Source organism: Phodopus roborovskii, unplaced genomic scaffold (genome assembly GCF_943737965.1).
Source record: "Phodopus roborovskii unplaced genomic scaffold, PHOROB, whole genome shotgun sequence".
Taxonomy (NCBI): domain Eukaryota; kingdom Metazoa; phylum Chordata; class Mammalia; order Rodentia; family Cricetidae; genus Phodopus; species Phodopus roborovskii.
Genome location: NW_026125545.1, coordinates 2,279,214 through 2,423,392, shown reverse-complemented (window position 1 = coordinate 2,423,392; position 144,179 = coordinate 2,279,214). Strand labels below are relative to the sequence as shown.

Here is a 144,179-nt window from a genome sequence, read left to right as displayed (position 1 = left end):
AAATATCAAATCAATTGTAAAGTTTGTTACATGCCTACATTTTAGCCCCTAGGTTTCACACAGATTGCTTGAGCTTTCAGATTAGTATTTATAGCTAGTCTGTATTGATATTATGTCATTGTCTGCAGAGAAGCCCAATATATGCAAGAAAGAACTGAAAAAGACAAAAACCCATTCAGGTGGCTTGAATGAAAATCATCCTCATAGACTAAGAGAGAGTAGCAGTATTGGGAGGTGTGGCTTTGTTGTAGTGGGTATGGCCTTGTTGGAGGAAGTGTGTCACTGTAGGAGGTGGCTTTGAAGTTTCACATGCTCAAGCTATGCCCAGTAGGACACACAATCTCCTTCTGCTGCCTTTATATCAAGATGCAGAGCTCTCAGCTCCTTCTCTCGCACCATTCTTGCTTGCATGCTTTTCACCATGACCATAATGTACTAAGGCTCTGAAACTGTGAGCCAGCCGCAGTTAAATGTTTTCCTTTATCAGAGTTACCATGGCCATGGTATCTGTAATGAGTCTTTTTCTGTCCCACCAGCCATCTCCCAATAATGACATAGAGACTTCTTATTAATTACGAAAGCTTAGCCTATAGGTTAGGCTTGTTCCTGACTAACTCTTCTAACTTAAGTTCAACCATTTATATCAATCTACTTTCTATCACATGGCGTTACCTCTCTTTCATCTTGCATCTCTTATTTCCTCTCCATGTCTTGTGGCATCTCCTGTGCGCCTAGATTCTCCTCCCCTTCCTTTCTCTCTCCAGAAATCCTGCCTATACCTCTTGCCTAGCTATTGACCATTCAGCTTTCTATTATACCAATCACAACACAACAGGTGTCTCTTCACAGCAATACTCTAACTAAAACAGAAGTTGGTAACAGGGGCTAGGGTGTTGACATAGGCCTGATCATGATTTTGTTTGGAGAAATATGGACTTTCGGGTTTTGGATTAGGAAAGCAGTGGGTTGCTTGAACCCATCAGCAGTGAGGCTGATGGACCTTACTAGTAGGAGCATGGAAGACAGTGATGCTAAGAGTGATTTGAACGGCGGAAGCCAGGCATAAGAGGTTTCAGAGAAGAAGAATGTTAGTATGTGGCCTAGAGATGAGTTTTGTGGTGTTTTGGTGAAAACTGTGACTGCCCTTTGCCTTTGTCCAAAAAGTCTGCCTGAAGCTAAAGTGAAGAGTTTTGAATTAATGTCATTAGCAGAAGAAATCTCAAAACAGCCTAGTATTGACTCTTGTGTGGTTATTAGTGTTCACTCTTATGAAAATCTATACTGAAAAGGAGCAATCTGAGCAAGTAAAAAATATAAAATGTACAAATTGAGGAGAAAAGGGGCACCAGGAAGTGGAATGGAGCTTAAATCCTGTGTTCAAGGAGATAAAGAGATTAAGAGATGGAATAAAGGGAGTGGTGACCTCAGGGCAGAACCCCACACAACTAAGTTTCCAACTTGTGAAAAGAAACTTAAAAACATCTAGGTTCAGGTAAACACCTTTAGTCCCAGTACTCAGGAGGCAGAGGCAAGCAGTTCTCTGAGTTCAAAGCCAGCCTGATCTCTATAGAGAACATTCTAGAATGCCTAAGCTGAAGCAGTAAAAGGAGCCATCAAAAACAGAAAGATGATGAAGAAGTAATTGAATGAGTGAGCCATGTTCCAGCCCCAGTAAGCAGCAGAACTGGGCAGCTACAGTCACATGGTTCTGGCTTTAGAATCAAGAAAAGAAGAAAGCGTTTATGGAATCTCCCTCCACAACTAAGGAAAGCCACTGAGACCAGGTGTGTGGCAGAAGTGTCCCTGCATGGAGACCCAGAGAGGCCATATATGAAGCTGAGAAGTTGAAGTCTGGATCGCCTTGGAGACCTAAAAATGTTAGAGCTGCCAGAGTCATGGGTACCTGCCAAGGAAAGCTACTAACGGGGAGTGGAGCCAGCCCAAGTGTGTTGAAGTCAACAATGGTGAAAGGAATTGGAGATCTGAAGAGCATTTTGACATCAGACATGGAGATGCAGAGTTTGGAGTTTACCCAGCTAGTTTTCAGTCTTGCTTTGGTTCAATTTCCTTACTATGTTGCCATTTTATGTTGGAATATGTGATCTATTTTCGTTTTTGTTCTTGTTTTTATTTTACAAGAGCTTACAGTTAAGATATTGTATGAATCTCACTTTAAAATATTGTTGAGGTTGTAATAGGCTATCCCCATAGTCTTTTGAAGATGGACTAAACGCATTTTGCATTATGCAATGGCTACAAGCCTAGGGAGGCCAGGGAATAGAATGTGATGTTTTGAATAGGTATGGCCCCCATAGACTCATGTGTTTGATTGCTTGGCCCATAAAGAGTGATACTCTTAGGAGGTGTGGCCGTGTTGGCAGCAAGCTTTGAGGTCTCACATGCTCAAGCTATGCCCAGTGTGGCACAAAGTCTCCTTCTGCTCCCTGTGGATCAAGATGTAGAACTCTCAGATTCTACTCCAGTACCATGTTTACCTGAATGCTGCCATGCTTCTCCTTATGACAATAATGGGCTAAACTTCTAAAAGTGTAAGCCAGCCCCAACTAAATGTTTTCCTTTATAAGAGTTGCCATGCCATAGTGTCTCTTTATAGCAACAGAAATTCTAACTAAGACACTCATCTTCATGTTCTAATTGGTAAGACTAAACTCACAGCCCCTGTGTGAATGCTTCAGCATTCTACTAGAGCTCCCTTAACAGTTTGCTAACTGCTGATTTTGAATGAAACTAAAAAAAGAAAAGCAAGTTACTACTTTGAAAAGAAGTTGCTGAGATTACAGAAAGTCGCCTTCTAAATATTGAGTTAAATGATAGTAGAAAACCCAGATTGATTACAATTGATTTTGTGTGTAGTGGTAGGTTCTACTGCATCACTGTTTGAAATATCTGCTATCTGTCTTACCATACACTTGTTGCTAGACTTTCATGGATATGCTCCCATTGGAAAATTAAATCCTTCCCAAATCACTGCCTGGTCATCTGATTCACTGGCTTGTGGAATGGAAAAGGGTGACAAGTGGCACTTCTGGAGAGTCATTGTGTAATAGTTTCCTCCATGATTTAAGCATTCCATACTGCGGGGAAGCTCCTTATCAGGAAGGCAAACACTCAAAATAGCTTCAGTAAGCCCCTGAAACTGACAAGATTCTCTGGACCATGGGAGATAAGATGATGTGTGGAGTCAATAGCAACCTGATGTAGCATCATGTCCAATAAAAGCTGTTTTCCTTCATCATCTCCCTAGCTCTCCTTAAGAGTTGGGATTCCAATGTGGCTCTATATAGTAGGTTTTTGGTTACTTTTATAACATTTAGTATATATCTTGCACTCATCAAATGGTAATTGAATGCCATTATCCATATTTTACAAGTAATGTATGCAATGAGAGACAATAACTTTCAAATGTCCCAATATTGGCACATATATATTTATCTCATTTTCAATGTTTGATAATATTCAACAATATTGACATACAACAATTTACTTCAGCATTTCCATTTTGATGGATATTTTCAAGTTATGTGTATATCTTAACTACAGACAAGAAACACACTCATAAAACCATCTTTATATACTATAAAGTCTAACTACATCTGTAGGATAAATTCTTGGAATTGAATTGCAAGGTCAAAGAGTTTAGCAATTCAAATTCCAGTAGGTACTACCAAAAAAGTCTCTGTAGATGTATCCTCCTGCCCCTGAAGTGTGAGGTTACCCTTTCCCTGGGGTTTCATCCATACACTGTCCTGAACTTTCCCCAGCTTGTGCCTCTAGATCCATGCCCATGAAACCAAGTTCTCTGGAGTAGCCCATGTGGCACTGTTTTGACCAGGTTGTTAGACAGAGGGGCTGTTTGGTTTTATCCCTGCTGAGTTAAAACCTTTCTCTGCTTCTACACACAGTGCTTTGGGGGAGGCAGCTAGAAGAGGGGTTTGTTCTGCTCTGAACTACCCAGGAATAATTCATCTATCTCAAAGGTAACTTGTATATTGATCCAGAGACATTGCAGTAATGTAGCTTTTTCATTGATTATTTGATAATGGGTTATTTCATTTTTATCTACTCCAACCTCTCTAACTCAGAATTAAAAAAAAAAAAAAAAGTAGGCAACTAAGCACATAATTCATCTCATGGGAAAGCATTTTGCTTGCCAATTCACATTAACTCACAGGGTGACCCTCTGACCCTTCAATTCGTTCATGACAACATAGTACAGGGATGGCTCCTCTAACCTACCTCATGTTTGTTTAATATTTTGGCAAGAAACTACAGGAGTGCCCAGTTTGAAGCAAATAACCTCTCATCTTGAAATAAGGTAAAATCAAGTGTGCGACATCTTCCAATGGAGGGAATGCACCCTGGCAGCAGCAAATGGAATTGTTGCCTGTGTCTCTTAGCCATCTTACAGCAGTAGTCATTGAATTAATAACGATCGACTGGGACTCAGAAAGACCTAACAGCCAGGGTGCCACTCTGGACCTGATGGCCTGATGTTAAAATATTTATTAATGATAATTGGGTGACAGATAGGCATGAGCTGAGCCAGAAAGAAATTCGATCTGCCTTCATGAGCAAAGCCTCATCTTCATCCTTAGCAGGGTCCTCCAGAGGCCATAGAGCCTCTGAAGAACATGACAATGAAGAAGTTAGTTCATAACTAACTGTCTTTCTGGTTAGAAAGACAAATCATTTTATATCGTGTGATTTTGTCTGCCTATATTACCAAATTATTGATGAAGAGAGTTGGGAATTCAATTCCCTGCTCCCTCATGTTCTGCCTCAACCTCCTACTTCCAAAAGTAGCCAAGCACTACCATGCATCAGGTGTTTGATCAGTCTACAGATTGTTAAGATTTGGAATTCAAGATCTGCCAGGCTCACAAGAAACATATAGACAAACGGAATAAAGGACTCAAAATAAACCAGCACAGCTATAGTCACTGAATTTTTTGATATCAGTATCAAAATCACACAACAAAGAAAAGCCTTCAATAAATAGTGTGGGAGATTACTGGAATCTACATGCATAAGAATGAAATTAGATCTATATCTCTCACTTTACACAAAAGTCAATACAATGGATCAAAGACTTTAACATTAAGACTTAGAACTTTGAAACTGTTAAAGGAAAATATAGGCAGCACACTTCAGTGTACAGGCACAGGGAAGGATTTTCTGAACAGTAATCTAGAAGCTCTGAAAATAATATCATGACTAGTAGGATTATATGAAATTAAATCAAATGAAATAATCAAGTGAAGAGGTAGCCTACAAAATGGGGGGGGGGACTGTTCGCTATACGTCAAATAGAAGATTAATATCGAGGGTATATAAAGAATTGCAAAAAATTAACATAAAAAATCCAAAGCTGCTTATCTATAAACAGAGTAATGAACTAAGTAGACAGTTCTCAAAAGAAGAAATGCAAATGGCCAATCAATGTTTTTAAAAGTGCTCATTGGGGAAATGCAAATGGAAAGTACACGAGATTCCATCTCATTCTTGTAAAAAATGTTCACCAAGAAAACAAATGGCAACGAATATTGGCAAGGATGTTGGGAAAGAGTAACCCACATATCTTCCTTCTTTGGTAGGAGTATAAGCTAATACAGTCATTGTGGGAACCAATAAGGAAGTTTCTCAAAAACACTAAAATCAGATCTGCCATATGACCCAGGAATATCACTGCTGGGCACATACTCAAAAGACTCTTAAGTCCCACCACAGTGATATCTGAACAGCCATATTCGTTGATGCTGTAGTCACAATAGCTAAGAGATGGGACTAGCCTGGGTATCAGTAGAATGGATAATGAAAATATGGTGCAGATACATGATGGAATTTTATTTAGCCATAAAGAAATCATGACATTTGCAGGAAAATAGGTTGAACAGGAAATTACACTAAGTTAAATGAGCCAGGCTCAGAAAAACAAATAATTTCCCTAATACGGAGAGCCTAGACCCTAGATCAAAACTAGTGTGTGTGTGTGTGTGTGTGTGTGTGTGTGTGTGTGTGTGTGTGTATGTGTGTGTGTGTGTTGATGAAATGAGAAAGGAAAACACGTCAGGCTAAAGGAGAGAGGGAAAGGAAATAATGGCATATGTGTGACATGAAACAGGAAAGGGTTGTATGTTGGAATAAAGACCAGCAAAGTGCTAGGGAGACAGAGAAGGTACTGAGGAGGGGGACAAATTAGAACAAAGTATAAATGGAAATACCACAATGAAACCTGTCTCTTTGTATGATACTTAAAACAGACTAATTAAAAGTTACTTTAAAGCTAGCAAAGAAATCTTCCAAGTTATGCTATGATAACCACTCCAACATCTTGCTGAGTGAAATCATAAAGGTTTCTGTCCAACTCTGTAGGTCCATCTCAGGCATGGGTGTCAGTCAAGAATGTAGTAGGTCCATCTCAGGCAAGGGTGTTAGTGAAGGATGCAGTCAGGACTGTAGAGGGAGGAGGAGTGTTCTACAAAATGTAGTCTTTTCAGAAACAAAGTGTTCTGGCCTGGAAGCCTACAATGCTGATGACTACTGCTGAGTCAGGCTGAAGGTAGGTCTGGCTTGCAATGCCCCTGCTCCTCATCAACCTTATGAATTTGCACTGGCCATGAATATTCTTGAAGGCTAATTCTCATCTTTAAAAGATGTGAATAATATCATTTACTCACTAAGTTGCCCTGAAGAATAAATGATATGATAAATATATAGATATATGGATCCAAGCCCATAGAAGGTATAGTGATATATTATTTATGATTTATTAAAGCTTGCCTGAGGATTCAGAAAGCAAAGCCAGCCACAGGCAAAAGAAGCCAGGCACATGCCTTTAATTCCAGGGGCCAGAAGCTAGAAAGTGAAGATGGTACACACCTTTAATCCTAGGACTCAGGATTAAGAGATAGGTGGATCTCTGTGAGTCCAAGGACACCCAGATCTATACAAGATTGAATCAGTCTAAAAAAAAATTTTTAATCTGATGGTACACACCTTTAATTACAACATTAGAAAAGTATATAAGACAGAATCAAGGTCTCAGAGAGACATTCATTCTCTAGCCACACTGAAGAGGTTTGATAAAAAGCTCATGCTCAGATCAACCCTTTCAGCCTGAACTAGAGGTGAGAGCTAGTGGCTAGCTGCTTTGCTTTTCTGAGATTCAGCTTGAAGTCTGAACCCCAATATCAGTCTCGGGGTCCTTTTATTATTCATGTTAGGGGCTCAGTAAGTAATAGGACTTGACTTTGTGCTTCTTCAATGGAAGCTAAGCCTAGAGGTGTACATCTTTAATCTGACATTCTGGAAATATAGGCAGATCTGTCTGAGTTTGAAGCCAGTCTGGTCTACAGAGTGAGTTCTAGCCAGAGCTACATAGTGAGAACCTGTTTCAAAACAATAAACAAATAAATAAATTTCCATGGAGCTTAGTGGGCTGATGAGGACTCAGCTTTCACTTATGTCTCCAAAATGTCACACAAAATTCTTGGAAATTTCCATCGACTGTGTGCACAAGCACCTCAAGGTGCTCACTGCCACAGGCTGTGCATTCTACCCAGTAGGTAGCCTGCAAGTGACTGGTGAACGACTGGTAAATGCTGGAGATGTACATCCAACTCTGGCATCCACTCTGGTCCTCTATAACATTCTGTATGAGGAAAGAAGGAAGAAGAATGTGTTGTGCCCAGCATCCACCTTTGCCAGGTTTCAGGCAAGAATCAGTACGTTACCAGCTAGTTCTGGTGACAGACACTTGTAATCCCAGCTCTCCAAAGGCTGAGGCAGGAAGTTGAGAACCGGAGGCCAGCCTGGACTGTATACTGAGAACCTTTCTCAAAGGGTGCAGGGAGGAGAGCATTGGTTACTTTTCTCATTGTGACAAAAAACTGATTAAAAGCAATGTAAAGGATAATGGGTTTATTTTGTAAGGATGGAAAAATTTAGCCTAACTCTCCTTAGACCCTGCTCCCTAGCAGTGAGTAGGCAAAAGGTCACATTCTTGACTGTTTATGACAGTACCTATGAGTGAGTGAACACAGAAAATGAGCCTTGTCACACCACCCAGAAGCCCTAGCGAGAGCAGACTTCCTGGGCTAAGTGCGGGCTTGGATAGTTCAAATTAATCGGTCTGCACTGGATGCTATGAGATGATTGGTTTATGATGCGTGGGCTTTGTTGTAACCCTATAAAAGCTGTCTAAACCCTGTACCCAGGGTTCCCAGTCCTCTACACCATGTGGAATATGGCTGTGGACCCCAGTGCACTGGAATATAAAAGACCTCATGCTTTTGCATCAAGACAACTTCTCGTGAGTGATTTGGGGGGGGGGCGCCTTTCCTCAGTTGGGGCGTTAGGGTCCATGCCCTCTGCAGGTCTTTGATTTCACAGTTTGGGGGTATAGTCCATCATAGCGGGAGAGTCATGGTGGCAGGAGGCAGCTGGTCACACTGTGTCAGCAGGAAGATGCTATTTTCCTCCCACTCCTTTTATTTAGTATGGGCTCCTAGTCCATGGCATGGTACCATCACAATCTGGGAAGGTCTTCCATCCCTTAAACCACTCTGAAAACACCCTCAATGATACACCCATAGGGGTGTCTTCACAGAAATTCCAAATACAACTGTTGCCAAAATTCTTTCCCAGAGGGAGATAAAAGCAAGGTCTTCCCCTCTTCCTACTGTCCCACTGGCAAACCAAGGCAAAATTCTGCCAAAGTTTATTCTGAGGAACAGATTACTTTATTGGGCTTTCTTACAGAGCACAATTGAGGGTTCCCTACAGAAATGTGGTGTGCCTCCCACAAAAGGCCACATCGGAAAGCCTTTATCCATAGCTGCACAGCCTCCATCCCCTACTTTCCCCTGGCCTATGTACTCCAAGCTCTCCACATGGCTACATGCAATTAAGACAGAGTTGTATACAATAGGTGATACTCAGGTGACAGTCTTGTGACCCTCCCCACTCCTCCATGACTGGATATAAACAGTCAACAAGTCCAGTTGGCATAATTCTTTTGCAAGAAAGTGCAACTGAAAGCCTCAAGATGGAGCTTGCTTGGCTCAGAGGATACTTACTCAAAAACCAGCCAAGCTGACAATGAAAAGCCACCATCACACAGGGATGTCTCTGAATTCCTATTGCTGTTCAGAGACACCATGACCATAACAACACTCATAAAGAAAGACATTTAATTGGAGTTCACTTACAGTTTCAGAGGTTTAGTCCATTGTCATCATGGTGGGACATGGTAGTGTGCAGGCAGACATGGTACTAGAGGAGGAACTGGAAGTTCTACATCTTCATCCTTAGGCAGCAGGAAGAGACTGTATACCACACTAAGAGTAGCTTGAGCATATGAGACCTCGAAGCCTGCCTCCATGGTGACACACTTTCTCTAACAAGGCCGCACCTACTACTGCAAGACCACACCTCCTAACAGAGCCACTCCCTATATGCCAAGCATTCAAACACATGAGTCTATGTGGGCCATTTCTATTCAAATACCACAAAGGGTATTGCCATTTTTTTTAATGTAGTAATTATTGTGCACAAATGTATGCCTATCTTGATAACTAGGGAAAGTTAAAGATTCAAAAATGATTATAATTACAATTACAAAAACCAAAATAAAGGTTGGCGAGCTGGATAGTTTTACATCAACTTGACAGAAGCTGGAGTTATCTGAAAGGGAGGAACCTCAATTGAAAAAATGCCCCCATAAGATCAGGTTGTAGGCAAGTCGTAGGGCATTTTCTTAGTCAGTGTTTGATGAGGGAGAGCCCAGCCCATTGTAGGTGGGCTAGTGGTCCTAGGGTTTATAATAAAGCAGGCTGAGCAAATTATGAGGAGCAAGCCAGTAAGCAGCACCCCTCCATGGTCTCTGCATTAGCTCCTGTCTCCAGGTTCTAGCCCTGATTGAATACCTGTCCTGACTTCCTTCAGTGATGAACAGTGATGTGGGAAGTGTAAGCTGAATAGGCAGGATTTCCAGGCCCAGAGGACTCTGGAAAGAAGAAAGGCAGAGCAAGCAGGAGGGGCAGTACGAAGATGAGGTAATAAGGTCATAAGGCAGAAAATAAATTAATAGAAATTGGTTAAGTTGTAAGAGCAAGTTAGAAACAAGCCTAAGCTACTGCCTGAGATTTCATAATTAATAATAAATCTCTTGTCATTACTGGGGAGCTTATGGTCCTGATAAAAAAAATCTACCTACAAGCCTCATGTTATAGGAGAAAGAACTATAGCATCGTGACCTCAAGGTCTCCTATGCATTCAGTGGCAATGTGACAAGACAACACAGTGCAGAGGTTCCTCTGTCTTATATTCTTGCTGAAGGCATTCCAAGTTTAACTAGAATATGATCTCCTTGATGAAGAATCCCATGGAAAGCTATACAGCTCTATTCCAGGACCCACAGATCAGGATGTTCTAGCTAATTTAGCTTCTGTTGAAACCATTTGTGTGGAAGCTCCTCCTCACCCCCACCCCCAAGCTAACTGCTTATCTTAGCTTCTGTTGAAACTGCTTGCTTCAAATTGCTTACTTCTGTGAAGCCCCCCTGCAGCTGATGAGCAAAATGCCAGGATGTGATTTCTGCATTAAAAAATCCCATGTTCTGGACATTTAATGCTATACCCAGGTTCCTCAACCCTTGGGTGAGGTCCCAACTGACTGGAAAAGTCTTGCAATTGGCTATACTCTGTGTTTGAGTAGTCAACTCTGGTGGGTTCTCTGTAACAGCAGAATCAGAGTTGAAGCCAGACTGTTTTATTTGGAAGCTTGTGCTCTTTGCTTCCTCAGTATGGCTTTCACATACAGTCAGCATTTTGGAATCTTAGTGAATGGAAAAGGCACATGAGTAAATGCAACTGGTCCACAGTTTAAGGTTGTACCAGGCACTGTATGCTCATTCAGACATAGTGTTTCACTCCCGTCCAGGATCTCAGCATCTCTCTTGGAATAAACAATTAACTCACAGATATGCACTTGAGCAAGTAAAGATACACCAGAAAAATGGGGCACATTCTAACCCATAGGCTGCAATTTGATGTTTATTTAATGGGTGAATGGCAAACTATCTCCAATCGAAAGTGGTAGTTAACAACATCCCTTTCATCATGGGGTTTATTATCTCATGTCAGCCTTTGGACACAAGATACTCCTGCCAGACTTCACATGTTGGACCTCATTACAGCACCAACATCGTCTGAACTAAGATTTGGATTAAAGTGCTAGGGAAATGTCCATATAGAGGCAAAGTGGGAGAGGGACCCCACAGGTGGAGCAGTGGACTCCATCCAACTCCAGAGTTGCTATCAGTGTTAAAGGACCAAGGAATGGAAGACACAACCTAGAACATCTTATTTTAACACATTCAAAAAGAGAAGATTTAAATTTTGTATTCATATATTTGTCAAGTAGCACACAGTAGCTTACACAAACCCTAAGACATTGTGGCTATATGCTGTCAAACAAAACAAATCTCTTTACAGGTGAAGAACACATTTAATGTAATTCCCTGTGTGTTTTAGATGTGTTGTCATTGACAGTTACTCAAGGATGAAGTAATAGAACTTGCTGGATTCCTCTTCCTGAATTCACAGAAATATTGCAATTAAATGGGATGGAATTTATTGGAGTATGCCCATAAGCTATTACTATCTCTGTGACTTTTATCCTCCTCCCCCCCATCACATAACAACATGAACTGCAAGTTATAGTTTTTCTGTGACCATAAAGAATGGTCACTACTGCCAACTGGTGGCTGCAAGGACAATGGCAGCTTTCCAGGATAGGTGAGTGGATAGTTTATAAAGAAAAGAGGTTTAGAGAATGGCAGTCCATCTGGCCTCTGGCAAAGGTCACACAATATTATGGCAGGTGGCATTAGAGTGGGAATAGCCGTAAAAATGAGAGATACCACTGTGAGCTGGGAAGTCAGAGATCTGAGGTCATATTGTTCCTTTATAATGGCTCTAGAACTCTCAAAACTGACTTGGTGCCTGCCCAAGGAGGTATCCTCATCACCCATTTGTCTTGCACGGCCTCCCTCTTTTTAAAGGCTCTATCACATCTCACATTGCCACACTAGAGTCAATGCTTCTTACATATTGGCATCTAAGACAAACTCTAAACCATAGCAGCTAGAATCCTGCACAGGCCTGTCAGTCAGCAACACCATGTGACACAGCTGCTACCCTGTCTCCTTAGCTATGCTTGTAGAGAAAGCCCCAGCTACCAGTGTGGTTGGTGAGTGGTCTGTGGACCTACTAGGACCTCAAATCGAAAATTCAGGATTTCAGGAATCCTGAATTCAGGAAGAACTCTTGGGGGAGGTAGCGGCATATCTAAATTCATAAACCCTACAACAATTATGTAAGTCACCAAAGCTACCACTCTGCTGTCAATCCCCTTCAAGGCACCCTCTGTATCAGAGAGTCAGGTGACACCATGGAGCTCCTATGTCTTTCAACTGTTACAGAGCTTTGGTTCAGAAGTGATGGGGAAAAACTTTTTCTGTTTGAGCCCGGAGCAGATTTGTAATTTCCAAGACGTCATCCTTATGCTTTCTGTGATATTCTAAGTGAGGACACAGAGGCTGTGGTGGAAATCAGTGCCTTTATCACTACCGTACACATTTCTACACACCCTTTATGGAGCATAACTTTCCCTTTCTTCTAGGGAGCAACTAGCTCTGAGTATCAAATGGTTTTGTAGATATGAGCATAGTGTTGGTGACACCCCCAAATGCTTTGGTGAAACCAGAGCTCTCCACCTAACCTGAAGCTGTCATGATCTGGACAATGTCTTCCACACTTCCAACTGCTGTAGAGCTTTTCACTTTTCTGCAGGTGTGGGGTGCTGGGCAGGGTCTGTGGAGTATTGCCAAGAGAAGGGCAGGAGAAAAGGTCAAAAGACAGAAGACCTGAATCACCCCCAGCACTCTAACTTCTCTGTTGAATATGCAGGGCTGTGGGCTGCCACCTAAGGAAAGGTCAGACTAAATTGTTTGAAAAATCACTGCTCTAGGAGGTGCCTGAGAGTTGGAAAGACTGGCTTGAATTGAGTGTTAACTCCGACAGAGAAGCAGCTCCCGGACAGAAATGTCTTGAGTGTCCTTGGTGAAGGACTTCCCCCTCTCAGCATTGACCCTTAGAACTCCATCAGCACCCCAGCTCTCCTGGATGCTCTGACAGCCCAATAGAACCCTTAATCATTAATCTACCTGAAAAGGAACAGAAATGCAGGGAAGACGTCAGGGAGAAAGCAGAACATACAAGTCAGAAAATCACCAAAATTGGACACCATAAAAAAATGCAGAGTTGTCCCTTGCTTCCTGGGACTTACCCAGTCTCCTCTGAAGGGATGCCCTGGCCCAGCCATTACAAATGCACACCAAGTGGAGCAAGGCTGAAGAAGGGCTGAGGAGATGCTGTGTCTGCATTTAGAAGGCCTTTGGGGACCATCAACTCATAGTCCTGCTGTCTACCAGGACAGAGAAACCAGACCCGGGCTGAGTAATCTGTAGTTAATTCTGGACGCAGCTCCCGACAATACAGCAGCCAGACACCCTGGCACCAAAGATATGACCAAGAAAATGTCGAGGACACGTCTCTGTTTACAAGCCTGTGGTCCCCAAAGAACCCTTTAATAAAAAGTCTTCGATTCCAGACGCATTGGTCTGCTTTAACCTTGGCCGTCCCTGGAAATAGACGTGTGCCTTTCTTATGTTCCTCCCTTAGGCAAGGAAGTAATACTCACCAAGGAGGAAGAGGATTCTCCTCCCAAAAGAATCCAGACTCCAAAATCTAAAAGATCCTTTTGATTTTAGAAACCCCTGCATGCAAACTATTCTATCTACAAGGCTCCCAAATCTATCCTGTCTCCTTTAGAAACCAGACAAAGGTAGGAAGTTAAACAACCCAGAGAGGCAAATTGGCATTAGAGAGTTGACAGTAGATGGAGAAAGAGACCCAGGGCTTGGGCAGTGGGACCTGGAGCTCAGCCTGCTTCTGAGAAGCTCTTCTACTAGAGACTGAGCTTTAAGTCTCAGCCATCCCAGGACATCACACCTCCTGCTGTTCTAACCTCTCAGACTGGGGCTCCTTAGGAGACACACAAAGGCCACAGCTTCAGGAAATGCTCCTAGTTCTCAGACAGCCTAGTTTCCACACAGCTCCTCTGAGCTGACTGCCTGAGCTTTTCAGGTGGATTGTGTACTGTGACTCACTTGTTCTAGCCATCAAAGACCTTTTCCATTTTGCCTCCAATCGTCATTTTCCATCTTTCTCTGATCATCAAAGACCTGTTCCCATCCAGCCTAAGGGACCCCAAAATTGCAGATGAGTCCTTCTTCTTCCCCAAATAAAGCAACTTCTTTAATACACTGCAAAGACTTGGAGAGGAGGCTCCGTAGCTTGGTTATATGGTTCTCTGTGTTTTCACCATAGTATCTGCAGAACAACTTGGGGACATTTTTAAACTCCAAAGGCATGTGCCGGGTTTTCAAGATTCATGAGCTCATAAACTCTTAGGCTGTGTCATTGTTGTTCATAGGCCAATTGAAAGAGATCTGAAATATATGCCTCTAGGAATCCCGTGGTTGCTTTTCCCAATGAGACAGTTCCATAGCCAGTGACTATGACTAGCTAAGGAAGGGACAGTGTCATTATGTTTCCCTCTTAGCATTCTCCTAACCCAGTAGGCTCAGAGTTCCAATTTTCATTTCTGTCTGTTGACAAAAATTCTCAGCTGTCTGGAACTCATCTGTGAAGGATCTCGCGGGAACTTGGCAGTCACATCAGAGCAAAGGAACTCAGAGTGATTAGAACGGAAAGTTATGGCCATAACTTTCTAATACCACCAATTCACAGCAGGGATTTGAGGTCCCAGGGGACTGAGTCACCGTTCAGCATATTAGGATGGAAAAACAGAAAGCTCAGCCAAAGGAATTTGTATCTTCTCTACACAATGCCAAGTGAAGGCTGAGGGCATGCCTCCAAGTGCACGGACAAAGAAGAAAAAGTAAGGCTACCAAACCAGCACTGGGTAAGCAAGGAACGAAAGATAGTAGTCAATATCATGGTTTTCTGCTACAGGATTCACCATCCCAATCAAACTTGCCATGGCCATAGTGGAAATAAGGCCCCGTGCAGAGATCGTCCCTCCCACATCAGAGCTACTGGGCTCTGCTTTTTAGACAGCCTGATTTTAAACCAGAAAGGTTAGGACAGAAGGCTTGAGTAGAGTTCAGACAAAACTTCATTCTGAATACTAAAGCCCATGCCAGTGACTCCCCACTCTGGATTCCTTAAAAACATAGGGAAGTGGAAAAAAGGGGGGGCTGGGAATCAGGCAAGGTAGGGAGTTACTGCCATTTGATACTGCCCACTATTTTCCAACAAGTCTCAAGGAGATGCAGCTATTTCTTGGTGAGTTCACCTGCTTTAGTCACACAGGTCATCGCTGGCCAGACTATAGGGAAGGAAAATGCATCATCAGACTGTCCATCCAAGAGAAGACTAGAGAGATGTATCTACCCATCTTTAGTTTTGTTGGGCAATTTCTGAGTTGCATGAAATGTCCCATTGCCCTAGAGAAGCAAAAATCCCACACTCTATGGCATGATGGTCAGTCATGTCCCAAAGTTACCAGAAACAGAGACCTGAGCGTTAGCCTCAGGCATCAGCTTTACATCCAAGCCTTGCCAGAATCAATCTTCATGACCAAGACAGGGCAGATGAGGGCAGGAGAATACGAGCACATGGAATGCATCAAATAAAGCAAAAGGAGACTTAGCAAAAGGAAACTATTTTCCCTCTACCCATCATTGTGATGGACAGAGTCTGAAGATTAGGGGAGCGAAGGTTCCTTAAGTGTTTACCTCCCTAAGTGACTGGTGTTTGCTTGCCTATTTCTGTGATAAACACCAACTTAGGGGACAAAGGGATTTACCTTACCTTCCAATTCCAGGCAACAGTCCATTACTAGAAGACATTGGAGCAGGAACTCAAGGCAGGAACCTGGAGCAGATATACACAATGGTCTTTGCCATTGCCATCATCGGTTAGTTCAGACTATTGGATATAGACTGAGGCTGAATCATGAGGTGAGGAGATGGAAAAGGACCCACTGTAAACCACCCTCTGTTCTTGTCTTCAATGGGAACCCTGAGAAAACAAGGCAAGAATAAAGGGTGAGTCCCATGAGCCTGAGAAACCAAGCAATCCAAGCACCTTGGCCTGAGTATGCCATTTTGACTTCGGAGTCCATTTTACCCACAGGGTGAAATAAAGTTCAGCTTATATCTTCACATGCCACACTAGAGGTGTGGACTTAACCACCACTGAAGCAAAGTCTAGTTATTTAAGTAAACAGTGTCCACCATATTTCACCACCACAAAAGGGCTCTTTTGCATGTATAGTTAGTAAATTTTCTACTAGACAATACTTTGAGTGAACAACCTTTCACTCATTGACTTTAGTATCTATTAAAAATTTTTTCCTAAACTATTTTAACAATAGTTGATGGTAGTTCCAGGGGCTGAAGAGATAGCTCATTGGCTAAATACACTGGCTGCCCTGGAAGAGAACCAAAATTCAGTTCCCAGTACTCACAAGGTGGTTCACAATTGCCTGGAAATATAGTTCCAAGGGATTTAGCACCCTCTGCTGGCTTCTATGAACACTGCATGCATGCGGTGCACAAAAATATCTACAAGTAAAATACCTGTACACATAAAATAATTCTTCACTTTTTTAAAAAGAAGGTGTTCCCTTCTCTCTTCCTCTTTTATTTTGGTTTAAGTATAACTGATAGTTTTGTTTGGCCAAAAGAACTTGTTTAAGTAAATCCTACACCCTTCAGTTTTGAGTAGCATTATAGTGATATTTAAAATGAAAGGAAGAGCTGAAAGAAATAAAAAGGAAGAAATAAAGACCGTGAAGGACTGACAATAGAAAGAGATATAAAAATAACAGGTCAGCAGAGACTCACCCTTGGACAGAACCATGAAGACAGGCCTGACCACGGTCTACATGCATGTAGAATGTCTGTAGGTGGGTTTAAAAATACTATTTGCTGGCAAATAATCCAGAAGGCTATGGGAAGGTAGGGTCTGCTATAGAAGAAGTGGAAAGCAAGCACAAATACTACATCCTCAGTTGTCATTCTAGCTTCTTTTCTGTTGCTGATAAAATCATCATCATCATCATTTCTCTAACCAAAAACAACTTAGGGAGGAAGGGTATATTTCAGTTATAGTCCATCACTGAAGGAAGCCAAGGCAGGAACTCAAACAGGAATCTGGTTACAGGCACCACAGAAACACTGCTTGCTGGTTCGCTCAGGTTCATGTCCAGCTATATTCTTTATACATCCCAGGACCATAGGCTCGGGAAAGGGTACCACCCATCGTGGGCTGGGCTCTCCTTCAGCAGTCCCTCAGAGACATGCCCACAGGCCAATATGGTTTAGGCAGTTTCTCAAGTGAGGCTGTCCTAGATAGGGTTACTATTGCCGTGATGAAACACCATGACCAAAGCAAGTTGGGAAGGAAAGGGTTTATTTGGCTTACACTTCTTAATCGCTGTGCATCATTGAAGGAGTCAAGACAGGAACCCAAGCAGGGCTGGAAACAGGAAGCAGGAGCAAATGCAGAGGCCATGGAGGAATGCTGCTTACTGGCTTGCTCAGCCTGCTTCCCAATAGAAGCCCATCGATGGCAGCACCACCAAAGGAATGGTCCCTCACCCATCAATCACTAATTCAAAAAATGCAGATGTATCTTATGGGGACATTTTCTCAGCTGAGGTTCCCTCCTTTCAAAGGACTCTAGCTTGTGTCAAGTTGACATAAAACTAGAAGCATTCCTCTAGGTGACTCTATGCTTTGTTAAACTGACAACTAAACCAAACTAGGACAATTGTTTGGGAAAAGCATAGGTTTTCAAGATAAAATTCTGGGGCCAGCATGCAAGTCCATGTCTGCTAGCCCTGAGGTAAGAAAGGCAAGTGGAAGCAGAAACGGAAGCCTGCAGTTCATGGAGGCCCCAGCACAGCTGAGTCACTTCATTAAAAAAAAAAAAAAAAAGCCAGTTTTCCCCTTAACAGGCAGTAAGCCTCTTAAGGATTAGCTATCAGGCTGGGTGTTGGTGGCACATGCCTTTAGTCCCAGCACTCGGGAGGTAGAGGCAGGTGGATCTCTGTGAGTTCAAGGCCAGCCTGGTCTACAGAACAAGTTCCAGGGTAGGCTCCAAAGCTACAGAGAAACCCTGTTGAGAATAACAACAACAAAAAAATTAGATATCAATATCCTCAAATTCTAACCCCAATGTGCTGTCTTAAGAAATGTAAGCTTTGGGCTGGGGTTGGGTGTGGTGGCACACACCTTTAATGCCAGCACTTAGGAGGCAGAGTCTAAGGCCAGTCTCAAATAGGTTGAGCCCTCATCAGTGGGATTAGTACTCCGTAAAAGGGTCCAGTTGTTCCCTCACTGAAGAGAAGTGGGTTTGGGATGCCCATCTTCATGGACAAGAGAAGCAAGGCCATCTACAACCCAAAAGAGGCCCTCATCAGAACCTAACCATGCCTACCCCAATCTCAGACTTCTCAGATCCAGAATGGTAGGGAACACATTCCTGCTGTTTATGTCTACAGAATCCTGTTGGTGGCACAGGATCGAGTTGTTGATAGTGCAGGATCGTGTTGGTAGCACAGGATCCAGCTGGTGGCAGTCCTAACAGGTCAGGAATGCTGTGCAGCTTTAGCTCAGGAAAATCACAGAGGAATTCACTGATGCTGCAGTGGGGGAGGTCACACATACCTGGGAGAGCAGAGCAGTCCCCACAGTGAGGGCACATTCACAGAACTTTGGGACTGGCCCCAGGAAACCCTTGAAGAAGAGAGAAAACAGAATGTGGCCAACCACAAGAAAAACTGAGGTAAGAGACAGCAAACCAGTGCTACAAAGCAAAGCCCTTGGCTTGCAGTGGAACGGGTTACCCTGAAGTTATCATTTCTCCTGAAGCAAAGGCATAGCAGGGGTCTGCCATGCCTCAAGGCTAACTAGCCACTAACTGGTTGGTATCACAGGCCTGGAACATGGCCTGGCAAGTCTTTCCACCAGGCAGAATGGAAATGAAGACAGATGTGAAATTATAGAATAATAGAGAAAAGAATAAATCTCCATAGGAAGAAAAGTAGGGATGAAATGACCTAGAAATATCCAGTATCCAGACAGGCAACCTCGGAGACACCCATGCTAGGCACCACGTAGAACTCTGCAGTCCTGTTGCAGGCTCAGATGGCAACAGAATGGAACGGAGAGAGAAAGGCACCCCAGAGAAAACAGAAATGGCCCCAGGTAGAGTCCCATAGGGGAGACAGGCAAGAAATCAGAGAATGAAGAGGCTGTTGAGCTAAAGTGCTGGTGACAGAAGATGGAAGATGCCTTTGTATGACCAAAACTCTAACCTTGACAAGTAGGATAGCCAGCTCTGAAAACAAACCTCTGCTTTTCTATGCTAAATTCCCAAGCATCATTTTCAAGAAAAATAGATTTTCCTTCCAAGACCAAGTTTGCTTATATACATTGTCTATTACCTCCCCCTAGTGACTGAACCCGTAAATGTGTGAGAGGAGTTGGGAAGTTAAAGGACACAATGATGATGATGGTGATGCTGATCATGATTATGCTGGTGATAGTGGTCTTAGTGGTCATGGTGGTGGTGGTGATGGTAGCTATGGTGCTGGTGGTTGTGGTGATGATGGCAGTGGTTATGATGGTGGTGGTGGCAGTGGTGGTTGGTAGTGGTAGTTGTGGTGGTAGTTGTGATGATGGCAGTGGTTATGATGGTGGTGGTGGCAGTGGTGGTAGTTATGGTGATGGTGGTCTTGGTGGTGGTTGTGATGGTGATGGCAGTGGTGATGATAGTGGTTGTAGTGGTGGTGGTGGTGGAAAGGATTCTTTTTGCTTCTATGGTGTTGCAGAGCCCTCAGTGTGCTTCTGCAGGTAACCTTGTGTGTCTGCACAGCTCTGTACAACAGGATACACTCTCTCACCAACACATCTCACTCAAGCACTGCTTTAGATTCAAGTGTCTTCAGCATTTTAATATCAAAAGTCAATATTACCAACTACAAATTTATGCTTGAGAACTGTGTGACCAAGTTCCAAAACAAACAAACAAAAAAATCACGAACATGGGACTGGAGAGATAGTTCAGACATTTAAGGGAACTTTCTACTTCACAGAGGACCCCAGTTTGGTTCCCAACAACCACATCCATGTAGCTACTCTAACTCTAAGGGATCTGTATCGTGGTTAAATAAGGATCAGGATAAACAAATAGGCCGAATAGATGTTTATTCAGGGAGAAATAACTTACAACCTAGACAGATGAACACCAGGAAATTCCACCCGATGCTCTCCTGTCCAAGTCACGCCAGCAAGAGAGCTTTTCCCCCGGCTCTTCCTCCGATCTTCTTCCACAGGTCACTTCCATCCATGGCTCCACCCCCCAATGGGTGCCACAGAAGGACTATCTCACTACAGATCTGTGTCTTTGTCTGTCCCCCAAGGACCATGCACATACCTGGCGTATATACATACTATGATAGTTTGAATGTAATTAGCCCCCATAAGCTCATAGGATGTGGCAGTATTAGGAGGTGTGGCCTCATTAGAGTGGGTGTGGCCTTGTTGGAGGAAGTATGTCACTGTGGGGGTGGGCTTTGAGGTCTCTTTTGATCAAGTTTCCCTCAGGGTGCCTGTCAGTTGATTTCCTGTTACCTCCCGATCAAGATATGGAACTCTCAGCTCCTTCTCCAGCACCATGTCTGCCTGCACACTGCCATGTCCCACCATGATGATAATGGACTAAACTTCTAAACTATAAGCCACCTAATTAAATGTTTTCCTTATAAAAGTTGCTGTGGTCATGGTGTCTCTTCACATCAATAGGATCCCTAAGACATATACACTTAAGCACATATGCATATACATTTTTAAACTTTAAATTGCCAACAAAAACCTCTTAATGTTTGCTTACATGTGTAAATATGGTGTAGTGTGTCTATTTGCTACTTTTAGCGTATGCAGGTGTGCACTGGTGCACACAGAGCCAGAGGTGGACATCAGATGTCTGTTTCTTTTTTTAATCACTCCCCACTTTTTCTGTATGGGTGTTTTGCCTGTATTCATACCTGTGAGTGCCTGGTACCCTTAAAGGCCAGAGAAGGACACTGAGTTACAGACAGTTGTGAGCCATCAATGTGGGTGCTGGGACTTGAACCTGGGTCCTCTGGAAGAACAGCCAATGCTCTGAACCAGAGCTAGCTCTCCAACTCCTCCATATTTAATTTTTGAGAAAAGTCCTCTCATTGAATTTGAACCTCATTAATCCACCAACCCTCCCATAATGTTTTAACTAAATTATTATTTTGTCTTTGGCTACATTAATAGCTGTCTTCAGCCACATTTAGCCTGTGAGGCCACAAGTTTGACATGCTAGTTACAGCATACCAATCAAAATGGGAGAAGGAAAGCCACCCTGGAGTTTGAAGCCCTTCTGGTACCCAAAGCATCTGTAATATTTCCAGCAGGGGCTTAAACTCTGAGTCTGTCTCCATCTGCATAATACAGGGTTGAGACTGCACATGTCAGAGATGAGCAAAATAGCAATGGACTGAGTCACTTAGTGCTATCACAAGCATTGTGAAAGGTGAGGTAAGACCTTCTTTCAGAGGCAACGGTGATGGATGCTGCTGCTGCTGCTGTCACCACCACCATGAATGACACTGATCACTTCCTCCAAGGTCTATCAATGGCTTCTAACCCTGCTGGGAAGCAATTCTTTGCAGTCTGACTAAAAAAGCTCACCGCTGGAACTACTAATGTCTCTTCCTTGTTCTAACTCTCTTGCTTTCCTTTTGTTCTTGCCTTCTTGGCCTAGCTTCTGATAGTGAATTTCTGAAAGCGGCACAAGCAGGAGAGCATTTCAGCTAGACCAATGGTTCTCAAACTATGGGTCACAACTCCTTTGAGGATCAAACAGCCCTTTCACAGGGGTCTCATATCAGATATCTTGCATATAAGAGATTCACATTATGATCCATATTAGTAGCAAAATTGCAGTTATGAAGTAGCAACAAAAAACAAACAAACAAAAAAAAAAAAAAAAAAAAAAAAACCCTGTATGGCTGGGACAACATGAGGAACTGTATTAGAGGGTGGCAGCGTCAGGAAGATTGAGAACCACTGGACTAGTCTCAGGGTTCCCAGGAGACCCTGGCTCCTGAGGCGGAGTCTTCGGAGCAGGTGCACAGTGTATTCCAATTCTGTCCATTCTTGGGCTTGGCTCACAGGGCAGGCTGGAGGCTCTGCAGGATCTGAGACTTGGAATGGACACAAGGGAGGGCACAAAGCATGTATAGAGCACTGTAAGACTCTCCAATCGGTCTTCCGATCACCAAGTAAGCTTTTGCAGCACAGGCTTCACAAAGCAGTGCACACATGTTCATACATGTACACAGAGCTGGGGAGGAGGGATTGGAGCAATGACAGGCTTATGAGACCTGCCCGGGAATGATGGGAAGGAATTCTCAGAGTCAGCCTCCGAAGACAGCTCCGGCACCTGGACCAAATGATGTGAGACAGGAGCACATGCAAGCTCTTCCTGAGCAAACACCTTTGACACAGGCAGGAGGCTGGGCAGCAGCCCTGAAATAGGCACTTGCCCAACTCTGCTTTCTAGACACATCATCAGCCCTGTCCCTTTGGGGTCTTCTAGGATAAGAAACAAGAAAGTAGAAAGGTCAATGAGTAACCAGAGTTGCTTGTTCATCCTCTGTCCCCTTTGCCCTTGCCCCCACCAGCTTGGCAAGATTTGAGTTCTCTTAGCAGCACACTAGAAAGGTCCTTCCCATAATTCAGTCTAGGATGGGAGAGACAGCAGCCACATGTGTAAGCCTGCTGCATGCAGCTTGACAGGAATGCCATTTATACCTAAAAGGCAAACAACAGACTGCATTCAAGTCTAAGAGCTGCTTGGTCTAGACAGCCAACTCTGAACTACAATTGTCAGTTGGGGGTCACCCTACCCAGGAACCTGAGGTTTTCTTTAACTTGCTGGTACCAAAACCTGGTGAGCACAGGTCCCAGTGCCCTACTGCCCAGTTGAATCTTAACTGGTCGATGTAGTAGCTGTGTGATGTTGGGGCAGCCATGAATCTCTTAGACCTACGGCTTTTCATTTGTACAAAGGGACACAAAGGGAGCCGTTTGACGTTGACAGTTAAGTGAGATGACTACCAGCACAAGTGTGGGAGAACAGCAGTCACTGAGCGCGCACTCACCTCCATGGCCACTGTTGGATCGATGAGCGCTGCATACTCTGTGGTGGGATGGATGGAGAAGAGCCTTTGCATCATTACACAGCTGCTAGCCTATGCAACACCTGCCTCCCCTTTCTCCCCTTCACCCGAGCTAGGGGAAGGAAAATCATTCCAACTGGCCACCAGTCACCAGTGTAACTGATGGTGCCTTGCAAAGGCTCTGATGGAAGCCTGACACCGATGCCCTTAAACTCCACATATACGAGTGTCCACTCTTCTGCCCACCAAAGCCTGGCCACCTTGACTTGTCCCTTACTTGAATCACAGGGTCCACGGTGCAAGGAATAAACAATATTTATGTCAAGTCTGCATATTGCTGTGAATATGGCCTCTGTCTGCATTTTGAAAACACAGTGCTTGCCTGCTTTACCACAGCTGGTGAAGCGTATACAGTTTTCAGCACGACACTTATCAGGGGTCTCCATATGAACAGGTGAGATGTGTGCACATATACACACCTATATGTAAAAATGTATATGTTGTAACATACATGCATTTTACATTACATATGAATATCCTATGTGCATGTGTGTGTCTATATGTACATGTATGTGTCTATCTATATGACTTGTGGCAGCCAACTGGAGTGTTTCAACTTCGAGAAGACAGGAAAACGACCAGTGTCCTCATTTGTCACCAGGCAGGAGGAATTAATTCCTTCCTGCCAGAGAAAGCTGTCTTCCTTGTTCCTTTCCAGCTTTCAACTACATGTGTGAAACCCACTCTCGGCAGAATATACCCCATGTTCTGCCTGACGTGCAGTAGGCTTTCCTCACTGAGCTCTGCCTGTGCGTCCCCCTGGCTTTCTCGCCTTCAGTTTGGGGCAGCCACGATGCTCTGTTCCTTCTGATTAGCAGGCTTCCAGATGAGTGAATGTGAGCCCAGAAGGTCCTTCTGTAATGCAGATGCACACACTGTCCAGATGACTGTCTGTGCAGCGACACTAGGCACTGCGCCACAGGAAGAGGAAATGGCTACATCTGGCAGCCATATGCACCAGAATCCTGACTCTGTTTCCCCTGGCTGGTAAAATCTCATCCTTAAAAATGAGCAGCATAATTGGTCCACCCCACAAAAGGAAAATCAAGACCAAAGCAAAACACTTGACCCTCTGAGGATCCCAGTAAAGAGGGGGCTGTCACTGTCCCCGGGAATCCTGAAAAGGGCCTCTGATGTCAGCATTTAAGAGCAGCCTCCCCTTTGCTGTGTCACCTGCCTGGCCCTGCAACATCCTTTGCTATCTTGTGGCTAATAGCCCTCCAACAAAACTCTTGTTACCTAGCTGTTGGACTTCATTAATTGTAGAAATCTGCTAGATACAATCCTCTCGAGACTTCTACTAGGGCCCAGAATCATATTAAAACTGAACACACCTGACTCTTCTTTTCCTACCCCAAGCCTCCTGGGAACACAATGGAAACTACAGTCGAAGCAGTATAAGCAGTGGGCACCAGCCAACTAAAGGCAGGCAGCCTCTGATCCTGTTTCTCTCCAGTTTGCTAAAAAGGCTCTGACTTACTTTAAATGAACTCTTTGTTTCAATGATGGAGAGGGATGTTAACATCCTGAAATCACTCTGCCCACTCCTACCAGCTGAACCCCCTGCTTCTGTGCATTTTCATGTTCTTCTCTCCATCACCTTCACACTTCCCTACTACCCTGCCCAAACATGTGTGTCTGTGTGTCCGTGTGTTTGTGTAGAACTGTTAACACACTGAACACTTGCTGCCTTCTAGACACAGGATGAGCATTCTGTACAGTGTACTGTAGACACAGGGCGGGCATTCTGTGCAGTGTACTGTAGACACAGGGCGGGCATTCTGTGCAGTGTACTGTAGACACAGGACAGGACGGGCATTCTGTGCAGTGTACTCTAGACACAGGACGGGCATTCTGTACAGTGTACTCTAGACACAGGACGGGCATTCTGTACAGTGTACTCTAGACACAGGGCGGGCATTCTGTACAGTGTACTCTAGACACAGGGCGGGCATTCTGTGCAGTGTACTCTAGACACAGGACGGGCATTCTGTACAGTGTACTCTAGACACAGGATGAGCATTCTGTACAGTGTACTGTAGACACAGGGCGGGCATTCTGTACAGTGTACTCTAGACACAGGGCGGGCATTCTGTGCAGTGTACTCTAGACACAGGGCGGGCATTCTGTACAGTGTACTCTAGACATAGGACGGGCATTCTGTGCAGTGTACTCTAGACACAGGATGAGCATTCTGTACAGTGTACTGTAGACACAGGATGAGCATTCTGTACAGTGTACTGTAGACACAGGGCGGGCATTCTGTGCAGTGTACTGTAGACACAGGACAGGACGGGCATTCTGTGCAGTGTACTGTAGACACAGGACGGGCATTCTGTACAGTGTACTCTAGACACAGGACGGGCATTCTGTGCAGTGTACTCTAGACACAGGACGGGCATTCTGTACAGTGTACTCTAGACACAGGACGGGCATTCTGTACAGTGTACTCTAGACACAGGGCGGGCATTCTGTACAGTGTACTCTAGACACAGGATGAGCATTCTGTACAGTGTACTGTAGACACAGGGCGGGCATTCTGTACAGTGTACTCTAGACACAGGACGGGCATTCTGTGCAGTGTACTGTAGACACAGGACGGGCATTCTGTACAGTGTACTGTAGACACAGGATGGGCATTCTGTACAGTGTACTCTAGACACAGGACGGGCATTCTGTGCAGTGTACTGTAGACACAGGATGGGCATTCTGTACAGTGTACTCTAGACACAGGACGGGCATTCTGTACAGTGTACTCTAGACACAGGACAGGACGGGCATTCTGAGCAGTGTACTGTAGACACAGGGCGGGCATTCTGTGCAGTGTACTGTAGACACAGGACGGGCATTCTGTACAGTGTACTCTAGACACAGGACGGGCATTCTGTACAGTGTACTCTAGACACAGGACGGGCATTCTGTGCAGTGTACTGTAGACACAGGACGGGCATTCTGTACAGTGTACTGTAGACACAGGGCGGGCATTCTGTGCAGTGTACTGTAGACACAGGACGGGCATTCTGTACAGTGTACTCTAGACACAGGACGGGCATTCTGTACAGTGTACTCTAGACACAGGACGGGCATTCTGTACAGTGTACTCTAGACACAGGGCGGGCATTCTGTACAGTGTACTCTAGACACAGGGCGGGCATTCTGTGCAGTGTACTGTAGACACAGGACGGGCATTCTGTGCAGTGTACTGTAGACACAGGGCGGGCATTCTGTGCAGTGTACTGTAGACACAGGGCGGGCATTCTGTGCAGTGTACTGTAGACACAGGACGGGTATTCTGTGCAGTGTACTGTAGACACAGAGCGGGCATTCTGTACAGTGTACTCTAGACACAGGACGGGCATTCTGTACAGTGTACTGTAGACACAGGGCGGGCATTCTGTACAGTGTACTCTAGACACAGGGCGGGCATTCTGTACAGTGTACTCTAGACACAGGACGGGCATTCTGTACAGTGTACTCTAGACACAGGACGGGCATTCTGTACAGTGTACTCTAGACACAGGGCGGGCATTCTGTGCAGTGTACTCTAGACACAGGGCGGGCATTCTGTACAGTGTACTCTAGACACAGGGCGGGCATTCTGTACAGTGTACTCTAGACACAGGATGAGCATTCTGTATAGTACATTGTTCTGATGTTCACTCTGCAGATGAGACAGAGGAACTCACATGGCTGAAGAGCTTGCTTACCCCAGCCATAAACTAATAGATGTCCAAACCCTCCTCCCTTTCAGGATTTGCTCGCTATCTCCATCCTGCCATGTCCTCCTTTGCTGGCCTCATCACACCCACTTCTCTCATCGGAGGCTGCTCCCCTGTGGCCTGGATTCTTAGTTGTCGCTGCCTCTCTGCTGGCTTCACTGTCACCAGGACCCCTTCTCCTCACCATCCTCTGCATCACCGCATTCCCTCATTGAACAAAGAACTAGTAAGCTACTAGGATGTTTTTATGGTCCAGGCACAGTAGTACACTTTGGAGGGGTCACCAAAAAGAGTAAGACTGTCCTTGGCACCTAGGTACTCACAGAATTAGGACATCTATATGACTGGCAAACAAAAAATGAGTAACATTCGGTGACACTGGATAAAAAGCTATATGAAGTATGAAATAGGCCGGAGGACTGGAAGTCTTTCTAGTGTGACATGGTGGGACTGACTGGAGTGTTAATCACTGTTTTGCTTTTTGGGTTTATTATTATTATTGTTATTATTATTATTATTTCAAAGTCCTCATACTGGAGCGTCCCACCGATGCTTCTGTTGTCACTTAGCTGTCTTTGAATTCCCCATTTGTTTACATCTAAAGGACTCTAATTTCATTGCCGACCTCACCTCCAACACCTCCCCCAGAACCCAAAATAATCTGCCAATCACCTTAATCTCATTCACAACTTTGTATCTCCTCCTTGACATTTGACAGGTTTTGGATTAGAACACACACTCTGGGGCCGTTATTCTGTCTGCTATACTGGAAACCAGGAAGCACTCTTCTAACCCCATGCTGGCAGAGTTAGGTGAGGAAGTTTACCAACAGGGTGCCTACCATCTCATGGACAATCTAGCTGGGGCTGGATGCTGGCACTCAGCACTGGTATACGCCAGTGTTTGCAACTCTCATGTGCTGTTTGCAGCTGTCCTCTAGGAACTCAAGAATGCTCCCAGGCCACACCCTCATACACTTTGTGCTGACACAACTTAGTCAGTGCTGCAGCTTCAGGGAGAGCTTTCGAACACAACTCTCCATTAGTGCAGGTGTCAATGAGCCAGCTCTGAAGTTGTAGATATGGGAGAGCTGTCCCCATTTCTCATTGCCCAGGCCTGGATCCAGGGTTATGACATGGTCCACCCCACCTAGGACCTGCTGGAACACATGAAGGAACTAGACCCACAGACTCAAAGTTGAAGAATCTCCACAACACAGGGCAACAATAGGACACTCAGGAAGAGTCCCAGTGAGGGCCCAGCATCAATGGTGCAGTAGAAACCAGAGGCCTCGAACCAGACCGATGACTCTTTGCAAATAAACATTTACAAGATATATGGGCAAAGGGGTTTACAGCGTGACTCACGGAGTCACACTGCAGCTCCCATGACAATTTCCCCCCTTTATTTCTTTCCTATTTTTCATTGGGGAAGGGGTATAGGGACAGAGAGCACATGCTAAGGGACAGCAAAATGAATGGGATCAAGATACATGATGTAAAAGGCACATAGAATAATGTTTTTTTAAAAGACTCAGTACTACCTTTCAGCAAACAATGGAAGGCATATGTAGAACTAGTGTGCAGTAAAAGTGGCACCAAGGGGCTTAGCATTTGGGGAGTAGGCAGGGAGAATGCGATGTGAGGCTGGTTGAGCTCACCGCTCTGAATTTCCAGAACCCTAGAGTAGTTACAACAGAGCTAGAAGCTTTGGCAGTATGCAGCTATCTAGCCACCATGTGTTGGATGTGTCATCTAGTGTGTCAAAATCCAAGCCATAACCAGTCAAACCTGAAAAGCCAAAGACCTTTGGTAGACTGGGCTCTGGGGATCACCACGACTTCCAGATACTTTCCCCAACACTTAAAGAGCCCAAGGCATCAAATTACACTTGTTCCCATTCCTCCTAGACTGTATACCAGACACCCATTTAGAACAGCCAACAAGCATGGGAAAGGCACTGGTTCTATTCTGGCACACACCACTATCAAATCCTCACGCTCACCTTGCAAGCTGGCTCAGCTTTCAGCTAAGTGTTTTAGCCAGGAGTCTTGTCCAACTCCAGAGGTGGAAGCAGGTAATAGGATCCTATCAGACAGCCTGGGAGCCTGTGCTATGAAACAGATCACTCAAATACTTAAAATGAAAGACTATGGCTGCCATGAAGATGGTAGAAACACAATCTGAGGTTTTTTTTTGTTTGTTGTTTTGTTTGTTTTTCCCTTGTTAATGAGATTAGGACCCTGTGCTGACCCAACTGTGCCTGGCTGCCAAAGTTCCTGGCTTCTTTAAGAAGTTCATGAGGGTATATTTTCCTCACAGGGTCGTGTGCCTGGCATCTGACAAAATAGTCAGGCCGAGAGGACCCACACTAAAACCTGGCACAAAGAAGTGGGTGTTGGGATTTGAAGTAGGACTGAGAGCAGAAATGGCACATTAGTGCATGGATTTGAGAGGCAGGCAAACACTGCATGCCTTAAGCCACAGACACACCCTCCCAAAAATGTACCCAACAAACTAGGACTCCACTGCAAAGAAGGTATGTGCATACTCCTCTCCAAGCAAAGCAATTGGATCACTCCAAGCTATATCTCCCTCCTTTGAACTCCTTTAGTAACTCCCTTTTGTGGTCAAACAAAGCCTGAAAGATTCTAAAACCGAGGGTAGTGAGCCAATGCAAATTGGTTTGCAGTGATTGCACAAGGGAAAATGAACTTTAAGAGGAAGCCTATTTACCATCTTATGCCTGTGCATAATGAGTATGAAAAGCAGATGCATCATAGGGGAAGATGTATACTGCGAACCAAGGCTTAGGTAACCCAAGCCTGCAAATAAAAACACAGTACCACCAACCTACCAACCTACTTCTGAATCCACAAAGAGCAGCTCTGAGAAGCAACCACAGCTCTTGCATAAATCACTTAAGAGCCCACAGCTCTCCTACAGAAAGCACATTCATACTAAATGCCTGCCTTGCTCCTTTGCTGCTTGCATGGACTTCAATTCTTTGACATCAGGTCCAGACAGACCATGAGTAACATTGCTAACTTCTCTCCTGGTTCAGAATCCTGGTCTCCTCTAATCTTTTACCCCTAGTCTGAACAGGCCCTACAAGAGTATTTGGAACGTAACTGACATGCACTATCCTGAAGGACAACTCTGGACACTTCATTAGAGCTGTGCCAGGTTGTATGTGCTTAGTTATGCACAAGTCTTCTTATACAAAAATGCTCAGGCTTTCTCAATAACAGCCCAGACTGGGAGAGAATTTCAGCCGTGAAAGCTAGTTCATTAGATTATACTGTACACAAGTCTCTGTCATGTTTTCCTGACCATTAACTGTGGCCAGTGCCACCTCTTGGGCATGTGATCCTAGAGGGTCTAGGCAAGGTAGCTGAGCATGATCCTGATCAAGTTAGTGAGTAATGCTCCTCCACGGCTCCTGCCTCTGCTCCCGTTTCATTCCCACCTTTGATCCCCTCCATGATGACCTGTGATTAGGTCTTGTACACCAAGTAAGCCGTTTACACTCAAGTTGGGTTTGGTCATGGTGTTTACCACAGCAACAGAGAGCAAATTAGAATACATCCAAACATTCATTCCTAGATTAGATGAGCCATTTATAATATTCAGTATACACAGTACAACACACTCAGAAATACAAAGAACTGTTTATTGCTCTGAATCAAAAGAAGCAGACAAAAGCTGTACTTGCTGCATGATTCCATTTCTGTAAACTTGAGAAAGTTCAAGTAACCTGAAGTGGCAGAAGGCATATATGAGCTGCCTGGGAAGAAGGAAGTGGAGACAAAGGAATGTGCTGCACTTAATGGTTTTGTTCATTTTCTTATTTGTAGTGGCGCAGAGGTATGCAGCAAAATGTATCCAACTGCACACATGTAAAACAACAAAACCGTAAGGTCTCTCAGTGCTCTTTCTGTACTGACAAAGGTAATCTAGATCAATTATGTGAAGTTACAGAACACAGGGAGCTCCTGTTTACTTTGTGTGGAATGTTAACTGCCTGACGGTGCCTAGTAGAACTGAGCATATGCACACTCCACAAACCCAAAGTTCCGTTCCTACGTGTATAGCCTTCAATCTACTGCTAAACTAATGACAGAATGATTAACACACATTTTGAAAGCATACAAAACATATTGCTAAGGGAATTTACATAGTTAGTTATCTGGTTACATGACAACATGGAATTACACATTCACACAAGATAGTAACTGCTAAATGAGAGTGAGCTGTTTGCCTCTTATATCATAAGGCTTGAAATGGCATTTTAATATATTCAAAGACAACAAAACCTTACATATAAACATTTGTAACAAAGTAGTCCAGAGAAAAACCCACAGCCTAAAATCAATTTATTGAAAACAAATTTTACACAAAATTTTCAAAGAACAAAATGAAAATTACAAAAATATAAAATAAGACAAATTTTTAAAGAATGGATAATTGCCAGATGTCATTTAAAACTATGGGAAAGAAACAGTATGCAGAAACCATGGCCCTCCAATTTTTGGTCTGGGAATTCTTCTAGATTTAAAAACCTTTGCTATTTCTATCAATATTCAATGTACAAAAATTAAAACCAAGAAAATTTTTACTTAAAAACTTTTTCACATAACATATCTGACCATGCTTTCTGCTATCCTAAACCCCTCCCAAATCCTCACCATCTCTCCAGCCGCCCAACCCCCACTGCTTGTCTTTTTTTAAAAAAGGAATCAAGCACGTCTCCCCCCCAAAGCCAACAAAACAGAAACCAAAATATATAAGCAAAAAATTAGTAAGACAAAAAACTGCCCAAACAAGGCAAATAGACAAATTCTATAAAAACTACCAATGAGCTAGTTTCATGCTGGTCAGATACTCCTGGGCATGGAACCTGCCCTGAAGTGTAGTTTATATCCCCTTGAGATTCCATTGGAGAAAAGTAATTTCCCTTTGCAGTGGATATCAAATGCAGACTGCTTCTTGGTGACAGGTAGGAGCCCGTGTCCACCTCCCCCTAGCAGTGCTGGAACCACATCTGGAATAAACCTGTGCAAGTTGCCAGTCTGAGTTCATATGCACATCAGTCCTGTTGTGTCTGGAAGACACTGTTTCCTTGGAATAGCACAAATGTCAACATGGTGGAAAAAGCAGATGGTAATTATGAAAGTGGTTTTGACCTTCAAGACCACTAGAAATCAAGGGTCATGGGGTACCAAGTGGTCGACATGTCCTACTTCTGAGAACCACTGAGGTAGACAGTCCCTTAGAAACTATCAGAAGACGAGAAAGGCACAAACAAAACCCTTCCTTCAAAGTTACTTTTTCCACACCATCTTAAACTTTTCTCTAGCTATAATTACACACACATTATTACAGAGATATGCACACATCAGTCACAGGCCCAGGATGGCATAGATTTAGGACTGGCTCTCCTGAGTAGACAAGACCAGGTTTCTACATCTACAATGAAGACGATGGAAGTATATCCCTTCCCTACCTCAATATAATCTAGTAAAGAATAAAATACCCAATCCAAGTAAATGCTTTTAAGCTAGCTAGCACATGACAAAATGTGCATGTGATACTCTTACACAAAAGAATTCTGCCAATGAATGTAAAATGGTCTACTTTTCAAGGGAAGAATAAAGAACAAAAATTGAGTGAAATGAGAAACACCTACCAACCAACCAGTCTGCCACTACCTGAACGTCATTACCAATCAGTTTCCTCTTGGCCCTGTACAGGTCCCTCATGACTTAGGAAAACTCTTAGGAGACCTCACAGCTTCAGTTTAACAACCCAATTGGTACCCCAGCTCTGGTATGGTGGTAATTAAGAGATTATGTCTATTCTTTCCTCCCCTTCTCCCCCCACTGTCTTGAGACAGTGGAAAGATGAGCACTGGGACCAAAAGGCAAAGCATCTAGCAAAGCTTTCCACCATTCCAACGACTGCAGCTCTAGGAATGTTTAATATAAGGCATAGAGCTACAGTTGCCCAAGTGAACCATCACTGAATGGGAACATGGTTACCTTTCCCTATGTTACTCCAGAGTGGAGAAGCTGGCTAGACTGATAGACATACCAGGAACAAGACTTCTAATATAATTTCATATAGGAGATCATTAAAAATTGCTCATGTCTCAAATTGTGATGAGCAGTACTCACTACTTCAGAGGCAAAAGATGCATTAATGTGTGGTTGTAACACTGAGGGAGGGGTGAAAATTAATAGGGGATTGAGCTGACATTTAAAAGAGGCCATTGGTGTTTCATAACTGGTCTTGCTTTGTAACCCAGGCTAGCTTCTAACTCTTGCTTCTACTTACCAACTGCAGTCTGACAAGTGTTGTGGTGACCTGAATTGGTATGGCCATTATAGACTTGTCGGTGAAAGCTTGGTCCCTGGGGAGAATAGTGAGATATCCAGCCCGCCCACACCTGTTGTACACTCATTGGGAACACTCACGGGGGTGTGGGATCAGGTGTGGGCATAATGGATGGGGGTCTAGGTCTGGGTCCCAACCTGGATGTACTCTCCTCTTCCAGGTCAGAGACGAGAGAAGATCAGAGGACATCCTTGGACGGGGAACCAACAGCAGTCGTCTGTTTCTTGTTTAAGTGAATTCTCCCCAAATAAACCTCAAACAGCCTGTATTGTGTCCAAGAATCTTATTATCTGCTTTAGGGGAGTGGCACTATTAGGAGGTGTGGCCTTGTTGGAGGAAGTGTATCACATTGGGGGCAATCTTTGAGGTCTCATATATGTTCAAGCTACTCCCAGTACACAGTTCACTTCCTGTTGCCTGCAGATCAAGATGTAGAACTCTCAGATCCTTCTCTAGCACCATGTCTGCCTATATGACAACATGGTTCTCGCCGTGAAGATAATGGACTAAACCTCTGAAACTGTGTAAGCCAACCCCAATTAGCTATTTTTGTGTTCAAGGTTCTCTTCACAGCAATAGAAACACTAGCTAAGACCTGCTTATCATTAGACCTGCTTCAAAATAAAATAGCTCTAAACAGTAGGAATACAAAGTGCAAAGCCTCCATGTGGTAGAAGCATGACTGTTTTGTTCAAGAAATAGCAATAAGGGCTGGAGAGATACCTTAGTGGTTAAGAGAACATCTGCTCTTCCAGGAGACCTGGGTTGGATTCCCAGTACCCATAGAGCAGCTCACAAGTCTTTAAACTTATTCTAGGAGATTCAATATCTTCTGGCCTCCATGGGCAATATACATGTGTGTTTCTCATACATGCATAAAACCAAATGACCTATGCACAAATAATAAAAAGAAATTAAAAACAACAACAACAAAAAAAAACACTAATAATACTAAAAGGTACTTTAATACTCTGTGGTACAAGATACTTGTCAATTGTTATTGCCATCTGAAGAAAACAGTGCCCTCCCACCCTACCCCCTACACACACACACACACACACATTTTCTCTCTCTCTCTCTCTCTCTCTCTCCCTGTCTCTCTCTTTCTCCAAAAGAAAAGAGAATGCCTATGACACAGTCTCTGAACAGTAAAATTTAACATTTTTTTACATTAAAACAATAGTAGTAATAGTAAAAATAAAGCAGAGCCCTTCTCCATGATGGATGGGACCCAAATGCCTGCACCACCCTTGTCATCACCCACACTGTGGTACCTGACACAGCCCTGTCCCACAGAGGACACAAAGACCTAGTCAGGAAGTTACAGGAGAGACTTGTCTTGTTTGGTGGCTGCCATTAGATACTGCATTTCAAATGATCTGAAGTGCTAATGACACCTGTTAAAACTCAGTGAGAATTAGAGTGAGTCGTGTTTGAATAATAAGTGTCCCTTTATTTGCTGATTACATTAGCAACAAAAGTGTTCCCTTGAGTTGATGTCAGAGGCAGTTACTTCCCAAATGTTAGGTAAAGCAGTGTACAACATCAGTATTAAAATGTTATATTTCACACTGTCTATACCACTTTGATCTTCTGAACAATTTGAGCGAAATAAGGTAAAAGATTACATTTATTTTAAGGTCTAATTATTCAAACCGTTTTATTATAAAACTAAACTCTGAAGGTGTCTACAGAGTTGGCTTTTTTAAAGTGTTTTCTCTGTAAGTCAGTAGTCTAACAAGGGTTAGAAAAGACAAAACTGTTCAGTGTCTGACAAAGTAGAAAGGGTGAAAACATAAATAAGGCTTTAATTTGGCAAAATATAATACAATGCCTTCTGTTAAGTTCTAACGAGTAATTTCCAATGACTTCACTCTGCAAAAGACAAGAAAACAAACCATTTAGAACAAAGTAAGGCAAGCCCCGGGTGCTGTATCCCACACATAGCTCTTAAGATCCACCCCAGCACTTCCCGTGGCACCCAGAGCAGTTCACACTGATGGTCAACAAAACGAGAGGAGGCTCAGGATTCAGAAGATTTCAGGGATGGATTTTACAAAGAGAACAGCCCTGCAAAGTCATTTTCATTAGTGTTTTAGTCCCAGCACTCAGGAGGCAGAGGCAAGTGGATCTCTGTGAGTTCGAGGCCAGCCTGGTCTACACAGTGAGTTCCAGGACAAATTAAAGGAAGGTATCTGGCCGTGTTCACAGGCAGGGGGAAAAAAAAAAAAAAAAGGTCAGGCTGAAGCCATAGGAAGAAGACATGAAATGCAAGAAGTTCTCTATGAAGATAAAGCAAGGATGAGTGCCATTTGGGAAACCAAAGTGCCAGAAACATAACTTCCAAAAATGGGAAAAGGAGTTTACACGGTCTGGAGTGACAGTAAAGACTGAGATGGGTTTACTGTGCTCGGTCTTTTGAGGGTAAGTTAGCATTTCTAAGTGCATGAGCTTAGGTGGGCTAAAGGGTTAGTACCTTGAGGACAAGGTGTGACAGTACATGCCTGCCACATCACAAGGGGCGCCTGTTAACTTTTCCACACATCTAATCGGTCCCTGAGGCCTTTGGCATAGGTTCTGAATGGTACTTTTGAGTTGCTCCTCTGTGCCAACAGGATATCACCATTATTTTAGAGCAAACAGCCTCAAAAGAGGACTATCTGAAATATTCTGTGTATATTCAAATGCTCTGCCCTAGGCAGTATGATTTAAGTCATTTGTAGAAAGCAAAACATAGGTAACAAAGCCTGCGCAGGAATATAAGGAGTTTGAAATGCTGTTGAAATTAAGCTTTCTTCAGTCATGTAGAAACAAAAGTTCATAGCATGAGCTTTGGCAAAATATAATACAATGCCTTCTTCTAAAGCAAAACTCTCACTTCAAGCATAGAAAAGTACATTTCTTAGATTATCGATAAAAGCAAACACAAACAAAATACCAACTTCTTATGATGGTGCTGCTATAATTCCAACAGAGGAGAGGACTGGCCTAACACTGCCTGAGCAAGTCACCACAAAACAAACAAGCAAACAAACAAATAAAAAGAAGGCCAAACCAGCTTCCAATCTTCAAAAAGTATGGAAATCTAATACTCCCATCGTTAGGTATATAATAAATGTTGTATACTCATTTCACGTTACAAAGTTATGATTGCTTCGTTTTCAATCCAGCATTGATAAAAGCAACCACAGTCATAAAGGCAAGGGAAATGTCAGATACTTGGTCTGAACTAGATCAGAATCAACTAATAGGAAACCGAAGGCAGCATAACACAGCAACCCAGGCAGGTAGCCCAGTCGCAGAGAAGCTGCTTGACAGAAGGCTGACATAACTAACCGTGCCAGGATTCTTTTCCTCTAAACCAAAAGACTTCAAAACCAGAAAGGTCAAAGATGCCACCTGGAAACTGTGAGGGGTAAAAAGGGAATTTCTTTCTACAGTGAAATGAAAGCTGATCATCTTATGGTGAGTACGTATTTTATATGTATTCTTCCCACTATGTTATTTATAAAGAAACAGCAATGCTTAGTGTCCATACCCCACAGTCAGGATCACTTCTCCTTCATAAGTTGTTGGTTGACTTCTTGAAGCAGCTGCTGTAACTGGGTCACAGTCTGATTCAGACTCACAGACATTGTCTCCTTCTCAGGAGCTCCCTGAAAAGAAGGTGAAAGGGATAATTACTTCAAAAACCTTCAAACACAAAGAACAAGAATGGGCAACCAAAAAGGAGAAACGATGTTTTAAAAAGCATAAGTTTACAAAATCTGATTTATTTAAAAAAATTAGCAACAGTAAAAACTGCACAGAAAATTTTGCTGATTAGTGGCACAAACTAGCTGGCATGAAAGAAACTATAATGCATAAAATGCTGGCCACAGAGGAAAATCTAGTCTGTGGATACTGTAAATAACATATTTTTTTTTCCTTCCAGAAGATAAAACAATTGTGTTTAGAAAAGAAAAGGAAAAGAAAAAAAAAAAAAAAAAAAAAAACTTGTCCATAAAGGAGAGCATGCCTCCAACAGTCCCAGCCACAGGCACCACACAACCACACACAGGGTTCTTACCATCTCTTCAAGGAATTTTACATAGTACTCAATTGTTCCTTCCTACAACCCAGGACAGGTGATGATACCATTTTCTTTTACTGAAGCAGAGCGACTAGGGAATTTCCCCTAGGCCGCACATGAAGTTAACAAGCAGCCCCTCTCCCAAACATGGAAACATAGTGTGGAGCCAAAGACTGGTCCTGCACATGCTTGTTCTTCAATAAGTTTACAGGGCAATTAGCCTAGAAATTTTGGGTTGAAGGAAATACACACCGTTTCTGGGGAAACACTACTATTCCCAATAACAGCATTGTCTCCAGCAGCTTTTAGTGAAATTTTTGAGTGGATAAAGTTCAGTGACTGTTGAGCCTGTAACAAAAGCAACAGGGGGCAGATACATCAAAGCACACAAATTAAATAACCTGAATATGTATTTTGTACAAAATTAAAGCTCCTCTCTGTGTACAATGGAAAACTTATTCACCAAAAATGTAAATAGCCACACTTCCTACCAGCTCACACTTCCAATAATCCAAACACAGGAACTGTATAAAGAAATTAAAACTAGGAATAACTACACTGATATTTAAGTTTTAGTCTAGTTTACAAGTCTGCCAAATTCAACCCACAATCTGCTTTGTACAGCTCACTTTCAAGAATAGGTTTTGTTTTTAATTAGAGATAGCCTGACAGCTCAGACTGGTCTCAAACGCATTAAGTAGACAAGGGTTACTGTCTGATCCTCTGGTCTCATCTACCTAAGTTAAGTTGGATTATAGGTATGTACCACCACACTTGGACTTTTGTGTTTCTAAATTTTTCTAGTTTTTGTTTTTAAATGAAACACATAAGAATATCACATGTACACCACTAATCCCAAACTGAGTTTGCTGACTCTTAGTTTGAGTTCTTCTTTGAACATAAAACACATTTAGAGAAAACTAGCAGAAAATGTCCTACAAATGGGCTCAAATATACACTGCAGTTAATAAAGTGTTTCAGTCCATAATTACTTATGTGCACTTCCAATCTCAATGGAGTATTCCTAATTCTATAGACGTAGGTGACTGCCACCTACCCTTGCCATTTTAACCATCACACATACCAGGGACTATCTATACCTTTAAGCACCTGTGTTTTAATATTCTCAAAATACTGTCTGAGAAACTGCTAAAACTGCATCATTTATATTTTGACGTATAGGCCAAAACAAATCAAATTATATTGAGTTTGTACTCTCTCTCTCTCTGGACATGGGGGCACACACCTTTAATCCTAGCTCAGGAAGCAGCTTAAGTCCAGCTGATCTACATAGAATTATAGATCAACTAAGGCTACATAGTGGGACCCTGTCTCAAAACAAGAAAAAGTTTGTACTAACACAAACTTCCTGAATTCCCATTTAACATTTAATCTGCATTTAAGTAATCTGAAACTTTTCAAGCATTTCTCAATCCTTTGTCTTCTGTATTAATAACAATAAGCTTTAACAAACTTATTTGTTGAAAAACAAAAATATCTTTTGTATTCTGAAAAATAATATGGTATATTTAAATGAGAAATCTTTAAAAGATCTGTTAGCATATTAATATTTAAATGTTTATTAGTACCCAGTAATTGATGCAGGTATCAAAATTAAAACTTGCAAATTCTTGATTCTGCAATTCTAAGAAAGTGACATATATAATTTTTCTGATATATAAAATTTCCCATAAATACTAGCAGAGTTCTATGCCATCTTTGTTTTAAAGCAAGTAAGAACTAAAAACAGCACATCAAAATGACAATCTGTTAACCAAATGCAGAGTTAAGAAATACAATCCTAAAACAATTATCAATGTGAATATGAGAATAAGAAAAACATGTGTGCTCCACATGGTAGCACACCCCTGCCACCCAGCAGTAAGGAGGTTAAGTTACTCTGTAGCCCAGGATACACAGTGAGGCCCTGTCTCAGAAGATCAGGGGTGGGAGAAGGAAGGAGAGGAAACAAATATTGGCACAAAGAACTGAGTGAAAAGGACAAACTTTTGAAACTACAGATATTATACATTCTTCATATTCATAAACAAACAGAAATGTACTTTGTAAATAAATGGCAATGTCAACTTTCATTTTAAAACTTTGGGGGGCTGGAGAGGTGTCTCAACAGCTACGAGCAGGGGCTGCTCTTCCACAAGACCTGAGTCCAATTTGCAGCACCCACATGCAGCTCACAACCATCTGCAACTCCAGTTCCGGGGGTCCAAAGCTCTCTTCAAGTCTCCAAAGACACCAAGAACTCACGTGGTACACAGGCAGACACGCCAACAAAACACCCATACACATCAAATAATTATCTTAAAGAGTTTTCAAAAGTAAAGATATAAAAAATAACTTCAAATGGGGATGCAAGTGAAAGTTTGCTCCCCCACACACCAGCAGTCTACACTTCTAAGGACCCCAAAAGATGAAAACAGTTTTATAGTGTGTCTGCCCAGGACTCGTGCACAGCATAAGTTGGGGACACAGTCTTCAAGCCATGCAATATCTTACCTTATGCAAATCATCAGCTACCTTCTTTCTCTCACTTTGTTCATTTTGAAGTTTTGTTCGTGTTTCATTTAATTGTGTCTTCAACTGTGGAAACATAGGAACAGAGTGATTAACTTAATTTGCATATAAGCATCACTATGAGAGAATGAGCACTTAACAGCCATTATGCACAGTGGATTAGCAAAGAACTGACCAAGGGGACAGAAGAGCTGGCAGCAGAGGTCCCATCTGCAGAGCACAACCTAAAAGAAGCTACAGAATCAACTAGAGTTTAGCGTAGAAACGGTCAACCCCAAACCAGAGCCACATACTAGGAAGGTGCCTTTTAAAAGAGTTACAGTTCATAATTATTAAAATTATTCCTAATTAGAAGGAAAATAGAAAATTTCAGTCAGCTTTAAAACACGCCTTTAATCTAGAGTTCTCTTAAGTAAGAAGTATGCTGTGGAATAATCTTATTATATACTGTGAAGATGTGTCACTCAGTTGGTTAAGAAATAGCTGAAAGGCCAATAGCTAGGCAGGATTTTCAGGTCACAGAAAATGCTGGAAAGAAGAAGGGTGAAGTCACCAGCCAGATTCAGAGAAAACAGGATGTGCAGGAGAGGTAAAAGCCACAAGTCATGTGGCAAGACATAGATTAATAGAAATTGGTTAATTTAAGTTTTAAGAGCTAGTTAGAAACAAGCCTAAGCTATAGGCCAAGCTTTCATAATTAGTAAGTCTCCATGACATTATTGGAGAGATGACGGTCCTGACAAAAAAAAAAAAAAAAAAGTCTGACTACAACCAGCATCCAACATGGGGGCAGGAAATCTCCACATAAGACCTAAAAAAAAAAAAAAGCTTTAGAAAAAAGTTCCAAACACACACACACACACACACACACAAAAAAAAAAAAAAAAAAAAAAAAAAAACAGAGACAAACTCGGCTTTCTAGTTCCGCAGTCTTTCATACAGGCCATGGTACACATCTCCTTGCCACTCCCTGTGGGCAGTGCACCATGAGCTAAGCTGCACACTTGTTTAAGATTTTGCTCAAACAAATAGAAAAGATTACAGATAAAAGCAGGTTCAGACAGGGAAAAAAAAAACCTCTAAGCAGGTTAACAGTGTGTATAAAATGTACATAGGCTTAATTAAGAAAAAGAAAATGAGCATAGAAAAAAGTTTATAAATAATAAGTCTTTAAAGCAAAACTTAAAATATAAAAGTGAAAAACCATGTAAAAATGCAAAACAGAGTCTGAATGAATCCCATAAGGTATTGTATTGACTTTAAATTTTTTGATTGGTGATGAGCAAATAATAGCTGCTGAGACACTGGATTATAAAAACTACTAAATTAAAACAACGTATATATATTTTTAAATGTCTTAATTTCAAAACGGAAGTCAAGAAATATGTTACATTAGGGAAGAGGTTATGCTTTTGTTTCCACAGAAAGCAAAAGGCTTTAGATTCATTCAAGGTTGATAGAGAGAGATTAGATTTGATCAGGGAAGACACACCCTGAAAATCCTAGCTGCAGACATAAAGAAATAAAGCTTAAAAAACAACGAGACAGGTGATGTATATTTTAACTGCTCAAACATAGAAAAACCATCTTTAACTGACTTGTGTGCACTGCACATTCCATATTTGTGTTAATGCAGATACATATGTTATCTTTAAAAGTTTGTGTATTTTCAGAGCAAGGGACCAGACACCAATGAAATCGGGTGGCCCGGGTGATCCAGCCTCTCAGGACGCCTCTGCTGCAGTTTCCTCAGAGCTCTGCATCCAGAACAGGGCTGGCTAAGATGTTCCTGCCTCACAGACTATTCTAGCCAGGCCATTATCCCAATTTTCAGGGTTCCCCAAAGGTGCTAGGAAGCAGTCTAGAGAACACAATGCCCACATTCCCAAGAGATGGGGTAGGTGGTTTTTGGTCATTTGGTGGGTCATGGATGTCTGTCATTGTTTAGGGGGTTGGTTGCAAATTGTTACTGGTCATAGTCAGATAAAAAACTGAACAAAGGAGATTAGATTCAGGGAGCTCTTCCTGAAGAGAAAAGAGGGGTGGGTAGAGTATATAATGATGGGATAAAAGGATTGTTGAGTCTACTTTTGAACAACAACTAACCTCAAATATTTTACATTGGTATGGATTTTTATATATTTATATAAATTTAAGGGCATTTTTGATAGACCATACTGTATATACATTTCTATTCTCATTTAAGGTATTGTATCTATACAGCTCATTTAAATATGTAATAAAAATTGCTAGCCTTGAAAGTTATTATTACAAACTAGGATAATAAAGAAATGCAGACTAATAGTTAGCCATCTATAATTTCTAGTCAAGTTAAGTATGTTTTCAAGGTCAAACGGATATATTTTAGATAGACAGATAAGATGGTTTTCAAACACTCCAAAGACTAATGGAATAAGGCATTTAAAATGTTTTGTTAAAATAGGGCTTTCCATGAAAATGAGATATGTCTGCTCCTGGTAGCACCAATTTACTACGGAGAAGATGATGGGCATTGAAGAAACTCCCTATGAAGCTGGTTTTCAATGTGGCAAAACTAAGCCACTGGGAAAGAAACTGTTCTTGCCTGACTGCTGACAGTACGCTGTTCAAACTTGACAAGCAGGACACAAAAGAAAGTGACTGCTGAACTTTGCCAGAACAAGGGTCAAAATTCTGACTTCACAGAAAAGTCTATCAGATAATCTAGGCTGAAGACAGAATCCCCAACACTGAATAAGAACCTCAGGGTGACTGTCCAGGCAGCCAGGTATACCATTTCTTAGTTTTGGAAGTGGCTTGCAGAGCACTTTCTGCTGGATCAGATGATATTATATCCTTCTTGGGTCTTTAATGAGTTGAAGATGAAATAGTTATAGTTGCAATTTTCCTTAGGTATGATAGAAGGTATGATAGAGCTTTGGACTCAAAGACAAAATAAGTAAGGAAATATTTTCTCCTAATATGCCAAATACAAATGGACTGAACATTGTAAACATAATTCTTACTTGATAATTGTTACTATTGCATATAGTTTCATTTAAATTAACACTTTTCCTTTCTATTTAGACAATACCAGGTAAGTGTTCTTATTGTATATAGTTTTACTGTGTTAGGGTTAAAAACTTTGCTTTTTACTTAGAAAAAAATGGGGAAATGTTGTGGAATAATCTTTTTGTACTCTGTGAAGATGTGTCACTCAGACTGGTTTAAGAAAAAGCTGATCGGCCAATAGTTAGGCAGGATTTGGGGGGCACAGAGGTTGCTGGGAAGAAGGGTGGAGACATCAGCCAGATGCAGAGGAAGCAGGATGTACAGGAGGAGAGGTAAAAGCCACAAGCCACATGGCAGGATTAATAGAAATAGTTAAATTTTAAGAGCTAGTTAGAAACAAGCCTAAGCTAGAGGCCTAACTTTCATAATTAATTATCTGTCATTATTGGAGAGTCAACGGTCCCAATGAAAAAGTCCAACTATACAAGTCAGTTAGGGTGCTGAGGGACTGACTGTGTTTAAGAGCACTTGTTGCTCTTGGAGGACCTTGGTTTGATCCTCAACACCCAAGTACTGTCTTTAACTCCCGCTCTACAATACAAGATGTGCACATAGTACAAGGGCACACATGCAGACAAAAAGCCCATACACATAAAATAACAAGTCTAAATGTTTTTAAAGAGAGCCAGAGATCTGCCTTCCTCTGCCTCCCAAGTGCTGGAATTAAAGGTATGCATCAGCATGCCTGGCATTAACTTTTTAGGCATTGTGGACGATTTGCTTTTTATCTAATTGGAGTAGTTGTGAGAAAAGAGGTATTACTTACACATGAACACTGGGTTTATTTGAAATCTGTTTTTAACACGTTAGCTATTGAGAATCCTATCTCAAGACTTAACTCTTTAAAAAACAATTTAATTTTTGTCTATGACTGTTTTGCCCGCTTGTATGTCTGCAAAACATGTATGCGTGGTGCCCACCAAGCCCAGAAGATGGAATCAGACCCCCTGGACTGGAGTTATGAATGACTGTGAGCTGCTGTGTAGATACTGGAAATGGGAAGAGCGGCCAGATCACTCTAGCCACTAAGCATCTCTGTAGTCGCTTGGCATTTCTTATTGGTGCAGTTTAGGCTAGAGTGATCTTACACTGCTGTTACCAAAGTTAATTAAACTGTTCATTGTCTTAAAGACATGAAAGAAAAAAATAAATTGCCCCTTGAAACGGTCTCCTGATAGAAGGAACCATACCACAGGCCTGACAGGTATACTATACAGCAAGTGCATGCATAAAATGTGTCTTATATTGCACTGGACATGGGTCTAATTAAAACAAAGCATCAGCAAATACAACAAGAATTTTTAAAATAGGGCTTTGTGTGTGTGTTCATGTACATATACATACATAGTATACATAGTACTCTGTATTTAGTCCTCGTACAACTCTAAAATCTAATTCTCTTAAAGCACTGTCTTTCTGGGCACCATGGTGCACACCTATACATCGCAATACTATGCAAGCTGAAGCAGGAAGATTCAAGGCTAGCCCGGATTATATAGCCAAAAACACTAATTAGGAACAAACACAACCAGACAGAGGGAACAAGGAGAGACAGGGAAGGGTAGGGAGGAAGGGAATGGTTAATATATATATATTATATATATATATATATATATATTCGCTATGATGAAACCCAGTATTATATGTTAACCAAAAAACAATTTTTAAACAGTAAAGTAAAAAATCAAATTTAATAAACATAACTGCTGTAACAGAGCAACCAGGAATGAAAATAAGTAAGTTCTCCTATGTGTGTAGTGCTAAATGAAAGGACTCTCAATAGCAGGATTAATTTGGAGTAAGGAGAAACTTATTATATTCTTCTTAAAGTATGCTCAGAAAGTTTTTTAAAAAATTAACATGTAATATTTTAAATCACAGGAAGATACAATGATTAGAAAACAGCACAAGACAGCTATACCTATCTAACAGCTCAGAAAGTCAACAGTCAGTATAATCCCTAAACAAAAACAGAAATGAGTGTCTTAGAACATTTAGCTAGCTTCGCAGTGGTGCAGTCTCCAATCCTTGGGAGGCTGAGATGCCTGGGCTATGAAAAAGAAAAAAAGAAAAACAAGAAAAAAAAAAAAAAAAAAAAAAAAAAAAGAAAGAAAGAAAGAAAGAAAACAAAAACCTCACAGCTACCTTAGGCAATTTAGCAAAATGCTCTATCAAAATTAAGAGGAAAAGGAAGCTGAAGATAAAATTCAGAATAATGCTTGCCTATTATGAATAATGTCCTAGGCTTAATTCCTAGAACCACAAAGAAGGAAAGATGGGAGATTCCTAGAACCATAAGGAAGGAAGGACTGGAGAGGAGAGAGAGAAAAAAGAAGGAAGGGAGTCAGTCAATGAGTCAGACCAGTCATTCAGGTTATTGTGTGTTAGATAGTACACTGACAATGAACACTGGCTCATATCTGTAATCCCAGCTAAAAGACTGAGACAGAACTACTGTGAAGTTTGAGATCAGCCTATGTAATAGACCCTGTCTCAAAAGAACAAGCAGAGAGGAAATTACTTTGAAAAGTTCTGAAATTTACTTTTAGAAAGACTAGTGCAGAATTTTGGTTAGGGCATTCCCTTGAAGGAAGAACATGTGTCTGTAAGCGTCAACCAGCTTCCTCTGGGTTACAAACCTTCCAGAAAATAATCCTTACAATTCCTCCAAGCTTTGGTTTCTTTATTCACCAAAAAGTAACACTGTTCAAGAAATTAGGCTGTAAAAGGCAGAAAACTTTGAAATAGAGTTGGAAGCCAAACATGCCATAATTAGGAGCCAAGAAAGAAGAACCATCTTTGGAGATATCAGAAGAAGACTAGCTCTACCCAACAGAAGTGCCAAGCTAAAGGTGTTAGCCAGGAAAAGTCTGGTCCAGTCGGCACACCAGCATATGTGTCTCCAGAGTCGACTGGAAGCTCAGTGGAGGGCAAGCTGCTTACCAAGTTAAGCTCCTCATTCTGTCTTACTGCTTCAGAATATGAGTCATCAAGTTTTTTCTGCAATTCAGTCAACAGATCTTTCAGCTGCAATGAAGTTTAAAGTTTAAGATTGATCTCCATGATGACCCATACTTGGTAGCTACCCGGAAGCTCTTCTACAAACAACTTAAAAGGAAACACTTTAACACTCCACCTCAACTTAATGTGAATTGGAAAGCAAGTCTGAAGAACTTCTGTCATAAGTACCTCTCTGACTTCTGTCACATAAGTTGACCGTTCAATCTCTGCCTTCTCTAGCTCCATTTCCAAGTGTTCTCGTTCTCTTCTCAGCTGTCAACACAACAAAAAGAAGTCAATACATTTACATTTTCCTTCCATGGTTTTTCCCATAATGGAAGTTAGAATCCTTAAGAATTTAAAAGTGTATTAACTCAAACTACTCAGGATAATAAAAACATAATTATATCACTAGACACAAAAGTAACCTTAAAGCAGATGTCTGGGCAACCATAATGCTAAAAATGGGTTCATGGGTTATTAGTGTAACTATTAAGTAACATACATTTTCCATTTCTCGGTTGTCTCTTCTTAGTCGCTCCAGCTCTTGCTCTGACGATGTAAAGGAGGCCTGCATCTGAAATGTGGACAATAAATGAGAAGCACTGAGACGCAGGCTCCCAGCCTGGAAAGAGGATCGCAAAGGTGCATCTCACTCACACAGGTGCCTGTCTTCTGAGCTGTGACCTGGCACCATCTACAAACATTTGGATCACATTCCGCTCTATCCTGGGCCAGGACGCATGCTAGAAATTCTAGCTGAGAGATTTTTTACTTTTGCTTTTTAAATTTTGACTTGTTGTATTTACAAGAGGGACAGATGCAAACCACTGTGCATCTGAGGTCAGAGGACAACCTACAGGAGTAATTTCTCTTCCTCTATATGGGTCCTGAGGATGGAATCAGGTTGTCCAGGTTTTGGCAGGTGCCTTTACCTGCAAGCCTTTCACCAAACCCACTTAGAGACTTCAAAATGCACCCATACTGAACTGTCAATTAAAGCTCCTAAAAATAAAGAGTGTCACATATAACTTCATTTCAATAATGCTGAGAATCCACAAGTCTGTATGATTCTCATTAAGTCAGTTAGAAACACTTAATTTTTGGTAACATCAGTAGCTAATGCTTGCGCACGTGTGCTCGTACACACATACACACACACACACACACACACACACACACCAAAAAAACCCATGTGGTTCTTCACAACACTCGTGAAAATGGCAGGAAAATAAGATTATCAAGAAAAAAATAACATAACAGAAGGATGACTTAGGTTGTCCTTGAGTACAACATGATATGGATAGAGCAATATTTGAAAACTAATTCTGAATCTGAGGTTCTTGACCTTGTTATCATATGTGGTACTATCACTTTTAAAGCACTGTCCCTGCTACCCTGCCTGTCAGTCACTCTGATGAGTGGTTTCCAAATGGATGAATATCAGAATCACCCCAGAGTTCCTTCACATAATCCACTACCCCTCAATTCATGTGAGACACAGGTGACGTGTCACTGGCTCCCAGATGGCACCCACATGCTCAGTACTGCTACTTGAAGCCCCTCCTTAAATACCTGCTTAATAGTCCTCCGTGACTCGTCAGCTTTAATCTTCCATTTACTTTCTTCCTGCTCCACACTGCGCTGCAGCTTCTGTAAGATCCCTTCCTGCAGACAAAGGCAGAATTAATCTGAAACATTCATATTCTGATGTCAAGATAAAATCACTTAAGCCAGAAAGGAATAAGCCAATGATTTAAAAATAAAATCAAAATGTAAATTCAAGTAATTTCCTACTGTTTCTGCAAGGACGGATTTGTATTTTTCACACTCTATCTGTAGCAGTGCATGCATTTCATCAGCTTCTTTCAACCTGTGCTCCAAAACCTGCAATGACAGACCCCCCCCCCAAAAAAAATTACAAGTAGGAGGCTTGTACTTTATATGACTTTAAATATCTGATGACATAATAAATGAACAGAAATGACTGATGATGGAATATTACATTCCAACCTTGCTAAGCAGCAATGCAGTCTGATGACCTTTTGATCACATGATATCTATTTGTGACATTTTTAAGTCCATCACACATTTACACCAAGGATGTTACTCTTTATACACATGGCCCATAAATAAACACTACACTGCATATGCCACACAAGAGGAAGGAGATTTTATTCATGCTGCCTAGAGCTCAGAACAGTCACAGGTTGCACATTCTCTGTGTCCAAGGGTAAGAAGGAAGTAGGATTCTGAGTGCTGCCAAAGTTATCTGGGGTGCTGCAGCAAGCCAGTGAGACCGGCCACATATCTCAGCTGATCTTTACTTTTGAAAACTTCAGCTAAAAAGAGTTGAAAGTAATTAAGCATTTGATTTTAAAAATGAAAGCACCATATTCTTTTCACTACCCAAATAATAATGTACCCTTTTGTCACAAGTTCTGATTGCTCCACCTCCCATCTGTTTAAAAAGAAGTGCATTTCTTGAACTAACCTTGACCATCTCTGCATCCGAAGTTCCAGCGATACATGCTTTTGCCTTCTTTTCAAAGCCACGTAGCCATTCACTGTAAGTCTGTAGGAGAGAAAAGTCCAAGTCATGAATTTCCAAAAAAGTCTGATTATTAAAAGAAATAAACATTTAAAAGCACCAAATTACATAATTTTAAATGGAACCTACATACATTGTCAACATACTTAGAATTTCAGAGGAGAATATAACTTTCATAGATTGAACATAATCCAGTTTTTAAAAGTAAACATTAAACATTAAAAAAAAAAAAAAACACTAAAAGCTGAATGATACCACCTGCATGCCTATAGCTACATAGCCTAAGAAGTGTGAACAGGAAAATACTGAGTTCAAGGACAGGGTCATGTGTGAGTTTCAGGCCAACCTAGGCTACTATATAGGGAGACTATCATAATGAAAGAAAGAAATAATAAAATGTTGAAACAGGGCCTCACTATGTAGCCTGGCTGACCTTGAACTCAAAGAGATCCTCCCACCTTTGTCCCCCAAGTGCTTGGATTACAGACAAATGCCACCATGGCCAACAATAAATAAGTAACTAAACAATTTAATGTATACATCCTTAACAATCAAAATGAATTCTTTTTATCCATACCATATTATTTGCAAATGAATTTTGGACTCAAAGGCAGTAGACCGCATGCTCTATTGCCACGAGAAGCACTCATGCACAACAAGCCACTGAGCACGGGTAAAACTCAAAACCTAAAATGAGCAGCTTTTCAAAAACGTTTCCAGGTAAAACAACTGTTAAAACGAAGAAGCATTCTGGGGTTGGAGAGACGGCGGGGAGGTTAAGAGCACTTTCAAAGTTCCTGAGTTCAATTCCCAGCAACCACATGGTGGCTCTCAACCATCTATAATGAGATCTGGTGCCCTCTTCTAGTGTGCAGGCATACATGCAGGCAGAACACTATATACAGAATAAATAAATCTTTAAAAAAAAAAAAAAAGTAGAATTAAAACTTCAAAGTCTAGCTGAAGGAGTTCAATTCAGAAGATTTCAAATTCTCTGAAGGTACTCCAAAGTTCCTGAAAATACTTCAAATTAAAAAACAAAATATGTATTATAAGCATGTTTAAATCATAACAGGGGATGATACACACATATTCATTTAACTCCAACACAAAACTGGTTTCTGTTTATAGGTCAAGAAAAGAAAACAATACATATTATCTGGAACCTTAAAATAAATTATAAATTTTTGAAACTTAACAAAATTTTAAACGGTGGTAATGTGTCTAACATTTTAAAAATCAAGTTTCTTGTTACATATTTTTTAGTTTAGTTGATAAAGAAGATAGATAAACTGTCTCCTAACTCTTGTAACACAAAGCTTTATACTTCTGTAGCTCAAACAGGGTACTCCACAAGTACCGCCTGAAGAAAGTGAATGGGTGCTGGGATTGGCCCACACTGCAGTGCTTTCAGTACCACACTAGTGTAAGGCCTCTCTCCATTTAAAAGAACAGCATCCTCACAATACAAACTCAAACCACACAAGTGCACACTAGCAAACTACTTTAGGTTCAAATACTGGGATCCAACGTAAATTAAAACCAGATGAAACTGTTCTTATCTGGATCTGCTTTACACAGTGGCAATAACGAGAAAAACAAAACCTCCTTTCATGTTTAATAGTTACATTAACTAAACCTAATAATGAGGCTTAAGCTAACTCTGTTTTCTTTTTCCTCTTGTATGCAGTCCTGGCTAGTCTGTTACACAGACCAGTATGCCCTACCTATTCCTCCTGGGATTAAAAGTGTGTGCCACCATGCTTGGCTAAACTAAGTAATTCTTTTAAAACCCTAGAATACTGCCAGGCAGTGGTGGCACAAGCCTTTAATCCCAGCACTGGAGAAGCAGAGGCAGGTGGATCTCTGTGATTCAAGGCTAGCCTGGTCTACAAAGCTACACAGAGAAACCCTGTCTCAAAAAAACTAAAAACAAAAACAAAAAACAAAACAAAACAAAAAAAACCCTAGAATACTAATCTCTTAACTAGCACATGAAAAGGTTAATATATATTTTAAAATACAGACAAGAAGCAATACTCGACTTTTAACAAGATTGTGAACAAAACACAAAGAATACTGTCATGTCTAATGGTGATTTACAAACTTTTACAGAGCCATGAAGACTTAGTTATTGAAGGTCAGGCATGGTTGCACACACTTGTAATGCCACATTTTGAAGGCAGAAAAAGTCAGGAATTCAAGACCAGCCTGAGCTACATGGCAAGACATATCACCAAATAAACAAGCAAGTAATAACAAAATAATCAATAATTCTGTTAACATTAAAAGAAAAATTTAGGGAGCTGGAGAGATGGCTCAGAAATTAAGAACACTGGCTGTTTTACCAGAAGACCTGGGTTCACTTCCCACATGCAGCTCACAGCTGTCTCTAACTCTAGTTCCAGGGTACCCAACACCCTCAAAGAGATATCCATGCAGGCAAAACACCAATGCACATAAATATTTTTTAATTAGAAAAAAAGGGAAAAGCTCTGATTGCTGGTAATTTTTCACAATCTTTGAAGAACAAAAACTGCTTCTTGGTTCATGAAATATTGTCAAATCAGTAAATCTACCAATAAAACAAAAAGTAGAAACAAAACCAGATTATGGCCACAAAAGAAAGGGATATGGAATGTATTAACAGTCCCTTCCCCTAGGTCATTCCTCTGTCTAATAACACAAAACATTTCTTCAGTTCAGGGGGTAATGACATCTGCTATTCAAGTCTTTGTACCCTCCACACAGCTAGAGGAAACAGCAATCTTCCTTCCCTCCATACTTAAACTAACAGTAGTATGCATGTACATATAACCTAAAGAAAGAAGGCAGCTAACCTTCTACTACTCATACAACATACCCAGACACTGCCCCTACACCTAAGAGAAGGGGCCATTCCATGCTTGAATTTTTAACTGTATCCAATAAATAAGGAACATCCTATAGCACCCAGCACAACAGTTACCAAAGTCATCACAGACAGCCTAAGGAAGCTCCACTGAACCAGGTAAGCAGAACTTACAGTACCTACCACTACCTACCTTGAAACACTGGCCCTGAATCAGATAATCCTCTAATGGGTACCAATTTACGAGTTATACAAAGGACAAAGGAACACACAGCACTAGGAATGCATTCAGCTAAATCCAAACTATCAGAAACTGCAACAAGACACTTCTACACTTAAAATGGGGGTGGGGGAGTGGAATGCAACACACTTGCAGGGAACCAGGAGACTGAAAACACCAATCATATGTAGATTTTATTTGGGTTCTAATTATAAAATACCTTATTACTTAGTTGGCATGAGCACTGTGTATGAAAATTAGGGGAATGACTAAATATGTGAAATTAAAGATGAATTTTTTAAAATAATAGTCATCTCTTAGGCTATGTGCTAAAATATTTGCAGATAAAATGCCCTGATGCTTGAGTTCCTTCTGCCTAATCTAACACAGAGGTTCTCAACCTGTGGGTCACAATCCCTAAGCCAAATGTTTATTGTAGCATGAATGATAAAACCCAGGGACAAAGACTGGGGCTAAAGCTGAAGATCAGAGAAGCCAGGCGGCCAGCCACTAGAGAGTTCTCACCTTTACCAATGCTCAGACCAAACGAGACATCATGTCCTCTGATTGCATCTCCAAACTGCACTGCTCCTCAGATTGCCTAGACGTCAGTGAGTTCCTGTCTCCTCCTGTCTATATTCCCCTTCTCTGCCCAGCCATTATCACTCTGGTCTCCACCTCCCTTGTGCTGGGATTAAAGGAAAGCATTTCCTTTTTAGACTGATTCAATCTCATGTAGCCCAGGGTGGACTTGAACTCAGAGATCCATCTGCCTGTCTCCCCACCGCTGCCTGTCCTCCATGGCTAACTAGTGGCTTAGCTGTGTGGCTAACTAGAGGTTTAGCTCTGCACTCCAATCTTCAGGAAAACTTTGTTATCACTACACTTTATCTCCAAAAATATTTACAATTCATAACAATAGCAAAATTATATAATTATTACAAAGTAGTAATAATTTTATGGTTGAGTATCACCACCACACATGAGAAATTGTATTAAAGGGTGTCATAGCATTAGGAAGGTTGAAAACCACTGATAATGGGATGGGAAGTATAAAGTCATTTATACATATTAACAAAAGCATGCAAGGTAGTTCCCAAAGTGGGTGATCATCATTCCATCACCTACTTTTGAGTATACATACACTTTTTTATTACAAATGTAAGAAGGCCTAGCTCACCATTTTAACAACTTTAGGGACATTCCCTGGTCTTCTCTACCCTCAAATACTAGCTACTGTCTGAGCTGGTCACTTTCCTATTCTACTAGAACCACACTCAACCTCATTTCCTGGGGTGAATAGATGAAAATCATGGTTTTAAAATGTAAAAGACCCTAGTTCGTATCATGGAATACATTAAAGAACTGTTGTTAAAATAAAGATGTAATCACTTAAATTATTATTGGCTTTATTATCCATTTAGAATAAGCTCTTTTCCAAACACATCTACAAGCCAATCAATTTCATAGAATACAACAAAAGTTCCAGGTACTGAAAGATGAGCTTTGAACTCAGAAGCATACCTGCCTTGTTAAGTCACAGAGACATTGGGGAGCTTAGCATGCTAACAAATCAAATTCAAAAACCAAATGCTGTTATCACAACTTTCTATATAATTTCAGGTTAAATGTTGAAAAGCAACAGATTCATCTTACCAAATTAGAAGGAACAGACACCATTGGAAATAATCTTTTGAGAAGTTCTTTGGCCTCTAACTCAACAGCTTCCACATGTTGTTGTCTTTCCTAAAGCAAAAGACATACCAGATCAAACTTACATGGTTATACAATTTTGAAAAAAAAAAAAAAAAAAAAAAGCTATGACATTTGAAGCTCAAATGGAGAAAAAAGTCAATTTATTTTAATATTGAAAAATATTTTTCTCACTTTAAGGCATGAAAACATATTTCCTTAAAGATAAAATCTACAGAATCTCTACAGCATCCTAAATAGCAAATAATCAAGACAAAGCAGTGACTGACAATATGGGTTTTCTTTGGCATTAGAAATAAAGTGATTTGCCTCTCCAGGAACACTTCAAACACACATCCCTTCCTATCAATAAAACCTCACAGACAACCTTACCAAGAAACATGCATCTGAGTGGAATAAATGAGGCTTAGTGTTCAGTAAAGTTTCTCTCTCTCTCTCTCTCTCTCTCTCTCTCTCTCTCTCTCTCTCTCACACACACACACACACACACACACACACACACACACACACACCAAAAAAAAGGCAGTGACACAAAACAAAAGGGACAAAGACATTGTGATGGGAAGTAGAAATGGGGGAGGGGAGGAAAGGGGGCTGACTATATCCCTGATGCCAATCATCAATAAGGATACTTCTGATACACAGTGGGCTGTAAATCCCAACTATTACTAATGTTTAATCTACATTTGTTGATTTCTAACTCCAACTCCAATTGTAAACTCAGGGCCATGGTTTGTCAAAATTAGGGAAACAATTTGATTACATACACATATCACCTCAAATCTAATGTTCAAATGATTTCTACAAGATTTAAAAACAAAAAAGATACTATAAAAATGTACACCCAAACCCAAAGTCATTCCACATGCTACTGGGGGTCCAACAAATGACGAGAGGGTGGTGAGCATCACCTCAACCATCACTCAGCTCTCTGAAATCCATCTCTGACTTAAGAAACACACACACTTCAATTTGAGAAAACGTTAATCATGTGAAAGTCTAAATTTATACAACAGAAGCTAGAAATTTCATATTCTATGCACACTAAAAGGTGCTAAATTATTAAAGATTAGTGGCAATATTTTAGAATAGCTATTTTACCAAGTATTTTCAAAAATTTAGTAAAGCACACAAACTTATACATATATACCTAGCTGCTCAAAGTAGGGTATATGCAATACCAATTGAAGGAAGCAGAGATAGTCAAGGTAACTGTTCTCGTTTGACTATACAGATAATGTGGGATAGATGTATCCTGAAACCACAGAGGGAAGGAAAACAGCTTGTAATCAACAGCCACTAAGCAAACTACTTTACAGAGAATGTGTTAAAGTTTTCATTTGATATGACTTTGGTGGTAAATAGCAATTTCCAGTCATAGCTTGAAAAAGATCTAATTCTAGAAACTGAATTATTTCCTTAGTCCTCCATTGGTTATAATATACAAAGCACCTTTATGTAAGTCTTTCATTTGCAGTTTCTAACAAGCATTTAATACTTTAAAGTAACTCCAGGCCAGGTGTGGTGGCTCACCCCCTTATCCAGTAGAGACAGAGGCTGAGATGGGGAGATCTCCAAAATTTTTAGGCTATCCTGGTCTAATTAGCTAGTTTCAGGCCAACCAAGGTTACTATGTACTGACACCCTGTCTCAAAAGAAAATAACTAAATAAAAGTCCAAAATCTGGCATGGTGGAGTATGTAATCCTTAGACTCAGGAAGCTGAAGCAGGGGGATTGCTAATGTCAGGGCAGCATGGACTAAATACTGAAACCAATCACAAAAAAAGGAAAAGAAAAATCTGGTTAATAAAAGCAAAACATCTATAGCCAGGGCTACACAAAGAAACCCTGCTTCAAAAAAAGTAAATAAACATCTAAGAACAGTATGCTAGCCTTTGACTTTATTTCTAGCATCTAAAACCAGTAAGGGTGCTTTGTGTAGTCACATCACAATCTATGGCACTTAGTAAATCAACATATCAACATCACTTTACACCCACGATGTTAAGGGAAGATGGGAGTCCATCTTTTCCCTGTAAATTCCAAGCTATCAAGACATCATGCACACACTGGAGCTCCCTTTGTGCATTAGAGGGTGCAGCAATGCCTTGTGCAGGAGAGGCATGAAGAACAACACATCAGCTCTAAATAGTGGAAAGCTCATACTGGAAGTCCGCCTTGTGACAGGTGACTGCACAACAGAAACCATTCACAGTTAAACAGTATCTGTGTGGCTAGAGCCTAGGTCTCTAGCTTAAATTCCTCTGGCAGTAATAGCTGCCAACTGTCTCAACTTAAAGCTTAATGAAAAAATTCATCAGGTTAAGAAGCACAGTAACTATACATCTACTGCACTAAAGGACATAAAACTATAAACATAAAATGAACAAATTGTAACATTGTAATCTACTAAGAAACTGTTTCAAATATCCTTAAGACTTTGTCATTAAAATGCACTAGATTACCTTGACACACAAACACCTTCGGAATGTGGAAATTAATCACACAGGGCATTCATTAACCTGGCTTCAAAATCCAATATTAATGTTTCATTCACACTCAGTTGTCCCACTTTCTATTACTCCTCCATTATGCCCATTCTCCCTAATGGACAGATGGGGCTCAAGAAGAACGTGCTTTGTTGTTTTGAAGATATATACTCATCAAGAGAATTCTCCATGCATACTAATATTCTATACTTCACAGGACACTTATGCCACAACTGTCCAGCCACTTCAAAATAGACAGTTTAAGCCTCTCTTTCTTCTCAGGAATCATCCCCAGTAGCAGACTCAGAACTGAAAATTTTCTGTACTATTTAAGATGTTGCTATTTTCCTACCTTGCCTGAATCCTCCTGGTATGTTTCAGAAACCCCACTTTCCTATGCATCACAGAAAGGTGCTAGGTTCTGAAATCTCCTTCATTAGTTCACAGAGACCTCTCATTTGGGGACACACTGAGGTTCTCCTAACTGCACCACTGGCACACACCATCTGACGAAGGAGGACCTGCACACAGACCACTGAGTCTGGGCTTCCCTGCTTACAGCTGTGCTAATCAAAACACCAACAAGCTTGCCTGGACAACCAGAGTGCCCAAAAGTGAAGTGTCAATGACTAGTCAGACGAGAAAGCAGAGACGATGGAGATGACAAATGTGGCTGACAGGGGACACTGTATGTAAGCTGCAGTGGGGGAGTGCTTAGGGCTGATGCCTGTGCGCTGCAGACTTTCTGTGCATGGGTGTCTCTGAATGGGAGTCATTACAACCTTGGAGGTCTTGTTCACTTTGTCCCGCAGCACTTTTTCAGTTGATGCCAATGCTTCCATTGCTGCCCAGTTTTTCTCCCGAAGGTCCTAATCATTTTTAGAAAGAATGGTTTCAGTTTATCCATTATTACAAGATTTCTCCTTTAACTTCATCAATAGATTGCACTGCATTTAAATGCTGGTTACTGCAAAATTATTTCAATGGGAAAATGTGTATATTAGTTAAAAATAATAATAATAATGTTTAGAAGTTTGAATGAGAAAATAAAGACGCCCACTTTTCATGTTTTAGCATGTACTCCTAATATGCCAATTTTTACAAACAACTGACTGTGTGAATGTGACAAAGAGAGCATCTGAAGGTAAACATGCCAACCAGAATTAGTTATGACTTCAATGTTAAGTGTTACAGCTAAGAACAGAGCAAATGGACAGTACTGCTCCTGTGATTTTAAATGATGCCCAACATCACCCTCACAGGAATTTATACTGCCACGTAACAGTTTTTTTTTCCCTCTAACTCTACTTTAAATATAATTAGTACATTTCCAGTCTTCCTAGGCATGGCAAAGTAACCCTCTGTGTTCTGTATTGTGGCATGGTTGGCCATGGACACCACAAACAGTCAGACAACTGTACTAACCAGGTGACTTAAGTAAATGAGGCAGAGAAAATGACAAAACACATTCCATTAAGGAGAAACAGAGGGCATTTAAAAGCAAGCATTTCCATAGCAAATAAAAATAAAAACAATATGCTATATTTCATGTTCATAATTAGGAATAAACATAAAAGTTAAAATCTAGTGATTACCATTTGTTTCAAGTTTAGACGTCAAATACTGTATTTAGCAATCCACAAATTCTCATTAATCCTTACAACAATTTATAAGTTTTATTCCCACTTTATAGATGGGAAACCACCACTGAAAGTTAAGAAATCTGGCCAAATGTGTGGAACAAATGAGTGACAGAACTAGAGTGGGCTGCCACTGCACCCTGCTGGCCTCCACCACCCTGGCTCTTCTCACAGGCTTGAAATTAAGATCTGCAGTACCGCTGCTGCTGCAATGGTGAATGAATTAAACTCCATTACTATGTCCTCCTTATCTCAGAACCCCAGCAATGAAAAACAGTTACAATGTTAAGAGAGATACTGGAACATTCATGCCAAATTTTGTGGCTAAGTAATGCTGTTAATAATTAATATTAAATAACACACAAAGAGCAGAACACATACCTAATTTTGACAAACTCAGGGTACAAGAAAATGCCAACTTGTTAGTTAGCAATTTAACACAAACTTTGAGAGATTTAACACATTGGAATATACACATTTATTATCAATATTCTATTATCATTTAATAACATTTTGATCTTGCTCATATTAGCAAGCATACTTTTGTGTAAAAAAAAAAAAAAAAAACCACTTCTCTAGCAAGAATACTTAAGGCTACTAGTTACTACCTTTTGGTAAGAGGGAACTTAAGAAATTCAGCTGCATCTACTATTTGTTTGCTTGGTAAAGGTACTAAGAACTAGTCATTCCCATTTTAGTATACATATATTCAGTTCTAAGATCACTCACTAGCAAACTTAATTACCAATGTTTTTTTACTGCCTCTCCCTCGAAAAAAGAGCAGTTTGAAACATATATTTTTAGTTTATCAGAAGAAAAAAAACTACAAACATAACAACAAAAACTTAGCCTTGTTAAGTAAAAGGAAATGCCCTTGTTATTAAAATAACAAGTCTGAAAGGCTTATTGCTCTAAACAAAGACCTTTACACAAAGTCAACCACATTTTTGTTTTGTTTTATTTTTTGGAAAAAGCTCCATACTGGTATTTTTTGGGGGGGGTATAAAAATTCATCTTTTTATAATTAAAATTGCTTTTAAATAAAATGAGTATCCTAGTAACATCCCCAAAGACAGGGAGAAATCAAAAGTGCTCTCACACACAGATCAAGTACTCTAAAGCAAAAATAGATGTAAAGGAAAAAAAAAAAAAAAATCCCTGCCCATGTTTCAACACTAACACTCTATAATGGAAAAGTCTGTTTTTCATGAATAGTGACTTACATTGTTTTTCTTCCTCTGATGTTCAACAGCATTCTTCAAAGAATCTAACTCATTATGAAGATCAGTTAATTCTTTTTCTTTTTCTGAAATTCTAAATCAGAATGTGGATATATTTTAGGTAAAGAGCATCTAAAATAAACAATAATATAACTTACATATTAAATAATAATAGCATTCAGATAGCTACATTGCAATATTTTAATACAAAAGAAAAACAGCAGCTAATACTATGAAAATGTATTTATAGATCAGCCACTGTTTAAAGAACTCATCCTATGAATTCTTAATTTCAAAAATGCTTTTTGGGGCTAGAGTAGCTCCCCAGTTGGTAATGCTTGCACCTAGGAAGCAAAAGGCCCTGGTTTCAATCCCCCGTATATGAGCCCTACATGTGTGACTGCACAGTGCCTGCAATATACCAACACGTGGGTAGCAGAGCCAGAAAGACCAGAAGTTCAAGGGTTACCCTCACTATACAATGAGCTGAAAGCCAGCCTGAGTTATAGAACCATCTAAATGGGATCTGGGGGTAAGTCTGACACAAAGGCAATCTTTAAAAGCATTTTATTTTAAGGCAATGAAATTAATTATGACTAATTGACTAATTAAACTAACATTATATTAAAGTAACCTGGTATTTTATTGCTATTTTTACCCAATCTTAGTAGTCATGGTTTTGATTTTTGTTTGTTTTTTTTTTCTCCTGGTCCTATCCAATGGCTTAGTTATTTCCCAGAAATGCAGAAAGCAAAAGGCATAATTTCAAAATTCATTGTGTTACACGTGAGCATGTCCAGCACAAACAGCTTTAAGATTAAAGGGCTGCCCAACAACCATCTGGACTTCGAGCTTAAAAGCTGTTTGTTATTCTTTGGACATGAAGTACTTCCTCAGTAAGAAGCCTGTGATGGGAGTTTGGCCCCACCCGGTGGTGCTATTTTGAAAGGGTCTGACAGGACTCATAGGGAAAAGTATATCATGAGCAGTAGTCATCGAAAAGTCTCTTATTCCCAGCCCAGACCCTCTGAGGTAGGGTTCCTAATACCCTGTTCTCCATATTAAAGCCTAGCATTAGTAGAGCTAAGACTATCAAGCATCTTGGCCACAGTAACAAGTCTGATTAACTTGTCAATACTACTGATTTAGGTTTGCAGGTGGTTTTTTTTTTTTTTTTTTTTTGGGGGGGGGGGGGGGGGGGTTACCTAATGGAGGGATACCTTGCCCAGCCTAGATACAGAGGGAGGGCCTTGGTCCTGCCTCAACATGATGTGATGACTTTGCTGACTTCCCATGAGAGGCCTCAGCCTCTCTGAGAAGTGGATTTGGGGGGGGGGCGGTGAAGGGGGGTGTGGGAGGGAGGGGAACAGGACTGGGATTGGTATGTAAAATTAAAAGATTGTTTTAAAAAAAAAAAAAAATCTAACTATGCTGACAAAGTTTGTCCAACCAACACTCAGTTCAAGTAATCCACCTGCCTCATCATGCCAAAGCTAGGATCACAGGTGTGCACCACTGTGTTAGTGTCCTGCTTCTACAGTTTAAAAACATGTACAAAATTAAAATGGGGGCTAGAGTGATAGCTCAGTGGTTAAGAGCACTTCCTGCTCTTGCTGAGGACACAGCTTCAGTTTCTAGCACCAACATCAGACCACACAAACTCCAGTTTCAGGGAATCCAGTGTCCTCTTTCGACCTGCATGTGCACTGTGTGCACATGGTGCACACACAGACAAGCAGGCAAGCACACATACATGTAAACAGAAATAAAATAAAACCCAAGTGTACACAAAACAGCAACAACATGAAGCTGAAATGGCTGTCCCTGAAGCCTAAAATACTGTCAGCTCACTGCAGACTATTTCCTCCATACAGTTGAATTCAGGACTCAATTAAAACTAATAACCTTAGCCTGCTAAATGGCCAATTCTGCAAATAAGCCAAGATGGGAGAACATTTAGACTATTACCATCTATTGATATACTTAATACAGTTGAAATTTAGCATTTTGAAACACACTGCAACCAGAAATGATTTTCAATTAGTAGCCTCTTAGAGAAATCAAAGGCCAACAAGAAAAAAAAAAAAAGTTTCTTTACAAAAACAAAATCTTTCAAAGAGAACTGTTACAACTCTAAGTTTCATAAAATTGCAGTAGCAGAACCAAGGTCTGCACCGTGGGTCCAGAGAGAAAGAGCAAGCGAGGAGCTAAGGGCTGCACTGGCCTGAGGAGACCTCCAGAGTGCAGCGCCGCTCCATCTGAGTTCTCTGAATGTCTATAGAAGACAAGAGTAAGAAAAGAAGTCCAAACATCTCGCCGAACAAAATACTGGAAGGGAGAGACATGCCCCAAAAGGTGCTTTAGGCGGCAGAAGAACAAATGCTCATTGGCCTGCAGCCCAGAACATTCAAAGACAACATTAAATTTGAACATTCATTTGAAATTACATGAAATTACATGTCCCAGGGTAAGTCAGCACTTAACTTTATAACACACCAAACTTTGAATAATGCATTACTTACACTGTTTGTAATTCTTCCTGAGAGGGAAAAGATGCCTATTAAAAGAGTTAAATATTAGTTCAAAATAAAGCTTTCTAGAACATAACAAAATTGAAGATAAATAACACAAAAGTGAAAAATATCATATACTGCATTATGCCAGCATTTCAATCAAGTGGTTTTAATAAAAACATATGCAAATTTGTAAGGTATACTGAGTGATAAGTCCAATTTTCATTATCACTCTATAAAGAGTTTACCTTGTATATAGCACTGAAGTACTTTTCATATTAGCTCCTAAAACTCTCTAAATAAAATCTTCATCAACAACAACAAAAACAATCATGCTGATTTTTTCACATACAATAAAAAAAGTGATTTTATATAATATGCAAAGGTATACCCCTTTTACATATAGGATATAGGATATAATGATTAGTCTTCTCAAACTTAACTACCAGAAGTTGTTTGTCAACAGGGACTCTTAATTATCTCTCAAAATGCATGCTGACCTACCCATACATGTTCATAAAATAATTGATAACACATATTTGGTAGAGCTTAGGACTTGGCTCAGTGGTAGTGCATTTGTCCAACATGCACAAGGTCCCACATACATATCTTCTTAAATACCTTATGCTTATTTTTACCAATCAGAAATATATACTAAAGAGCATATTAATGCTAGCCCATTACTTATAACATCTATCTTACATTTCTGTAGTTTCTTTCCAATTATTGATATTTTGTTTAAGGAGAGAAGACAGGTATGCACTTAGATTTAAACAGACCTCTGCCAAGACATTAGCTGACTTCCTAAGAAAAGCACTCTGTAAGATGGAGGCATTTGCAGGCACATAAGCATATGTGTGTATATAATAAGGGCTGGAAGACTGATCAGAGCACACACATGTATAACAGAGCTGAACAACGACTAAGTACACATGCATACATGTATATTATAATGGAACAGGACCACTTATCGGAGCAGATACAGACATACATATAAAATAGAGCTGTAACTGGTCAGGGCATATATACATGTGTATATTATAATATAGCTGGAACATTGATTAGAGCACACTTGCACACACATTTAAGTATATAACAGAGCTGGACCACTGATCAGAGCATGCATGCACGCTTGTATATATCATAATGGAGCTAGAACAATAATCAGAGCACACATGCACACACACACACACACACAGTAGAGCTAGACCACTAATCACAGCACACACACGTGTATATAATAGAGCTGGAACACTGATCAGAGCATAAATACACAGGTGTATATTATAATGGAGTAGAACATTGATCACAGCACATGTGTATACAATAGAACTGGAACGCTGATCAGAATACACATACACACATATGTATTCATAGAGCTGGAACACTGAGCAAAGCACACGCCCACACATGTGCATATACAGTAGAGTTAGGACATTGATCAGAGCACACACATACATGTATATGTATATAATCAAGCTGGAAAACTGATAGTAACATTACTTGACCGAACATATTCTCTAAGTTATACTTTATTTTAGTTAGACATAGCACAGTAAATTGTTTTCATAGGAAATTTGAAACATAAAAAATATCATTTTACTTTCCATGAACATGTAAAAATGATAAGAATAATTATAAATAGCTAGCAATACAGTAAAAGGTGAGACACGGAATAATGCTTACCTGTTGGTGGTTCTGCTGATTAAGCCGTTCAATTTGAGATTTAAATAATTTATTTTCATCTTGTATCTCCTATAAACAAAAATTAAACATGAATACCTAGGCAGAGATTATGAATTTTCTATGTAAGATTTTAAAATGTCTTACAGTCTAAGAAAATTTCAAAATAGTAACAATTTTTAAAAAATGGAAAAGGCCACATTAAAAGATGCTACAGTAATCGTATTTAGTTCTAGTCTTCTGTTTCATTAGAATGAACCGACCCACACCTTTAAGAATCTAGTGTAGGGTGACATGCATCTGGCAGGGCAAGGTTTCTCCAGCTTCACACTGCAGCATTTGTGTCACCTAGCTACTCTGTCATCTAGTACTATGAGCAGGCTCTGGACAGGTGCAGGACAACCTGAGACATCTGTTCCTATTGTTAAAATAATAACCTTGGTAAGCAGGGCCTCTGTAGTAGTGAGGGGCGATTGACTGCCACAGATAACTTCCTTTCCTATGATTAGAAAATTACATATGAACTAAAAAAAATATAAATAAAATTACACTTATTAAAAAGAAACACACAAGTTTCCTTTTAATCACATGAGAGTGCTTTTTTCCTTGTCATTTACGAAACTGCTTATATTTGAATGGATAAACACTCAATTTTTGGAAGAGGTGATGGGAGTCAAAGGAAGTCAAACCTCACATAATAACAAAACATTCATTTTCCATGTTATGTAAAAAGATACTAAAAAAAAATTTTTAAGTCATCCCAGAAGAACAACTGTGGAACAAAATTAAAAGAGTTATTAAGAACTCTCAACTTCCTTCAGTCTAAAGCAATTGAAAATGGTCCTTTACATGTATGACAACCCATGACATCATGTCTACACCCTCTGCCAGTGTTGGGCATGAAGGGAACTAACATGATAAGTGAGTGTAACAGAAGAACAGCTTGCTCTAACGAAGGAAACATGAGCCAGGCTACTTCGAGGCACTGCATGCCAGTTACAACCCTGCTCCCCTTCAGGCCTGCAGCTACTTTGAATAGTAACTCACAAAAGGTGAGAAATGACCTTCTCTTTAAACTAGGAATCTCTCTGAAAACAAAGCAAACTTGTTTAAACAATCACCACAAAATTCTACTTCTAGAAAAGTATTAGACAAATAGTATTCAAAATATGCGTGCAACAATAGCCACTGAAGTATAGTTTGTAACTGGAGAACAACCCAAATACCCTAGGTATCTTTATCAGCTGGGACTGCTTATACAGTATAATAAACAATCTCATTAAAGGTGAAGGCAGTTGAGCAGCTGACTCACACCTTTAATTCTAACACTCCAGCTCAGAGGCACCCAAGTTAGAAGCTAACATGGGTTTCATAGCAAGTTCAAGGCCAGGATGAACTGTCCTTTAAAAACCAAAAGCTAGTAATGTAGGTAAGTGTAGGTAAAGCATTTGTCTTGCATGTACAAGGCCTTGGATTTCCTGGATTTGATCAACACAAAACAAACTGTTAAAGAGTCAAGAAAGGCACTTCTATGGAAAGTCCTAACACTGGAACTTAACCAAGCACTTTCACAAGACAGAACCATCCAACAATCAGAACAACCAAAAACAGTAACTCATCCAAAAATTAATTTTAAGTACTCACTTACCTGTAACAATTTTGATTTGTTGGAAAGATCACTCTCTGTGACTTTTAATATGGCTTCTATTCTCCTAATTTCATTTTCCTTTTCTTTCAACCTAGAATTTTTACAAAGATCTTATTTGAATAATGTACATGGAGAAGAAAAAACAGACTCTGCTATCACCCCCTATGAAAAAAAGACAACACAAACAATGCCTACCAGCCATTTCTTTCTGTATTCTATCTACTTACCATTTGTTTTCCAAGATCACCCTACTTCCTAGTCAAGGACAATCTAAAACACCACATTTTATTCCAATACTTAAGTAAATATGGAGAAAATATGAAAATACACAAGAAGAAACGCTAAAATAAATGCTAAATGCAAAACAGCATTCCAGCTACTTACTATAAAAATACTACTTAAAAAAGGAATTATGCTTCTAGAAATCTTACTAATAATACATTAATTAACCCTAGAAGTTTAAAAAAAATAAAACCAAAAAAAAAAAAAAAAAAACTCAATCATTGTGTTAAAGATATGTGTATTACTATTTGATTTGGTATTTCCTTGTCCAATTTTTCTTCTACTTTTTTAAACTTTTAGTACATTTATAAAGTAGGGGAGGGGCAGTAGGTATACAAATGCTATGGTGTACACTGAAAGTCAGAAAACAACTTACAGGAGGGAGGGAGAGAGGGAGAGAGGGAGAGAGGGAGAGAGGGAGAGAGGGAGAGAGAGAGAGAGAGAGAGAGAGAGAGAGAGAGAGAGAGAGAGAGAGAGAGAGAGAGAGAGACAGACTTATGTGCCTGTGCATGAAGAAGTTAGTTTTCGCTCTCAACCAATGGATTCCTAGGAATCAAAATTCAGGTAATCAGGATTGGAAGCAAGCACCTTTACCCAGTAAGACTTATCTTACACACACAAGCCTTCAATCTAGCCCAAGCCAATTCCAGCTGTCCTTGCCATTCTAAGCAACAGAGCTCTCTCAACACCTAACACTACTAACTGATGTTTTTGTCTATTCTCTCAGGGCTATAACCTATTTTTACCCATTTCAGTATCCCCAGTGTCTATTGACATACAAGACTCATCAAGTATTTGCCAAGCAGAACACTATTTTTATCCTTCCTTAATTTAGAAAGTGGCAAGATATTTATAGGTACTTTAAAAAGTAGCACAATAGCATAAAGAGCAAGATGGAAAGAAAGCCAGATATATTGGCACATGAGTGCATTCAAGAGGCTAAGGTAGAAAGACTACTGTGTGTTCAAGACCAGCATGGGCTACAAAGGAAACCTTGCTTCCTGAGTGGGGAAAAAAAAAGGGGGGGGGGGTGGAGGAAGAAAGACAAGAGGAGAGGGATAAAAAGAAAGTGATCAAGAGAAAGAAAAAGAGCAATGGATGGAAAGACAGGGCAAGTCTTAGATGTATACCCCTAAGTGAAGTCAATCTAAAAAGGCCATGCACAGTGTATGGCTCCAAATAGGACATTCTAGAAGAGGTAAAACTACGGAGGAAGACAGTCAGTGCTTTCCAGATTGTCAAGGGTGATACTGGTTGGAGAGTGAATAGGGAAAACGGGGAAGGAAGAGAATGAAAACGCTGACAAGAGGGATTCTTTCAGGAGAGGGAAACTGTCCTGCATGAGACCATGATAATGCATTGTTCTTGAACATTTGCTAAGACCTAGTGGAAAACGTGGTGTTCGGTTGTTAATAATCACAGTGCTATTTGTTCATCAGTGGTAATGGACGTATTGGCATCAATGTTGACATGTTCGTAACAGGAGGAGAGAGTGGTGATACGGAAACTATACTTCTCAATCTCTTCTGTAGATCTAAAACTTGTGCCACCCAAAATAAAGTCTATTATTTACCAAAGACAAGGTCAAGAGCCAGGTACAATGTGTGCACCTTTAGTCCCAGCACTCAGGAGGCAGAGACAGGGAGATATTCTGAATCCCAGGACAGTCAAGGTTACACAGCGAGAGCCTGTCTTAAAGAAGAAAATGACAGGACTGAACAAGAAAAATGAAGGATAGAAATAAACCTAAAACAATACACTTTAGTAATTATATATGTACTGCAAGAGGCCATCAATATGTGTCTCTAAGCTCCCACTAGCAGATGAGAGGAAAATACCCTTGTAGCTACTCAGTGAACAAGTCTATAAATACATACACAATCATGATGCCCAGAAAAATCAAGTCCCTTGTGTTCACAAACACAACCTACAATCTTTATTATCTTAAAGACACTGTTCAAAGAGGGGCACGTCTACAAACAAATACCAATCAATGCTGATGAACATCCTGTCAAAGAAAAAGCTCTCAAAAGTAACTCTCCTCAGGCCAGCAAAACAGCCCATCACGCAGATAAAGACACTTGCCACCAAGCCTGACAATCTCAATTCGGATCACAGGAATAACATGATTGAAGGAAAAAACTGACTCCAAATTGTCCTGTAGCCTAACACACATAACCATGGCTCACACAACCACACATATACAAACAAAAAAATGCTTAAAGTAATTCTCTAAAAACTTGCGATCAAATTTTCATTCTTTAATATGTGATGTAGTCTTAAAAAAAAACCCAACTTTTGCCAGGTAGTGGTGGTGGTAAAGGCCTTTAATGCTAGCCACTCAGGAAGCAAAGGCAAGCAGATCTCTGTGGATTTGAGGCCAGCCTGATCTACAGTGTGAGTTCCAGGATAGCCAGGGCTACACAGAGAAACCCTGTCTCAAACAACCAAATAGAAAAAAGAAACCAACTTTTGCTGGGCACAGTAGCTCATACCTGTACTCTCAGCAGTTGGGAAAGGAGGTCATGGTAAGTTTCAGGCTAGCCTGATCTACCTAGTACATTTCAAGCCAGTCTAGGCAACAAAGTGAGACTGTCTCAAAAAATAATGACTTTTTCAGGATTAAAAATAAAGTAATATTCTCATATAAACACCTAAGAAAGCAAACTTCTACTGTGGTGCTATATTGTTTATGATCTAATAAAGCCACTGGGAATCAAAATGCAAAGCAAGCCACAGCCAAAGAGGAAAGCAGTCGTGATAACACACCTTTAATCCCAGCAGCAATACTAGCTAGCCATAGAGGCCAGGTGATGGTGGCACACACCTTTAATCTCAGGACCCAGGAGACAAAGGCAGATGGATCTACATGAAACTGATCCAGTCTAAAAGAGAAACAACTCACACAAAGGTGATCTCAGTACTTGGGATCACACGCCTTTAATTCCAGCACTAGGGTGTTGGAGTGATATAGCTGGACAGAGAAAGGAATCTAAGGCAGGAGGAGACAGGAACTCAGAGGATAACAGTCTGAGGCTTGGTGAAGAGCAGTGCAGTCTGAATTACACTCTGAGCATTCCTGGAGCCAGGATCCCCCATTTTGGTCTGAGGTAGAGGTAAGAGCTAGTGGTCAGCTGCTTTGCTTCTCTGGTCTTCAGTTTGAACCCCAATATCAATCTCAGATTTTTTTATTATTCATGTTATACTCCATGTTTCCTATAAGCAAGTACAGTTATAATATGCCCATGATCTGTTATGGCTAAGATTACCTCCTGATTAAATGAAAATCAATTTATTTCCTCTTTAGAATAATTATAAGATTTGTTTGTGGAAAAAAGTCTGTATTTGCAGAAAGAGTATTGGAGAAAATGAGCAAATCTTTAGGGTTCCTAAAACATTTTAAAGGTCTCTGCTTTACCATTCAGCAAGCAGAAATTTCTCTTATCTGTTTCTAGACAATAATTAAAACTTGATCATGAAATCAGTGACCTTTCAGAGACCCACAGCACATTCTGTCACACTTCATCAAAATACTAGCTAAAGGCATACTTACACATTTTCAAGTTCTTCACATTGTGGTGTGGAACACGCCTAAGAAACAGATTAACCTTTTTAATGTTAACATCAAAGCAAGTCAGGTGTTACATTACACATGCTGAACCACCCAGCTATAAAATAAAATACAATCATGTGTTAAATTTAACATTAGGTTGTTTATTTAAAAAAGAAAACACTTTTTTTTTCCCCTTTCCTTTTTTTTTTTTTTTTTTTTGTTTTTGTTTTTTTTTTTTTGGTTTTTTTTGTTTTTTTAAACAGGAGCTCCCTAGGTAGCCCAGGCTGGTCTTAAGCCAGCAGTGATCCTTTTACTTCTGCCTTCCAAGAGATGGGATCACAGGTCTAAGCCAACAAGCCTAGAGAAATGAGATTTCCTGATAAGACTTACATTTTAAAAATTTTCTAAGCCAAGTGGTGGTGGTGCACACCTTTAATCCCAGCACTTGGGAGGCAGAGGCAAGAGGACCTCTAAGTTTGAAGCCTGCCTGGTCTACAGAGTGAGTTCCAGGACATCCAGGGATACTCAGAGAAACCCTGTCTTGAAAAACCAAAAAGAAAGGTGGTAAAAAGAAGTATTTTTCTAAAGGATTATAGGTTAGTCTACCAAATAAGCATAAGCCTGGAGTACATTTGACAAAGGAAGGAAAAAGAAATGTTCATACTATTAGCGTGGGAAATGAGGTAGCTAAACTTGGCTTGACAGTCACAAAAGTCGATCTGAGAGCTGCAACTAATCCACGACACAACCCCTGACTTTCTAGATCGGCACACAGAACCGGTGGTGTTCATATTTTACCTCAGGCAGAGCAGGCTGTGCTGCCTCTTGAAAAGAAGCCTTTAAAGATGTGTTTTCCTCTTGGAGATCCTTAAAAAGAATAGATGTGAACTAACACTCAAATGCCAGAAAGGGGGTTGTTTTCACTTCTGTTTTAAACTTCTCACCTGTATCCATTTCCCTCTATCTGTCAGGTCTTTGTCTTTTTCTTCTAAAGCAGCCTTCATGGTCTTCAACTCTTCTTCCTTGCCTCTTAATCTGGCAAGTTATTAAGAGGAATAATTAAAAATGTTACATGATCTTAAAAAGCAACAGTACTGAAGACTATATAAAAATACTCCAGGTGCTTTTGTAATCCAAGTCCACTATTATAGAAATGAGCATTTCTACAACCCATTTTAATATAAAGGAATTCAAGAGTTGAGACATCAGGTTAAAAAGTGTAAGATAATTAAAGAAAGTCATTCTATCATTGGATACACAGAGTAAATATGTCGCTCTCCTCTTAACCTAACCTATGTCATCCCATCTAGGCAGCATCAGTAAATTCACACAGCATAGCAAACTTGCTTAGGTGTCAATTACACAGCCAGCTTCATATGACCATTAAAATATGCAAGAAGAAACGTCTCCATTTAAGGCATATTCTGATTATGAATCAAAAGAATTCTCACACTACCACCTCCTTCCCACCCCCCCAAAAAAAAAAAAAAATCAGTAGTGGTTAAAATATGAGAACCAAAAATACAAAAAAAGTCTTTTGAAAAAAATTTTCATTTTATTTAACTCACAGGAAAGAGATTATTTATAGGAAAATGAGACAAATGTTACTTACAAGTTCTGAAGTTCCTGAACTTGAGAAGAAACAGATAACTAAAACACAAAGGACAGAAAAAAGCAATTTAAAGTCTTTCTTCAATCTTATCAAACTTTATGTTACACATCTTTATATAATGTGTACACTTCAAAATATAAAAGCCCAAGCTAAATTTCCATGCCAAAATAAGATGTATTTTACATTTCATCTCCTCTTGTTCTAGCGACAGTAAAAGTAACAAAATAATTGGGTGGGGTCACACTAAGGAAGATGGTTATAAATAGCATAGCTTCACAAAGAGGTATTGCTACCGTTGAGAACACGAGTTTTCCTTCACCTTTCCACACACCACCATGTAGTATCAGAATTCTCCAGATCACTTCATGTTTATTTATAGGCATTTATGATTTTCTGTGTGCTGCATGTGCACACACAAATGTACAGAGGCCGGAGGTCACATTGGGAATCTAGACTCTCCTACTGTCTCTTAGCTGAACCTGAAGTGTGGATCTGGCTAACCTGAGTGGCTCCTGTCTCCACCCTGCCGTGCTCAGTCGGGTTACAGCTGTGTGCTGCCATGCTTGGTTTTTACACAAAAGCTGGAGATCTGAATTCCAGTCCTTGTGCTGGCATTGTCCCCACTGTACTCCCAGCCCTAGGCTTCCTTTCTAGTAAGTTACACAGCAATCTAATATTTGATTCCCTCTCCGACCTTGATTTAGATGTTAGTTCTGCAGAAGGAGCTTCTCCAATAAAACACAATCTCCAATCCTAGCCTGGGGCTCTGATGAACTATTGCAATAATATGATGGATGAATGAGTCATCTCTTCCACACACTCTCACCATTTTAATGAAGATTTATCACATTAAATTTCATAAAACCCACCTACTAAGTAAAAATGTCTACTTTAGAATCTTCAGGGAAACTCTTTTTTTTTTTTGGCCTACATTCAGTGGATGAATACAAATTCTATAACAATGCATTTTTGTCCATGCAGTTTGTTTTACCAGAATGTTCAGTATTTTGAATTTTTTAAACTGACTAAAATGAAATATTAATACAGAGAACTTGTTCTAGAAGAGGGCCTTAGTAAAAGGTATTTAAAAGGAATATAAGCAAATATACTTGTAGCAAACTATTAAAGAACTTTTCTCAACAGCAAATGGAACAAAATTTAAAAGTAGCTCACAAATAACATAGACACTAATAAATCTGTCATGCTGTGGCTCTGGGATTTTTACCTGGTGAGCCTTTTCAAGCTGGGCATTTCCTATTTCTTCTTTTAGAACCTCTATTTCCTGTTTCAAAGCCTTGACAATGATAAAACAGACAAGATTGGACAATGGAAAACACACTGAGGTTGACAAAGAAATGCAACATACAAACACATGAAATCAAATGGTATTAACTTGAGTTGATGAACAGAAAGGCAGACACTGTTCTCTCTCCTACTACCTGAACAGTTTTCTCCTTATTAGCAACTTTGAGAAGTTCAACTTCTAGAAGCTCTTCCACAGACTTGATCTGTCCATCTTTCTCATGGATCCTTAAACAAACAAATCAAATATTAACCTGACTAGAAATCACTGAGATCCACCAACTAAGCATAAAAACAGCACCACCATGAGAAGCCTCTCCAAGCCAACTCCTTCATTTAAAGTCAAACAGTAACTCAACTTCACAGACAAGAAACAGAGGAAGAACCTGAAACTCCTGTTCACTAAGAATTTAATTAGCAACTACTAAAATCTATGCATGTGAGAAGTTGCTGGTATACTTCAAAAATATACAGAAAATCTACTATTTGTACCATGAAGAATACCAACACCAGGGAGAATCGACTTCCATTCAGTGACACTGGATTATAGGAGTTTGAGCTTACTACACAATATGGCATCAAAGCTGACAGGTATCTCACAAGGAAAATGCATGCTTGAAACTCTCTCTCTCTGCAACATAAACTCATCTGTAATAGCATCTACTAAACACAGAAAATTAAAAATTGATGCCACATTAAAAAAAGAATCAATTATAAAAAGGATAAAAATCTTTAACTTTGGGAAGCACAGCTAATATCACTTAGTCCTCTGATGAGAAATTCTAGAATGAAGGTTCATGAGCCAGGTGTGGTGGTGTACACTATCTCAGTACTCAGGAAGGTGATAGAGGAGCGTCAGGAGTTAAGACACCAGTCCCAAGTATGTAAGGAAACCCTGGCCAGACTGGGTTAGAAAGGGAGAGAGGATGAGGAGGAGTGAGAATAGGGAGAAATGGGGAGGAATAATATACATTAATTCTAGGTTGGTGGGTGGATGGGTGGATGATGGATGGATGGATGGATGGATAGATAGATGGATGAGATAGAAGAGATAGAGTGAAGAGATAAATAGATGAATGGATAGATGTAATAATGTATGTCAATCTCCCAAATAAATAAAACTCCTTTTAATAGCACCAAGAAAATAAGTCAAAAGAAACAGACCAATTTATAACAATATTATCAAACCAATTTATAACAATATTATCAAACCAATTTATAACAATATTATCACTTACACTCTCCTAAGTTCTTCAACTAGAGACACGAAAGAAACCTAGAAATAGAATGCATAATTTAGTAATTTTTAAAATTATAAATGAGCCAGAAATAAGAGATATATAATCCCTAAATTTGTTATTATACAAACTGAAATGAAAACACAAACTTAAAATTATTTCTAGATTTTCTTAATGTCATAATGGTGAAAATGAGGAACATTTTGAAAATAAGCAGGTTTGAGGCTACTAAGTACAGCCCAGAAGAATAATCAATAGATAAGTGCTTAATTACTTAATTAGTGATTCTAGCCAGGGGAGAAACTATACCTAAGAAATTGCCTCATTTCAATGTAGCCTCTTTTTTTGCCATTATTAGAGACTCCATGTATATGTATGGTCAACCCCTTTATTGTTATATTTAAAAAAAAAAAAAAAGACAACGGCCACCATGGTGACTCACAGGGCAAAATGCTTGTCATGCAAGTCTGGTGATGTGGGAGAAGAGAGCAGTTCCTAAGTTGTCCTATGACCTCTACAAGCAATCCACAGTACATGTTTTCCATCAAATATCCTACACACAGCAGCAACAAAACAATAAACTTTTTTTGAGGCAGGATTTCTCTGTATTGCTTTGGAGCCTGTCCTAGAACTAGCTCTGTAGACCAGGCTGGCCTCGAACTCAGAGATCCTCCTGCCTCTGCCTCCCGAGTGCTGGGATTAAAGGCATAAGCCACCAACACCTGGCAAGAATAAATTTAAAAAAAAAAAAAAAAAAAAGTTGGGCTGGAGAGATGGATCGAAAGTTGAAAGCAATTGCTACTCTTTCAGAGGACCCAGGTTCAATATCCAGCACCCACATAGCAACTCACAACCATCTTCAAGCTCCAGACTCATGGAGTTTGATGCCCTCTTCTGAGCTCTGTGGGCACTGCCTGAATGTAGTGCATGGACATGAATATGAGCAAAACACTTACACACATAAAACAAGTAAATTTAACTAAATAAAGAAAAAGAAGAATGAAATCCTATTTGGAGTAGGTCACAGAATGCCTACCTAGCATGTAGACAGTTTTCAATACATTGCAGCTTCTATTACTACTCAAGTCACTAATGATTCATTGATTAAAAACTTAACTGAAAAAAATCCAGCCTTGGAAAAGAAACAAGTGTTACATTTCATGCACCAGCTGTGCCTACTGGAAGGAGAAATGTGTAGGATCAACAGTATGCACACATTATACACTATGCATTACCTGCTCACTCTGCTTGGCCTTTAACTCTTGAACTTCTTTTGTCAGGGTTGAGTTTTCTGTTCTTATGGCCTGTTTTCAAAACCATATAAGCACAACAATCTTTTTTATTCTTGAAACACTAGCTAATTCAAAATAAGCTAGCCCACTCGGCCTCTTCAACCCTTTTCCCTATAACTTTTATAGTTAGTCAACCATTTTGCAATTAATTATCACCATATACATTTCATCTGAAATGTTGATACCCTCAAAGACACAGCGTGCCATTTTTCAGTTAAGCCACAGCAGTTATAAATTTAATGTATCTTGTCATTTCCTTTCCCAGGAGTCCATGTTATGGAGCAGCTGGTCTTGACTTGCTCTCACCCAAAGCCACTCACAGACTTAAGACAACTGCTGGAGATCCCTGATTATAATCTGAACACAGGTGCAAGAGGAACACACATGCCTTAAACTGCAGTGACAACTGAGGTATGAACACTACAATCATCTATGCATTTTCAATTTCTAAAGAAATATCATGTAAATGAAATGAAACTGCTTATAAACTTGTGACATGTAACACACAGCTTTGGGAAACAATTACAGTGAAACCCTTCATACTGCGAATAAGCACAAGAAAAACAATCTAGAAAATGCTTTACGTTTAGCTCCTCCTCTTTAGTGGCCACCTGAATAAGTCCAGTTTCCAGTAATTCTTCAACCGTCTTTAACTTTTCATCTTTTTCTTGAATGCTGAAATTATACATTTAAAACATATGTAAGAACTATTTGGTCAAGGTAAGTATCATTCCTAAGTAGTTTAGATAAATCAACCCCCCTGTTCCTCACTCATTAAGAACTTCTGGAAAAGATTTCTGAGGATCTCAATCATGGTTTTAAGGTGAAGTCCTCAGCAATAAGTAAAATGTATATGACTGACAACAGCCTGAACAAGTCAATCAATATCACATGACACCCACAAACATAGCATTAACCTGGCTCATCCATGGTCTTTTCTACCCCAAAATACAAGTAGTACCTTAAGAAATTAGATCATTACAGCTAACAATTCTGTCACTACAAATTTACTAGGAATGAGTCATTAAAGGATGAAAAGTTAAACTCTTACCATTTTTCCATTTGTTCCATAATATCTTTATTAGGCTAAAAACAAAAACATCAAAAAATACTTAATTCTATCAAGTCTGCATAAGATAAAATTAGTTTAGAAAAATACTCTGTGGAAATAGTTTAAGATGTTAAATAGTTCCATAATTTAGTCCTTATTTGAGAACTGCTCACAATGATAATTTTTTTTATTTAAAAGAGCAGAAAAGAGGCATCTATATACAGGATATACAAAAGGAGGGCCATGTTGCTAACAAAATGAACTAGGATAATTTTATTCACTAAAAAGGACAGTGGGAAGCTTTCCTCAAACAGAAAACATTTAGGCCTTTAAGGCTAATGCCACAGAAACCTTTTCGCTTTTTCAGGTGTTTTCCCCTACACCTAGACTCTTAACACAAATGCAACTGCATACATCTTGTTTATAGTTCGGTGGATTCTGAACGTGTACACAGATAACATGAAAATGCTACCAGGCCCAAACAGAGACTATATTAATATTAAAAGTGCATGTGCATTGTAGAAGCAGTAACACAGACACATCTCCTTATAAAGCATGAAGAACATGACATTAAACTGACCCCATGCCCCTGACCCTTCAGTACTAGGACCCTCAACATGTGCTCACAAACACAAATTCCCGGGTTACTATTGTATGTCTAGAAACAAAGCTTTCTCCCTTCAAGTCCTCAGACACTCAGGTAAGTTAGTACTCTGGCCAAATAGGTCTAGGACATCACAATGCCCTAAATTCTCTGTCTGTGCTTCATAAGGACTGCTGTGTTAACTAACACAGGGAAAGTGTCCCAATGAGGAAAAAATGTCCCATCACAGAAAAGGAGAGGAAATTCCCAAAGTGCATTACAAAAATCTGATAGTATAGAAACAATTCTTATAGAAGTTGCTTTTTATAAACTTAAAATTCATGAAAACAGTTTCTAATCCACATTTGTTTAAATGAGTCCCACCTTACAAAAGAGACTACACTATGAAGACCAGCTTACCTGTGCCTTTAATTATTTAGTAGTCCTAGGCTTACTCAACCCTATTGCTTTTCTGACTCCAAACAGCAGACACCTCCCATCTACCACTGTGACTTCTCTCACATGTAGAGTAAATGTGTGTCCATCCTAGCAATGCTCTTCAGGGTGACATCCGGTTCACACACCTTATACGATGAGCAAAGCTTTTCCTGATAAGGCCCTCGGGAGTCTTTCTCTAACCCCCATCCTATTCTTTGCACTCAAGTGTCTCAGTATGTGCAACTCTGTTGCACACCACCGAGCTACTGGAAAGTCTTCTCTCGGCTGAACTGCCTTTCAATGTTCAGCAAATTCTTAGCTAAACTGTCCTGTGTTACTTTCCACGCTTCAAATAAAACCTTGACACAGTTCAATAATTTAACTCACCACACCTTTCTTCTATACACAGCACATCAGTCATATTCTCAAATCAAGAATCAAGCCCATTCACCCCTAGAGCCTCAGCACACAAGTAAATACCTACTGTACACTCAACTAAACATGCTCAATGAACTTAATTCACTAATGAAGTCATATCGTTAAGTGCCCTGGTACTTCACCTCAGATACGGACCAACATCTTCACTTTACAACACACTTTACCAACCTAACCCAATCCTATTACTTCCTCCAAGGTGATAAACCTCAATCTTCCACAATTCAGTATGATCATGAAGAGGTATCAGGCAAACAAGAAGTTCCCTGCTGGAGAAGAAGAAAGGCATACTGCTGCTCGGCTATCACGCCAGCAAGCACACCCGGGCACGGTGACAGGTGGAGCTTTCCTGTCTTCCCTAGGCTAATATCAGCAAACCTGCACACAGCCATCTACCCTTTCCTAAGTGTTTAAGCACATTCCCACACCCAAGGCCTCTGCCCTTTGTTCTTCCTATACCTAAAGAAACAACAACATGGCAACATTACCTGTTTCTCCTTCAATAAGGTCAACCTTTTCCTCTAGAATAAAACCACCAGGCAAGAGCTGGAAGTTTTACATCACAAACTTGTTCACTCTTAACTGTCATTTGGAATTCTAACTGCTATATGGGAAGGAGGAGGTTAAAGAAAGTTGGAAATGAAAAAAACCTTTGGTACACTACTTTTGATCAAGGTGACCACACAAGTCGCCAAAGAGTGAGGCTGGCAAGATGGCTCAGGCAGTAAAAGTGCCTGTAGCCAAGCCTGAGTTCAATCGCCTGGGGCTCACATAATGAAGGGAAAGAATTATTCCTGAACTATACTGCAAGCTGTTCTCTGAATGCCCCAGAGTGTATATACACAATAAATAAATGTTTAAAGTAAAGTACAAGTTTTGTTGACTTGTTAAGACAAAAGGTCTCAGGCACAAATCAAATTTTAAATATACAAGTTACTCATTATTTCCTAATTTATTTTTTATAAAACCAGAGAATATATATTTAAGAATTAACCAATAGTAGATCTTAATTAGTCCTACAAAATGAGGTTCCATCTCCTAAATTCTTTAAAATAAATACAAAATTGTGGCTACAAAAATGTGTTCAGAAAACATAAGAGAACTCTACCTCAAACTAACAGAGCACCAAGTATACAACCTATTACATAGAAAATTGAGTTGGTAACAAAAGGAAAAGAGAATTTTTTTTCAAAATCATCATTTCCACAAGTGTGATCTAAAATTCTATGTAAGACAATAGAAAGCTGTCTTTTCTAAGGATCACAGTATCTGGAATCACAGGAGGTTGGAAACACCAGTTCGGCAAAGAACAGATGTTCACAAGGTTGTGTCTATTTTTTTTTTTTTTTTCTATTGACAAATAATGTAAGTATATCCGACAAATGTAAGAAAAGGCATTCATTTTCATTCCTTACTTCTATTTTAAGACCCTGTGAGTAGGGTCTTAAGGGTTCAGGATTCCCAGCTATCAAGAGGGCTCAATGGGTGAAGGCGCAGGACCTTGCCACCAAGCCTAAGGACCTGATTCTATGCACAGAGCCGCATGGTGTGGAAGGAGAGAGAGCACTCACACTCAGACACACACACATGCATGTGCTCACTCTCACATGCACACTGCTACATAAATTAATAAACAAATGTTTTTAAAAATGGAATGAAATACAGATTCAGGTTTTCTCTTCAAATGCAGGAATTTCTCACACCTAAAAACAGTTAAAATACTAGAACTGTAAGGAAGATTCTTAAGGTTCTAGATATCTGCTTTCCCTAAAACTGACTTTATAAAACTTGAAGTTTACATACTGCAATCTCTGGCAATCAGTACACAGACACTGCAAGCTACTTCTCCAAGTAAGAATTAACAGACACATGAAAAAAAAACTACCATAATTTACCTAACCTAACCCACCAAGGTTGCCAGGGCTGAAGTAATACTTTTTAACAGTAAAAACTAAAAATGCTTCCAGCAAAACTATACAATGGAAATTCAAGTTTTACAGATGGCCATTTGGGCTTGGGTTCTAACAATTTATCAAATTTTTATCATTCATAATCTATAATATAACAAAGGAGATTTAAGTTTTTTGCTGCTACCTCTAAGCATACACAAAGTAACAAAAATTACACAGAGCATTTCATATCACAGAGAGGGAAAGGAAAATGTGATGTGGCAATCTGATATTAACAAATACTTCAAGCAGCAGCTACTTGCATCAATAGTATACTTGCTATACTACTGTATAGTATGTTGTGAACTGTAAAACAAATAATGCAAGCATCTCTAAAGAGAACACTATCATGCCCAATAAAGAACATTCCAAAAACTTACTATTAAGGAAACACTAATGTGTTTATTTGTTTAGGTTTTGTTTTTCGAGACAGGGTTTCTCTGTGTAATTTTGGCTATTCCAGAATTCACTATGTAGACCAGGCTGGCCTCAAACTCACAGAGATCCACCTGGCTCTGTCTCCCAAGTACTGGGATTAAAGGTGTGTACCACCACTGCCCAGTTACAAAATTTATATTCTAATGTAGCATAAAATAACACGAGTTCCTGACTACTCTGCTGTAAAAATGTTACATTTTATTTTTTATGGGGGTGTCCCATGGCTGATACGGGGGCCAGAGAACAGCTTATGGGAGGCGATCCTCTTCTTCTACCTTATAGTTCCCAGAAACCAAACTGAGGTTCTCAGGACTGGTAGGAAATACCTTTCAAAGCTGTCTGGCCAGCTCCTAGAATATTTTATAAAAGTATAAATTGAGGATTTATATGAGAAAATGTGAAGGCAATACCACGGAAGCAGCAGAGAAAAGACACTAGACACTGGCTCATGAAACAGCGCCATTCAAACAGAAAAACAGCAGTAAGATGGAATATGTATGTATATATGTACATATACACATGTGTGTTCCTTTTTACGAATGTGTGTGTGTGTGTGTGAATTATATATGTTGTAAAAAGGAATATGTACATTCCTTATCATGCACCATACCACTATATATGTGTGCATACACATACATTTTTTTAAATAAACAATTTAGATGTAACCTATATGCAAATCATGAGACTAAACAATATATTTATGCTTTGCTATTCAAGTCTAAGAAATTGTTTAGCATAACTTTGGTGTGAAAGACTGAATAGAAGGACTCAGAAATATTAAGCAATTACAAGGTACTTGTAAGTTTCAAACCCACTCTTCCTTTTGAGAAACTGTACTGCCTGTATGAAAAGACTAAGACTCCAAAAATGGGAATTATTTTTTCTTTTTTTGCAAAATACTTATGAAAAGATTAACATTTGCTTCATCTTAGAGACACAAAACTTTAATTTTGAAACAGCACAAAACGAGCAGGGTGTAACTGAAAGACACATCGAATATTAAGCACAATTTCTCACTAGACCTTCTTGTGTTCTGCCTATCCCACATTATACCATGAAAAGCCTCACCTGTTGAGAAACAACAATCTGTAGGTTCTGAACTTCCAACTGTAATGCTTTGTTCTGGTCACTCAGAATCTGGAAGAATGAAGACCAATTTACTTTTTAAGAGAGTGCAAGGCCGTAACCATTTGAATTGAGTTTTTGAACAGGCAACCACATACTGTTGCTTTAGGTGTTCATAGCAGCAATGCTGCAGTTACATACATGCTTAGATAGCAAAAATATGCACAAATATAAAATGTTCATTTAAAGATTGCCAAGGAATGCTTGGTGCAAAATAAATTTAGTTTAAGCATTTAGCTTAAGACAAAATACATTTAAGCAAAAAGTCTATTAAAAATCCATTATTTAGATAAGCCACCAAATAAACTAAAGAAATGATGTTTCCAAATGACTTTATTAAAAACTAGCATTTTTAGAGTCACTGTAACTTAACTCCTAACAAGTTGTTCTGAGAAAGCTGAATTCTCAAGCTTAATCACACACCTTAAATTCTTCCATTTTGCTTGCAATTTCATGCTGCAGCTGCTCTTCAAGCAATCTTATTTTATCATCCTTTACATGGATACTGTGAGAGAAGAGTATCAATTAAAACTAGTTCATTCACGGATTCCAGGAACTAGACACACAGGCTCAGAGGGAAGTGGCACTGGGCTTGAACAAGGATGCACGGTGTGTGCACAGAACACAGTCCTCACCTCTTTTGCATCTTCTCTACCTCATGAACTGCAGCGGCCTGTATCAGAGGAAAATGAAAATCAAAACTATTCATTTATCCACATAAAAACTTCTACTTCCATACATTTGGGTTAAAACTATGACAAAACTATGTACCTCTCTGTGTTTTATTGTCCATTATTTTTTTACTTCTCAGAGGTCAATTTTCCCTAATAAAAAAAGTTTGCCTTTTATACACTAAAAGGAAAAGGCTAAAACAAGCAGAACATTAAGACTGTTTTAACAATCTCCTCTGTTTCAGAAATGAAGAATTTGTTGTATCATGTTACCTCCAATATGAATAGGTATCGTCGAGATGTCTGTGCAGAGAAATCTCAATAACACATCCCACAGCCAAACATAAGTAATCATTATGGATAGTAATTACACACAGAAAACTGAGCTCACAACCTCAAACATGAAAAGGCAAATCAAAATTCTTCAGAAGCAAATAAACAAAAATGGTCTACCTGCTCATTAGCCAGGGCCTGCAATTTCTGCACTTCTGCTTTTAATAAGAAATTCATATTCTGTATATCCTAGAGCAAGAAAAAAAGTTCATGTATTCAAAGTTGTTTCATAAAATTTACTTTAAACTTGTGGCAACATATCTGTTCTACTTTAAGAATCTCAAATTACAAATTTCCTAAACCAAAAAGAAACATTGTAACACAAAAAAAAAAAAAAAAATAAAAGACCCAGAAACTCATTATCAGGGTTCAAGCTGACCATCAGAAAAGCAAAGCATCTGGGCACTAGCTCTCCCTCTAACTCAAACTGAAAGGCAATCCTGGCTCCTTGAAACTTCAAACTGCTGCCTCTCCTCAGCTTGGCTGGAGAATCCTGAGACTTCAATGTCTTCCTATCCTCAATGTGGCTGGAGAATGAATCCCAGCTCTGAGACCCTGATCCTGTCTTAAAAACCTTTCATGAGTCCTGGGATTAAAGGTGTAAGCTCTAATTCCCTTTTAAACTGATTCACTCTCATGTATCCCTGGGTGGCTTTGAACTAACAACAGAGATTTGACTGCCTTTATCTCCTGAGTTCTAGGATTAAAGGAGTATGCCAGCACTGGCTGACCTCTATAGCTTGTGGCTGACTTTGCTTTTGGAAGCCTCAGGCAAGCTTTAATAATCACTACAAAACATCATCAATTTCTGTTACTTGCCAAATTTCTGAAATTGTTATGAAATGCTTCATCTGAGTAAACCTTTTGGGCTTTCCTATTAGCACTAAGGAAGTTCTATAGTTCAGAAAGAGAAATCACTTTCCTTGAGTTCCAGAATCATACATAACACATAGTGACTATCTACAACATTGAGTCCTATAAAATACTGCAGCAGTAAGCTGCAAGTTACTGTACCTTAAGCTCCTCCTCTTTGCTTGCTAAGTGATCGTGTTCATTTGCTAATGAATCCTCAGTCTGCTTTAGCTGCTTGTCCTTTTCTGCAATCCTTCAGAAAGGAAATACATTGGTGCTTTTAGTAAGCATTTACAAAGGATTAGTCTTACCTGGAATCTTCCTACAGACTCTATTCAGTCTACTAATAACTGTCATAAAGCATGACATCCTAAAATATCGTGTGTGTGTGTGTGTGTGTGTGTGTGTGTGTGTGTGTGTGTGTGTGTGTGTGTGTGTGTGAGAGAGAGAGAGAGAGAGAGAGAGGACAACTTTCACAAGTCTGCTCCTTCCCTCTTCCCTTCAGCATGAGAGGCCAGGGGATAAAATTTGGGTCATCAGTAAGAGCCTTTTCTACTAAGGCATTTATTTCTCCAGCCCAAAATAGACCCTATTTTATGGCAGGATGATGTGGTTCACACCTGTACTCAAGAGGCTAAGGCAGGAGGATAACCACAAATTCAAGGCCAGCCTGGGCTACAGAAAGAGGCCTCAAATCACAGATTCACAACTGCATAGACATACATTGTTTAAAACTTGAATCAAATAAGTTAATTTACATTAAGAAGTCTCACATCAAAACCAGATTATAGGTCATCTGCAAACAACTGAGCATATCGGTACAGTTATGCAACATAAACAAGGAAAGTTTACTTTGAGTGTGCAGCCTAATGTCACAGGGCTAGACACAAAAGCACCACAAGTACAAAGCAGACAGGAGCACTAACCTTCCACTACTCTGAAAGCACAAGTACCTTTTCTACGTGACTACCAATGTCTCAAATGAAGGGAAGTCCGCCCAGTTCTTTTATGATAACAACAAAAACAACATATAATGTTTGGGAACTAAACAGACACAAGCTTAAAAAAAAAAAAAAGCAAAATAAGAGTTTAGTTTTTCAACCAGATCAGAATATGAAGTTAATTGCGCATTATATCAAACAAGTATCTGTTAGTGGGTATGACACAAGTATAAGAAAAGTGTGGAATTGGAGGCTTACACTTTATGTAATTCTTCTGCTAGAACTGAAGCGGAGGTCTGAGAAAGAAAAACATTATCAACATAAGAGCATTTGAGAAAAAGTTTAAACGCTGTACAATAATAATCACAACAGAGCTTTTAAGAACAAGAGAAATTAACATATATAAAGTTGTTAAAGACAAATCTGACCTATAGTGAGTAGCTATAGTCTGAAAGCACACCTGATCACCAACAGCCATATTAGGAAATTATACATCACGTCACAGAATATTAAGACTTGAGCAAGTGGGCAGGCCTGGAAACTACAAAACTGACAAGCAACAAGTGCATAAGGGCAGGTCCATCCCCAAAGGCCCCCTCTACCCCATCATCGCTTCCTCAGCTAAGTCTTCTGAAATGGCCCACCCCATGACTAAGACTGGGGAGAATGCGCTGCTGCTCCCTTCCCACTATGAAAGGCCGCAGCACTCTCAAAGGCACTTCTGACCAAGTCTGTTAGCTGATGCTAAAGATCTCAATCCAACTTCAATTAATTTTAAAGTATCATCTCTACAATGTTGCAATCAGGGGAAAAACATATGTACACAAAGCTTTGGGAGTCTGAACTCTAAAATATACTTATAATGTTAAAAAACTTTTAACATGAGAGTCAAATTTCTTTTTTATTTCGAATATGTGTAAGTGTCGTAAGGGGTGGCATGGGCACATGAGTGCAGATGATGGAGGAGGCCATTAGATTCCCCTGGAGCTGGATTAGGCGGTTGTGAACTGCCTGTTGTTATGGATGCTGGGAATTAAACTCTGGTTCTGGAACAGCAGCAGGCACACTTTACTGCTGAGCCAACTCTACAGTCCAGGAGTCAAATTTTTAGTACTTGTTGCTACAAATAATTTTTATAATTTAAAAGTTGAACTGAAACTGAAATTTATATTTAAGTGTATTTTCAATCAAAGCATGGGGCAATGGTGTCAAACGGGTCTTACCATACCATTATTTAAAACTCTGCAACTAAACTGAATCACACATTTCAGTGAGTCTTCTGCAAATATACTTTAGGAGCTGAACTTAATACAGCTACCCTCTATGCATGTGTGAGATTACAGAGGCTAAGTTAATATTCTGTGACAGTCCATCAACCAATGTTTCAGTCCCTACTCTAGGCTCCCCCTGGCTATCCCTTTTGTTTTGTGACACAGCCCTGAGCTGTGTCACCTCCCAAGGGTGAGCACTCTCATGCAACCCTTCTAATTACTCATCTTTGGGGTTCTTAGTGCTTCGCAAGTATTATATATAATATTAAATGTTTGAAACTTGGGGCCACTACATATTGATTCATTGACCAGTCTCCCAAATACTGAAGTCTGGTACTACACAAACATTCAGATACTTGTTCAAACAGCTGGAAAGCTATGACTAACAGTACACAACTGAAAATGCACCATTACCTGAGCGGCTATCTGGGAATGGAATTGTTGAATCTGAGCTTTCAAAGCCTCATTTTGTTCCAAAATATCCTTTTCATAAACAGAAAACAAAAAGAGAAAGGACAAATGTGTTATTAATAAATATCCTAGTGCACATTAACATAATGATTTACATATTCTTGGTTTATCAAGCATTGTATTTTGAATTAATTTACAAGACAGACATCTGGCTATTTCCCTGTCCCTGTCCCTCTCCCTATCCCAGGAAGTCCTGAAGAAGTGGATGAGCTCATCTTTTAACAAATGCTCAAAGACTAAATGTTCATTATTTGCCACTATTAAGGGTTAAGACATACCACACTTACCCTAATTCCTTTTTCTTTATGATTTAGACACCGAAGTTTATTTGAAGTTTATTTGAACGTAATGCATTTACATAGACATGTTTTGAATTCTTTTTTTGCAATTTTTAAATTAAAATGATACTAGCCCCCCCAACCTCTCCAATGGCTCTTCTCCCTCTTTTTAATTCATGATCTCTCTTTAATTATTTATCCTTACACATGTAAACACATAAATACAACCCCCTATTTTTAAAAAGAGAGAAACAAATACCTGAACTTGAATTTGCAAAGACTCTTCTTTGCTCACCCTCTTTTGCTCTGACTCCATTAATTGCATCAGTCTCTGCTCCAACTGCTGTTTTGATACCAGGGTGTCTGTGAGCTTACTGTGCAGACTCTGGACTTCATTTTCTTTGGCCACAAATTTACTTTGTAAATCTATAGCAAACAAAAATACTACATCTTACAAACGCTTCTTCTTTCACCTTTTGTGTGTGTTTGTATGTGCGTGTGCGTGTGTGCGTACATGTGTGTGTGTGCCCCCTTCTCTGAAGCACTTAAACAGATCTTTCCGTACCCTTCTGCAGGTGCAGCAGCTCATCCTTCCTTGTATAATTCCTGTCCTATGAGTGAGTTCTTCTGGGTCAGAGATTGTCTTGCCTCTATATCTAGAGCTATGCCTAAGGCTTGGCACAATATTCAATAAACATTAACTAAATAGGATACAAAAATATTAAATGACTATACCATTTCTTAAAAGTACTTTTTATTCCCCCAGAGATACATGAATAATTATGCTAGCAAATTTCATATAATTCCTTGAACTCTGCTACACAGAGAGTCACCAAGAAAATCTACTATGTTAAAGCTAACGTTTAAAATGCCATTTAAGTAATTTGAAATGACAGATAACTTTTCTGTTTGCCTTTCTTCCTTCCTATAGATAACACCCAAAAAAAAGATATATCTAAAAAGCATATATAAACCATTTTAACTCAAAGTCACAATAAATGAAGACAAAATGAACTTAAAGACGACCACTAACTTGGCAGAGAAGAACAGGGGAACACCCTAAATCAAAAAGCTTAATGACAGGAGATACCAGGCAGCGTGAGAAGCATCACTGTGTCCCACACCATGAACAAACAATAACCTTTCTCTGCATACAGAAGAGTTTCCAGTCTACGCAAATGCCTCTTCCTTTACCTTGCTGTGCAGCCTCATGCTCTGCTGTTCTCTTCCTGATGTAGCTCTGAACTTCTTCCCACCTCCTCTCTGCTTCTTGTAGTTGAACCTTGAAATTGAAAGAGAGGAAGAAAAAGCAACACAAACAGACATGATTTCAATTGTTTTTAAAAAAAAAAAAAAAAAAAAAAAAAAGGTGGTGAGGGCATTTGTCAGGCACATCCCCCATCTCATCCACTATCTCAGAAATGCAATTGCATGCACTGTCGGATAAAGACAGACAGCTGCTGCTACATCCTTATCTTGTCCACCAGCTATGACCTATTGTTCACCAATCATCCTTAAGCCCATAAGCTTTTAAGAGACAAGATAATACCTTTATTGCTAAATCTCAGTAAGCACCTAAAGTTCACATTTTGAAATATACATATTACAAAACACCAAGAGTATTAATTTTAATGCCACTTATTATTTATTCAAATCTATACAGAACACATTTCCTCATCCATGTCAGCAATAAATCCCCCAGAAAATCCAGTATTAAAGGAAAGACATTGATGTCACATTCACATAGGATTCATCAAAACTTTGGGAGGGGAGTAGTTATGCATTTTCTGATGGTAATTATGAAACTGTCTGGAACTAACTGGTCTCGGAATATGCTATATATCAATATAGATGGAGGATCTAATAGTCACACTGCATATAACATCTATAAATTGAACTATACATTTTTAGAAAATCTTTTTTCTCAGTGAAAGGAGGAACAGGTAGCCACCATTCCTCAAAACACCTACATTCCAGAATTCAGGTAATATGAAAGAATACATCTGTTCCTCCTTCAATCAGTCTGAGCAACCCACCACATCCGACAACATAAGCAGCTCACCACACACACTATCATTCTGGGATTTGGAAAAAGTATGATTTTTTTTTTTTCATACTTTTTTCAAGTTTATGGGCTCAAATGCAAACCACTGGAGTACTCTGCTGTTGTGATCAAAAGAAGGAAAAAAACAAAACAACCCTATTTCAATGAGGGGTTGCAATTCTAGGAGGGATTCTATTGGACTTGATGATGAATTCAAGTTATATATAAGAGTAATGCTAAAGGTGCTTTTCTAAAATAATGTTTGCCTTCCATATGCAGACTCTAACCACCACACATAAGACAGAATTCTACCCTTATTTGTCAACCACTTGGTTTCATTTTTCAATCATCAGTCTTCAGCTTCAAATCCAGGCCTACATTCAATTCTTTCATTGAAAAGGCAGAGCCCTTACCTCGTGGGTCTCATTAGACTTCACACTACATTTCTCCACTCTACATACACATTTAGATCATGAAGCTTGATATCAATAACATTGACAAAAGGGTACAAAGAGGCAAGGTGGTGTCACCTTCAACTGGGTAGCAGCTTGCTCTGCATTCTTCTTCTGGACTCCCTCTTGCTGCAGCTTCCCTGTCTTCTCATTCAGCTCATTCACCAGCCTCCCACAGTCCTGACGCAGTTTATTTAGCTCTGCAGACTGCCTGAAAACAGTGACTAGATTAGGGCTTTGCACTGTTGCACACCTAAAGAATTTAGCTGTGCTAAGCTGGTGACCCACTTACAGGCAAATGTAAAGGAACATGACTAAGTAGCAATATTGTTCCCCTAAGTGTACTAGTGTACCCCTAAATATTCAAATCACCATAGCAAGCTCTAAAATGCACACTACAGAGCTGACAGGACAGCTAAGAGGGTAAAAGCTATGCAAGCCAAACAACCTGAGCTCCATCCCCAGATTCCACAGTGGCAGGAGAGAACTGACTCCCCAAAGCTGTTGTGTGTCCTGTGTATACAATCCATGGAACACAGGACATGAAACACATGCTGTGCCATATACTCAATAAGATAATTTTAAATTTGAAAATCACTGTAAAATATTTTAAAAATGGATAACCAAAAACTAAGAGAAGTATAAACAGACAATGTTACCATTAAACTAAAAGTCTCCTAATACAGAGGTTGGAGAAAAAGCTCAGAAGTCAAGAGCACTTGTGGCTTTGAAGGTCCAGGTTCAGTTCCCATCACCCACATGTGGCTCATAATCACCCTTATTCTAGCTGCAGGGAATCCAACACACTGTTCTGGCCTCTCATAGGTACCAGGCATACATGAGGCACACAGAGGCAAAATACTCATAGACATTAAGTAAATTACATGTTATCAAACACCATCACCCTCTTAATACTAACATCATTGTAACAGGACTAATCCTATTGTCCAGTGGAAGAGATAATTTTTAAATCCTATGAATAAGCTTTCACTTCATTATTGAAGACAAATAAATAAATTACCAGTTAAGAGTGCTTACTTTGTGCAAGACTACTAGCCTTTCTAAAGTATAGTTTCTGAAATGGCCCATGAATCACCTGGGCTCCACTTTTGGGCTCCTGGATCACAATCTATATTATATAGAGGTAGGAGGACCAAGACTATGCTTTTGAAATTAGCATCACAGGTGCTATTGAGAATAATGAAATGTAAGAAGTTTTGAGATGGAGAGAGACAGCTTCGGTACATGTGTGCAACCCCGCTGGCAACAGAGATGCTCAAGGGGCTTTACAGAGTTCTCCTCACAAAGAAAACAGCTGTTTTTTGGAACAAGATTAGAAGCAAATGGAAGAAGCAAAAGTCTCAGCAGTTTCTCAAGCATCCTTTGGATAACAGAAGAAACAGTGTGTCATTCAGTTGAGAATGGAGAACTGGGAGACATACTTGCTTTCCAGCTGGTTGGCAGTGTTGCTGACAGCATCTCGCAGTATACCATTTTCCTGCTTCAAATGGGCTATCTCTGCTTCCATCTGTTCCCGAACTTGCTGAAACTATTTTAAAAATACAAATTTAGTAAACAAAGATCGACAAACCCACCTTTAAGAGAAAGTCCACTATAGTAAGAGAGTAAAAGGCACTCGGAAAATGAAATCCAAACCATCCTTTTTCAGGTCAACAGGGAGACACTTAACACTATATAAAGTATCTGTAAGATTCAGACCAATTTGTAAACTAAGCAATAAACACAAAAGTCAAAGGATCCACTATAAGGAAAAGGTCTTAAATGATTGCAAAATAAAAACAACTTAATCAGTAAGAATCTGACATAGATAATTATGTTCAACCTCAGATGTGTACAATCCTATGCTGGCATTAGCCAGCAAACAGAAGTGACAATTTGGAAGAGTTTCATTATGGGGAACATCAAAACTCAACTGACAAATCTAAGCCTTGTTCTGCAAAGGATGGAAGGAAGAAAAAAGAAAGGGAGTAAGAATTCATTGGTCCAGACCCAACTGAAATCTTGAAAATTAATGATATATGGAAAATATCCTAAGAACCAGATCTCTGGAAACATTCAGAGACTGGCAAAAGGTGTATGGCCACCAGAACACAGCAGTCTCTTTCACTAACCCTCTGAGAATCATCACTCCCTACATCCCTCTCTCCCACTGTAATGCCAAGCACATCCACCTCTTTGGATCAGTCCAACTCAGCTTCTCATTGTCAACACCTAGTTTCTCTTGGGACTTGATTCCTGCAAACATTCACTGCCCCTTATTTCTCTTTCCACACTGCTGCCGGAGTAATCACTAAAAAGTACAATGAATCACACTCTTCTGGCTTCCCTAAATTCATTCACTGGCTGTCCAATATTCAGGGTTAGGGGGTCCTTTAAATGGGTCCATACTTATTTCTGTATCTTTCTTCATTCCAACCTTGGCTCTCAACTTTTAAAACTTTTATTGTATTACTCACAAAGTTCTGAGATTCCAAAATACAGCCAATGACCCACCATCAACAGAGATGAAAATGAAGAATTATACCAAATAACTCTTAAAGCCTCCCCCCATTCCTTCAGTCTCTCTTGACAAAGTTAATCCAGAATGATCCAACAAAGTCTGAATACTGTGTCTAAACTCTCCTATCTACTATCAACACTCTTTCCCACCTTCCTAACTCCACTATAGCAAAACACACAATGCTTACCTCTACAGGCATGGCATATTTTCCTATCTTCCAGCCTTCCTACCTTATCTCCATATAGAACATTTATTTACAAGGGGGAGCTCATGGACCACAGTCTGATAGCTGGAAAACCAGCATAAAACCGACCCAGACCTCCTGAATGTGGATGTTAGTTAGGAGGACTGGGCAGCCGATGGGGCCTCTGGTAATGGTTCAGCATTTATCCCTAGTGCATGAATGGGAGCCCATTCCACATAGAGGGATACTTTCTTGCCTAGACACATGGGGAAGGGCCTGAGCCCTGCTCCAAATAATATGGCAGACTTTAAAGATCCCCCATGGAAGGCCTCCCCTTCCCTGGGGAGCAGAAAGGGGAAGGGAAGGGGGTTGGGGATATAGGAGAGGAGGGGAGGGGAGGGTGAAGGAACTGGGAATGACATGTAAAACAAGCTTGTTCCAAATTTAAATAAAAAATTATGAAAAAGAAAAATTTTTTTAAAAAAACATTTATTTACAACAGAATGAAGAGAAGTGAGTTTAACTAGCCACTATGCCAATGGTCCAACCTGTACAAGGCACTTAACCGGCTGTAAATTAAATGAATAGACACGTTTCCTCTTACTTCTCAAGACTTCAAACACACCTTCATCTGCATCTGCTGAGTATCTTGGTAGCTGACGTGCATTTTGTTCTGAAATATACTGTGTTCCTTTTCTAGTGCTCCAATCCGATCTTTCATTCTTGCTATAACTACATTGCTTCTTTCTTTCTCTGTCATCATTTCCTAGAACAGTAAATCAGAAAAGAAATGTATGAAGAACTTGTCATGAAAAAGATATTACAACACTATCAAAACAAGCCAGTGTTTTAACAGTAACAAAATCATGAACGCTCAATCAGGGCTTGGGTACAAAGCAAAGCTGGGGAATTAAAAACCAAGAGTCCTCGGCATCTTCCCACTCTTCACAATTCCCTTCATAGTACAAACACTCACCAATTTGTTTCTATTTCAAATGTATTTTTTTTTATTTAATCATTAAAGGCTGTGAGCCTAAATAAGGCTTACATGCTATTTTAAGAAAAAACAGTAATTGCTTCTTACTCTCCTTTCTAGTTGAGTAAAAACACTGGGAAAGGTGTTAGGGTGGGAAATAAAGGGAGGCCTCTCTTCTGACAGGGTATGTCTAAAGCAGAAAAAAAACTTGAAAATGGCTAAGTCAGAAAGCAAAAGCAATTTTAGTTATCTGAACGTATGAACACATTCTTGCTTTAAGAAACTATGGCAAAATTTAAGTTTTTATGTAATTTATGAATTTATATGCTTCTATTTCATATTTAAGATTTATATTTGAAAGTTGTTATACTGATATACAATACACTTATCAATTTCTTTTTAAAAAATTATACTAAACCAGGTGGTAGTGCATACCGAGAAAGCCTGTCTCAAAAAACAAAACAAAACAAAAACCAACAGCAAAAAAAAGAATGTATGTTGTTTACAAAAGCTCCATACTAAAGCCAGGTGTTTGGCACAATCTATAATCCCAGCACCTGGAGGTGGTAGGGAGGACCAGGAGTTCAAGGTCATTCTCAGCTAACAACCAATTTTAGACCAGCTGGGCTACCAAAGACTGTCCCAAAACAAAACAGAAAAACAAGTACTGCACTTCATTTAACTCCATATAAAATATGGTGTTCAAAAGTATTAATAAATTTCATTTGAGGATAATTAGGTCAGATCTTTTTATGTCTATTTAACTTAGTTACCAAGTATACACATCCCCAGTATACTGGACGATGAGTTACTAAAAAGTAATTTAGTGGACTGAAGAAATAATTAGTTATTAAAGGCTAGGCTCACAACCAAAACGTCAAAAAGTAGCTTAGCGATCTTTTTCAAACTTCAAAATATCACTATTAAGTGATATTCACATCCAATTATATTACAGCTGCCTATAAGGAAGCAGGCTCTCAGAATCTATGCTTCCACTGATTTTCTCACTGATCAAAAGCACACTAAGGATTTACACCATCAAGTGGGTGGCAAAGAGATGGCACACTGCTCGTCTATACTATTGCATGTAATGGAGAAGACCACATTCTCTCAAGAGTTCCAATTTTGTTCATTATTCTATACAGCATTTTTAAAATGGCTTAAAGAAGTGACTACCACACGACTTTCCATGCATGAGTAACATAATTTCACACATATCACATAATTGGATGTTATACTTCTGTGAAGAGCAGATACACATCAAACAAACTCTTCTGTTAAGCACAATGGTTTTCCTACTCTGGTTAGACTGTCTAATAAATATTTTTATTTTATCTGTATTATCATGAAAGACTGCAAGCCTTCCATAACAAAATCCTAAAAGAAAATCACTTTTGTAGTGTATAAACTTTTACACAAAAAATTAAGTCAAGGAGCCCTGGTGGTCTTTAAGGTGGCACTGCTGACTCAGGAAGCTCAGCCCTTAACCTAAGAATGTCTTCACCTGCGTTAACTGCTTACAGCACTCCTTTGTGGCAGCGGCATCCTCCTTCACAGCAGCCAGCAGCCTCTCCTTTTCCTGAAGCTGGTGTAGAAGAGCACTCAGCTCTCCTTTACTTGACTGTAATTGAAGTCAAGACAGAATGAGCAAGTTAGCACGATCTATTGAAAACTGTGAGTGTGAACTAGCTGCCATCAAGAGCCCTCGGTCAATGGAATTACAACATCCAAAATAGGATGACTGCTACATACTAGTCAGTCAAATAAAATCAAATAAGTCACTCTAACAGTGCATATCTAAAATTAGCAGAGTACAATTAGAGTAGAAACATATTTAACCAAGAAGTATAGAACAAACACTTACAAGCCCAAAACTCAAAAACAGCAATTTCCCCTCCTTATTTTTCCAAAAGATTGAGAGACTCTGAAATCAAATGTGACCTCTCACCAATGTGTAATTCAAAAGCACAGTACAGGAAAGACAGACAAAGCAGTGAAGATCAAACACAGTACTCAAACTCTGTCAAAACATGCCCAGATACCTCCAGTATCCAGGTCTCTGATGTCAACAGGCACCATTGCCAAATAGAAATAAATAAATAAATAAATAAATAAATAAATAAATAAATAAATAAAGTCCCATTTCAAATGAGAGACAAATGCAATTCCAGGGAGAATGTCCTTGGAAGACAGCTGTAAAGGATACATGAAGGAAATGAGAAAACAATACAGAAGTTGTACCAACTTTACTATACTAGGAGCACAGCGAGCAAGGATTCTATGGGAGGCCCCAACAGAACAAAAGGGTTCACTGCCTACACAGCCTCAAAGAGGACAAGGGCAATTTCACCCTTATCCACTCCCATCATAAAGACTGTTCATTCAAGAAAGGAACCCTCTTAGAAGAGGGCCACTCCACCATGGCTACATTAAAACAATAGCTTCATTTTTTCTTCCTTTCACAATCTGTTAATGACAGCATTTCTAATTGCCACTTCTAATTGTCCTTTTATTTTCCACAGCCTACCTGCTTCTAGTCTTGACTCCATGGTTTGATAGTGGGCCCGGGGCCCTCCCTGCCTCTGGTTTGTAGGTAGGCCAGAACCTTGGCGGTCCAGCCATACTTCTTCAAACTTGTTGGCTACCATTGTGTTTCTATGGGTCTCCAACAAGGTTTTGCAGAAACTCTACTTCTAAGATTTTGCCATATTAGGATTCTGCTTTGTTGATTTTGGACTTGACAGTTTAGTGAGGTTAAACATTACTCTCCCTGCATTCCACTCTTTCCTTGAAAAAAGATTCAATTATTTGTTGTTTTACTTTTTTTCACATAAACAGCCTGAATTTCACTTCATATTCTTGCCATCTAGTTCCATCAAACTGCATTCTTTCAATAGAAGCATTATAATGAGCAGTGTTTACCCACTGGTTCACCTGTTGCCTGCACTGGTTAGTGGGAAGTCCAGCAGTAGTTCTACTATAATGTGGATACTTTGGTCATACAATTGGTTATGGATATTTGTCATTGTTTAGGGAATTGGTTACAAAATGTTGTTGGTTTTGGCCAGGAAGAAAATTGAATAAAGGGGAATAGATTCAAGGTTTTTGATAAAATAAAAAGGTAGATTATTGAATCTTCCTCTAAAACATATAGATATGAGGTAGATAGAAGGTAGATTATTGAATCTACTTTTTAAAAGCAACAACTAGTCTTAAATATTTTACATTGAATTGGTCTTCTGTATATTATATACAAATACTGTATATTGATATAAATGTGAGATTCATTTGTTAAGACATATTGTACATGTTTCTAATATTGTCCAAGTTATTGTACCTATATAGCTCATTTATCAATGTAATGCAAATTTCTAGTTCTTGAAAGTTATTATTACCAACTATATAAGATAATAAGGAAATGTAGGTGAATAATCCATCACCTATTACAATTAGACTTATAATCACATTAGGTATGTTTTCAAAGTCAAACAGAGATATATTTTAGATAGACAGGTTGTCTTCAAGCACTTCAGAGATCTATAGAATATGGCATTTTAAATGTTTTAATAACATAGGTAATTTTTATGACAATGAGACATATCTGCTCCTGGCAGTACCAACACACATAAAATAAATACAATATTAAAAGGAAAAATAGCAAGAAAGCTGGGCAATAGGGGCACACACTTTTGATCCCAACACTCAGGAGGCAGAAGCAGGTAGATCTCAGAGTTCAAAGCCAGACTGGTCTACAGAACGAGTTCCAGAACAGGCTCTGGAGCCACAGAGAAACCCTGTCTGGAAATAAATAAATAAACAAACAAATATTTTTTAAAAATTAAGATTCAAAAATAAAAAATATACCAAGAAAGTTCACTACAACACAACAATTTAAGTTTATATTCAAAGTCACAAGGCTGATGAATGCCTTGTACACTTCACTTACATTGGACAACTGCTGGTACACCCACACAGACAGACTAGCTAGCATACTGTATGTATGCAACACACAACATTGTAAAATGTCAGACTTGCTAGGTATACTGCCTTCACATCCAAAGTATGGACAGATTTACAATGCTGTGACAAGAAAAAGTTTCTGACATAACACACACACAACTAGAGTAATTAGTTATCAAGTTAGGCATACATGAGAAAGTGATACTGGCAAGGAAGAAAAAGACTTGTGCTAGAAGAACCAAATAAGAGCTAGTTCAATTAAAATACAATGGATGTTAAGAAAAATGTCACTAAACACAGCTACAAAGAAAAAGAGCTGCATAAATCTCACTCTGAAGGAGAAAAAGAATGGACACTGCCAGTGGATGAGGGGTGGGTGGCTGGGGGGGGGGGGGCTGGAAGGGAGAACAGGGATGGGAACAAGAGGGATCAGGTAGGGGGTGGAGGGAAAGAGTACTGAGAGGGACAGCTGGAATCTGGAGGCATCTGTGGGATGAGATAAAAACATCGCACAATGGGAACCCCCAGGAATCTATGAGGGCAACCCTAGCTAAGACTCCTAGCAATAGGGGATACATAGCCTGAACCGGCCATCTCCTGTAACCAGGCAAGACTTCTAGTAGGGGGACTGAGATACCAAACCAGACACAAACACTTCAACCTACCTACAAGATACACTGGGGTAAAGATGGTACAAAAATTGGGGGACTGACCAACTAATGACTGCCCAGTCAGAGGCCCATAACCTAAAAGGGAGGTCACCCGTTGAGGGCCAGGACCCAGAGGCAGGATACCCCCATAGACCTAGGCTAGAACCAAATATGACTGGGGAAAAAGTCAAAGAAATGATTCCTAATGATATTTTGCTATACTCATAGATGGGTGTCTAGCCCAACTGTCAGCAACTGATGGAAATAGATGCAGAGACCCACAGCCAAACATTAGGGGGAGCTCAGGGAACCCTGCAGAAGGCAGAGAGGAAGGACTGTAGGACACAGTGAGGTCAAGGACACTACAAGAAAACCCACAGAAGCAAATAACCTGGGCTCAAAGGGGCTCATAGAGACTGAACCTACAACCAGGGAGCCTGCATGGGACCATCCTAGGACCTCTGCATGAATGTTACAATTGTGTAACTTGCTCCTCTTATCAGACTCCTAAAAGTGAGAGTAGGGGCTGTCTCTTGACTCTGCTGCCTGCTTCTGGGACCCTTTCTTCCTACTGGATTGCCTCATTCAGCCTTAACAGAAGAAGTATCTAGTCTCTTTGCAACCTGACATATAATAGCTGGCTGACATTCATGGGAGGAGAGAAAAGGGAAACTTTGGTTGAGATGTAAAAAAAATAAACAAACAAAAGCTCTCAACCCCCCCCCAAAAAAAGCACACACACACACACACACAAATTCAAAAATAAATAAAAAAAGAAGAAGAAGAAAGTATACTAGTCTACATGCAGAAAATAAGCACCAAGGGGGACTTTAAACAGTGAGTAAATAACCTCTTGAAGATCACCACACAGGTACATAGAAAAACAGATGAGAGATCTAAGAGGAAAATCAAAACCAGACTACTGCAGGTGGTAGCTGACATAGCTGACAACTCACACTAGCATGGTCTTCAAGATAAAATCCAACTGGTTTTAAAGGTAGCTAAGCAGATGAGGAGGAATGCATGTAGGTGTGTACCATGACTGAAAATAAGGAAAATTAAGTCAACCATACAACACTGAATATCAGAATACCGGATCATCTTTTCTGCAGGTTAACCCTTACAAACTTGACACTTTTTCCATATGACAAAGTATATACAACAATATAGTTAACATGAACCACATAAACAATGTTAGTTATACGGGGTTTTGTTTTCAAGGGATGGGGGGGGTTGGTTTTTGGAGGTTTTGTTTCTTTGTGTTTTGGTTTTTTTTGTTTGTTTTTGTTTTTTGTTTGTTTGTTTTTGTTTTTTTGTTTGTTTGTTTTTGTTTGTTTGTTTGTTGTTTTTTTTTTGTTTGTTTGTTTGTTTTTTTTTTTTTGGAGACTGGGTTTCTCTGTGTAACAGCTCTGGCTGAAGTGGAACTTGATTTGTAGCCCAGGCTGGCCTCAAGCTCACTGAGATCCACCTGCCTCTGCCTCCCAGTGCTGGGATTGCAGGCATGCACCACCACCGCCTAGCAGAGGTTTTTTTTTTTTTTAACAGATTTTGTTAGTCATAGCAGTGATTCCACCATCTGAAAGGGGGAAGGGAGTTACACAAAAGTGTGCAGGTCAGGGGTCATCATCAAGTGTTACTTCTCAAGATGGCCATCAACTTTGTTTATTTGAGGCAGGGTCTCTCTTTGTCCTGGCCATCTAGCAAACTAGTGAGCATGACAAATCCTCCCCAGGATCTTCATGTCTCTTGTCTCCTCAGCACTAACCCTGTAAGCACACATGCCACCACACCCAGTATTTTACATGAGTCCAAGAGATGAGAAACAGAGCACTAAATGATCATGGTAAGCCATATACCCAGTGACAAGTTCTAGAAAGCAAACTCAGACTCGCATGCTTGCATATCAAGCACTTTATGGACTAAAGATACCTCCCCAGCCCCAAATTATATATTCTTGAAGAGAAACATTACAATCACACAGAGACACTCACACTGAACAGAAGGTCCTAGGGTCTTTCCAATGTGAAATCTTGGATCAAAAAAGTATGATCTTGTGAGTGGGGCATTGGTGGTACACGCCTTTAGTTCCAGCACTCGGGAGGCAGAGGCAGGCAGATCTCTGTAAATTCATGGCCAGCCTGGTCTAAAGAACTAGTTCCAGGACAGGCTCCAAAGAAATACAGAGAAACCCTGTGACCCCCCCCCAAAAAAATTCAAATCTTGTGTTTTCTATCTAGAAATCCTGATGTTGACTTCATCAAGATTTCTAGTTAAAGCAGAGCATGATCCAACTCAGTGAAGAGCAAAGTAACTTCAAAGCCATAAAAATTTTGCCTATTTTAAAAAGTAGCTTTTGTCAAAGCAGCAGATAACTCAAAGGATGCCTGAATAAACAATTACATAAATTAGCACAGATATGAGATGACTTCTAAAGCATTCTTCAACATTTAGAGGTGACTATGAGGACATTAAGAACAGGAATATTCAAGTCATCACTATGGCACCTCTTGCCTGGAAAACTTAACAATCCTTCACAACTGGCCACAACCAAAACCTGTGCTCACCTTCTTTAAAGCATCTTTTATTGCCCCAGACTTCTCCTTCAGCAGGTCTACAACACACAGAGCCTCATCCTCAGAAAACATCATAGTCTTCAAGGACAACAGGAAATCTTTAAACTTCACTTCAGCATTTTCTTTATTGAAAAACAAAAGCAGGAGAGTTAGCAGCAGAGACCCAACAATAATTTGAGCAAAGGTAAACATAAAAACTTCCTGACCCAGAAAGCTAAAAACCACAAGAAAATGGACTTTTCAGGTCAAGTAACAATAGACAATTTTACCAAGAGGGAAAGCACCTGCTTACCATCTGTACCACAGAAAGGTTAAATTAGCTAAAAGTTTTCCCAAACTACATAATACGAAGATGCCAGTATGCTCTCGCTTTTTATCCTTTATTTATGTGTTTGTCTGTTTGGGAGGGGAACATACATGTGCAATTCAGAGAAAAACTTGCCTGAGATTCTATCCTCAGATTCTATCCTTTTGCCATGTTTGAGTCCCAAGGCTTGAACTTGGGTCACCAAGCTTGGTGACACCTTTACCTACTAAGGCATCCCACCAGTCCTGCCTCACTTCTAAAGGCATTTAAACATTTAGTATATGCCAGCATCTATACCAGGTATATTCACAGTATCCTCATTTAACTTTAATAATCCTGACTTTGTAAACCAAATTCCACTGAGAAATAAGTCTACGATAATTCTAACAATGCAATCTGCTTCTAAAAAGTCAACTATATACAAATATACATTAAAACACTGTATGCAGAAATGCCTCTGGATTCACCTATTCTAATTCCCCTAGGGCTCCCTGCTAAGCAACAAATTCCCTTTCTTCAAGGAACTTCTACCCTGGAGACCCAAAGTAGACAGTCTAAGATTTTTTACACATCAGACGCACTACTTGTTTAAAAAACAATTGTGTGCATAAGTGGAATGAAGGAGTAAATGAAAATTCCACATTTGCTACTCAATTGTGATGTAAACTTAAAGCTGTTCTTATATACCCAGACAACATCTCTTCATGTAATCTGAGTTGGTCTTAAACTTAGAATCCTCTTTCTCACTCTTCAGAGTATTACAAGTATAGGAATAGGCCCAGCTAAAGCAATCTTTAGGGGCTGGAGAGATGGCTCAGTAGTCAAGGGGCATCACTGCCCACCAAAAGCTAGGCCTGCCCACATTCATCAAAAAAAAAAAAAAAAAAATACCCCCACAGAGTCACCTACAGGCAATCTAATGGAGGAGTTATCTCCTCAACTGAAGATCCCTCTTCCTAAATGACCCTAGCTTGTACCCAATTACCAAAACAAATGAACAAAAAGACCACAGCAGAGTGCCTGAAATAAACTGATATGTCTTTACAGCACATACAAAGTCCTCTGCTCTTATAGAAACAACAGCTTAATGACAAAAAATGATAAACTGATGTTTTCCTACTGTCATTCCTCAGTGTGTTCTCTAGTTTTGTGTTGTTAGAATGCTTGATTTTTTAAATACTGTTTCACTTACCAACTTGAGGTTTTGTTTTCGTTTTTTTAATGCTAAATAAATTTTGGCTTAGGATTAAGATAGAATTTCCAACAATTTCTGAAATAGCCCTAAACATACTTCTGTCATTTTGTACTATATATATTTATATGAAGCAACATTTTCAGTATAGAGGATTTTAAAATAAACCAATTCAGAAAGATAAAGTTGTCCTTCAATACCAAATACTTAATCAACATTCAATTCTTTATGTGAAAATAAACAAGCATATTCATCTCATTAGAATACAAATTTTATTTTAACTTTAAAATATGGTAAAATTATATGTACACCAAAGAACTGTTCTGAAACCAATTCCTTTGACTTATTAGCAGTAAATGTTCTGTTGGCATACCAATTTTATATACCTAGGATTGCAAGATAGTCAAGTGTTTAAAAGATAAGAAGCCCTGAACTACAAGTCTTTTACCTCAAGGATGCTTATTAGTCTTTTACAATTCACTGAGCCTATGATAAAATGTAAATCGGTCCAAGCACTCAGAATCATAATTTTATAACTTAACAGATCACAACATTTGGCATACTACCTTTGTCAGTTTCAATCTTCAACTTTTTAGCTGAAGATTTATGGATCCCTTCTACATGGTCAGGTTTAATCATATCAATAATCTCTCTCTTATCCACGAGATTTGAGTTAGCATTATCCATCGAAGGAATGTAAGCAGTTGCATGAATAAGAGGCTCATCTACCAAGACTGAAATTTAAGTAATAAGATCATAATTACTGAGTTGTTATAACAAGAGTAATTAAACAATATACAGACATACTTAAATTACAAATACAGTGATTCTAAAATCTCTACAATTAACTCAGTTTAGTTTCAAACTCCCATTTCATCATTTAACATGATTTCTAGAGTATCAGTTTAAAGTTCTTAAGTCACTCAAGCCTTCTTAAAATGAGGTATATCTTCTCTAATGGTGTTAGAAACTTCTTACATCTATCCTTTAGCTAACGCTTGTTTGATCTTTGAGTTTGTCTTCTGTTTATGAGGTAAGATCTCATTGTGTAGCCTAGGACAGCCCTGAATGCAGGATCCTCATGCGTCAACCTTCTAAGAGATGAATTATAGGTGTGCTACATCACCAAGCCACTTCTCTGTCTGAACAGAAGATTAACCTTTTTCATTTCATTAGTGCTGTTAGGCAATTCTTTTTATTTATGATGATGTATTACTCTTATAAGTGGCAATGAGCTCACTATACAGCCCAGGATGATTCTAAAGATTCCCTAGGCAGTGTGTACCTCCATGCCTGGTTTTAGCAGTGCTGATGATGAAACCCATAGCTTTCTGCATCCTTGCCAACCCACACGTGATCGTTATAAAATAAGTTTCTTTCCTAAGATAAGTACAAAATCAGTCATTCCTGCTTGCAGAATAGCTTCTCATTTTAACAGTTATACCTTTCAGTTCTAGGGCACATCATACTTATCAAGAACAGAGGAAGGCCTGGGTGTGGTGTGCATGCCTTTAATCCTAGCACTTAGGGAGGCAGAGACAGGTGTATCTCTGAGTTTGAGGCCAGCCTGGTCTATTGAGTTCCAGGGAAAAAAACGAGGTTACACAGAGAGGTCCTGTCTTGGGGGGTGAGAGGGGACACAGAATGAAGCCTGCAGATTTTGCTCCCTATTTTAATGTGAGAAACTCTACAAAGAATTTGAATATATCTTCTTTAGAGATAACAAATATCTATACCCAGATGAAAAATCTCACTATATCCCTTTACACTCAATCATTCAGGGCACAAGGGTGCAACTTAGTGGCAACGCTAAGACCCTGGATTTCATCTTGTACTACCTCCCCCATAAGGATTTTTTGTGTTAATAATTCCTACCTCTTACTTAAAGTTGGAGAAGTATAACTGTATCAAATATAACTTATAGCTGACATACCATAATCTTAACGTAATAAAACTTCATCATTTCTCTTTCCAAACACTGTTTTCTAGCACTAAGTAATATGATAGCCCGGCACCATTTGTGAACATTGCTGTTTAATCTCCATAAACCTTATAGCCCAGCATTCTCTGGAAAATTCTGAAATGTAAGATTGCTTTGTCACTTTTAACTGGATAACTACCATAAACACATGCAAATTTGTAGGACATAGTAAGAAATCTAGGCTAATGCCCTGGCATCCTCAGACAGATGAACCTAGCACTCAGGCGCTATAAGTAGGAAAATCAGGTCAGTCATCCTCAACTACATGGTGAGGTAGAAGACAGCCTGTGCATGAGACAATCTCAAAACACCTAAATAAATAACTTTTAAAAATTATTAATATGTCCAATTAGCAGATAATAAAATCGTAATAAATATAAAATGTTTAGAAAAATTTAAGTATAAACATTTGGGGAATATTTTTATTCTACATAGCTTGCATACTATTAATTATTTTTCAAAACCAAGAATGACTAAAACACAAGCATTCTTAGCACACCTGTAAAGAAACTTTTTAAAGCAGCATTTTTTAGACTTGCATTAGAATGCCAGTGGTTACAGTACATGGGCGAGGTCTCAGGAGCTGCTACCCACATCTCTTTACAGATGCACCATCTTACCATTCTCTGTCTTTTGCTTCTTTGACAAACCTTTCCTCTTCCCTGGCCCTGCTTCTTGTTTTGTCTCTTGATGGAAAAGGGACAGGTCTGGCTTTTTGGAGGGTGCCGTCAGTGTCTCCACCTTTTTATCTTGGTCATCTTTTATTAAATATAAATGGAGAAAAATCATCACAGCAAACAATGAACACACCAGGAAACAAGAAATTATTAATAAATAATTCCCACCATGCTTTACCACAAACAGCTTAGTCTCACACTGACTCTCCTACCAAAGACTTTTCCTCCCAGCTTTCTTACTCTACACTATCAAATCTCTAACGTACTTGCCCTTTCCTCTCATCTCCAAGCCATTTCCAGCCCCACTCGGGCCACAGTACGGTCGCTTCCCTACCACTGCAATCCGCACCTTCCACGCCCATTCCCATGGATGAAATAATAAGCTGTGCTTTCTTTTCCATTTTTTTCTCTCCCACTCCAATCAAGGAGTAACTCAAATCTGAGTCCCAATTTTACTGAAATTTAAAAAAAAAAAAAAACGAGCTCCCTAATTTTCTTCTTATATTCCTTTCATGTGTCCTTTGTGAACTGCTTCTAAGAACACCTCATGTGCTGGGGCTATCACGCTGAATGACACACACAGGCACCTGAGACACAAACTGTGTCTCTTCTCTTCTCACACTCAGTTTCTTCAACACTCCTTACCTTAGTGCTAACAAGCATGTACTAATCACAGGCTGGAAAAGTTTTCTTTATTCAGTGAGGGCCAGAGAATAAATGCTTTAGCCTTTGCAGGCCACACATACTCTAGTACATGTGCTAGAGCATCCATGAGCATGAGCATCCACTACTGACCACTGTGAAAGCTGGTCACAGGTCTACAGAAGTGACTGCACTCAAACTTTTTGAACACTGAAGCATTTAAAATGTAAAATCTATTCTTGGCAACAAAAGTCAAGATGACTTAGCTCAGAGACTGAAGTATACCACACCTAATCTCACTTAGAATCTCAATCACCTTTGATCCTATCTTCTTTACCCCCAAGATTCATAGATGAGGTTGGTCCTCCCTTTTGACACTACTACATAATCTGACCCCATGACCTAACTCTAGGACAATGTCTGAACTATCTTTCTGACTGTGTGAAAGGCTTCATGGGGTTCTCATAAATTCTGTCCAAGAACTCTCTTCCTAAAATATAAATCTAATCAGGGGCTGGAGAGGTAGCTCAGTATTATGAATAATTTCTCTCCTTACAGAGGACCTGGGTTTAGTTCCCAGGACACACAGGGTAGCTCACAATCATCTGTAAAACTCTAGTTCTAGCACCAGGAATGCAAGTGAAACACACAAATATGTATGTAAGCAAATACACACACACACACACACACACACATATATATATATATATATACTCATAAAAATAATCATATATATTTCTTTTAAAAATATTTCTTTTAAAAATATGTACTTATATATATACAAATCAAATTCAATCTAACATCACACAACTCACTGTTTCCCTATCATGTACTCAATAAACTGATTGGATGGATGGATGGATGGATGGATGGATGGATGGATGGATGGATGGATGGGTGGATGGATGGATGGATATAGACAGATAGGCAGGCAGGCAGGCAGGCAGACATATGGGCACATGGCAAATTTTAAAAAGTGACTATATTAACCTGACCAAAAGCTCTTAACTAATGTAAGCCCCACTTCCTGGGCTGTTTACAAAAACTGTCATGACCTAGGTAGTGTGACCTCTTCAGCTGTGTCCACTTCACTCTTAACAATACTCTAGACTCATAGATCTCTCCTGTGCCTGGACAAGTAGCTTTCTGTCAACGTAGGGTGAGGCCTACTATTTCCTTGATAAAGAGACTTAGTCCTAAAGATAGCTAAGGCATTGCATCATCCATAAACTCTTTACCCACCAATTCCATTAAATACTGTTGCTTTGGCTTCTGTATTTCTCCTATATTATTTCTTCCATACTTCTACATAAATCACCTTTTGATATTTGACTTACAACATTTCTCTTTCCTGACTAAGGCATGCAGTGCTTACTATTATTTCTCTAGGACCATATGTGGTCATAGCTGCAAGCAAGCCCTTTAAGTCAAACATAACCATTAAAACTATAAATAAGGATACACAAAGAATTTCAGTCCCTTCATATAATGCCAATGCTCTGCAGCTGCACACATCAATTGCCATTTCTAAGGAATTTTCTGATGTACACTTGTCCTTGACACCCATGCAGGAAATAGGTTCTAAAAAGCACCACCAATATCAAAGTCCGAGGGGGCTCCCTTACAGAAAATGACACTGTACTCCTCCCATATACTTCAAGCATCTCTAGATTACTTATAATACATCATAAAAAGTGGATGTTATATAAACAGTCATTGTATTGTCTAGGAAACGACAATTTCAAATGACTGCTCATATTGAAAACACTCTTTCAAATAGTTTCATAGACATAATCCTTTCTGAAGTATTTTCAATCAATGTTTCTTAATTTTATATATACACATATATATATAACATATATGTATTTATATGTACAGCAAGATTATATAAATATGTATTTATACGCACAATCACAACTAGCCAGCACTTTCTCAAGCTTTAAAATTAATGCCTGGCACTGCATGCTCCAAATGGCCCATCTTGGAAGTCCTGAGACCCAGATGATCTGACCTTTTTCTACCATCCTAACCTTGTATCTACAGCTGGCATGTGACTCCTTTCTGGAGGCCCAGTGCCTCCAGAAATGTAATTTTGAAAATTGAATCAAAAGTGAGAAACAATGTTTCACTTTTTCAAGTCCTATCACATTGATTACAATGTGTTCACTAAATGTCACTCTCAATAACTACAAGCCCTTCCAGTGAGTCTTTTAAGTAGTTACAGATAAAGTTTAAAGTGTTTCTTTAATCACTGCTCATTTCTACCTGCAATTCCTGTAAACTAGAGGGACAGTAAGGGGAACAATCTGTTTCAGACTCACTATGTGTAACCATGCAAGGAGTTAAAAAGATTATGTACCGCTTCCATTTTTAGACCTCTGCCCTGCTTTCTTCTTCAAGGCAGCTGCTTCGGGAGGTGGGGCCGGCTGCTTTGTAACTAGGCCGGGCTCTACTTTTTTGCCTGAGATCTTTGATGCATCGCTTTCTTTGATGATCTGCTCTTCCACTGGAGGTTTCTGTTTCTTGTCCTTCTTTTTTCTCTCCCTGACACTGTTGGAAGTGTCAAGCACATTCAGTGGAGCAGGTACAAACTGCTCCTCCTCCCCGGCCGAAGCATCAGGTAACTTCAAGTCCCGAAGTACATTCTCAGAATCAGATTCATGAATGGCCCCATTCTGGATTTCTTTCTTTTTATTCTTTTTCTTTTCTGCCTTCTTTTTATCTGTTTTTGTAGAAATCAGCTTTTGTTCTCTTTTTTGTTTTGCAAGAACTTCATCATATAATGTTTCTTTCATGAAAAGCCAGAAGAAAAGGAAAATGACTGTAATAACTATTGAAGGAATAAGGACAACAAAATACGTTGATTCATAAAACTCCATGGTGCTTTCTTAAAGTGAGCCTATGAAACCTAAATGAGGGAGGCAAAAGAGAGAAAAACCCCAGTCAGTTATGAAACAATCAAACTTATAACATCCTGACCTTTCAATTAGCATTTCAAATCTAATCCAATCTGTAATTATAGCCCAAAACAAGTTAAGTGTTTAAAACATGGGTTCTGTCAACTACAACTTAACTATACTGAAAGGGAAATGGGTGGTAACTAAAGAGTCTAGTATTTCCTTCCCTTCTCAAACCAAATGAAAAGACCCTAAAAGGGGCAGGTGAAGGCAGGGTAGTTCTTCTCCACTGCCCTCCGTGGAATCAGAAGAAGTACTGCTAGGAATTGAACTGAGAGCATCCTTAATATATTATACCATACACTATACATCCAGCCTCATTTTTGGTACTTATTTTAATACTTCCCCTCATTTTACTCTATAATATTAATATATACCACTTCCTACATGTGAAAATAAAGACATATTAAAAATTACCAACATACTGACACCATTAAGAATACCAAACTTGGGGGCTGGAGAAATGACTCAGGGGTTAAAAGCACTGGCCACTCTTCCAGAGGTCTTGAGTTCAATTCCCAGCAACCACATGTTGGCTCACAACTAACTATAATAGGATCTGAAGGCCTCTTCTGGCATGCAGGCATACATACAGAATACCCATACTTTAAACATAAATAAAAATTAAAAAAAAAAAAAAAAAAAACACACAGTAACACACACCTTTGTTCCCAGAACCCAGGAGGCAGAGGCAAATGGATCCTGAAGCCAGTCTGGTCTACAGACAAGTTCCAGCCATCAAAATAATACAGAAAAACCTTGTCAACTATAAATACTATGACCCTTGGTTAAATTCAATTCTACTAAAGTCAAAAAGCATACATTTAATCCCAGCATTCGGCAGGCAGAGGTGCGGTAGGCAGATTTCTGGGAGTTTGAGGCCAGCCTAATCTACAGAGAGAGTCCCAGGGCAGTCAGAGCTATACAGAGAAACACTCTCAAAAAAACAAAAAAATAAACAAACAAACAAACATAAGCCAGGCATAGTGGTACATGCCTTTAATCCCAGGACTCAGGAGGATAGATCTCTTGAGTTCAGAGCCTGGTCTACAGAATGAGTTCCAGGATAGCCAGAGCTATCCTGTCCTGGGGTGGGAGAGATGTGTTACATATAAGTTCAATAACCAAAGTTAAAAAGTCATAATTTTATGATTAAGATGTGTTATATATTATAAATTCAATAGTTAAAAGTAGTGATATAGCATTGTCAGAATCACTTGTCTTTAAATGTTTGATTTAAAAAGATTACAAAATGAGGCCGGATGGTGGTGACGAACACCTTTAATCCCAGCACTTAGGAGGCAGAGGCAGGTATATTTCCTGCCTCTGGATCAAGACCAGCCTGATTTACAGAGAGAGTTCCAGGACAGGCTCCAAAACAATACAGAGAAACCCTGTAAAAAACAAAACAAAACAAAAACAAACAAAAAAAATTATAAAATGTTAACATTTCTTTGTTACAGGCAAAATAAATGCTTAATAAACAAGCATGGATTACATCCATTACCATACCTCAAATTTGCATTATATCTATAAACAACAGGGTTGTACATTAAAGGGAAAAGGGGGCAATGAGGGCCTAGGAATGAAATAAAAGGGAACTCAAAAAGAGGGGGGGATGGACTATATCAGGATTTTACCCAGTGAAAAGGGAAAGAACAAAAAAAGGGTTTAAACAAAGTTAATTTATTTGTAGTTGATAGAAACTCAGTCATTTAAGATTTTCTAAGCCCAAAGTATGCAATTCATAATGTTTTATAAACTGGTAACATAAGAGACTAGGTAGACTTGGCAAGTGACCTGTGTCACCTCTCCCATTTGTCATGCATGGAGTATTAACTACCTTTTAAACAGGAACTATATGCAAACTTCAATGGATTCTAATCCGAATGTTGTAAACAGCCAAAGATGTCAAATGAAATTTCTATTAAGTAAATCGGGAGATTTGCACAGGATCACAAGAAATCAAGCCCGAACTCTGCTCAGAACACAGTCCACACACTCGTCGCTTATATTTCACTCAGGCATAAATCCTTTAAGAAACTGGTGAAATACCCTGACTATTTCTCTACTACAAAAAAAGTATCCTGACTAATGGTTATGATAATTCCCAGATTCTCTCAGGGGAAAATATACATCTTTGCACAAAAACCTTGTTCCAAATTAAGAATCAAAGATTCTAACCCTGCAGTACATTTAAAGAATTCCAAAAATATGAACCAAGTAGGGGATGGGATTACTCAATGGCAAAGCACCTGTCTGCATGCATGACTCCCACAGCACTACAAAACCAAGGAAAAAAATGGAGCAATAATAGTCTGATACTGTATTTCAGAGTATGTTAATTATAAGTGGTAATCACTGTGCTTTTAAATTCCGTTTACTTGTCCTCCTAAAATGTATACATTTTCTTATAAAAAACTGAGCTGCATTGCTGAGTTAAACTGAATTGTATAAATCTCTTAGAAGACACAAAACCAGTTTACATTAAGAATATGTGTAATGCAAAATTGTAATGGTATGAGACATGGTGAGATGTGACTGAAACCAGAAGTTCACATCACCACTGAAGGAGCCAGCCTGCACCACCCAGTGAGACCCACTCAAAGACAGTAACTCTAAAAATAATGTTAAGAATTCCAGTCAAACTACTTAACTGGTCAAAGTATATGTGTGTACACACAGAGACCGAGATGGATTTCACTGTTTTTAATAGGAAAATAAATTTCAATGTGGAACATCTATAAAAACATTACACAACAGAGATATGACTGCAATATAGAAAAATACAAAAAAAGAGCATCTATATTGAACATAACAGCTACATAGACTGCAACTATGCATAAAAACAGATACAATTTTAAATAGAATCAGATCACAAATAGTTAAATCTCTTTCACTTTAAAACAGAAATTTAAGCTGGGTGGTGATGATGCTTGCCCTTAATCCTAGCCCTTGGGAAACAGAAGCAGATAGATGTACCTCAATGAGTTCAAAGCCAGTCTAATCTAGAGCTCTTACATAAAGAAACCCTGTCTCCAAAAAAAAAAAAGCACAAACCAAAACCAGGAATTTAAGGGACCCCCCCCCTTTTGTTTGCTTTTTGAGACAAGGTTTTTCTCTGTGTAACCCTGGCGGTCCTAGAACTAGCTCTGTAGATCAGGCTGGCCTCACACTCAGAGCTGCCTGCTGCCCTCTGGCCTCTGCCTGCCAAGTGCTGGTTCTCAAAGCAGTGGTTCTCTTAGGCAGTGGTTCTTGGAGATGGAAGTTTTATGGCCCACCCAGTCCAGCAACCCTTTAGTTCCAAATAAACATACAGAGGCTTATATTCATTATATTAATGAATAATTACATTATGTTATTTAATTAGTTATATCAGTCATATACTACAATAAACTGTTTGGCCGATGGCTCGGGCTTCTTATTGGCTAGTTCAATTAATTATTAATCCATTTTATATTATCTATGTATCTCCATGTGGTCTTGGCTTACCAGTGATGCCTGGGCCTCTCGCTTCCTTGGCAGCTACATGGTGTCTCCCTGGCTTCACTCTCTGAGTCCCCTACCTAGAATTCTCCTAGTCTGGTCACCCTGCCTATGTTTCCTACATGGCTTCATCCTGCCTATCCACTGGTCAAAACAGTTTTATTCATCAACCAGTAAGAGAAACATATATATTCACAGCATACAGAAGGACATCCCCATCAGATTCTTAAAGCAGTGGTTCTCAACCTGTGGGCTATGACCCCTTTGAGTTTAAGCAACCCTTTCACAGGGGTTGCACATCAGATATTCATAATTAACAACAGAAACAAAATTACAGTATTAAAGTAAGGCTGAGACCCACCAAGTCCCACTAGGAACCTTTTTTTTTTTTTTTTTTTTTTTTTTTTTTTTTTGTCTTCTGTGCATTCGTGTTTTATCTGCCTTCATATTTGCAAGAGGGTATGAGGGTGTTAAATCCCCTGAAACTGTAGTTATAGACAGTTGTGGCCTGTGGGTGCTGGAAATTTAATATGGGTCTTCTAGAAGAGCAGACAGAACTCTTAACCTCTGGGCCATCTTTCCAGCATGGAACCATTCTTAATGCACAATATTACAGTTTTTTAAGGCAGATATGGTCTTACTAGATAGCTCAGGCTGGCCTCACACTCCCAAATAAAGAATGGTAGGTGTGAACCACCACACTCGTAGATCATACTTCTAAAAGTAAAAATAGAAAAAAAAAATCGTCTGCATATTGAAGAAAACTGAAGCAGTATCATCATATACTATTAATAAATAAAAAAAAAAATTGAATTACATTTTCTTCTTACTAGGATGTTCACTTATTCCCAAATCTACTAACATTTCCTTCAAACTATGAGTTTTAAAACAAATGAAAGTATCACACAAAAACACACCTACTTTTATAATTTTCTGCACTTTAACTAATAAAATTATATAAACCAGAAGTTGGGTGGTGGTGGTTTATGCCTTTAATCCCAGTGCTTAGGAGGCAGATGGATCTCTGAATTCAAGGCCAACCAAGCCTGGTCTACAGGGTCAGATCCAGAACAGCCAAAGCTATATGAAGAAACCCTGTATCAAACAAAACAAAACTCCCCCACCCATAAAAAAGAACATGGGGTTGGTGGGAATTATCAAAATACAAGACTAAGCAAAACTAAATGTCCATCGTCGTGTCCGCCCCACCCATATATTCACTAAACAACACAGGCAAATTAGCACATCCAAGAAAACAAAACTATATACAGGCAGTTTTCAATCTAGGAACCTAAAATTCCTTAACTATAAAACAATGGCATAGGGTCTCTAAATGAACCACCTTTAAAAGATGAGCATGATCATGAGTTAGCCCTTAAGCATGCTATTCAATGGACAAGGTAGTTAACAAGAGCTGTGAGGTCTACACTGACCAAGTTTATTATTACAACCTGATAAAACAATGAGTAATCTGATCACTGAGCCCAAACACTCTGCATTCCAAACAGACCATTGTACCATACTTTCCTTCAAGCCTACAATGCTAATCTGATGTTGCTTTTTCTTTTTAAGCCAAATGCATTCTTTTTTAAAGAAAAATAGTTCATTTGTAGGCAGTAGGCTATAGTGATAAGCAATATCTGTTACTGGAGGCCACAATGTCCAAAAGCAATACTCAGCAAAAGGAACATTACTATCGCAGTTACTAGACTGGTTTCAATTTAAACTACAGAGCCCCAGTAACAAATACAGCATGGTACTAGCATAAAAATAACCATGGGGCCAGTTTAAGGACTCAGAAACGAACCCAAGCATGTATGGCCAACTGTCAACAAAGGTGCAAAAACAATACAGGAGAAAAGGTAGCATCTTTCTGTGCTAGGAAAACGCAATGTCCACAGGAGGAAGATTGAAACTAGAGCTGTCTCTCTCGCCCTACCTGACAATCCACTCAAAACAAGTCAAACACCTGTAACCCTGAAACTGCTAGCAAAGAATAAATACATCAAGATACAGGCACAGGAAATCACTACACATTATCCCAGTGGTACAGAAAGAACTAGTAAGAGACAGATGAGATTGAATCAAACTAAACCGATTCTACAGAGCAAAGGAATCAATGAAAAAGACAGCTAAAAACTCAAGGATCTCTCTACACACCACTCATTCAACACAGGGTTAATAGCCAGGTCTTTGTCAATAAAAAAACAAAACAAACTTACACCAAAAATCAGGCTGGAGCTGGGCAATAGTGACACACACCTTTAATCCCAGCACTGGGGGCAGACGCAGGCAAATCTCTGATTTCGAGGCCAGCCTTGTCTAAAGAGTGAGTGAGTTCCAGGATTTGCCTCAAAAAAAACAAAAAACAAAAAAAAAAACCTCCTACTGTGGGACAGAGTATGTTGTACAGCCACTTCAGAAATCTGTATGAGGGACTCTAAAAAACTGAAAATAACTATATATGATCTTGCTATACCACTCCCTAAGTAAATATTCAAGGATGAAAAAACAGTAAAGATGCTTATACATCTATATTTATTGCAACAATATTCATAAGAGCTAAGATTATGGAATCAGGTGTCCATCGAATACGAAAATGTAGCACATACCAATAGAAAATTCATTCAACCACTAAGAGGAAAACCATCTCGTCTGCAGGACGGAGACAGAACTAGACACAATCATGTTAAACAGAATAAAACCAGACACAGACACACAAGCATCAAATATTTTCTCCTATGTGGAATACAGGTAGAAAAACACATGAAAATACAAAGGGCACTATTAGCAAGAAGGGAAAGATATACACATAATGTTAAATGCTTTGAGTACAAATATTTAATGTGTTTGGTTTAGTTTGGGGTTTTGGTTTTTTTTTTTTTTTTTTTTTTTCCTTTCTTTCTTTCTTTTTCAAGACAGGATCTCCTTATATAACTCTAGTTGTCCTCGAACTCACTATATAGACCAGGCTGTCCTAGAACTCACACAAATCCACCTACCTGTTCTCTCCCTAGCCCCCTTAGTGCTGGAATTAAAGGCATATGCCACTTCACCCAAATAAGGTACAGTCTTGTTTTAACCAATTTTTTAAATTAACCAATGGTCTTACTTATATGGAGTGGGTAACCACAGTGTAACATTATTCCCTCTATCCAAAGGTTTCCAAATCTCCCTGCCACTCCCTGCTTCTGTCCTCTCAAAGTCCCTAGGAAAGGAACAAACTAAAAGCTACCGGTATCCAGAAGGCAGTATCCATCAAAGAAAGGAACCACAGGACACTTGACAAATTCTTCCTTAGCACCTATTATGAGCCAGATGATGCCTTAAACACTTAGGTTAAACAAAGAAATGTCAGTTGTAATGGTATATTTTTATAATCCCATAATGGGAAGCAGGCAGAAACATTGCAAACTCAAACCAACCTAGGTTACATAGCCTGAACTACATAGCAAGTTCAAGGCCAGCATCAACTACATGAAGAGACCCTCTCTCAAAATAAATACATAAAATAAAACAAATAAAATGCCTGTTCTCTTAAAAGTTGTGTTACAGACAGGTGTGAGCTGCCATTTGGGTGCCAGGAACTAGGAAGACCCTAAGAGAGACATACATGATCCCCCACAAAAGCGGAAAGGGACAAGCTCCCCTGAGCAAATTGGGAGAGAGGAAGCAGTGAGGGGAGAGGGAGTTAGGAGAAAGAAGGGGTGAAGAGGAGGAAAGAGGTAGGCTTGAGGGAGCAGGAAGACTGAGTCAGGGGAAGAATAGGAGAGATCAAGAAAAGAGATACCATAATAGAAGGAGCCATTATAGCTTTTAAGAGAAATCTGGCACTAGGGAAATATCCAGATATCTACAAGGATGGCCCCAACTAACAATATGAGCAGTAGTGGAGAGGCTACCTTAAATGTCCTTCCCTGATAATGAGATTGATGACTACCTTATATGCCATCCTAGAGCCTTCATCCAGTAGCTAGTAGAAGCAGAAGCAGACACCCACAGCTAAGCACTGAGCTAAACTCCTGGAATCCAGTTGCAGAGAAGGAGAAGTGATGAGCAAAGGGGTCAAGAACAGAATGGAGAAACCCACAGTAACAGCTGACCTGAACAAAGGGGGAGTTCATAGACCCCAGACTGATAGCTAGGGAAACACCATAGGACTGACCCAGACACCCTGAACATAGGGTCTCAGTTAGAAGCCTGGGTAGTCTAAGGAACCTCTGACAGTGGAACCAGGATGTATCCCTGGTGCAGGAAAGGACTTCAGGAGCTCATTCCCCATGAAGGGATACTCCCTTAGCCTAGAGACAGGAGAGAGGGCCTAGACACTATTCCAAATGACTTGACAGATTTTGATGATCCCTCCTGGAAGGCCTCACCCTCCCTGGGGAGTGGGGGGGGGGATGAGACAGGGGCAGGAGGTTGAGGGGGGCATAGGAGGATGGGAGGGAGAAGGAACTGGGATCAGAAATGTAAAATAAGAAAAAGTATTTCAAAAATTATAATTAAAAAATGCTAAAAGTAAAAAAAAAAAAAGTTGTGTTACAGAATGTGGGGGGGGGGGGAGTAGAAGAAATAATAAACCTGATTAACAGGAAAAGTATGTGGTATGCCAGAAGGTACAAGTCTTAAAAGATAAAATGGAGCATGGTACAGAGACTAGAAGTAGGAGTATAGTTTTAAATAAAACAGTCATTTTAAAAAATGACACTTGAATAGAAAAGGAAGAGAGTAAGCCATGAAAATATCTTATGGGGAAAGTGATAGAAGAGTAATGGAAAACCTATAGCCCCTAAGCTAGGCAGCTGGTGTGAGGTCAGCAGCTAATCTGAGGCAAGAGAGCTGGAGAGGGCATGCTCAGATTGTATAAGGCCTTCCAGGCTGTAAGGGCTACTTTGAGAAGTGAGATGACCTGACTGCTGTGGTGAGAAGACTGTGAGGAGCAAGGACTGAAGCAAGGAGACCAATTGGGAAGACAACTTCAGATAGCTAAGCAAGAGGTGAGATGCCTTGGTCCAGGCCATTAGTAGCACAAAGTGGTTATTAGGACAAGAAAAATCAGAGAATGTCAAGCATCAAACAGCTAAGTCAGAGATAACTCCCACGTTTCTGTCACGCTGTTGGATGAATGGCATCAGCTATCAATGGGTTCGGCAGCATCAGAAGCAGGTGGAGGAGCACAGGGAAGCTCAGTTTGAGTGGAAAGACCTAACACTGAAGTACTGAAGGAAACCAGACCAGACATATAAATAGCTATTTGAGCCATGACACTGGATGAGACTGCCAAAAGAATATAAAAAGAAAGTGAACCAAGGATTGAACACATCGACTTTTACAGGATGACCAATAAAGAAAAAGCAAATTAGTGAGGATGGAACCCAATATGCAGAGAATCCTGGAAGAAAAGGGGTACAAACAAATCGCTTTACTGAAACCAGACTTAACCAATAGTTAAAAGTTCTCAGATGGAGAGCTAGGTACGAAGATGAGCCAGCCAGCCATTCATCACTTGCCTACCACATGTGAGGCCAGTGTCAATCCTCAATGTTGGGGGGATGGGGTCAATAAATGATATGCACAGTAGTAGAACACAACATTTTAAAGAGCTGAATGTCTCATATACCTTTCCTGGGAATGTTATATTTCCAATCAGAATTTCCACCAAAACTATTTTTTAATCCAAAGTTTGTCTTGCTTTTTTTTGTTGTTGTTGTTGTTTGGGTTTTTTTGTTTTGTTTTGTTTTGTTTGTTTGTTTTTTGAGACAGCGTTTCTCTGTGGTTTTGGAGGTAGTCCTGGAACTAGCTCTTGTTGACCAGGCTGGCCTCGAACTCACAGAGATCTAACTGTCTCTGCTTCCCGGAAGAATGCTGGGATTAAAGGCATGAGCCTCCACCCGGCCTGTCTTGTATCTTCGCATTTAAAAGCAATTAAAGCCCAGAGGAGTCTGGTATACTACTAGAGAGGCAGCTGCAGAAATAGGAACCTCTGTGAGTTCAAGGCCAGCCAGGGATATACAGTGAGTCCCTTTTTTTCTTTCATTTTAGTACCAAAGTGTTTTGTGAATTTATTTTATAAACTTTATAAGTTTTATAAATTTTAATTTTAAAATTTGTTAATAAAAACATCAAATGCCAAAATTAATTAAAGTCTGTACAACTTAATGAGCTTCTATAGTTAGAACTGACTTTCAAAATGGAAGTTGTGAAGCTACATATTAATTTTAAACCTTCAAATATATTTCATGTACTTATGCACCACCAAAAACAAAAATAAATCCATGACAGAATTAGAACTAGAAAAGTAACGGCTCTCACAACCTCCATCACGACCACGTCCACCACCTGCACTGTCCTCCCTTGTCCCCTTGCATTCAGTCTTTGTTCTCTTGCTTTCATGTTACTGTACACTGTTTACATCTATAATTACTATACACTAGACTCCACTTAAAAGAGAAAACATTTGGTTATTCTTTTTTGAGATTGTGCAAACTTGAGTACTACTACACATTCCAAGTCTATCCATTTCCTTGCAAATTTTCTGACATCATTTTTCCTTAGAGCTGGGTAGTATTCTATTTTACACAGAGACCTAATTTCCATTATCCTCTCATCTGATGATGGACAACAAGATTGATTCCAATTCTTTGTTATAATGAATAAACATGAAGGTACAACTATGTCTATGGTAGAGACTAGGCCCTTTCTTTTAAAGCTGGGTGGGGGAATAGTTTAGCTTAAGTTCACAACCTTTCTTATTTTTATTTTGGAGACAGGATCTTACTGTGTGACCTTAGCTGACCTGGAACTGACAGAGATCCACCTGTCTCTGGCTCAGGAGTGTTCAACAGTATTTTTAAAGTGAAATCAGTTGTCTTTCAACAGTATCTTTCAAAGACCCTGTAAACACCAGTTCATTCACCTGACAAACACCCCAAATTATGTTCCTAGGAACAGGAGCTAAAGCAGCATGAAGTCACACGAAGTCTGCTCATACATAAGTGGTCACTGCCACTTCGAGACAGTTTCTTCTAGTCTATGGATATCTTGGGTTTGCCTTCAAAGTACTTTAAAAGCACAGACAAGCACATAAAGGGTTACTCTCAAACATCTAATGTTCATGTAAAGCATTTTTTTTCTTGCATTCCCTTCAACTTATGAAGTTAAATTCCTAAACCAGATTCTCTCTCGTGGACCCATCAAGTTTACTAACTTTTCATTTTTTCAAAGTACTAAAGATCTTTTTTATTAAAATTTTGCTATAAGAAAAGCATACAAATAATACACATTCCAGGGCCAGAGGTGTCACTCCAAAGCAGTGTTTGTCGGCATTCTCAAGATTCTTGTTTCATCCCAATTCGCCCCTCCCTGAAAAAACAATACATCCTCCAAATACTTCAAGTAAAAGTCCAGCTAAAACATGACCAACAACCAATTTTACCATGGGTCATTTACAAGTCTCAGAATAAGCTTTACTCTTTAGGTCTGTAGAAACCCTAACAAAAGAAAAGTTAAAACTCAGATATTAGAAAGCCTGTGAACTGCTTGCAGTGAGTGGGTTTGGGACAGATTTTGATTTTGTTTATTGGATTCTGTTTGTAGGGGAAAACAACAAGACTTAGGGAGGACACAGAACTAACCCAACACAATAAAAAAACAAATGCCTCTTCATAATGCTGACAATAACTCAAGAAAGGGATATACTGGGTAGCCTTGATGATACTGGAGTGTTTTAATACATTGGAGGAATTTTTCCAATAAGTCCTGTTATATTTTAAGTTTCAGTCTGTCTCAGAGTAAAGTAGAACACCTTATTCTCTAAACGCACCTGATAATTAAGACACTTATGTCTACTGAGGGCTACAAAATTAAGAGACGTTTCTAACTCAGGGTAAGCATGGGAAAGAAACCTATATAATTAAGCCCAACTATTTCATGTAAGATCCCTAAAAGAAAGGAATGGGGGAGAGGCTTATGAAGCAACACATCAAACACTGTGGGACACACAAAACACAGGTCAGCTGGAGTGCCCCAGCTCAGCTCACGGGAAGATTATTCCAAGTCTCAAGCCACACTGGAGCCACTGTTCACTGGGTGAGATGGGGAAAATAAGTGCAACCTAATTCGAGCAAACATTAAAATCACCCTAAGTCACCTGCTAACACAGTGCAGTGTTTCGTTCACCTCTGGGGTGTTCCTCTTTACCTGGGCATGGGGTGTAAATTTCTCACAACACCCTACAACTCTGAACTGTCAGCCGTAGCTTTTGGAGCTATACTTATTCCAATAGCTGCTTCGGAATCCGATCTAGTAGAATCTGTGTCTGTTAGAATCCCGGGTTCCTCCTCCTCCCCGAGAAGAACCGGCTGACACTAGAAACAGCCCACTTTCTAACCTAATCGAGACGCAGCCGGACAAAGGAGAGGATGCTGCTCCCCTCGGTCCCGGTCCCGGGGGGCCAGGCCCGGTCCCGGACGCCCCGAATCCCATTGTTGGGAGCTGAGGCGGACACGCCCCTGGGAGGAAGGGAGGGAGGAGGGAGAACTTCGCGGGATTTCCCCTAACTCGGCGCACCGGGCGGTGGGAGGGGCCGCGCTCCGGGACCAGCGAGAGGCGAGCGGCTCCAGCATGGCGCACGCGTGGCCGGCCGCGGCCCGGGGCGCCCGGAGCAAGGCGCTCCCTCGGTGCACCCTCCTCAGAGCCTTAATCCACCCGGCCTCCCGGGGCCCGCGGGCCCGGCTAAAAATAGGCTCCACAGTCACCCCGCCGCCCGACCTCGCCCTCGGGAGACAGCCCCGGCGCTCCGGGCACTGGCGGAGCAAGGGTCGGGCCTCGCGGCCCGGGGGAGGCCGAGGCGGAACCCGGGAGCCGGGACCCGCAGGCGGATGCTCAGAGCGGGCCAGCGGCGGCGCGGCCTGGGCGGACGCTGCAGACTGCGACCCCCGGGCCGAGGCCTAGCAGGCGAGCGCGCCCCGCGTCCGAGCGCACGGGAGGAAACCCCGGGGCCCTCTCCTCACCCTGCGTAGCCGGGAGCCGGGTCGGGACGACGCGGCGGCGCGAGCTCTACAGCCCGGTCAGCGCTCCGAGGCCCCGCCGCAGTAGCTCAGGTGCCGTCGCGCCGCCCCGCAGGAAACGGGCGGCTTCGGGGCGGGGCGGCTCCGCACGTCCGGGCGTCGCGGCCAGAGGGGCCCGGAGACCGGCCCCTTAAAGGGACAGGCCCGCGCGACCGGCGGCCTCGGGATGCCCCCACACTGGCCTGCGGAGACGTCACCCCACAGCCTTTAAGTCTCTATGGAATCCCTTCAGGGACGCAACTCTACTCTGCCTCCCCGCCCCCCAACAACCATCCGTCTTGGTCCCACGTGACTCTCGCTCAAGAGTACCACTTGGCCCCGACACCGGATAATTCCTATTAACCGTACTCAAAGTTGCTAGCCATCACACACACACACTGGGGCACACACGCTCGGCTGTGCTAGCCATCACACACACACGCACACATGCTCCGCTGGGATTTCTTTTAACCGTACTCAAAGTTGCTAGACCTCACTCGCACACACACTGAGCTGGTATTTCTCAGAAATCAACAAAAAAAAAAAAAAAAATCGAACGCTCCCTTTGCTGATTATCTAATAAGAGTTCTCTCTGAATTCTCCTTGGAGCAATCCTAGCTACAGACCGAGAGAGAAAGATTAAACACCGCCCTAAATAAAGTATGTACAAATACTGTGAGTGCAGTGTCTGCTGGCTGGTGGCCATTCCTTAAGCCAGGGGAAATAACGAGAAGCTGCAGCGCAAAGTTGGCCACAATCCCCTCTTCTCTTTGTCCTTTGCTGCCAGGATGGAAATGGTTGGTGCAGTGTTGATTTTTAGTGGTTAGTTTGAATTACTCTCTCAGAGAATGTCAGTCACTGCCCAGAATGTATCTTCAAAATACTCGACGTTCTTCTCAAAAGTTACTAAAAGATTCACTCATTTCTGAAATGTGGGTAGAGATACAGGAATCAGACTCACCATCACCTACCTGCGGACCAAGGTTAAATCTTAAGGATTTGAGCTGCAGATAGGTCTCAACAGTAACAGAGGCTGTAGTAACATTGTAGGCTAGTTACAAGAATACTGTGCATCTGTGTTCAGATAATTTCTGTCCAAGCTCTCCAGAGCATCTCCAAAGCAGAAAGAAAAACGGAAGCAGACGCAGCAGCAGTCTGATGAGGTGTGGAGAATTCTGCCACTGTCTGATCACCACTTTCTCCACAGCGACATTCTATCATATTGTACCCAAGGAGCCTACTCTTCTTTTTCTCTCTCATAGTGTTACTCAGCCCTCAGCGACTCTGAGACCAGAAAAAACACTTTATTTCTGAGCGGCTGTCTCCTGAGCCTGTGAATGCCAGGAGATCTGGCTTTGTTGGGAAGTGAGACTATTAGTGGCTTAATACAAAGTGGAACTGTATCATATCTGTCATGGAATTTCAAGGTTCTTGAATAGCTTACAAACAACTCTAATTACCCAAAAAAGGGGGAAAGAAGAAAAGAAAAGCATCTGATTTTAGGGGGGGAAAGACATCATTTTACACACAAATAATACTTAGGTGCATTTGTTACACAGTAAAATGGTCTTTAGGGAAACAGTTCTCTAAATGTACCACTGCTTACAGTCGATAAAGAAATATAAATGCATCAACTACTTCATCTTTTCTAGATGAACTTTGACTTTTCAAAGGGAAGTGGCTGGATGCTTCATTCTTTATAAGCTTTCTAATTGCTCACATCAAAACAAAAAGATTTTACCAGAAATGTTACAGATGGCAAACCCTATTGGGATTTAGGATCAACCCTCTAAGTTTTGAAGTATAGTAAAATGTAACATAATTAACTGTAATTAAGACATATAATTAACCTAAGTTATAACTACCTTTGCTGATTACTACCCACCAATGTTGCCAGAACCCACAACTAACTTGCTAAAAGGGATTCACACTCAGCATTAAAATAACCAAGAAATGAAACCTTATTGAAAGTTGTAAGTTATAATGTAGCTTCCTAAAGATTATTTCTCCCTCACACACACACAGTTTACTGCTTTTAGCATGTATCAATTTCCATCTTCCTTGATTGTGAAAAATATTTGAAGACCATTGCTGATTATTGCTGCAACATATGAATGAGAGATTGTATCTCCTAACTCCCCACCTCTGGGAAGACAGAGATGGGCATACATGTGAGGCAGTGCACAGAACTGGGATGGAGGATTTTAGGCCCACCTTCTCTCAAATAATGAACTAAGAAGGCTCTTAGAAATTTCAGCTGCAGATTTACCCCTAACCAACTCCTTAAACAAAAGAGTTGAACCAGGCAGTGGTGGTGCATGCCTTTAATCCCAGCACTTAGGAGACAGAGACATGTGATGGCTGTGAGTTTGAGGCCAGGTAGTCTACAGAGTGAGTTCCAGGACAGCCAGAGCTACACAGAGAAACCCTGTCTTGAAGAAACACACACACACACACTCACACACACACACACACACACACACACACACACACAAGAAGGTACTGCATAGATGGGAGTCTATGATGTGCCCCTTTCATGGGTAATTTTTTCAAATGTGGCATGCAAGGGCTTGAATAAAAAAAGAGGGTCACAAGTCATTTGCCACTCTGAATATATGTCCCCATTCTTGAATCTGGGAGGGCTCTGTAATAGTTATGACCAACTGAGTGTGACAGAATTAAAAGTATTCCTAGTTTCAGGCCCACATTGTCCACTCACTGTATCTTGGAGCCACTAATCTTAGAGCTCTAAATTGCTTCTAAAGAAATCTCACTCCATGGTGTGCCTGTAATCCCAGCACTTGCAAGGCGGAGGCAGGCAGATTAGGCCAATGTGGTCTACAGAGTGAGTTCCAGGACAGCCAGGGATACAGAGAAACTTGTCTTGAAAAAGAAGAAATCCCACTCCATTGCTGAAGAGAGCAACTCTAGAGACCCTGAGACTAGATGAAGAGGAAAGTGGCTCAACGGGACCCCCAGTCTATCAAGTAACTGTTCCTTCCAAGTTGCCACATTGCTGAATGAACCTTCCAACAACACCATGACCAGCTGTCTCAACAGTTTTTAAAAGCACCTTTTAGTACTTCTTTATATTGTTTAGGAAATGTCACACTTTTGAGAAGAAGTAGATCCCAAGCTCTGTTGTAAGTCATTATTCTATGAAGGCTACAGAATGAATTTTCTGGATGACAAGACCCATGACTCAGAGTTCTGGCAGTCAGCCCTCTGGCATCCTAAGGGACCTCGATCCATCAGCGATGCCCTCCTGGCTCTCTTGTTCCTGTGCTTTCACTCTCCAGCTCTCTCTGACTCTCAGTAATGTGAGAGGTGCTAACCTGACAGTATGTTCTCTCTACCTATTTGGTGCCCGTCTTACTGCAATTTGCTTCTACACCCACAGCTAGATCTTTCCTGTCACATTCCTGGTGACAGTCATGCCGCATCTTACAGTTCATCTGGTAGAACCTCTCTGTTATGTGACACCACAGACTGTTTCTTGAAAAGCTCCTCTTTCTTTGACTTCAGTCATGTGGCCTTTCTGAAATACAAGATGCATGGCTTCTGAGATGGGAACCCATTTCTCAGCAGAAATATTCATGCCACAGCTAAGGCCTGAAGTATTTACCAGAAGAAGCTGGCATGGGAAATGATTGTTAAAGACCCAATTCAAGTGATGAGGGTGATGAACAAGAGAGATGAGGGTAGCTTGCAACACTGGAGTTTTGCTCTACAAGGAGCAAGATAAGCTCTAAAGAGCTGCCAGCTGCAATCAGAACACAAAAGAGCACAGCTCTCTAGAGTGCATTACCCTCTTCTCCTCCCCCCCCCCCCACTGCCTTCTGATATTTGTAGATTTCAAAGTCTCCCTTCCAATGAGAGGGAGGCTTCTGCCGGGAGACATCTACCTACTTGGACAGAAACTTGAGGCTCCATCTTGCCTTTTTTGTTTCTAAAACCAGCAAATATACAGGAGGGGAGTGCTCTTCTGACTTAGGGGTCATGAATCTCTGTTAACAAAATCTAACTTCTGATTAGGGAATCACATCTAGGGAAATCCCTCCATCCTAGAAAAACTGGGACAGTTGATCAGATCATTCATCTTATTTTCCCCAAACATCAAACTACATAATATACTTGCTTTAGAGTAGATCTTGCATATGTAAGGCAGTATCTGTCCCTACCTTTCAAAGTAGATCATTGATGATACTCAAACTTCTTTTGTAGCCAAGGGAGAAAAATGTCACTCTGTTCACAGACATCTTTAGTAGCTTGAACTCAATCACAACAATGTTTCCTTGACATCTTGGCAGCAACTTGATGGAAAAGTGCTGAAGGATACACACTTCAGCTCATTTCAGCTGTTTATCCCTCTTTCCTAATCTCTCTCTCTCTCTCTGTGTGTGTGTGTTTTGTGTGTGTGTGTGTGTGTGTGTGTGTACACATGCACTCAGCGTGTGCTGAGATAGAAGATGTACACACAGGCACACACAGAGGCCAGAGAATGATTTCAGGATGCCTTCTTCAATCACGTCTCCACCTTATTGTTTAAACCTGGAGCTCACCTTTTGGCTAGACTGGCTGGCCAACAAACTCAGAATTCATCTGCTTGAGTCCCCCCAACACGGGGGTAGCAGGTGTGTGCTACTACCTGGCCTTTACATGAGTACTAGAGGTTCAAACTCAGGACCTCATGCTTGTGGCCATTGGACCATCCTCCCAGCCCCAACATTTTCCAGGACCATCATGATCTTGACCTTTCTGTGTAATTTTTTTTTTTTTTTTTGAGACAGGGTTTCTCTGTATAACAGCTCTGGCTGTTCTGGAACTCACCCTGGACCAGACTGGCCTCGAACTCAGAGGATTCGTCTGCCTCTGCCACCACCACCACCTGGCTTGAATAAATTTTCTTAATCTAGCCTTTGCAGTACTATGCTGTTGTAGAGACCATCCCAAACTCAGACACTGCTGGTTCATTTGTAGTTACTCCATTATTAAACTTGATTACTTTTCTTTTAGTTTACAATTTGTCACGTTCCTCAGACATTCCAGCAGATACAACAACAATACACTTGCATTTTTCATCCAGGAGATTTACTTCTGCTTGGACAGTACTAGTGACCTCTGACTTTCAAAACCTTGGTGTTCTTCTCTAGCATCTCATTAACTATCACTGCTCAACGAAAGCTTGCTCAAAAGGAGCCTCCATCTTCTAGTTCACACATCAGTGTCAATCTGTGTTGTGCCATGCCAATGATATCTTGTGATTGTCAAAAGATATACTTCCATATGGACTCATCTTACTGAACCAACTACAGAGTAGAACTCAAAAGCAAAGAGTAAGATTCCACTCATTTCAGGGGAGGAACAACTAGGGTAGAGCAACACTTCCCACCAATCTCCACTGGTGATGCATTCAAACAAACAATGGCTTAAGTAAATCTCTCATCTTGAGTTATCTAATTTTTCTAGGACAACAATAAAGAGCAGCAGGTTCCACAAAAACCCACGGCAGTTTGTTAGAGTCTGTCTCTCAAGAAAAGGACCTGGGTTAAAAGGGATAGATAGTTCACGCTTTTTTTTTATTCTTATTAAAAATCTTATTATTTTATATGTTTGGCCTCTTATTTATGGACAGTGGGGTGGCCATGAGGCAGGTCAGTTCCTACTGGTTTCTGACTTTGCATAGAAACTGAGATTATAGAAGCACAGAGGCTAGCAGCAACAATGTCCTCTTTAGTATGTGACTAGACAAAGGAGAATAGAGATTAAAACTGCTCAGCAGTGGATCCTGACTCTCAGGGAGAGAGTTCTAGGAATACTCATGCTAGAAATCACTTAGTATGGAAAAGGAACAGAAAGAAACACACGTTTTAGTTTAAAAGGCTTTTGTCTTTGTTGTTTTGCTTTCAATCAGCTGCTGAAAGCTTATAAAACAAACAAACAAACAAAAAACTTTATGTTTAAATGGTCCTAGACATTTTCCATCTTCTTTTCACATTCTTTTACTTGATCTTACCTCACAATCTTGTGAGTCTATTACAGGTGACAAGAAACCTTCAATAGCTTTGGAGCAAAATAGGAATCTAGAAAAGAGCTGTAAGATCTGATTAAAGCTGGGCACTTGTGGTGAACATCTTTAGTTCCGGGACTCGGGAGACAGAGGCAGGCGATCTCTTGAGTTTGAGGCCAGCCTGGTCTACAGAGCTAATTCCAGGACAGGCTCCAAAGGAATACAGAGAAACAGTTTGGAAAACAAAACAAAAGATCTGATTAAATAGTCAGGAGAGGGACTGAAGAGATGGCTCAGTGGTTAAGAGCACTGGCTCTTCTTCAAGAGGACCCAGGGTTCAATTCCCAGCACCAGTAGGGGGGCTTTCAACTGTGTCACTCCAGACAGAACTGCCTGTTCCTCCCTCCCTCTCTCTCTCTCTCTCTCTCTCTCTCTCTCTCTCTCTCTCATACACACACAGTATTTTTTAAAATGTCCAAAATCACTCTTGGCTATATAGTGAATTCAAGGTTGGCCAGAAGATGCTGTCTGGAGAAAGGAAAGAGGTGTGGGGAGGAAGGAAAGGAAGAAGACAAAAAAAAAAAAAGATAGATAGATTAGGTTAATTGGACTCCATCAAAACTAAAAGGTTCTTTCTGAGATGTAGTTGGGGTGTGTTGGAACGCTGCACATAGCTCTGTCTGCACACAGCTGTCGCCCCTGTCCTGACTCTCCACCACACACACACACAACACACACAACACACACAGCACACACACACTCCCATGGAGAAACAAGCTGGTCCAGGGCTTTAAAACATTAGAGTGGGGATTTACAGAATTCCAATTACCCTGACCAGGAGCAATGGTGTGCTGATTTTACCAGAGGCAAAGAAAAAGAATCTGAAAGTGAAAGGACCAGTTCTGGGACCTACCAAGACACTGAGAATTCCTGTAGGAGAAACATCTGTGGGGTTTCTAGATGAGAGTCTGTCAGCAGCTCAATGAGTGCCCCGTTCTGAGACCGTGAAGCAGATCACTTCCATCAGTAATGACCCAGGAGTGGAGGTTGAAGTTACTACTGCAGATGCTTAAATCAGTTATTTTAATAAATAAATTTAATAAATCAGTCGCTAAAACCTAAACTAAGAGGTAGTGTGCATGAAGGTCCACTATCAAACAGTGAGTGACGACAGTCTTAGAATGAGACAGAATACGAAATGTGAAAACAGAACTACAGGGAGTTACCCTGTCACGGCCATTAAAAGAACTATTGTTGCCAGGCGGTGGTGGTGCACGATTTTAATCCCAGTACTTGGGTGGCAGAGGCAGGCTGAGCTCTGTGAGTTCAAGGCCAGCCCGGTCTACATAGTGAGTTCCAGGACAGCCAAGGCTACACAGAGAAACCCTGTCTCAAAGAGAGAGAGAGAGAGATCTATTGCTAAAAAGAAAATACGTGAAACATTGACAAGAATGTGAAGAATTTGGAGTTCTTGTGGAACTATAAACTGATAACAGCCACTATGAAAAGTACTATACAGTTTATACAAAAGACCAACATAGAATTACTATGTAATCTAGTAATTTTTCTTCTTAGGCCCAAAAGAATTGAAAGCTGAAGCTTTAAAAAAATTGTACAGCAATGTTCATATCAGCATTATTTATAATAACCAAGAGACCAGATGTCTCCTTACTGATGGACTCACAAACAATACAGTACATCCACTCTGGGATAGTATTCAGCTATAAACAAGAATAAAGTTCTGAACCATGTTGTAACATAGATGAACCTCGAAAATACATTGGTTACAAAGCCAGACACAAATGCTGGTATGCTGCATGGCACCTACTCACAGATCCATAGAGACAAAGCAAGTAAGTAGGTAAGTGATTGCCAGGGGCTTGGGAGGAGGGTCTGGGAGACTGAGGGATGGCAGGAATGGAATGCAGAAGGGCTGCTCCATAGCTATGAGTTTTTATTTAGGTTAGAAGTTCTGGAATAGGCTGGGCAGTTGTGGTGTTGCAGTTGTGGTGGTGCACGCCTCTAATCCTAGCATTCGGGAGGCAGAGACAGAGGGATCTCTGTGAGTTGGAGGCCAGCCTGGTCTACAGAGTGAGTTCCAGGACAGCCAAAGCTACACAGAGAAAACCCTGTCTCAACAAACAAAACAAAAACTAACAAGCAAAAAGTTCTGGAAGAGTAGAGCAGTTCCACAGTACTGTGAATAATCTGAATCAAATACATTAAAGGGTTAGAGTGGTAAATGTAATGCAGCATATTTTTCTACATTAAAAAAATGAAAAAAGCTTTAAAAATTATGCTAAGTGAAAAAGCCAGACACAAATGGGCATTCTGTAAGGGTCCACTTCCTAATTGTTGTACAGCTTCGGGCCAGTTCCCTGATACTTCTGAAACCCAGCTTCCTCATACGTGAAGAGGGGGAGAGAAGCCCAATATCCAGGGTTGTTGTATTTACTCATGTATGCACATGTATACCATGATGCTCATGGGGAGATCAGAGGACTCCCAGAGGTGGGGTGGGGTGGGGTGGGGTGGAGGGATAGTCCTCTTTCCTCTGGGGGATGCTGGCTCTCTTTCCTCCTCTGATCTACCCTTTCTTTACTCAGGTCCTCAAGCTTGTGTGGCAAGTGCCCTACCCGAGCCATCTCACCAGGCTCACAGTCAGGGATATGGAGAGTCAAGAGAAGCCAAGAATGTAGGGCCTGGTGCGGCTCCTGTCCACCAGCATTGGGTCTTTGATCTCAATGTTCTGTGGTTTTAAAGCTCTCATCTCAAGGAAGGTTTCCACAGCAGAACCTGTTTGATTTAATGAAGACATTAAATACCAACCATGCTTCTCTGGCTTTGTGTGACATAGAGGGGAACTCAAACAATCAAGATGAATCCTACTGTTTCCCGTCTGAAGGTATTGGGAAAAGTAAGGAAGGGGAAGTAAAAAACCTCCTCCATATGCTTAAAATCAACCTCAGGAATTACATCCTTCTCTCCAGTAAAAGTGAGACAAAACATAAGGTACTCGAAGGCGGAAACATTCACCTCAGGAGTGATAGGATGGACTGGAACCTCTAGCCAGAGCACCCTCTGAGGCAGGCTCTCTGGAGGGCAAGACAGAAAAGTGGAACAAAAAAAAAACAGGCAGAGCCTGTTTGTTACCCTCCCCAGGGCAGAAAGGGCCTGGGTAGAGTCTGTCAAGGCCAGGAAGAGGGGAAAATACCTCCTCTACAGCTGAGTCTTCACACTTTTAGATGTATGATTTTGGATGAGCCGCTTTTGCCTCTCCTCTTAAAGAGTCTTACTGTGTCATCTCTGATATTTATGCCAGGTCTACAATTGTAGACATTATACACATTTTGAGGCCCATAGTAAACCATCTCAGAGCTGATAGTGTCTAACAGAGAAAGGAAAGGAAACTCTTTTGCACCTAGCTCTAAAACTGCTTTTGAGAATGACAGGCTGTGTGACTTGAATTTACAATGTCGTTTTGGGAGTTAACTTTATGAAAATCCTTAGGAACTTTGAAAACTTCAAAAAATTCTTTCCTTTGACTCTGACCCTCTTGAAGTCTTATTTATAATTCGGAATAAACAGAATCTAGCCATGAAGTGCCTTCCCCCTGTGATTTGGGCAATTGGATCCAGACCCAGACAATGTGAAACCGACATCCTCCGGACTTTTCAGGATCCAGAATTGCGTGTTGCTGGGTTCTCTCCTGGTCCCAAGGAGCCCAGAGCAGCTCTATGAGTTGACTTTGAGGTGTGTCACAGGGCAAGGACACAAGACTGCACATGCGCACAAGCACTTCAGTACATTCTGGTATTTCCTCGTCACGAAATTCCACAGAAGCATTTGTTCACAGATCAGCTCAGGTATGCCCTTTAGGTCTCAGCTTAAAGCCTCTTCTGTCATTTCCTCCCAGTTTCTGTCAGATGTCTCTCAAAGCCTGACCCTGGGCTTTCAGCTTTCTAGCATTGAAAAATGCATCCGACTGGCTGGAAAGTCATGCTCCCAAGAGTGCGCGTGTGGTTGGAAAGATTAAAGAACAGTTTGTGTTGGGGTTTGTGGCTTTGGTCATAGCGTGCCTTTCTGCCTCTCAAACTGCCCATTTCAATTCAAATTAATCAGTGCTTCCCAGGTCGGACATGCCAACATGCAGACGGATTCGCGGCTGCCTGCCATCCATCACTGCCTGGCTTATCCAAGTTCCAGGTCAGTATACCCTGATTACATTCCACGACCTCGTCATGCTTCCAGCTGTTGCTTCTAGCCATTCATCACACAACAATTGTTGCTGTTAGCTGTCTTTCTCACATGACTGGTCCTGGGAAGTATGCCAAAGAGAAATGCCGTTGGGGCTACATGCCAGGCTGCCGCCCAGGATTCATAAGTAACTTTAGGTGTCATAGGTGAAGGCCACCGGTAAAAAAATAATCTGTACTGAAATCATATGCAGCATTCAATTCAGGCTCTTCTTCTGGGAAGTTAGAAAGTGTCCTTGATTCCTACTGTGAGATGTGGTATGACAACCCAGAGGCTCACCATTCAGGAGCAGGAGAATGGGTGAGAAACTATTGTTGCTCTGTTCAATTATAAATGTATAAATGTATATATAAATGTATAAAATGTATAAATGTATAAACCACCGAGGACTGAATGAGTTAAAAAATCAAGCAATTCGAATGAATGACTGTAATTTTCTGCTCTCTCTGCTTACTATGCTTGGGCTGAACCCTCTGGTCATTTATTTATTTTTCAATCAATATTTACTGAGTGTTCCAGGCACTGTAGACAGGGATCTATTTTCTTTACGGTAAGCTTGGTTATGGTCATCTAGAAAATCCTTTACCCTCAGGGCTGAGTTGCTATGGAAACAGTTGGACACACACCCCACCACACATACACACACACCCAGAAGCGAAACCATGGACCTGTCCATAGGCAGGTAGATCTCTAGATGCCCTCTTTGACATCTCTCCCCAGAGTGGCATAGAAAAGAGCAGAAACATGGGAGACACATTGTCACTTGACCAGAGGTTTCCTCATCCTTGGATCCCTTTCTCCCAGGAGCTTTGAGTACTCTCAGGTAAGAGAAGGTTGGAAGGAGGCGATAAAGAGAGGTGTGGTGGCCTGATCGTGGCTGAGCTTCACTTTCTAGCCAATGTGGCAAAATGAAGACTCAAATAGAATTAAGATGATTTAGAGAAAAATGACTAGGGGAGAGCATGTGAAATTACTGATCGCTTGATAGATGTTGGCTTATAAATATATCAAGTTCCTGGGTTTAGCCTATAAACCATATGATATTTCTTGCACTCCTATCCCAGCTTATAGGGAAAATTCACAATTGTCACACTTGCCTTAAATTTCTTATTGTCTTAGAAATGATCACCCAAGAAATCATCAAAGAAAAACAAAATCTTTAAGCCAGATGTCATACCTTTAATCCCAGCATTCGGGAGGCAAAAGCAGGCAGATCTCTGTGAGTTGAAGGCCTGCCTGGTCTACAGAGCTAGTTCCAGGACAGCCTCCAAAGCTGTCTCCAAAAAAGAAAAAAAAAAAAAAAAAAAAAAAAAAACAAAAAAACCAGAAAAACAAAACCTTCATCAAATAATCAAATAATCTAACTGTTAAAAAGTGAAAAATATAGACACATGCGGGGGATTTGTTGGTAAGAAGATGTTCAGAGGGAGGGAAAGGGTATAAGAAAGTGCAGAAAAGCCCAGCAGTGGTAGTGCACACCTTTAATCTCAGTACTGGGGGGTTTCCAGGTAGGTGGATCTTTGAGTTTGAAGCCAGCCTGATCTATAAAGCAAGTTCCAGGACAGCCAGGGCTACACCGAGAAACCCTGTCTTGAAAAATGAAATAAATAAAATGTGTAACAAGGGGGAAAATGAAAAAGTTCATAAATCTATTCAATTTGCCAAGTAAATCAATTAATATTTAAGAAATGGAAGTCACCGGGCAGTGGTGGTGCACGCCTTTCGTCTCAGCACTGGGGAGGCACAGGCAGACGGATCTCTGTGAGGTCAGCCTGGTCTACAGAGTGAGTTCCAGGACTGCCTCCAAAGCTACAGAACCAAGATTTTTCTATTGGGCCAACTCCTGAATCATGGCACAGAGGGAGGCTCATTAGCTTTGAGTGTTTGGCCTTAGCTTAGCTCTTTCTGGCCAGCTCTTTTAACTTAACCTGTTTCTCTTCATCTACCTTTCGCCTCAGGGCTTTTTGCTTTTCATTCTGTGTGTCTCACTTTCACTTCTTCTTCTGTCTGTCTGTCTGTCTGTCTGGCAGTGGATGCCTGCCTTTTTGCCCTGGGTGCCTCCCTCATTCTCTCCTTCTCCTTCCTCTTATTCTTCTCATTCTTCGTTTCTAAATTTCTCCTCCCATTTGTTCTCTGCCTGGCAGCCTCCCTCTCCTGCCTAGCTATTGGCGGTTCAGCTTTTTATTAGGTCAATCAGGTGCCTTAGTCGGGCACGGTGAAATAGATGCTACACAGTTTTACATAAACACACATCCTTATATCATTAAACAAATGCAGCATAAACAAAGGCAACACACCTTTACACAGTTAAAGTAATATTCTGCAGCATAAGCAAATGTAACAAAGCTTTGCCTAGTAAGAGTAATGTTCCACAACAGTAAACCTAGGAAATTGGCTGTTTCACTTAGGAATGGTTGACGAGTCAGAGCTCAGGCCACACTGGAAGGGCTACTAGGTTCCATAACCTTGTCAGCTGATTAAGTTGTATTGTTCTTGTGAAAAGTTGGTAGAGGTAGATAGTATCTTTTACAGTCAGTTTCCTGGCCAGGCACCTGCCTTTCAGAGAAATTCTTCCTTGAACCATTGCGGTATCTGACCTTGTTTGACTTCAATACCAGATCAGATGCCTAAAGTACAATCTTAGCACAAAACAAAAATGCTTTTTGTGTGCCTGTACACAGTTTTCCTGTCTCATAGCCACTGCCAAATAAACACATTGAGGCCTATATTAATTACAAATGCTCAGACAATAGCTCAGGCTTATTAGTAACTAGTTCCTACATTTTAAGTTTTCCTATGTTCCTTATTTACGCTCTGCCACATAGCCATATTAACATGGCTTGATGGATACAAAGTATCAAAGTTGGCAGTAGCAGGGGAGATCTGTGGTTGGTTAAGATGGACACAGCCTTCAGCCAGGCATTGCTGGCACACACCTTTAATCCCAGCACTTGGGAGGCAGAGGCAGGAGCTACATGAGTTCAAGGCCGGTCTGGTCTACAGAGCAAGTGCCAGGACAGACTCCAAAAGTACACAGAGAACCCCTGTCTCGAAAAACAAAACAAACAAACAAACAAACAAAAAGAACAAAGAAAAAGAGGAAGAAGATGGGCAGGGGGTGGGGGGGGGTGTCAGAACTTATCATTTTCTCTGTGATTTCAAGTGCCCCCTACTGGTCCTGAATTGCCGCTTCACAGGCACTTATAATCAAATAGTGTTGCAGCTGTAATTTTAAAAAGACTGCTGTCTTCCATCAGTTATAAATAAGAAAAAACAGGGGGAGGAGCTAGTTCGGTGGATAAAGTGCTTCCACACAAGTGTGAGGACTGGAGCTCAGATCTCCCACAACCTGTTAGAGCCAGGCAGATGCATAACCAACCAATAACCCCAGTGCTCCCGAAATGGAGACAGAGGATCCCTGGGGTAAGCTGGCTAGCTGAAGCTTGCCAATTGGCAAACCCCAGGTTCAGTAACAATAAATAAACTGAAGAGCATTGTGGAAGATGCTTGTATTCATCAGGGTTCTCTAGAGTAACAAAATTGAACAGAACACATGTATATACATATAATGTTGACATTGTATTATATTATAATACACACATACATATATAGTATATTCTTTCTTCCATATCCCTTATACAGTCTGCCACCAGAAGGTATGTTCAGATTAAAGATGGATCTTCACACTTTAAAGATACAGATTAGACAACTGGTCTTCCCTCTTCAAATGATTTAATCAAGAAAAAAATCCCTCACAAGTGTGCACAGTCATGGGGTTGTAGCTAATGCCAGCCGTAGTCATGTTGACAACAAGAATAGTCATCACAGTGCTCAGTATCAACCTCTGGCTCTACGTGCATGTGGATACCCACTTGCACATGTGCCCACATGCATGTGAAAATGTGTTCACACACACACCACACATACACACATTTAAAAGAGAAGAAAAATAGTGTGGCAAGATGATGTGTGCCTAGGCAGATGAGTGAGATCCCATTGATGAGAAAAAGAAACACGAAGGAGGCAGGTGCCCAGTGGCGGAACACACAGTGAGTTTGCTGGAGGCCTTGGGCTTGACCACCAATGCCACACAAAAAGGACAAAAGATACTTTACTCTGTGATGTTCCCAGAAGAGCCATGCTCACGTTAAACAGTCTGCAAAGCCTGAGAATTAGGGTTGGGAGCCAAAGCAGCTTGCATACTCTTTACTGCCCTTCACAACCTTTTATGGCCCACGTCTGCATGGGAACTAACATCCTGCTGACATTAGATAAATGCCTTGAAATGTTCAGACCCCCAGCTCCCAGCAAAGCATCCGAAATATCACAGAGGGTTTCCTACTCATGTGACTGCTTGATGTTCCCACCAATTAGTTTAAAAGTGCCTTGGTTTATGACTTTTCTGTTTCTGTAGTACAAAAACATCATGAAATGTTATCACCTTAGACGAACTTAGATCTGCCTTCTCCAGCCATGACACTCATATTTGGCTTCAGGGTAGCCTAGCTTTGACTCCCTTTGAGGGGAGAGAAGAGCTCTTGTCAGCAGCCTTCACTTACCCGTTCTCTGGGCGCAGATCTACCGTGCTGACCCCGCCCTTCTCTCTGGATAATTGTTTTTTAGCATTTCTTACAAGGTGGTTCTCTGGCACCACATTTCCTCATTTGTTGCATGTCTGAGTGTCACCCCCAACCCCCTACTGAGACAGAATCTCACTATATATAGTCCTGGCTGTCCTGGAACTCAACATGTACACCGAGCTGGCCTTGAACTCACAGAGATTCCCCTGACCCTGCTTCCTGAGGGCTGGGATTAAAGTGTGCATGATGCTTGGCTGTGCTTCCCTTCTTTGTGGTTGTTGTTAATTAGCCTTTTTATTGGTTTTGTTTTGTTTTTTAAATTGAAGGTCCCTTTCTGGTCCTGCTTCCATGAGTGGTCAAGAACAAGGGAAAAGGGGGGGAGGGGCAACCAGCTGGTGCAGGGAGGGCCATTTCCACACAGAACTAAACAGACAAGCACAGAATCGCTATTGTTTTTAGAAGTTGGCAGCATGGGATTGGGGGGAGGGGATGAGGAGTTGGGGTGCCATTAAAAACAAAGCAGAACAGGCTGCCCCCAAACTGGGTGCCTGGGAAGGGACTTGGTCCACGTCGACCCAAGAGGAATCAGAGGATCAGAAGCAGTTTGGGAAGGCCAGAACCATCAGGGTGGGGGGAAAAGGACGGTCCAGGGGTGTGGTGGGGGACATTTGGCAACTGGGGTGAAGAGATTACGGTCCCCCTGCTGGGATCCCCCCAGCCCCTCTGGTCTGGCCACACCCATGAGCAGGTCTGGGGCTGCTAGATGCTCCAGGCAGGGGGCTGGAGGCGGCTCACAAAGGCTTGCCCTCCAGAGAGATGACAGCCCTGCTACCTGGTTTTTCTGCCAGAGTGCAGTGGTCCTTGACTTCCTCGTAGCAGTTTGCTTGCAATTCATGCTTGATTCCGGTCAGCTTCTTCTTGATGGCATCCTTGGAGCTGGCATAGATCATTTTGTTCTTAAGGGGTGCACTCTCAGGGGCCCAGTGATGAACACCCCGTCCTCCTTCTTGCTCTCCTTGGTCTCATGGGTTGCATCATAGAGAGCATAGCGGCAGTCCTTGTCTGGCAGCATCTTGACAGTGGTGTAGAGGTCGTCCGCAGTCTGCCCCTCATCTGCCACCAGGATCTCCTTGCCCTTCTCCAGGATGATGTTCTTGTCCTCACTCAGGCAGAAGAGCGCTGCCTTCTTGCGTTTCGTCACTTCTGGCGTTGAAGACTTGCTCACCTTCATGTCATTGAACACCTTGATGACACCATCAGAGACAGCCACACCGGAGGCCATGTTTCTGGAAGCGAAAGGGAGACAGGGAGAGCTACAGAAGAACTGAGCTGCTGCGAGATCAGACTGAACCGCACTTCCCTTCTTGATGCCCTCTGAGCTTCCTGGATCTGTGGTTTGGGGTTTCCATATTAACTTGAAGTTACTACTACAATTAACCCTTCCTCCCCTCGCCCTCCTTCTAATATTCCCATTACCTGTTTGTTCCACCTTCTGTAGCTGTCCCACAGTTGTATTCTCCCTTTTCTGAGTTTTTCTTTTCTACTCTTTCAGTTTGACAAGTTTCTGATGTGTGTCTGCTTATGCATATGCATGCCTGTACATGTGCACACACATATGGTATGTGGGTGGAGATCTGAGGTCTTTTGGGGGGTGCTAGGCTCCACTGGTCCACTTTATCCTGTGAGACAGGGTCTCTCGTTGAGCCTAGAGCTCCCTGGTTTGACTAGACAGCTGACAATGGGCTTCAGGCTCTGCCTGTCTCTGTCCCTCAGCACCAGCGTTAAGGAATGCACCTACCTCCCCCCCCCCCCCCCCCCGTGGATGGTGGAGATCCCAATTCCAGTCCTCATGACTGCACAGCAGAGACTCCCTTCACTGAGCCGTCTTCCCAGCCTCAATTTCACCAACTTCTATTGTCATAGCCTCAACCTCAGAAACCTTCCCTATTTCCTGTCTACTAGTGAGCCAAAACAGGGCTTCTCTACAATATGTCTACGTTTATCATTTACCATTAAAACCCGTAGCACATTAGTTTTAAAAATTCCTAGGTTGATAATTCCAACATTCTTGCCATTTTCTGACTGTGGTTCAAACTCTTACTCTGTCTTCAAACTGTGCTCCTTTGGGCATGGCTTCTAAGTTTTTGTTGATAGGTGGCAAAGGACCTGCTTAACACAGGCCATTAGTAATGTAATGGAGAGACGGGGCAGAGGCCGGGGTTGGTGCTCAACAGTCCTGAGGTTGCCATCTTTTTATGAGCCTGTGCCCTTGGACTGTGACATTTACCAGTGCGTTTCCATTTTTCCAATTTTGATAGGGCATGAGTGAAGCTAGGGTGCTCACCGAAGGAAAGCCAGGCTCAAAGGTCTAAGAAGAAATGCTCTGACACATCAGCCCTTTCCCTGACACTATGAGATTCTGGGCCTAGGACTGGGGATGGGCTGGGGGGGCAGGGGAGGCTCCCTCAGGGATGGGGCTGTCTCTGTGACTGGTGCTCCCTTTATTAGGTCTCAGAGGTGTCACCCTGAACATACATCCCCGTTTCCTGCCCTGGGACTGGTTCCTACAGTCTGCTCTGATGAGGTGATTGTGGCAGGTCTGGCTGTCCGCTGGAGGTATCGATTTGCCCTATAGCAGTGCTTCTCAATCAGTGAGTGGGTCAAACTACCCTTTCACAGGGATGCCTAAGACCATCAGAAAGCACACATATTTGTATTACTATTCATAACAGTAGCAAAATTACAGTTATGAAGTAGCAACAAGATAATTTTATGGTTGGGGGTCGCCACAGCATGAGGAACTGTATTCAAGAGCCAATAGCGAAGCATTAGGAAGATTGAGAAACCCTGTTGTTAGGAGTAGGTTTTCCGCTGGCTGATCCCACAGCCGCAACAGCACCAAATAACACACAGAGACGTAATAGATATAATACTGTTGGCCTGTTACTAGCATTACTCATTGGCTAGCCCTGTCTTAAATATTAACCCATTTCTATTAATCTAAGTATGTCCACGTGGTCTTATCTTACCGGAGAGAGGGGCTGGCATTCTGCTCTCCCTGTCCTACATCTTGAATCTCCTTCCTACTTCCTCTCTCCTCTCAATCTCCCAGTCCCGCCTATTTTGCTTTCCTATTGGCCAACAGTGCTTTATTTATTAACCAATACGAGAAGCATATTTACAGAATGACATCTCCCATCACACTGGCCTACAATCTTCTCTGATGGATCCAAGATGAAGTATTGTCTTTTCATTTGGTCAGGAAGAACGGAGGAGAGCAGTGACTTCTTTCCTTCTCTCTTCCTTTCTTCCTCTTTTTTTTTTTTTTTTTTTTCAGACAGGGTTGCTTTCTTTCTCTTTTTCTTTTTTTTCCTTTCTTTTTCGGGCAAGGTTTCTCTGTATTGCTTGGAACTCATTGTGTACACCAGGCTGGCCTTGAACTCACAGAGATCCACCTGCCTCTGCCTCCCAAGTGCTGGGTTTAAAGGCGTGGACCGCCACCACTACCACCCAGATGAGCAGCAACTTCTAAGTTCCTTACATGCCAGACAAAAACCTAGAAGCCCTATCTGCTCAGAATCAGAAACTCACCAGAAATATGTTATTTATTGTAAACACACACACACACACACACTGGTACACATGCTGCTGCTGTCTTTTTATCACATCCCAGGAAGAGAAGAAGGAAGCAGCATCTACTCCATCTGGCTTCATTGTTAGGAAAACAATCTCACTCAGGTCGGCTTGACCAGGATTGTGCTGGGAGTATGTGCCTCAGTTCCTCTGAACTGATCAAACAAGCCTGTGCATGAGAATGGGGCAGGGCAGGGCTGGGAGGGCAGGGCAAACTGCTGCTAGTTTTGGCAATCCAGCTGACATTGGGGTATTTGAAAACATTATTAACCAGTCTTTGCCATTGCCAATCATTCTTTCTCTGCAGACAGGCTCCTAAGAGTGCCAGTTTAATGCAACTCTGTTGGCTCTGAGTGGTCACTCCGAGCTTTGAGTTGACCACTGAAACCAAACTGAGGGAAAAAATGTGTGTGTGTGTGTGTGTGTGTGTGTTGGGGTTTTGAGTCCTCAGACCCTTTCCATGTTTTGTTTCAGCAAGGTCTCTTATTGGCCTGGAACTTTGCCAAGTAGGTAAGACTATCAGGCCTGGCAGCTTCCAAGGACCCACCCGTCTCCCTCCCCTTCCCTGCCTCACCACTTCTGGCATTACAGGCACATATTGGGGTGTCTGGCTCTTCATAGGGGTTCTGAAGACTTGGACTTAGGTCCTCTCATTAAGAAAGCAAGCACTTTACCAACTAAGCTATCCCCTTAGCCTGAAACGGACAATTACTTTTTGAATCATTATTATTTATTTGTATTTCTCCCTGAAGGAAGACTTACATACCCAGTGACTGTATTTCTCTCCCACACCTCGAACCTTTCTCTCTTGAATATTCATTGGACATTTCTCCCTGGAAGAACCTCAAACCAAACATGTCTGAACCTGATCTCTGCACCACACCCTAGTCAAGCCTCTTATTTTTCCTACATTCCCTCTCTTTGGGATTGGCCCCACCACCCACTCAGTAAAGAGAGAAGCTGGGAGTCATCTGGAATCTACTGTCCCCTCCTTCCCATGACCCTGCAGTCACCGGCTTCCTTTATCTTGTGACATCCTCACTCCTGCTCTCCCTCCTCCCTCCCCCTCAGTGCATGCTTGTCCCCTCTTCCTGACTGACCAATGGCCCCAGATCTCTGTCTCTGGGCTATACTGCAATCAAAGGCAGAGGGCCCTTCTTTCTTTGCTGAGGCAAGAGTACATGTTCAGATCCAAGGTTTTTTGTTTGTTTGTTTGGTTGGGGTTTTTGTTTTGTTTTGTTTTGTTTTTGCTTTTCGAGACAGGGTTTCTGTGTAGCTTTGTAGTCTGTCCTGGCGCTGTAGACCAGGCTGGCCTCAAACTCACAGAGATCCATCTGCCTCTGCCTCCCAAGTGCTGGGATTAAAGGCATGCACCACCATTGCCCAGCCCAAGTTTAATTTTTAAAACTTTTATTGAAATAAATTCAACATAATAAGCAGTTGAGTGTGGAGAATAATAAAGATCACGTTTTCACTTAGCAAAACTTCCTTATGATTTTATTTTTTAGACCTGTTCATTTCACTTTATGGGTGTTTTTCCTGTGTGCATGTGTATTAACCACATGCATGCCTGTGGTAGTTGTGAGCTGCCATGTGGCTACTGGGAATCAAACCCAGGTCCTCTGCAAGAGTAACAAGGGCTCTTAACCACTGAGCTATCTATCCAGCACCTCATTTAGTAACACTCTTAACATTATCATATTTGCAATTTTATTTAAGGAACTCTGTGTGTGTGTGTGTGTGTGTGTGTGTGTGTGTGTGTGTGTGTGTAACTTTAACTAGCTCATCCTTATCTGTTCCTCTGTCTTTTCTCCAGGGGACTTTTGTGAAATAACCATTATCCACTTAATATTATAGACATTTGCAAATACATAAGCAGCAGAAAACATTGCTACACAGGAGTTTAACTTTGCTAAGATGATATCATGCTATATTTAACCTCTGCAACCTGTTTCCTCGCTTCGCTTTATTTTTTCCCCGTTGACACATGTTGCTCCAGTTTGTTCATTTCATCCACCAGATGGTATTTTATTATGAGACTGTACAACGATTTATTGATTTACTCTCTGCTGAAGGACATTTAGGAGTCTTGCTAACACCAACTGTGAAGCTTTACGCTCTGAGCAGATGTTTGAGTGTTCTCTAGACTGTATTCTCAGGAGTGGCGTTACTACCCAGCTCTCCTGAGCCAGGGAGATAAATAGTCTCTAGCCTCCTTTGTGCTAAGCTAGGCAGCTGCTGCTGAAGGCCTTTTATGAAATGCAAATCCAGCTGTCACGCCCCTGCTTAAGTGCCCTCACCCTCAGAGAAGCAAGCCTACCATTCCTTAGTGACACACAGGAGGGGAGGCCAGGTGATCTCTCCCTGTCAGCTCTCCACACTGCCTCACAGAGCCCCATCCTTTAGAACTGCCCGTGTGCCTCAGCAGCCCCACAGAAGCTAGATACTTGCACGTTCTTTCCTCTTTCCAGGAACTCTCAGAGCTCTCTCTGTGCCTCCACACTCACTACCTGGAACCAGCTCCTTGTCCTTCGAGGCCCTTCTGATGACTGTGCCTCAGCTCAAACAGGTCACTGGTTTGAACCCTTCTGCACCTGGAACTAACCTTGACCAATTTGGAAACTTCTCTGAGAACAGCTTCCTTGGCTGTAGTAATAGTGGCAGCGTCATGTGCCATCACCAGGATGAATCTAATTTTTAAATATGGACTTTGGTGATTAAATTTTATCCTTAACCTCCATTTATATTGTATGGCTCTGCATTTTGCACACATAAAATCACATTATTCCTATAGTTCTCTATGCTTTATACATAAAATATAGAACTATATAATGCAGTTTATATAGAGAAGGAAAGCATATTACATTTTATGTAGTGTTTAGAACTAGCTTGTTGATGTTCTGTGTTGCATGGGATGATGAAAGAGAGAAGGTCACTCCAAGATGTAATTCAGGCTCTTTGGCAGCAGCGGGAAGGAACAGTTTCGAGGAACAGCCATGCAGAAGCATATTTATTGGTTGTTACACAAAGGGTTTTTGTTTGTTTGTCTGTGTTTGTTTTGTTTTGTTTTGTTTTGTTTTTTTGGTAAAACAAGTTCCTTATACCAAAGATCCTGATCTAATCCATATATTTCCTGAAAGGAAACATCACACCTGTAACTTTAGTCTGTATTGTGAACAGTTTTCAGTACCCAACAATGCAAGACATTCCAGGTGTGCCAGGACTGTCTTGTGACCAAAGTCATGCAAAGGCTGTACAACTCTGTAGTGAGATAATCCTTCTGTAGCACTGACCACGCCCATTGGGGGGTGGAGCGATGGGCGGAGGTGACCTGAGGAAGGAGGTCGGAGGGGGCCAGGAAGGTGCTCTCTCTTTCTGGCATGACTCGGACAGGAGAGGATCGGGTTGAATTTCCTGGTGTTCATCTGTCTAGGTTGTAAGTTATTTCTCCCTGAATAAACATCTATTCGGCCTATTTGTTTATCCTGATCCTTATTTACCGCAATACAACTCCTTCCGAAAAACAAAAACAAAACTCTATCCATAAATCACCGTTTTCTATAATGATTTTAAGGCCTACGTACCTCCAACAAACAACTAGTGTTTCTCCTAGACCCAATGACTCTACTAATTTTTCCTTCTACAATAATTATTAGCTATTATTCATTTATCTGTTAAAGGATTTAGCACACACAGGTCTGTAGAGATGGTACAATGGTTAAGAACACTTGCTGCTCTTGCAAAAGATCCTGGTTCGGTTCTCAGAAGCCACATCAGGTGGTTCATTGTCAGCACCTCTAGCTCCAGTTCCAGGGGCTCCTGGTGCCCTGACCTCCTCAGATGCTGGATGCCCACGATGCCCGTATACACAAGCAGGCACACACACTCCTAAGCTGTGTCTTTAAAAAGGCTTTATTAGAATGATGTCTCCTTCTTCCCAGCTATTTCTTGCATGACTCCCTCCACTAGCAGAAAGAATTCCAAGTCTCAGACCACATCTAGCTCACCAGCTGATCACCAGCACAGGGCCAGAAATAGAAAAGGTACATTTTAATAATAAATGCTGAGTGAATAAATGGATGTTCCTTGGGATGCTCTGATACAAGGGATAGGTGGCAGGAAAGGATAAAGGAGGAGAGGAGAGAGGGAATGAAGAAGGGTGGGGAAGGAGAGAGGTAAGGGGGGAAAAATGAAGGCTGGGGGGGTAGCTCAGTGGCAGAGCACTTACAAAGCATGTGCAAGGCCTGTGTTTGATCTCCAGTACCAAAAACTATAAAATAAAACCATACTTTGTCACAGATCTTATTTTATTTGCCACAGAAAAATGCAACTGTGGGTGGAATTGCCTTTGTTTTTCTTTTCCTGTCAAAACTTTGCTACAACAGTTTTTCCCACGCTTGGAGTTGGTAGTGGTTTATGCAAGGCTTCTAGAAATAGTGCTAAAGAATTTATTTTGTCCCTTAGCTGCAGCCTGGGGAAAGGGTGTCCACTGTCCATTTGACTTCCTTGTGGATTTAGTATCTTAATGAGGTATGACTTAGCCTCAGGGAATTCAAAGGTGCACTTCCTGAAGTCAGAAGGTTGTGGATCCATTGGTGGATAGTGCTTCTGACCTAGAAGGCCCTGTGCCTGGCTGGACCACAGGTGCAGGTTGGGAGTACCAGGGCCATCTTCTTTTAGCCCCCTTTTCTCCGTCTTATTCTTCCTTGGAGACCTGGGCACAAACCTCAAGCCTGGGTATTGCAGGGACCTCATATGCTGTAACAAGCCACCAGCCAGACTGGATTCTCCCCTTGTCCCAGGCCTGGTGACTTTGCCCAGTCTTCCTGTCACACAGCAGGCCTCCCCAAACACCTGGCATAGTGGCAGTCCAGAAACAGCTCCTGGTAATTCCTCTTTGAGTTCTCTGCATCCTGATCCACTCCCCAAACAGGCAGGCCTTAGAGTGAGTTCCTGTCCTCCATCCCCCAAACCCACCCCACACCCACAGCCCAGGGCCTGAAGTCTGACTTCTGACTGGGGCTGCCTCATGCAGCTGGGTTGACACCTCAGTGGCCTACAGGGATGAACTAGGGTCTTTGGTCTGGTGGTGTTGAAAGGATGGAAAAATACAGCCTAACTCTCCAATGGCCACAGGAAGCTAGAAGTTTAGAAATACTATCTAAAAAGCCCTAAAAACCTCAAATTCCAGACTCTGTCCTCTGCCAGTAAATAGGCAAGGTCACACTCTTTGCTGTTTACGGCAGACAGGCCCTTGAGTATGTAATCCTGGCCTAGGAAGATAACATAAAATGAGCTGGCTAACCGCTTATCTGACTCTGTAAACTGCTTATGAAACCCCCTCCCCAGTGACCTATGTGTGGGCTTTGTTGTAAACCCTATAAAGACTATCTCAGTTCTGCCCTCGAGGCCCTCAGTCTGATGACTGTGGATCCCAGTGCACTTGGAATAAAAATTCCTCATGCTATTTGCATCAAGACCGCTTCTCGTGAGTGATTGGGGTGTCACCTTTCCTGTGTGGGATTGGGAAGGTCCACGCATGCTCTGCGGGTCTTTCGTTGTGAGCAATGGAGCACACTGAGCACAGTTTGGGCACTATGCTCTTGTCAAGTGGGCCACTTTTTCTTTCACTGTTTCTCTATGTGTTTAAAGAACAGAATGGAATAATATAAGATAGGGTAGATGAAATAAGATCAGGCAGAGAGCATCTGAGATGCCTCAGTGGGTAACACCACTTGTAGCCAAGCCTAACAATCCAAGTGTGATATCCTGGCCCCCCCATCATGGATGAAGAAAATATATTCATGGAAGTTTTCCTCTCTGACCTACACATGTAAGCCATGGCTCATCATGTCCCTCCACCAACACATTAAAATGTGATTTAAGATTCATTTTTAAGCCGGGTGGTGGTGGTACTCACCTTTAGTCCCAGCACTCAGGAGACAGAAATAGAGAACCTCCTTGAGTTCTGGTCTACAGATCAAGTTCCAGAATAGCTAGAGCTACTTTTTCTGTTTTTTAATTCAAAGAACTGAAACTTTAAAAATAGTGGATAAATCAGGTGTTGGTGGCACATGCCTTTCTTTAATCCCATTCACTCCCTAGGCAGAGACAGGTGGATCTCTTGAGTTCAAGGCCAGCTTGGTCTACACAGAGAGTTCTGGGACAGAGAAGTGTGGCTGGAGAAAAAGCTCAATAGTTAAGAATATTTGGTGCTTCTCAAGAGGACCTGGGTTTGGTTCTCAGAACCCACATGGTGGCTCACAACTATTCATAACTCTAGTTTCAGGGGATGCTACACCCTTTTCTGACACCAAGTATACAACTGGTAGATACCTATACATTCATTCAGGCAAAACACTAGTACACATAAAATAAATGTAAATCTAAAAAAAAAAAAAAAAAGTAATGGGTAGGATAGAATAGACTCCATGTCTGATTTCTATCTGTCTGTCTGTCTGTCTGAATATCTATCTATCTATCTATCTATTGATCTATCTATCTATCATCTATTTTGAGACAGGGTTTCTCTGTGTAGTCCTGGCTGTATTGGAACTCACTCTGTAGACCAGGCTGGCCTGGAACTCAGAGACTCGCCCACATCTGCCTCCGGAGTTCTGGGATTAAAGGTGTGTGCCATCACTGTCTGGCATCTATGTCTGATAGCGTAATTGATTAATTTGTTTTTAAAACATTTTTTAGAATTATGTGTGTGTCTATGTGGGAGCATGTGCACATGTGTGGGGGTGCCTGTGAAGGCCAGTGGCATCAAATACCCTGAGCTAGAGTTACAGGAGGATGTAAGCACCCTGATATGGGTTCCAGAAGCTGTACTTGGGTCCTCTGCAAGAGCAGTAAGCACTTTTAACTGCTGAGCCTTATCTAGTCCCTTGTTTGGTACTTTAGAGTCTCATTCTATAGCCCAGGCTGGTTTCAAAGTCACTGTGTAGCTCAGACCAGCCTTACATTGTATTGTGGGAGTCCTCCTGCTTCAGCCTCCTGAGAGCTGGGATTCTGAGCCAGAGTAGGCTGGTGCCTCCTGGCCACACCCCTCCTGCTAATATGCTTTGTGACTTTATTTTCCACAGCCTTGCATTGCTTAGAATCTGTGGTAGACACATGTTGAGATTTGAATTGGAAATCTGTCTCTTTTTTAAAAAAATGTTTATGTGCATTG

The 144,179-nt window shown here is 40.7% G+C and overlaps 2 protein-coding genes and 1 pseudogene across 5 annotated transcripts; all 3 read right to left on the bottom strand.

The window, feature by feature from the left end:
- Window positions 1–25,942: 25,942 nt before the first annotated feature.
- On the bottom strand, window positions 25,943–26,476 carry LOC127216437 (delta-actitoxin-Amc1a-like). The gene has a single exon (XM_051177115.1). It carries the CDS (start codon window positions 26,474–26,476, stop codon window positions 25,943–25,945), a length of 534 nt encoding a protein of 177 aa, XP_051033072.1.
- Window positions 26,477–35,003: 8,527 nt separating this feature from the next.
- Ktn1 (kinectin 1) lies at window positions 35,004–118,703 on the bottom strand. Of its 4 annotated transcripts, XM_051177089.1 has the most exons (44): window positions 118,487–118,701; window positions 105,389–105,937; window positions 102,331–102,468; window positions 100,296–100,463; window positions 98,222–98,352; window positions 92,552–92,668; window positions 90,697–90,837; window positions 88,809–88,915; window positions 87,445–87,577; window positions 86,065–86,152; window positions 85,130–85,296; window positions 84,536–84,604; window positions 83,109–83,146; window positions 82,072–82,162; window positions 81,178–81,246; window positions 80,689–80,726; window positions 80,477–80,558; window positions 79,997–80,065; window positions 75,086–75,120; window positions 74,619–74,709; window positions 73,978–74,046; window positions 72,743–72,780; window positions 71,642–71,732; window positions 71,428–71,496; window positions 70,203–70,240; window positions 69,535–69,625; window positions 69,389–69,457; window positions 68,591–68,628; window positions 64,756–64,846; window positions 63,111–63,179; window positions 61,434–61,468; window positions 58,915–59,005; window positions 56,834–56,920; window positions 53,505–53,594; window positions 48,721–48,801; window positions 48,024–48,113; window positions 47,802–47,894; window positions 46,732–46,803; window positions 46,416–46,499; window positions 46,170–46,253; window positions 40,158–40,241; window positions 37,896–37,991; window positions 37,110–37,227; window positions 35,004–35,446 (listed from the first exon to the last, which is right to left on the bottom strand). In XM_051177089.1, exons 2-43 carry the CDS (start codon window positions 105,906–105,908, stop codon window positions 37,123–37,125), a joined length of 4,047 nt encoding a protein of 1,348 aa, XP_051033046.1. In that variant the 5' UTR covers window positions 105,909–105,937; window positions 118,487–118,701; the 3' UTR covers window positions 35,004–35,446; window positions 37,110–37,122. The 4 variants fall into 4 exon arrangements, with proteins under 4 accessions (XP_051033046.1, XP_051033048.1, XP_051033047.1 ...); XM_051177091.1 differs by lacking the exon at window positions 56,834–56,920 and having other exon boundaries at window positions 118,487–118,702; XM_051177090.1 differs by lacking the exon at window positions 46,170–46,253.
- A 15,403-nt stretch (window positions 118,704–134,106) lies between these two features.
- On the bottom strand, window positions 134,107–134,651 carry LOC127216429 (cofilin-1-like; annotated as a pseudogene).
- Between the last annotated feature and the right edge of the window lie 9,528 nt (window positions 134,652–144,179).

Excerpts from the sequence above, each read along its gene's own strand:
- Ktn1 (XM_051177089.1), bottom strand. The coding sequence starts at position 105,908 with ATGGAGTTTTATGAATCAACGTATTTTGTTGTCCTTATTCCTTCAATA. Across the intron at positions 69,626-70,202 it reads GTTCAGGAACTTCAGAACTT|ATTAAGAGGCAAGGAAGAAG; the intron begins GTAAGTAACATT and ends ATAACTTGCCAG. Across the intron at positions 63,180-64,755 it reads ACAAATCAAAATTGTTACAG|GAGATACAAGATGAAAATAA; the intron begins GTAAGTGAGTAC and ends TTTTGTTTATAG.
- LOC127216437 (XM_051177115.1), bottom strand. The coding sequence starts at position 26,476 with ATGCCCGTCCTGTGTCTACAGTACACTGCACAGAATGCCCGCCCTGTG.